At 37.3% G+C, this 130,904-nt stretch overlaps 6 protein-coding genes and 1 non-coding gene across 11 annotated transcripts; 2 read left to right on the forward strand and 5 right to left on the reverse strand.

Moving 5' to 3' along the window:
- Positions 1-248: 248 nt before the first annotated feature.
- LOC109009948 (protein ROOT INITIATION DEFECTIVE 3-like) lies at positions 249-992 on the forward strand. The gene has a single exon (XM_018990615.2). It carries the CDS (start codon positions 249-251, stop codon positions 990-992), a length of 744 nt encoding a protein of 247 aa, XP_018846160.2.
- A 19,777-nt stretch (positions 993-20,769) lies between these two features.
- Positions 20,770-34,746, forward strand: LOC109009963 (aminoacyl tRNA synthase complex-interacting multifunctional protein 1). 2 transcript variants are annotated; one of them, XM_018990647.2, is made up of 12 exons: positions 20,770-21,001; positions 21,489-21,584; positions 21,722-21,892; positions 23,579-23,644; positions 31,620-31,685; positions 32,276-32,398; positions 32,497-32,648; positions 32,815-32,905; positions 33,072-33,140; positions 33,609-33,700; positions 34,099-34,162; positions 34,482-34,746. In XM_018990647.2, the coding sequence occupies exons 1-12, from the start codon at positions 20,921-20,923 to the stop codon at positions 34,584-34,586; spliced, it is 1,176 nt and encodes a 391-aa protein (XP_018846192.1). In that variant the 5' UTR covers positions 20,770-20,920; the 3' UTR covers positions 34,587-34,746. The 2 variants fall into 2 exon arrangements, with proteins under 2 accessions (XP_018846192.1, XP_018846193.1); XM_018990648.2 differs by lacking the exon at positions 23,579-23,644 and having other exon boundaries at positions 20,797-21,001.
- A 21,661-nt stretch (positions 34,747-56,407) lies between these two features.
- On the reverse strand, positions 56,408-78,896 carry LOC109009965. 4 transcript variants are annotated; one of them, XR_001999138.2, is made up of 17 exons: positions 78,700-78,896; positions 75,549-76,100; positions 75,203-75,479; positions 74,333-74,619; positions 66,522-66,704; positions 65,550-66,305; positions 65,332-65,426; positions 65,188-65,247; positions 65,013-65,101; positions 63,194-63,787; positions 63,011-63,085; positions 62,549-62,619; positions 62,391-62,448; positions 59,556-59,796; positions 58,220-59,338; positions 57,921-57,954; positions 56,408-57,757 (listed from the first exon to the last, which is right to left on the reverse strand). XR_001999138.2 is itself a non-coding variant. In XM_018990649.2 (15 exons), the coding sequence occupies exons 2-15, from the start codon at positions 75,962-75,964 to the stop codon at positions 58,623-58,625; spliced, it is 3,918 nt and encodes a 1,305-aa protein (XP_018846194.2). In that variant the 5' UTR covers positions 75,965-76,100; positions 78,700-78,896; the 3' UTR covers positions 56,408-58,622. The 4 variants fall into 4 exon arrangements, 1 of the variants encoding a protein (XP_018846194.2); XR_001999137.2 differs by having other exon boundaries at positions 57,921-59,338; XR_001999139.2 differs by having other exon boundaries at positions 56,408-56,688; positions 57,603-59,338.
- A 16,949-nt stretch (positions 78,897-95,845) lies between these two features.
- On the reverse strand, positions 95,846-97,663 carry LOC109009966 (protein ALP1-like). Its single transcript, XM_018990651.2, has one exon. The coding sequence runs from the start codon at positions 97,561-97,563 to the stop codon at positions 96,004-96,006; it is 1,560 nt and encodes a 519-aa protein (XP_018846196.1). The 5' UTR covers positions 97,564-97,663; the 3' UTR covers positions 95,846-96,003.
- A 4,767-nt stretch (positions 97,664-102,430) lies between these two features.
- Positions 102,431-108,022, reverse strand: LOC109009967 (U-box domain-containing protein 34-like). Its single transcript, XM_018990652.2, has 9 exons — positions 107,715-108,022; positions 106,958-107,079; positions 106,757-106,872; positions 105,993-106,114; positions 105,666-105,919; positions 105,479-105,580; positions 104,657-105,085; positions 102,924-103,673; positions 102,431-102,828 (listed from the first exon to the last, which is right to left on the reverse strand). The coding sequence occupies exons 1-9, from the start codon at positions 107,872-107,874 to the stop codon at positions 102,634-102,636; spliced, it is 2,250 nt and encodes a 749-aa protein (XP_018846197.2). The 5' UTR covers positions 107,875-108,022; the 3' UTR covers positions 102,431-102,633.
- A 3,056-nt stretch (positions 108,023-111,078) lies between these two features.
- On the reverse strand, positions 111,079-118,544 carry LOC109009968 (lycopene epsilon cyclase, chloroplastic). Its single transcript, XM_018990653.2, has 11 exons — positions 118,245-118,544; positions 117,460-117,631; positions 116,739-116,874; positions 116,511-116,621; positions 116,313-116,415; positions 115,572-115,715; positions 115,386-115,493; positions 115,065-115,161; positions 114,853-114,981; positions 112,488-112,620; positions 111,079-111,501 (listed from the first exon to the last, which is right to left on the reverse strand). The coding sequence occupies exons 1-11, from the start codon at positions 118,542-118,544 to the stop codon at positions 111,336-111,338; spliced, it is 1,599 nt and encodes a 532-aa protein (XP_018846198.1). The 3' UTR covers positions 111,079-111,335.
- A 2,215-nt stretch (positions 118,545-120,759) lies between these two features.
- On the reverse strand, positions 120,760-120,865 carry LOC118349808. The gene has a single exon (XR_004802721.1). It is a non-coding gene; the product is annotated as a small nucleolar RNA R71 (small nucleolar RNA).
- Positions 120,866-130,904: the final 10,039 nt, after the last annotated feature.

A 130,904-nucleotide genomic window follows, 5' to 3' on the forward strand; every position in this document is an offset into this window, starting at 1 on the left:
AAAATTTTGTAGGAATATGATGGTATTTTCCAATATGCCTCTTTATTTTAGATTTTTTTTTGAGTTGTGTCAATGTGCTGTTATTATAAGAACTAAATAAATAAATAAATACATTGGGGTTTTTGTTTCCTCTGGGTAGCTTTCCTAAAACCGGTCTAAATACATTGTTTTTTGGCAGAAATTCTATTATGAGGTTGAGTTTGAGGTTGCTGAAATTCTGAAATTTTTTGAACTTTCTTTAGCCAGGCATGAGAAATGGAGGCAATATCATACTACATCGATTTCCAGCACATGCTGATTCAATAACTGACATTACTCTTGGAGTGGGGCTTTGCAACTCTACAATAATCTCTTGCTCATTGGATTGTACATGTAAGTTCTGGAATCTTTCACGTGGGACACATCTTAAGACAGTGGCATTCCCATGCATAATTTTTGGAGTTGCACTAGACCCAACAAAGTCTGAGTTTCATGCAGTAGGGTCAGATGGTTCTGTTTACAAGGGAACATTGAAGGTTGGAAGCAAAAAACTTGTTAGCCAATGGGGGGAACTGGTGAAATGGACCCAAAAACATGATGGGGCAGTCATATCTTTGGGGATAACAAATGAGGGGCAGAATTTGGTATCTGCAGCAGAAGATGGAAGTGTATGGAATTGGGTAATCACGACTGGAGAGATCATTATGGCTCTTAAAAATGAGATGGGGAGCATTAGTGATATGGTGGTGAGCACAGGGAGGATTAGTTATGGCAAGGGGCATGGCCTTGGAGGGACTTCTGCAACTGATATATTAGGGAATCCGAGTCATTTTGGTAGAGAGTTGAGTTTTCCCATGAAGCAGACACTAGAAATGGAAGAGATATTGACTTTGGTGGCAAAGGATAGGAGCAGAGTCATTGACATGCTTGAATCTGCCATCGATATGTACGAGAAGCTCTTGGAACTCATTCTCAAAGAAGCCAAGGAAGGCACCGACACATGTAGTGAGTAAGAGAAAGATGTCATGTATACTTTAAGTAGCTAAATTTGTTATCAAAACAAATAAGAAAGCAACACAACTGATTTGATGGTTCTTTTTAATCTCATTTAAAAGCACAAAGAACAATTCACTATGTTACATGTCACAATAACCACTGTGGCATGTAAAAGCCAGGCAAAAAAAAAAAAAATCGTGACATGTAATAGACCCGACCCGACCCGTACAGTAACGGTTCGGGTTGGATCGGGTTGGCGTGCAAACAGTGACGGGTCGGGTCAAACCGGGTCCAGACCCGATTAAAAGTCATCAGGTTGCAGGCCTAGTCAGGATACGAGGAAGACTAGATCTGACTGATTGAGGAGGAGCCTGACCTCGAGAGGAGACTAGATTTGATCATCATGTTTATAGCCCTAATCCTTCATGCTCTAGAACGCATGAAGCGATTAATTTAACTTTTAAAGACTTTAATATTTAGTTGTATTAAGTTATGCTACAATTTGACTTTAAACTTATGATGATCAGTAAAGCATTGGGATGTTTTAGATATTCTGGCATAAGTTCTGTTTTCATCCTTCTATCTGATGCGGTTATTGCATACTGCTAGTTACATACTAGGATGCATTGCATATTAACTATCACGAACGGGTGTATGTAATCATGTGTTACATGTTCAACGTTCTAAGTCTTCGTTGTATCCCAAGCGGAGGTTGGGGGCGTCACAATATATAATTATGTTAATCAAATAAAAAATGTTTGCATCAAAACCTAGCAACTTGTCTTGGTCAGGATGTTAACAGGGCCAATTTGGCAATGAGGCTTATACTCTGTTTGCTACTTAGCCTTTTAGGCCATAAGCCCATGGGCCTGCTTGGGTTGGCATGTCTCAACCTAAACCTAGGGCCACATCTCCCTTTTCTGATAAGTGCAAGCAATAAAAGGAATATCATTTCAATAATATTATTCCAATCAGTAAGAGAATATTTTTTCCCTTAGCTAGGTACGACTCTTTCAAGCAATCAATCAATCTGCTTATCACTTCAAAACAAGTCACTTCCTTTTAAAAGTGGAGCTCTTTTGGGAGTGGACTACATGAGTATTATGAAAGAGAGCCAATAATAGCCTTGGTTATGGAACACATAACCAGTTGTTTTGAAAGAGAGCTGAGTTCTTCTGGTCATGGTTGGATGGTGAAGGCATAACCGGCTTTGATACTAAGTTGATACAAGCCTTAGTTATGGAACGCATGATGGGGTGGCAATTTGGTGAAATGGCAGAATGAAATTTGAGTTTGTGAGCTATGGTGGTGGAAAAAAAAAATGTTGAGAATTTAGAGCTATCTCCCAACTCCAATGAAAATGTTGATTGCAAATAATTATCTGATGTGTTTATACATTCTGCTAGGTAAGATATTATATGTGAATGAGAACACGTACGACTTCTACTATATAAGAATTGACCTAAGGATTATGAACAGTACCATATCAATACATTAGTAAAGTGCATAAATTAATAACGACTTCTAATGTCGTGTTTCGTAGCCTGGACAACTCAACAATTCCTCAGTGGTACCTGCAAGCCCCAAGGAGATGAGGGCTCAGGGTGGTGAGGGACATGTCCAATGCCTAAGTCAGAATTATCTATTTATGTGGGAATGTAAGGAGAAAATGTTCAAAGAGTTCTACCTGAGCCCGAGACGTGTTTATGTACACAGTCGTGGTGGTCCTTACCCACTGCTGGCAGATCGTGGAGAGGTGTATAGGACATTGCGCTGCTGGTAGATTTCTTTTCTTGTCATATCAACCGTCGCCCTGCCACATTGTGCTTGGGTTGCCAATCTGTCCCTTACTATAGGTAAGTGGTGGGAGGCGCGCGCACTACTTTGTCCACAGAGGTAAGTGGACGTATGGCTTTGTCGTTCTCTGTTAGCTTCCTAGACCATTTAATGCGGCGTGCCTACTGTCCAGCGATGTGGGTTGTGGTCTAAGTGGGTGATGTGACCAGTCACCATATTTGAAGGACCTCCTCGGACCTAGCCAAGTCCTCTTCCCTTCATTGGTTTTGTATTGGACCATCTACTGACCTGTTTGGGCCTAGAGGGGGGTCAAACTTCACACGGCCCAAGCAGGGTAGTAAATCCAATTTTCAATACCCTGCGAATTCTCATCGTACACGTGTGGTGAGAATTCAAAAGTTACTCATTGTGGTCAGCATGACTCTGCTTGTTAGCACGGGCTACAACCACGTTGCAACACGTGGGGTGGCAGCTCGCCTCCTATGCGATTACCGATTGTCCAGTGCCCTTCACGCGCGCAATCCCTTCTCCTTCTACGCCGGAGGCGTGCGTGATGGTTTATCTCCATCATTATTGTGTGTAGCATGAATCTCGGGACTCGCTCCTGCTGTTTTGTTTCTAACGGCTCCTATCACTTCATGCATCGGGCACCCCAACTGGCGCAAGTCTCTATTGAAATCCCTTCCCCCCCCCTCATTTTCCACTTTCCTCTGCTTTCTTCTCGAGCACTCATTGTCTCTGTGTTCATCTTGTCTTTTTCATCGAGTCCCTTCCTTTTTCTTTGTTAACTGTCCTCGACTTTCACCTTTTGCTCATCTCAGATGGCTTCCAAGAGTATTCCTTGATCTAACCCCAAGAAGGACCTTTCCTTTCCATATGCCCTAATGGGACTTCTGGTGGTCCCAAAAGGGGGGAGTCCGCCACTGGAGAGAAGTCGCCGCGCTTCAGTGGTTAGGTTTGGGAGTCAATAGCCTCTTTGACTGGCCTTTGTGCACTAAGGGGAGTGTTGGACATCCCCGACTCAGTCATTTTAGGTTCCAGGTCGTCATGTTGCAGCCGTCAATGATGTTTGACTCAAGATGAAGGTGACCCTCTTTCCAATAATGTTCATGAATGGGCTTAGACTACCATTTTGCCGCGAGGATCTGCGATGTTTTGGACTTCCTTGGCTTGGCGCCCACTCAGCTCCACCCGAATGCATGGTGGCTGTTGGTCGTGAGCTGTGTGATCTTCTGCATGGTGTTGAACCCTGAGTCTGAGGAGTATCCCGATCTGACCGAGAGGAAATTTCTTTCAGTGTACAGGGTGCTGTGCCTTGATGACAATCTATGCAGTTTCAAAGCCGGTGGTCGAAAGCGCATTGCTGGCCTATGAAGCTCTTTTTTCACATCAAGGATTGGACTAAGCACTTTTTTTTTTTTTTCTCGGGCTCAGGCTGGGAATATCCCGAGGGGAGGCCATCCACCAGGAGTTCTTGGTTTGAGCTGTTTGGGGAGCCGTACTGGATGAAAAGTCCATCTCCATTTTCTTATCTGATCGAGAGGAGGCCAAGTTGGAGGTTGTCTTGTCGCCGTTCTAACTGACTACAACATCTATCTCCATCTTTCAACCCCGGACCATTCTTATGTCTTGGGTAGGCGCTTCTTAAGAGAGTCTTTCGCTTCCTAGGGCTAGCAAAGGCCTTCCAACCCATGGTGGGGAGAGGAGAGCTCGGGTCAACCCCAATGCCACTGGGGCATCCTCAAGGCCTGAGACGCGGGCTTCCTGGCTAGAGATCCTGGTCACAGGCTCGAAGGCGTTGAGCAGTATGTCTGTGGTTCCCACTATTCCCACCCCGCCGACTGCTCGAGTTTCGTCTACTCAGGTTACGACCCCTATTCCTACCCCACTAGTCACTTTTGGGGAGGAATTGGATGAAGAGGAGGCCGATTTCCAGATTGCTTTCTTTGAGGCCTTTCTTAAGCCTGCCCCGAGGGGAGTTCCAACGATGGTGGTACCCTTCGATGATATCATCGAGGCGCCACAAAGTGTTCTCGCTGCGGCAGGTGTGAGCCTTTGCAGTAATGAAGGTAGCCCAAGACATCCCTTTGTCGTCGATCTCAGTGACGACAAGGTCTCCATACCTTCGCCCCCTTTTGGCCAGACCTATAAACCCAAGGTTCCCTCGTTCTTTGCCTCCAAGGAGCCTACATTCGAGGCGTCTCTTGACCAAGGGGAAGGGGAGTCCAACCTGGAAGGGGGGAGAAAACGTCGTGCCCGAAGAGGAGATGGCAATAGAGTCCCCTGGTTCACAAGGATGAAGCTCGAGATGTTAGAGCCTCACTTGGGGGAGACAACAATCCCTAAGGTCGGGGACCGAGAAGGGGAAGCTGGTGCGGATGCCCCCCCTGAGGGAGTCCGAGGGGACATCAGATCCCAGGCCTGCTTTGGGCAGAGGGGAAGTGACTGTAGGGGTTCCAATAGTGCCGGCCTTTCATAGGCGTCAACCCTAGGGGCGTTCAACCCTTCCTAGCAGTTGGGCGGAGTTGGTCCATCTGTGGTAGCCGAGGAAAGCCATCCTAGGAGGACGAGCCCAGGTTTCAAGGTTGCGCGGGCTGAGGCCATCGAACGCGAGGCCAAAAAGTTAAGGGGACTCTTTTTGCAGGTGTCTCTCTTACTTAGCTTGGCTTTTCTGATTGGTTTCCCTTTGTCTTTGTCCTTAACCTTGTATGTTTTCTAGGGGCTGACAGGTTTGCGGCCATGATTGTGGAGGAGAGAGGGGAGCTCAAGGAAGAGGTTTAGGCGCTTCGGTCCCTCATCCTCCTTGCTCGCCTAGAGGTTCGCAAGGTGAAACAGGAGGCGGAGGAGACGTCCCTCAAAAGAGATGTTGTGGTCGAGAACATGGCTGAGCGGGAGACCAGCAAGTGGCGCAAGCGCAAGTTGGAGAAGGGTTGCCTTCTTCAAAGGCGACTTGGCCAAGACGTATGAGGAGGTGGGACGTTTCCACCTGGAAGCCCTACTTTGGGAAGAGAAGAGGGACTAGTTCTGACGAAAGCTGAACAAATGCAAAGGGGAGTTGAGGGAGGTCAGGCGTTCTCTTGATGTTCTTCGCAAGGACAAGGCGCAATTGGTCGGTGCAAAGTAAGTGGATGAATGGCAAGTATACCGAGTTGACCAAGTCGGTGCAAAGTAAGAGGGAAACCATCACGAGGCCCCGATGCCAAGGTCAAAGACCTGGAATCCAAGTTGTCTTTGGGACGCAGTGCAGTCCTACAACCTTCAGATCCAGGTCCAAGAGTCTCATTTCCCAGTTGAAGAAGTTCTGGGATGTACAAGACTTGGCCTGGGGTTACAGTTATAAAAAGGGTCTTGAGAGGTTAGGAGACCACTTCGTTTAGTGCCCAAGGGCCAATTTGAAGGCTCTTAACTTGGCCTCTCTTGAGCCTGACTCGTAGGAGTTTCGCTTTACCAGGACTCTGGGCAAGGACTTGGTACCCATCACTTTTCTTGATCCCCCTCTACATCCTCGGCCTTAGGAACTTCTTGTAATCTTTCCCCTTTCAATTTGCGAATGCTTGTAATTCTCTCTGTAAACTTGTATCGAATAATACGAAGATTGCCTCATTTCAAGTTTTCCTTAATTGTTTGCTCAAGATTGGGTTATGGTTTTGGTTTATGAAAGCGATGTCCGAGAAGCTATGTGATTGTTCCCGATATGAACCCCGCTAGTCATCTGGGCAGATCCCCGAACTTGACTTCGTGACGAGTCAAGGGACTCAGCTTGGCACGAAGGTCGGCAACTCAAGGGACTTGTATTTGATGGGCCCTGTGGGCAAGTTCTGAGACTTGAGACCAGCGTGACTTCACGACGAGTCAAGACTCAAGAGACTCGACTTTTAGCACGAAGGTCGACAAGTCAAGGGACTTGTGTGCAACGGGCCGTGTGAGTAAGTTTTGGGACTTGAGCTTGGCCTAACTTCGCGGCGAGTCAAGGGACTTGACTTGTAGAATGAAAGTTGGCAAGTCAAGGGACTTGTGTCCGACGGGCCATGTGGGCAAATCCTGGGACTTGAGCCTGGCCTGACTTTGTGGCAAGTCAATGGACCTGACTTGTAGCACGAAAGTCGGCAAGTCAAGGGACTTGTATTTGAATGGCCATCTGGGCAAGTCTTGGGACTTGAGCTCGACCTGACTTAGTGGCAAGTCAAATGACCCAACTTGTGGCACGAAGGTCGACAAGCAAGGGACTTGTGTCCAACCTGACTTCACAGCTAGTTAAGGGACTCGGTTGGGTTGTTTTGCTTAAGGGAGACATCTTGAGAGAAAGGCGCATTCATTTCCATAATTAGGCATTTGCATATACATTGGCAAGTTACAATCTCAGGGGAAAAATCTCTTTAGGTGTTCAACATTTCACGAGAGGTGGACCTCAATTGGCGTAGTGAGGATGGGACATACATACCATAAGGTGATGGTAGTAACATAGGAAGCCCGTAAGAGAAAAACTCCAACCTCATAACTTTGCCATTTTTCTCTCAATTGGTTTTCTACTAAGCAAGGACAAAGTAGTAAAAATAAGAGGTGCTTCGATTGGACCTAGGATGGGGCATACATACCATTAGGTCATGGTAGTAACAAAGGAAGCTCGTGAAGGAAAAACTCCAACCTCATAACCTTGCCACTTTTTCCTCAATTGGTTTTCTACTAAGCAAGGGCAAAGTTCTAAAACTAAGAGCTGCTCCAATTGGACCGGGGATATGGCATACATACCGTAAGGTCATAGTAGTACAATTAGAAGCCCGCAAGCGAAAAAGTCCAACCTCATAACCTTGCCAGTTTTCCCTTAATTAGTTTTCTACTAAGCAAGGGCAAAGTACTAAAACTAAAAGGTGCTCCGATTAGACCGGGGATGTGACATACATACCGTAAGGTCATGGTAGTACAATTGGAAGCCTGCAAGCAAAAAGCTCCAACCTCATAACATTTCTACTTTTCTTTCAATTGGTTTTCTACTAAGCAAGGTCAGAGTGGTAAAATAAGACGTGCTCCAATTGGCGCAGGGATGGGACATATATACCATAGAGTCATGCTAGTACATAAGACGCCCGTGAGGGAAAAACTTCAACCTCATAACTTTGCCACTTTTCTCTCAATTAGTTTTCTACTAAGCAAGGCCAAAGTGTTAAAACTAAGAGGTGCTCCGATTGGACCGGGGATGTAGCATACTTACCAAAAGGTCATGTAGTACAATTAGAAGCCTGCGGTGAAAAACTCCAATCTCATAACCTTGCCACTTTGCCCTCAATTGGTTTTCTTCTAAGCAAAAGCAAAGTGGTAAAAATGATATATGCTCCGATTGGCCTGGGGATGAGACATACATACCATATGGTCATCGTAGTACCATAGGAAGCATGTGAGGAAAGAACTCCAACCTCAACTTTTCCACTTTTCCCTCAATTGGTTTTCTACTAAGTAAGGGCAAAGTGGTAAAAAATAAGAGGTGCTCCGATTGAGTCGGGGATGATGCATACATACCATCAACTCTTGATAATAACATAGGAAGCCTGTGAGCGAAAAATTCCAACATCATAACTTTGCAACATTTCCCTCAATTGATTTTCTAATAAGCAAGGACAAAGTGATAAAAATAAGATGTGCTCCGATTGCAGCAGGGATGAGACATATACACCACAAGGTCATGGTAGTAACTTAAGAAGCCCATGAGGAAAAAAATCCAACCTCATAACTTTGCCACCTTTCCCTCAATTGGTTTCCTACTAAGCAAGGGCAAAATACTAAAAATAAGAGGTGCTTTGATTCGACCGGAGATGTGACATACATACTATAAGGTCATGATAGTACAATTGGAAGCTTCCGAACGAAAAACTCCAAACTCATAACTTTGTCACTTTGTCCTCAATTGGTTTTCTAGTTAGCATGGGCAAGTGGTAAAAATAAGACGTTCTTCGATTGGCGCAGTGGGGATGAGACATACCTACCATAAGGTGATGGTAATAACATAGGAAGCCTGTCAGGGAAAAACTCCAATCTCATAACTTTGCCACTTTTCTCTAAATTGGTTTTCTACTAAGCAAGGGCAAAATGGTAAAAATAGATGTGTTTCAATTGGCCTAGGGATGAGGCATACATACCATAAGGTCATGGTAGTAACAAAGGAAGTCCGTGAGGGAAAAACTCAAACCTCATAACCTTCAGTGCTAGCTCTATAGATTTTGAAGCCTAAGGAGATAACTTAAAACGGAGCCTTTTTCTTGTATCAAATTAACTAGGTTCTATCTAAATATATTTTTATTGAAAAATTATTCTTCTTGCTTTTTGAGATGCAAAATTACTAATTAAATTTTTGTATTCAAGTTCTTCTAATATCTCATTCTCAATTGATAATATGGCTAGTCCATTTAATATTTTCTGCTATATTGTTGATCTTAGATAAGATTTTAGCAATTTTAATTTTGAAAAACTTCTTTCTGCAGAAGCAACAGTAATATGTATTGTCAATAAAATTATGTAAGTGATACATGCATTTGGAAAAGAATCAGGTCTTTTTATATAATTTAATATATCAATATGAGTGCTTTCTACTGCTAGTAAAATTTCTTTTAAAATTTTTAGTTCAGAAAATAAATCTAAACAATCAATATCATATTTCAAAAGGCTTTCAAGACTAAGACAATTTTTTTGCAAACTACCATCGTCAAATGATTTCAATTTCTTGATATTCAATAGAAAACCAAAAATATTTTCATATATTTTAAATTTTTCAAACCTTTTTTGATTTGAAGAAATTGTTTGATCTACAATAAGTAGGAAATAATTAATTCTAAAAGATTATTCAGCAAATTGTATTGTCTCTTCATTGACATTTTCATCAAATTATTTTTTTTCTATGAATTATTCGTTTTGCTCTAAATACAGGTTCTATTTCCATACTAATTGCAATCTTTTTTTTGATGAAATCATAGCAGGTTTAAATCCATTTTCTCTATAATATTGAAAAAAAGAAATAAAACCTTTTAACTAATAAATGGCAACATCTATATGCATATCTTTGGATTAGAGACTTTTACTTACAGTAGTGACCGCAAGTAATATATAATACCATATGGTCATGCCTAATATGAATTCAAAGTTCTCAATTTCATATGCTACTAAACAATTAACTTCACTTTTTGTTTTAGGATCTTCAATTATTTTTGTTAGTTGCTATAGAGCTTCTCTTATTTGTGGAGTTTTGAATTTTATTGCTTTGATACTTTCAATTCGACTTTCCCAACATGTTTGTGAGAGTGGCTTAAGAGTTAGAATCGACACATTATCTTGCAAAATTTCCCATCGCTTTATTGATGAAGAACAAAAGAATAAATACGTTGGACTATTCTAAAAAATGATATAGCTTTAGGGCAAGAATTACCCATGTCACATATAACAAGATTAAGATTATGACAACCACATGGCGTGTAAAATGCTTTAGGATTTATATCAAGCAATCTTCATTGCACCCCTTGCTCTTTTCCTTTCATACTAGACCCATTATCATAACCTTGTTCTCGAACATTATTAATAACAAGTTCAAGACTTTTTATTGCATCTAATAATTCACTGAGAATACATTTTCCACTTGTATCATATTCTTTAATAAATTCTAGAAAATGTTCTTCTGTTTTTATTGGGTTTGTTGAAATATTAACACATCTTAGACATTTGTTCTTGATGACTTGCATTTGGGGTACAATCAAGTATAATCGAAAAATATTTTGCTTCCTTTATTTTTTTTAATAATATGGTTTTTAATTTCAGTTGCTAGCAAGTGTATTAATTCATTTTGTATATTACGCCTAAAATAATGATTATGAATTTCATCATCTTGAATACGTTGAATGTGTTCTTGCATTATTCGATCAAACTTAGAAATCATATCAATCAGACTTTAAAAATTTCCATTATTTTCTTGGTAGATCTTTTCATTTCGTCCTCAAAATGGTAAATTATTTTTACCAAGGTTTTTACTACAACAACAATTCTCAATAACTTTTTTCCAATGATTTTTTTCTTTGTTAATTTGTTCTTGAACTTCTTTGTCAATTGTTTTATTTCTTAACAATCTCATTTCTAAATCAAGCCAAGCAGTATTGTTAGTAATATACTCATTGGTTGTTTCATGGCTTTTAAGCTTAGCACTAAAATTTTTCTAGTCATCGGTTCCTTCATTAGCTAGTTGGCTTATACTAAGTTTTGAATTAAACAACTTGCAACAAAAGCATAATACTCTATTCAAGTATTTTGAATATAATAGCAATTTTCTATCATGTTTCTCCCCATTTGATAAGTTTCATATATATATATATATATATATATATATATATGTAGTGGAAAAATGTCTAGAGTTCTCATCGTTAGGAACGTTTATATCGCTATATCTAATTGGACACTTTTCCACTAATAAATCTCTTAATTTTGTATCAACATATTTCCATTGAGTAAGGTCATAAATATTTGAAGGAATAGAATAAGATATGTCCTCAGTATTTTTATTTTCTTCTATACTTTTCCCAAATTCTCCAGAAATAATTGTAGCACTACATGCTTGAGCACTATCCTCAGATCCCTTTTGTTGGGTTTGTTGTGTTGTTTCATTATCTCCATATCCCTTTTGTTGTATTTCTTGATTTATTTTATTATCTTGTGGTTTTATTTGGTGTATTTCTTGATCATCTACAAATGTTTCACCTAAATTTTCTACTATATTTTGTTTATTGGTAGTAACAAATTTATTTAAAGATCATTTTTGGGATTCAATCAATTTTTCTATTCTTCTCTTTTTTTTTTTTTTTTAAGTTTCTCATATCCAGATGCATATTTTCTATTAGACATATTTTCTAGTAGAAAAAGAACAATATCCTCTATTTAAAATCTTACTATGCTTTTAAATATTATAGAATGAAATAAATATTAACATAAAACAATAGAACCTGATTCATGAGATTCATTTTTATAAAACAAATGACCTTTACTTTTATATAAAATTGTTAATCTGCACAATAAAATAAAATATCTAAATGTTAATATCCAAAATTAAAAAATATATTATACACTAGAAGAACTGAAAGAGAGAGAAACAAAGTTTAAAAATAGTCCAGGAATAGGTGGCCCATGGGCCATGTGAATTGTGAAAGTTATGGTCGATTGAAGTCTTAAAGAAGAAGACAAAAAACAACCAAGGATGTTCTAGAAAACAAGTCATTCACGTGGCTCTTTTATTGCCACAAAACTTCACTGTATATATATAAAACAAAAACTTCACTGTATACACAAATTGCAGATTAGGTTAATTAGCTTTACTTATTTTACCTTTGTCACCAAAGCACAACAAAGTTGCTCAATGTATGTCGGTGCAATTGGAGACAATGGAGAGGCTGCCAATGCCAAATACGAGCAAGATGGATGCAAGAGAGAGATTAGAGAATGGAGACTGGAGTACAAAAATGATGAAATAAAATTTGTCAATTTCAGGTATAAAAGGAGAGTTGTTTAGATGTTCTGTTGGATTTTTTTTTTTTTTTGACTTTGTAGAGATATATTGAAACCATTGAATTTACAGTCATTATTGTGACTTTTGGCTTTCCTAAGGGAAGTTGCAGAGTCTATGTAATTAAATAAAAAATTATATATTTTTTTAAAATTGTTAGTGTCTTCTTTTTTTTTTTTTTTAACCGTGGAGTTGAGAATTGATTTTTTCAATTTTCAATGTTAACGTCTCTTTGTTTAGTTTAGATAATTTATTTTTTTTTAGAAGTTTTTTTAACTAATTATTTTTTTTTTAGTATTTTCTGAGGCATTCTTCCACTGTGGGGCCTTAGGCAACTGCCTAACTCGCCTTATGGGAGAGCCAACCCTGATAACCTTTCCACTTTTCTCTCAATTGGTTTTGTACTAAGTAAGGGCAAAGTGGTTAAAATAAGAGGTGCTTCGATTGACCCAGGGATGAGGCATACATACCATAAGGTCATGGTAGTAACTAGGGGTGTAACCGGTCCGGTCCGGTCCGGTTTTGGATAAAATCTAGGACCGAACCGGTATGTATCGGTTTTGTATTTTTCAAAACCGATTACGCACTGGTTACCCTCCTAAACCGGTACTTCCGGTTTTACCGGTTTCCGATCCGGTCCGGTCCGGTTTTCCAATTTTTTTAAAATGTAAGTTTCACAATTTGTCATTAAAAATTTGTTTATAAAAAAAATTTTCTTTTGATTTAAAAAAAACTATTTTATACTTTTATTAATATATTAGACTATATAATAGTATTAATATTAGACTATTGGTATAGTTATAAGTTATATATTAGTATTAGTTATAAACTTTTAGTTTAGTATTAACATTTTATGTAATAATTTATAAATTATAATAAGAAATTATTTCATATATGAATATGTATATATTATATATAAAATTTCACATAAAAATTTATAATTATACATTATATATAAAACTTATATATATTAATATTTAATATATATAAAATATTTTGTATAAAACTTATATATAAAAATATTATTTTTTATTTTTTTTAATCAACCGGTCCGGGCCAAAAAATTCCGGAACCGGAACCAGCCGGTTTTTACATTTTAAAAACCGGTTCTGGACCGGACAGGTTCAAAACCTGTAAAACCAGTCCTGACCGGTTTTCCGGTTTGAGTTTACACCCCTAGTAGTAACATAGGAAGCCCGTGAGGGAAAAACTCCAACCTCATAACCTTGCCACTTTTCCCTCAATTGGTTTTCAACTAAGTAAGGGCAAAGTACTAAAATTAAGAGGTGTTCCGATTGGTCCGAGGATGTGGCATACATACCGTAAGGTAATGGTAGTACAATCGGAAGCCCGCAAGCGAAAAACTCCAACCTCATAACATTTTCACTTTTCCCTCAATTGATTTTCTACTAAGCAAGATCAAAGTGGTAAAAATAAGACGTGTTCGGATTGGCGCGAGGATGAGACATACAAACCATAAGGTCTTGGTAGTAACATAGGAAGCCCGTGAAGGAAAAACTCCAACCTCATAACTTTGCCACTTTTCCCTCAATTGGTTTTCTACTAAGAAAAGGCAAAGTGGTAAAAATAAGATGTACTTCAATTGGCGTGGGGATGAGACATACATACCATAAGGTTATGGTAGTAACATAGGAAACCCGTGAGGGAAAAACTCCAACCTCATAACTTTGTCACTTTGCCCACAATTGCTAGCCGTTTGTTGAAATGCCACTCAACTTTCCTCTAGTTGCTCGTCGTCTGCACCTCGACCTCTCGTCTTCTTTCTTCTAGTAAGTCCAATTGTTCTTTCAGTCTTCCACATTGGCGTCTGGCTGAAGGTGTTGCACTCGGTAGAATGGCATCCCTACTTCCACCGATACCGCCTCGCTGTCGTAAGTTAAAGCGAAATGCGTCTCTCCTGTTGGAGTTCTAATGGCCGGTATGCGCATTGGACCCCTAGTAGTTCCTCAGCCCATCCTCTCTTTTGGTTCGCCAACTTTTCATTTATGATTCCCATTAGTGTTTTGTTGGGGGCCTCGACTTATCCATTGGATTGCGGCTGGCTCGAAAAAGAGTACTTGAACTTGATCCTGAGTTCCGCACACCACCTCCGTAATGGGAGGAGTCAAATTGTCAGTCGTTGTTCAATATGATGCTTTGAGGGATGCCAAAGCAACAGACCACAGATTTCCATAGGAACCTTGTGATAGCAGCAGCAGTGATAGTTGCTAGAGCTTCCTCTTCTACCCATTTGGTAAACTAGTTGACCGCAACGACTACAAATCTTACCCCCCCCTGCTTTTGCCTAGAGGAAGTTTTCCGACTAGATAATTCCCACTATGCAAACAGCAATGGGGACGTTATTGACGTTAGCTCCTCTGGCTTACAATGAGGGACCGGTGCGTGTACCTAGCACTTTGAGCATCTTCTTACGAACTCTTCAGCATCTTTGAGGGCGTGGGGCCAGTAGACCCCACTCTCATTACTTCTGCAGCGAGAGCTCTGCCTCCCAAGTGGCTACCAAAGACTCCTTCATGCACCTCGCTCACTATATACTTGGCCTCAACCTGCAAGACACATCTTAGGAGAGGTATGGAGAAGCCCCTTTTGTACAAGATGCCCTCTATTACTGTGAAGCAAGCTGCTGCCCACTCCGGTGTCTCTAGTCCAATGGCTGAGACCTCAATATCTATAGCCGAGAAGTCCACTATCTGAGTTACCATATTTTCTGGTAGGCGTGAATCTTCTTGTCTTGAGGCTGTTCATGTCAACTTGTCTGCCTCTTGGTTCTTTCCTCTCGATATCTGCTGGATGTGGAAGTAGCGGAAGAAGTCGCGCTCCTCTCCCACTAGTTGAAGATATTTTTTCAATTTTTCACCTTTGGTGGCAAACTCTCCCCCCACCTGGCTAACGACTACTTGGGAGTCTACCCTGACTTCCACTTCTGTAGCTCGCAATGCTCTGGTCATCACCAGTCTGGCTAGTAGTGCTTCATACTCGGATTCATTATTGGTCATCTTAAAGGCGAGCTTCATCGCGTAGTTGTGTTCTTCGTCAATTCCGGTGATGATGTGTACTCTAACACCCCATCTAGCCTAGCAAGACAAGCCATCATTGTATACCTGCCAAGGCTCTCCCACATGTGCATCGACACTTCTTTGGGAAAGCAGGCGAACTCATCCACAAAGTCTATCAACACCTGTCCCTTTATCGCTGTGCGAGGGTAATACCTAATGTCGAACTCACTCAGTTTAATGACCTAGTTCAGAAGATGGCCCAAGGTGTCCAGTCTCAGCAAGACCTTCTTGAGGGGAATTTCTGTGAACACTTTCACAGGGTGAGCTTGGAAGTAGGGCCTCAACCGCCTTGCAGCGATCACCAAGGCGAAAGCCATCATACCCATTCGTGGGTAGCTTGTCTCAACTCTTCTGAATGCACAACTTGTATAGTAAACAAGATGTTGTCGGCCCTTCTTTTCTCGAACCAGGACTGTCAACATGGCGTGTGGCGACACCGACAGGTATGCCAACAAATCTTCTCCCGATTCTACCTGGTTGAAGAGCGGTGGACAAGTCTGGTACTCCTTCAATTTCTCAAATGCTTGTCTACATTCATCGTTCCAGTCTTGCACTTTCCTTAGAACCTTGAAGAACGACAAGCATTTATTCGTTGAGCAAAAAATGAATTGGTTTAGAGCGGCCACCCGCCTGGCTAGCTTTTAAACCTCATTGATGTTTCAAGGGGGCGGCATTTTTATTATTGCCGCAACTTTTTCTAGGTTGGCTTCAATTTTGCATTCGAATACCATGAAGCCCAGGAACTTTTCCAACTCCAAGCCAAATGTGCATTTTAGTGGGATGAGTTTCATCTTCTACCGTCGGACGACTGCAAAGGCTTCTTGCAAATCGGTTAGGTGTTGCTCGGGTTCTCTGCTTTTGAATAGCAAGTCGTCCAAGTATACTTCCATATTGCGGCCTATTAGGTTTTTGAACATTCGGTTGACCAACCGCTAGTAAGTCTCCCCTGCATTCTTCAGGTCGAAGGGCATGGCTCTGTAAAATAGAGCCATCGGTCGATGATAAACACAGTCTTTTCTTCGTCGTCCTGATGCATTCGAATTTGGTTGTACCTTGAATAGGCATCCATGAAACTGAGCAGGCGATGACCCACGGTGGAATCAACAATTAAGTCGATGCGAGTAGCGAAAAATTGTCCTTTGGGCAGGCCTTGTTTAAGTTAGTGAAGTCAACACACATTCTCCACTTGCCATTTGGTTTCTTCACCAACAGGACGTTGGACAACCACTCGGGGTAGTCTCGAGTAAATCCTGCCGCCAAGAGGATATCAACTTCCTCGGCTATGACGGCGTACTTCTCAGCACTGAAGCTCTTCCGCTTCTATTAGACCTTCTTGGCCCTAGGGTCCACACACAGTCAGTGCTCGGTGACTGTGTTCTCAATCCCGGGCATTTCTTTGTGGCTCCAGGCGAACACATCTCGGTGTTCAACCAGTAGCTACCTTATAGATTATCTCACCTCAAGACTCATCCTGGTCCCGATTCGCATCGTGTTTTTCGATTTTGCGGGATCCACAGGAATTAACACCAGGGGCTCATTCGGCTCTACTTGGTGAAGGGTTTGGTCGTCTCAGACTTCTTCATCTGGATCATTAGGCTAGGTGGCGGTGGGGGGCTCTGTGGCATCGACTACCTTGCTAAGTGCCTGCACCTCTTGTCCCCCACTTCTCAGCTCTTGGGCGTAGCACTCCCAAGCATTCGCCCCTAACTTCACCAACTCCTAACGAGGTGGGAAAACTCACAAATGCTTAAGCTCTTCCACCCTTCGCTTCAGGGTGTAGCAGTCTTCAGTCCAGTGTTTGTCTATTTTGTGGTACGAGCAGTACCGATGGTCCATCTGGCCCTACTAGATGGCTTCTCTTGGGGCGGGCACATGTTCCTCCTACACGGCGAGGCTGTGTGTGCACGTTTCCCACGATGCGTCTAGCCCGTCTTTTTGCCTTCTCGCCTGGTGTCTTGTTATTCCTTCCCGAGCTTCTCACAATCCTTCCCTTTTGCCAACCTGCAAGCCTTTTTGTCTGCCTGCTCTAGCCCAATTTTCCTTGGGGACGTTAGGGCCCGCAAGGTGTCCTCGGCATTGATGAAGTCGTTTGCTCAGTGCATGAACTCTTGCAGCGTCGTCGGGGTCTTCCGTGCTAACTTTTGCATGAAATGGTTCCTCAACCAGATGCCTCCCAATAGGGCAACCAGGGTGATTTTCTTGTCCTAGTCATCCGTCCTCATCCATTCTTTGTTGAATTGGGACAAGTACGCTTTTAAACTCTTGTCGTCGCGCTGCTTGACCGTCAAGACATATGTTGTCGGTTGTCTCCTCTTCCTACTCGCCATAAAATGTGTCAGGAATAGGCAGGCTAGCTCTCTGAATCCATCTACAGACCCTGGGGGCAACGACTTGAACTATCCCCTTGTTGTGCTCTTCAATGTTAGGGGAAAAGCCCGATACGCGATCTCTCCTAGGAACGTGCAAAGTGTCATGCGAGCCTTAAAAGTCTCTAGATGTTCAAGGGAGTCCTTAGACCTGTCATACATCTCCATATGAGGGACTTTGAACTTGGGTGGGAGCAGTTCCACCATGACTTACGCGATGTATGGCAGGTCGGTGCTAGTGAGCAACTGATCTACAGAGGATGAAGTGCCCATCTTCTTAACCATTTTCTCATACTTGTCCATGAGTTCCCGTAGCTCATGGTGCATTTGCCTTCTTTCTTCTTTCGCCGCATCCACCCCTGCCGCGCTTCATGACTTGGCATGTTCATTCTGGCTCAGCCCTACGTCTTCCATGAACTCGCCATTTGCCCTCCGCAAAACTTCATTTTCCTGCTGAAGACTATTTACCTCTGTGGTCAGATTCTTTATCATATCCTCCATCTCAACCAACCTCGCCTCCATGTTCCTCGACAATTCTTCTTGTCCACACACATGGTTTGTGAACGTGTTGTTGCCAACATACGAATGACGCGCTAATAAAAGAATCTCACAAACGACACCACTGTTGATGTCTTGTTTCGTAGCTTGGGCAACTCAGTGATTCCTTAGTGGTACCTATAAGACCCAAGGAGATGAGGGCTCGGGGTGGTGAGGGACACCTCCGATGCCTAAGTCCGAATTATCTATTTGTGTGGAAATGTAAGGAGAAAATGTTCAGAGAGTTCTACATGAGCTCGAGATGTGTTTATATACACGGTTGTGGTGCTCCCCATCCACTACTGGCAGATTGTGGAGAGGTGTACAGGACATTGCGTTGGTGGCAAATTTCCTCCCCTGTCATGTTAGTCGTCGCCCTGTCACATTGTGTGTGGGGGTTGCCAGTCTATCCCCTGCGACAAGTAAGGGGTGGGAGGCGCACACACTACCTTGTCCGCAGAGGTGAGTGGACGTCTACCTCTTTTGTTGCATGCTGGCTTCCCAGACCATTTAATGCAGCGTGCCTGCTGTTTGGTGATGTGGATTTTGGTCTGAGCGGATGACGTGACAAGTCATCGTATCTAAAGGGCCTCCTCGAGCCTAGCCCAGTCATCTTCCCTTCATTGGTTTTGTACTGGGCCATCTACTTGCCGGTTTAGGCCCTAAGGGGGGCCAACCCCACACGACCCAAACTGGGTGGTAAATCCTCTTCTCAATTAATTAATAAAGCGACTGGGCCTTCATGCACGAGCATTGATCAAATCTCCAGGTGCATAGTTCGGTTGAGATTTTTCTTCCTAACCCGAAACACTCCCAATGGGGAATAGTTTATGGTTCCTTAAAATTTATTCATGAATAATGGGAGTTGAATTACAGGAATTAGATTAGGATGGAATGTTCAAAATCGTAATCAATATTTCTTACTTTATTTTATCAAAATACATCAAAGAATATGGAAATGAGGAAATGTATTGAGATTTAGAATTAAATAAAAATATTGAAGATAGGCCAACTTATATCCATTTAGTAGTAATAAAGTATATATAAGCAAAAGATGAATCCGAAACTCATCTATTTTAAAAGAATTATTAATAGAAAACTAAGAGAAAACATTGACTTTCAAAAGATTGGTTCATTACATTTTTGTTGTCTAAATATAAAATAGCAATCAATATTCATAAAGGCCTGAAAAATAAAGAAAAAAGCTTTCTAGAGAAAAATAGAAACTCTGAATATATCTATCTAATGTCACAGTTCCAATATTAATTAAAGCAAAACAATTTGATTTCACGTTTTTCTTTGTTCTTGTTACCCTTTTCAATTATTGAAATGGACTGAAGGGTTATAGAAGCAAAGAGATTTGAGTTAGTCTTCAACATTAACATATTAAAAGAATATATATATATAGTACTAGAATCCATGTAAAATACATAATTTAGATTAAACGTGATTTGGATATAATAAATCAAATTATGTCATGTGAATGATGTGTGTTGTAAAGATTTTTAAATAGCACTACTCATTTATAAAATAGTTAATGTTGTACGACGCACATCGACAACAATAAATATAATAAAAGATGAGACTTATATAAAAATTAATTAATTTTTTAATAGTTGATCCCATTCTTTTTCAAAACGATTACGCGGCGTTTACGCATTTCACAATTGTATATAAAATTACTCAAAAGTTATATTTTCATATGATATGTTTATCTCTTTAGATCTAAACAAACAACACGGCTTCGTAATTATTAGTACATGTTGCTATTTTTTGAGATTTCGACCTTAGATTAAACTCATTGGAGAATGATACCAAATAAGTTTTTTTAGGCCTCGTTTGGTTACACATTTCAGATAAAATGAGATGAGATATTTTATTGAAAGTTAAATCAAATATTATTTCTGTTTTAAAATTTGAAAAAGTTGAATCGTATTTTATATTTTGTATAAAAATTTGAAAAAATTGTAATGATTATATAAAATAATATAGTTTGATTTTGTATAAGCAAACCAGCCCTAGTATTTATCTATTCACACCATAAGTTGTAGAGTTCAGATAGTAAGAATCTAGATGCTTTTTTTTCTTAAAGGAAAATGATAGACATAAAATATTTTTTACAATTTTTTATATAATTATATTTTAAATGAGAGGTATTTTTATAAAGTAAATTATAAAAATAACATCACTTTATATCAATATTCTCATTTTAAAATATAATTATATAAAAAATTGTAAATATATATTTCATTACTTTTAAGAAAAATGATAATTACAGTTATGAGTATGCAAGTATCGCATAATTATTTTAAAACAAATAATAAATATAAAATTTATAAAATAAAAATTTTTTAATAATAAATTTTATTTTATTTTAAATAATTATATAATATTTATACACTTCACAATTATACAATTATACGTAATATTATTCGGCAGTCACGACAAATGAAGATATCTTTCTCCATACGGCCACTTTTTAAGACGGCTGCCCGTTACAAGGGAAGTGATTATGGGCTATATGCGAGGCCCATAACACCCTTCTTCCAAAAACCCTCTCTTTAGATTTAGATCGTGTCTTCGGCCATTTGCGAGAAGTGGAGCAGCAGCAGTAGAGGGGGAGAGATTGCAACGGAGAGGAGATGGCGGCGAATGGAAGCATCGTTCTCAGTAGAAAGCAAAAGATAGTGTCATCTCTCTGTAAACACCTCTCTTTAGACCCTGTAAGCCACCACTCATCCCCCTTACTTTTCCTTTTTTTTTTTCCTTGTTGCTTGGTGGGTTTTCTTTCAATCACCTGAACAACAGAATATGTGTTTCTATTTTGGGGTTTTAAGAAATGGGTATTTTTGAAGTGATTTTTTCAGTCCTGGTGTTATTCAATTGGAGAGTAATTATATCTTGGGGTAATGTGTAGGAGTTTTGACTAAGACAGTCTCTTTACCCGAAATAAAAAAAAAATCACTCTCTCTTTTCCTAAACTATAAAAGTTTCTTTTCCCTAATTTGCATTCCTTTGCATGTGTTTTGTTTTCACTGGACTTTTCATCTGCTATTTATTGTTGGAAAGCTATCGAACTTGTGCATGTCTAACCTGGAAATATATTTCCGTGCACGAATATACAATTTCGACTTTGATAGTTAAATTGGCTTCCAATCCTCAGGTTGCTTGGAATATAAAAATTTCCTAAATTGATAGTTATTTATGCAGAAAATACTCTTGGATGATGTCATGGAGAATGATATCAAGAGCTTGTACTTTAACGTACGGAAGTCATCTGGGGCCTCATTGGATGACAACCATGAGGTAAAGTTGAATTGGTTTGCATCCTGAATGTACCAAGTCAAATTCTAGACAACTATTATGATTTTGGTGGATTTATTATCACTAAACCTTCTTTATTTTTTCTCATCTGTTTTGAAAAGCTAAAATTTTGGTTGTAGGTGATGAAGTGGATAGAACTCGCAGAGAGTCTTCCGCTAGATTTTAAGTCATGCTCTGGAGTTCTCAATAAATTGGATGATGAATTGGCTCTGAAGTCTGTACTCTTGGGGAATGGATTGAAACCATCTGAAGTTGACGTGATCGTGTTTTCAGTACTACATCCTTTGCTGGTATAGAATTTGCTACTCCATTTGGTTCACCTGAAAAGAAAATGAAGTGAGGAACACAATAGAATCAAAAATTTATTTTTTATTTATTTTTTGGTTCTTTAATTAGAAAAGATAATGAAAAAGCAGTGGTTTTATCCCATACAACACCTAGAGGGGGGGTGAATAGGTGCAGTTCAAATTATGTGGACTAATAAAATTTAATGCCAAGAAGCAAATAAAAGATGACACAAATCATGCAAATAATCAACACAAGGATTTGGTCACGAAGTGGAAACTCATTTGAAGAACGTCTTCAAATTCTAAAACCACTCCGGGTGTAAGCCACCACCTAAAATTCACTATAGAAAAAGTTCATTACAACCAATTTAGAGACACTCACAAAACCTTTGTAATTCCTAAACTTGGCTTGCAACATCACGAGTGACCCACTCGTTCTCTACACGCATGTAGTGTCGGAACTCCGACCTTCTATAGCTTTCCACGAGAACCTCTCGATCTTTGCATCAACAGCAGCTCCGGAAACCTTCCGGCCAACAAAACGTCCACTTCAATGGACTTTGAATGAGGTTTGATTTTGAGAGTGGTGTGGTGGATTAGTGTTTGTCCAAAAGAGATTCACAAGGTGAGGAATAGGTTTCTCTCTTTGGCTCTTGAAACACTTAAGGTTTTGCTCTGTTTTTCCACACCACACAACAGAAATGATCTGTTATATTTATAGTCCCAGCAAGTCAGGCGCCCAAAACATGAATTTTAGGTTGTCTTTGAACATTGGCTCGAGCGAGGTGTCGAGCGAAGGTCGAGCGCACGTTATCTTCTGAAACCGCTCGAGCGAGGTGTCGAGCGAGCGTCTCTGGATGTCTCTGGATGGGTTCCGCTCGAGCGCCACATCGAGCGCACATCGTGCGAACCACTCTGGATGAGTTCTGCTCGAGCGCCACGTCAAGCTCACCTCGAGCGAACCACTCTGTCTAGGTTCCGCTCGAGCGCCACGTCGAGCGCACATCGAGCGAACCACTCTGGATGGGTTCAGCTCGAGCGTTACGTCAAGCTCACCTCGAGCGAACCACTCTGTCTTGGTTCCGCTCGAGCGCTTACGTCAAGCTCACCTCGAGCGAACCACAAGTCGAGCGAACCACTCTGTAAGGTTCCGCTCGAGCGCCATGTCGAGCGCTCATCGAGCGAACCTCTCTGGAAGGTTCCGCTCGAGCGCCATTCGAGCGCTAGTCGAGCCATGTTGAGCACACTTCAATATTTTTCATGTACCAATGCATCAACACTTGTTACAACTCAACTTTACATAGGTTTTCACAAGAATCTGCCAATTAACACATTTTTCCCTCAACAGATAAAATAGCGAGAAAATAAAGAGAATAATAGGACATTTATATATTTTTCTCTGCATACCTAACTTTCTCTCTAATTATTATGCATTGTGGAAGACCCTTTGTCGTCTATTAATTAGTTTTTTTTTATAAGTGTCATTAATTAGTTGTTAAGATTATGAAATGGCGAGTTTGATTTCTCCCAAATTCTGTGAATCTAACTCTTTTATAAGGGCAAGGACTCAAAATCAATCTCACTTTTTACAAGTTTTTAATAAATAGATCTTGTTATCTCATTCGTATGGGCAATGGAGGTGCCATTTGGCCAAAGGCAGGCCTTACAAATATGAGATTCTGATGCTAGGTTGGCCTTCAAAATGAAGACAAGGACAAGTTACCACATGTGATGAGATGGATGGATTACATCCAGGTAAGGCCACGTCCATGTTAGTTTTCATCAATTATTCACTAGTCGTGCATGCATGAGAAAAAATTGTTAATTTTTAATTTTGTTCTATTTTTTGTTCTTTTGTAATTTGTGATCATGGCCGCCCTTGATTACTAATTGCATGCTTAAAAGAATCATAAAAGATGAAAAGGGGGATTGCATGCAATTACATTGGTAGAAAATAAAAGCTGAAACTCGAAACGAGGTAGACAGGCATGCAATCTATCCCTATATTAAGCCATGTCTTTCCAATAAATTGTTTTTGTTTTTTGTCAAGTATAAGAAATTTTTTTAATACGAATTTAGGCATAGCCCAAGCACACAAGTAGCATACAAGAGAATGCATCTAGTTAGAAGCTAGAGATAAGTACAAAGAAAAAACTCTAGATCCTTTAATTCTTACGTATAAAAAAAAAAGAAATTATTTTCTCTCCGTACACATGCGAAATACTACGTTTTCCATCGTTGGTGATTCGTTTATGGCGCAAGATATCTGAAGTGATTACTGTAAGTTGTCAAGATTATGATGGGTCAATTGGTGATTGAATCCAAATGTTTCATCTTGTCAAAACTTAGAGAGGGTGGTGTGCGAGTAACAGAGAGAAGATGGAAAACAGAGCACTCGGTGCTGCTGGGGTACTTTTCAATCCAGTGGCTTTTGAAGGTACTGGAGGAGTGCTTAAGCAAGGGGAAGAAGGAGGTTTATTCGGCAACACGGAATGGATTCTCCAGTATTATAGCACAACGATGTGTTAATAGGAAAGGGAGATTTATTGAAATATCAGAGTATAATCAGGGAGGGAGGAGAAATGTTATTTGTATTCCTGAGGGTGAAAACGGAGAGGGATGGAGGAAGATGAGGGAGATGCTGAGAGAGATAAGAATGGATGGCTCAAGAAGGGATGGTGTGCATGGAGGAGGGTGGCGGAGTCTCGGTAATGGGGCACTGAGACACAAAGAAAGGTCATATAAGGAGGCTTTGTCCGTGAATATCTTCCAACACCAGGGTGGTGAGAACTCGCGCGATGGCGGTGTGAACCTGCGCGATGGCGGTGTGAACCTGCGTACAGAAGGTGCGAGAGTTGCAGGAAGAGGACAACGGCCATGGCAGCAGGAAGGAATGTTGCATCCAACTTGTGCGTCGAGCCATGCTTTGTGTCAGGAGACGTGGGAAGTCAGAAGAAGATTGGCGGAAATGCAGGGACAGCTGCGTTCACTGCAGAGGGATGTGGATGTTATAGTGAAATTTGCCGGGTCATTTAAGGCTATGGAGGACACGGGGGTTTTAAAGGGGAAAGAGAAAGTTATGGATTACGGGCCGGGTTACACTCAAAACAAGGCCCAGCAGAAAACAAAAAAAGGAAAGGGCTGGGCTGTGTGGAGAAAGAAGAGTGCGCCGTCGAGGCCCAAAATCATTCTTAGCCCGCCCGTTTTCTCTCGGGCTGATGAGGCAGGGCCTTCTAGGCCTTCTGGACAGCAGATCGATGGGCCTGGACCGGCCCAACCCAGGAAACCAACAGGATTTGGGTCAGAACAACCCGTTTCGTCAGGATCGAGCCCTAGCCATCTTCCACCCGAGCTGAGCGTCCTCAGGTTCGTGCCGGATAGCCAACCGATGGCGCTGGGTCAGCCGACGATAACACAGACAGTGCCGATGGTGGCAGAGGACGTCGCCGATGAGGTGATGCCGGTGTTCTGCACGCAAAAGGCGCTGGTGGGTTTCGAGGATCGTTTATCTCCACCACACGTGGGACAGAATCCGCCGATGAAGGGAGGTGGGGTGTTCTCGACTCCGGTGGACCTACCTGTGAGACATTTGGAGGAGCTTGAGGTGGATGAGGAGGAGAATGATTCGGATGACTTGATGCACTCCGTGGAGGATGAACTTTTCATCCCCGAGGCTTGCGGTTTTGATGAGCTTTCGGTAGGAGGTGGTTTTCAGGATAATAAAGTAGGGAATCCAATCCCATTGAACTTTTATTTTCCAGACCAAGTCTCAGATTGGGTAATACACAAAGCAAAGGAAATTCAAAATGTGGTAGGGATAGCTTGTGATGGGTATGAGGAGCAGTTCATAGCTTTGTTAACTGCTATGGAAGCTGGACACCGCCAAAATAAGAAGGGGGAATCGAAGAAAAGCCGGGAATTGAAAAGATTGATGTGGTCGATGAACTCGGAAGGTGGTTCTAGTAGAAATAGGGCAAAAGGGAAGGGGCTGACTGTTTCCCAATGAAGCCCAAGATTGTTTCTTGGAATGTTCGGGGCCTCAATGTGGTAGAGAAACGTCTTCGGATTAGACATTTAATTCGTGAGTGGAAAGCCGACATTGTATGCCTACAGGAGACAAAAATGAAAATGATCAGTAGGAAGATTGTGAGGAGTTTATGGAGCAACATATATGTAGATTGGGTTTATTTGGCCTCTTCAGGGGCATCGGGAGGCATTGTGGTGATGTGGAACAAGAGAGTGGTGGAGAAAGTGGAGGAATATATAGGGAGACATTTGATAGCCTGCGCTTTTAAATGTGTATCAGATGGTTTTTCGTGGGCATTTGCAGGCGTGTATGGGCCTAATCAAGATTCAGACAGAAGCATGTTGTGGGATGAGCTGGTAGGGGTGTATAGTTGGTGGGAGCTCCCTTGGTGTATTGGTGGGGATTTCAATGTGGTTCGTTTTCAAAGTGAATGTTCTGGAAGTAGAAGATTGAGATCAGCAAGTTTGGAATTCTCGGAATGTATTTTTGACTTGAATTTGATCGATCTTCCACTTGTTGGGGGTGTAGCAACTTGGTCAAATAATCAGACTTGATCCCATTTGGACCGCTTCTTAATTTCACCTGAGCTGGAAAGTCATTTTCCTGATATCTGGCAAACACATTTGGTACGCCTAGCTTCAGATCATTGGCCAATTTTGCTTGATTGTGGAGGTATTCGTAGTGGTAAAAGGTATTTTAAGTTTGAGAATATGTGGTTGAAGTCTGAAGGGTTTGTGGATAGGGTCAAACAATGGTGGAGTTCGTATCATCTTGAAGGTACACCTAGCTACATTTTTGCAAGTAAATTGAAAGCGTTAAAAAGAGACCTAAAGGTGTGGAACCAACTTACTTTCGACAATGTAGAAGATAATAAAAATACCAAGTGGGAGGAAATACAGGAGTTAGAAAGATTACAAGAAGGGAGACCACTTACTGAGGAGGAACAAGTACATAAAACTAGGCTGGCTGCAGATCTTGAGAGAATAATTCTACAAGAAGAGATATCATGGCGCCAGAAATCAAGAGCCCTTTGGCTAAAGGAAGGGGATCGGAGCACAAAGTTTTTCCATAAAATTGCAAATTCTCATAGAAGAAATAATACCATTGAGATGCTGAAAATTGAGGGGGTCGAGTGTAGAGAAGAAGAGGCTATAAAAGACCACGTGGTAAATTTTTTTGGTGAGCTTCTTACTGAATAGGTGGGATGGAGGCCGACTTTGAATGGATTGGTTTTTGGTACTATAGAATTGGAGGAAGTCGCAAGGATGGAAAGGGCTTTCGAAGAGGAAGAGGTCTATGATGTAGTAAAGAAAATGGCAAAAGATAAGGCCCCCGGCCCTGATGGTTTCTCCATGGGTTTTTACCAAGAATGTTGGGAGGTGATAAAGGGGGATCTCATGAAGGTGTTTCAGGAGCTTTTCTCGGTAGGCAAATTTGAGAAAAGCCTCAACACCACTTTCCTTGCTCTAATCCCTAAAAAGGTAGGGGTTTCTGAGATTTCCGATTTTCGGCCTATTAGTCTAGTGAATGGTACGTACAAGATCATTGCTAAAGTACTCGCTAACCGTCTGAGTGGAGTATTGGGACAGATCGTTACTAAGCCCCAAAATGCCTTTGTGAAGGGTAGACAAATACTTGATGCGGTTCTAATCGCTAATGAATGTCTGGACAGTCGTGTGAAGGCGGGTAGCCCAGGGCTTATGTGCAAGCTAGATATGGAGAAGGCATATGATCATGTTAATTGGGATTTTCTTCTATATCTACTAGGTAGGTGTGGATTTGGAGAAAAATGGAGGTCATGGATCAGATGGTGTATCTCCACGGCAAGATTTCTGTGTTAATCAACGGCAGTCCAGAGGGTTTCTTCCCGAGCTCTCGTGGCTTGAGATAAGGGGATCCATTGTCTCCATTACTTTTTGTTATTGTTATGGAGGCACTAAGCAGGATGATTTCAGCCTTAGTGACTAATGGTTATATGTGTGGTTTTCAGATTGGATCGGCAAGTAGGGGTACCACTACCATTTCACATTTACTGTTTGCAGATGATACGCTTATTATGTGTGATGCTGAGTTAGATCAATTGAGGGCTGTGAGGGCATTGTTGCTTTGTTTTGAAGCAGTGTCTGGTTTAAAAGTGAATTATGATAAATCTGAATTGGTGCCTATTGGAGAAGTTCAAAATTTGAGAGTATTGGCTGGTACACTGGGTTGTAAGATAGGGTCTCTCCCTATGAACTATTTGGGATTACCATTGGGTTCAGCCTCGAGGGCGATTTCTATTTGGGATACTGTGATTGAAAAAGTAGAGCGAAGATTGGCAGGTTGGAAGAGAATGTATTTGTCAAAAGGGGGCCGGATTACGCTTATTAAAAGTACGCTTTCCAATCTACCCACTTACTTCTTATCCTTATTCTCTATACCGGCTAGTGTAGCGGGACGTCTTGAGAAGATACAAAGAGACTTTCTGTGGGGGGGTCTAGGTGAAGAGTTCAAATTCCATTTAGTCAAGTGGGAAATGGTGTGCCGTCCTATCTCCAATGGTGGTTTGGGTATTAGAAATTTGAGGATGTTCAATCGGGCACTACTTGGCAAATGGTTGTGGCGGTATATCAAGGAACCAGATGCCTTATGGAAGATTGTGATTGAGAACAAATACGGTAGTCTTGAGGGGGGTTGGTGTACTAGAGATGTTCGAGGGGCCGCTGGTAAAGGACTATGGAAACGCATTAGAAGAGGATGGGTGGTCTTCCATCAACATACAAGATTGCAATTGGGTACAGGTTCAAAGATCAGATTTTGGAAGGATGTTTGGTGTTCTGATAGTGCTCTACAAGACAGGTTTCCTACACTTTTCGTGATTGCAAATGCTAAAGATGCCATGGTGGCGGAGGTAATGGAAGTTGTAGGTAGAAACATCCAATGGAATATCAACTTCTTTCGGGCAGCACATGATTGGGAGATTGGGAGTTTTGTAGATTTTTATAGTCTTTTATATTCTTGTCGCCCAAATACCCAGCATACAGATGATTTGTGGTGGAGTCCAACAAAGAAAGGGATCTTCACTGTTAGCTCCTTTTACAAGGTACTTACACAAGTTCCTGATAGACAATTTCCATGGAGAAAGCTTTGGCGCAATAAGGCTCCTCTCAAAGCTTCTTTCTTTGTTTGGACAGCGGCTCTGGGAAAGATTCTTACTACGGATAATCTAAGGAAAAGAAACATAATTATAGCAGACTGGTGTTGTATGTGTAAAAAAGGGGGTGAATCGGTGGATCATTTACTTTTACATTGCGAAGTAGCCAGGACTATTTGGGATGCGGTGTTTAACAGGGTAGATCTAGCGTGGGTTATGCCAGAAACTGTGGTGGATGCTTTGGCCTGTTGGACCTCAATTGGAGGTGCGAGACAGATTAAAGCGGTTTGGAAGATGATTCCAAACTGTATTTTGTGGTGCTTATGGCAGGAGCGCAATGAGAGGATTTTTGAAGACAAAGAGAGATCAATAGCGGAGCTAAAATTGTTATTTTTTAGGACCCTATGTAGTTGGGCTAATGTTGTGGTCTTTAATGGCATGGAATTTCATGAGTTTTTAGTTTCTAATGCTCCCACCTAATTAGGATGGGAGCATTAGAACATTTGTTTGTAATTGACACTTGGTTGGATGAATATATACTTATTTTACTTATAAAAAAAAAAGATAAGTACAAGAAAATCATAGAAACTAAGATCATAAAAGTCTATAGCAATATCACACATAAATAAAGTCTTAAAGAAAATATTTTTAAGATCTTCTACAGAGCGCTCCCAATCCTCGAAGTTCCGTTTATTCCTCTCCCTCCAAATGCACCACAATAGAAAAATAGGTGTCATCTTCCACACAGCTGCAATATGAGGAATACCCCTAATACCTCTCCAACTAGCTAAGAGATCACCCTTTCCAGGCATAACCCATGCTATTCCAACTCTGCTGAAAAAATCATTCCATAAGGCCCTAGCAATCTCACAATGGAGGAGTCAATGATCCACAGTTTCACCATGCTTTTTGCAAATACAGCACCAATTAATTTTACTATTTCATTCAAATAATGTAACTTTATTTAACTGACCCTTCAGTTCCAATTTTTAAAAGAACATTTGATTTCTAATTGCCAAAATAAATATCCATGTAAAATAATTTTAAAGGTGATGGAATTTTAAAATAGTAACACTTCTTCTTTCGTCTATAACATTTTTTCTTCTTTTGGTCAAGCCACATCATCCATTCATGTATTAAATGACCATAAATGTACAATAATCTTGAAATGTTACAGAATTTTAAAGGTTGGGAACAGTTTGTTTTCTTTCCTCTATAACATTGTCATTGTCTTATTTTCTCTTTATATAATTTCCGAAGCATTAGTTTTGCTCTTGTATGGCCATGTCATCTATTCATGTGTTAAATGACCATAAATTTAAAATGGTTTTAAAGGTCAAAAACACTTTCTCTTCGTTCGTCTATAACATTTCATCTTCTTTTATTATGTGTAATTCATTAAAATTAAGAATTGAAAAATTCCATGTTCAAACAACTTCACAATCAGGTTATAAATAAAATAAAAAATTAACAAACTTTTTCCTGTGCATTTAAAACTAAAATTCAACAAACTGATAATACAAGGAACAAGGGGATGGCATGGTAGCTTATTAACTTCACACGTGATACACAAGGGAAAAATGTAGAGAAATAAATATAAAATATAATAACACACTAGAGAAAAGGGTGTGGGTTGGTGGTGGTCTCTTGGGGAGATGAAAAGATAGGAGACTAGTTTGCATATATCTTAAATATTCCTTATTTTCTAAACATATATTGGGTTGGATCGGAAGCTGGATTCCGCAACCTATCTTTTGACTTCTGACTTAATTGGAAAACAAAAATTTGTACGTCGGTTACCTGACAGTTGTAAAAATCCGAAAAACTGATTATTATTAGTTCGGAAGAATAAAGGTTGAGTTGGTATAGCAGAATTCTGTACAGCCTCGTGCACTACTTCGATGAACAAAAATGTCAATCCGAAGTTAGAGCGTAGAACAAACAAAACAAGATGCTAACCTGGAAACTTTGTTCTCTAATTTTATGAAATCAGCAATGGTCTCCTATCATTATTCTCCCATTGAAATCTCATTTAAATCAATGTCTGCTCGATTTTTTAAATCATTAGATTTTGTCTCCGGATGCCAAAGTCCACTAATTGTGTTCAGATCATTTGCATTCATTGGCCACCATCTTTGACACTTTATAGGAAAGAGAAAACTTAATTGTGCTCTATCTGACAGCTTCTGCAGTTGTTAGATGCATTCTGAAATGCTGAAAAAAAATTTGCTATAAGAAATATTCTGAAATACCAACTCAAAACTCTTTAGGGATCATAAACCATCTTTGTCTTATCTTTCTCAAGACTGCAAGTTAGGTATGCGTGCAAATTGGCAAAATGTGGGGTTGATTATGTAACTTTATGATTTATGGACATCTAACTTGTGACTTCTGACAAGATGTTGCAATATTATTTCGTTGAATGTAAAACCTATATTTGCATCGTTGAATGTCTTTCCTTATTGTGTCCATATATGAATCAGAATCCTTGTCCCCCATTTACCCCCTTACCCTCTAAGCAGCCCTGGTTGTATTGAGCTCTCAAAAACTATTGCAATACATCTTAACAGAGCAAGGAGGATTTTGGGGAACTATTCGAGAAGATATTGCTTGAGAAGGCTAAATTTAAGCCACAAGTGAGTTATTTTTTTAATGAACTTGTGTGTTTCATTGTTAGTCTTTATATTACTATTTGTAAATTGGGCTGAAACAGACTGCTTAAATGGCTAAAAGATAAACTGTTTGGTTGTTTTATAATTATAATAGCATGGTACAAGTCCACTGCTGCACCATATCCTTTGAGAGTATTTACATCTATTCTGGGCCACAGGGAGTGAAGGGTATTGATACCCTTTTTGGGGGGTGGGGGGACATGCTGCATGCTTACATCCCTCAATTATCTCTGCAGATTTTTTCTTTTTCTTTTTCTTTTTTTTCCTTTCTGAATGGCACCTGGTGTTTGGAACAAAGTCCCGACTAATCTTGGGGTTGCACAGGCGCTGGGCAAGGAGTTTCCCACAAGTGCACCTTTGGTAATTTAAGGCCCCAGTCCAATGGCCCATAGAAATTGTTTGTACCCAAGGTTCAAACCTTGGACGTGAAGGGAGCGTACCACCAAGACCAAGGCTCTTACCACTAGAGCCAACCCCTTAGGGGTTTCTTTGTTGATAGAGTTTGTAAGATATTGATAGAGTTTGAGTTTCATATATTCTCTGTTGGTTTTTAGTTGGAAGGAGCCAAAAATCCAGTGAAGGTGGACGTAGATTCAGATCCAAAAAAGATATTGCAAAGTGCAAAAAATGCAGATAAGTTTGATGCAGACCTGAATCTAAAGAAAAGTGATACTGGGGTAATCTTTTAAAACTGACCATGATACATTGGCTACCTGTATGTTCTTTTTCCATTCATAAAATTCTTGTATAATGAAACTTAATTTTGTATTTCAAGAAAAAGGCAACTGGGGTTAAGGAAGCTGCCCAGGAGAAGAAAAAGTCATCTGAAACAGAAGCAGTTGAGAAAGATAAAGAAATTAGTGTCAGTTTGCTCAATATACAGGTTGGTGTTATTCGGAAAGCATGGAAGCATCCATCTGCTGATAGGTGTGGCGAAAAACTTTTTCCTTTTCTTCTTCAAGAGCTGTTAATTAGATAACATCTGAACATCTTGCAACCCATTGAAGTAATTTGAAGTTTAGTGTCTGTATTTTACAGTATAATTTGGGATACTAATCATTCATTAGCCACTCCATTTCAATTCATGATGCAGTTTACTTGTTGAGGAGATCGACATTGGAGATGCTAAATTGCGCCAGGTGGTTAGTGGTTTGGCCAAGTATTATAGTCCAGATGAGTTAACGGTAATAATTACTGCAAAAACTAGTAAGATACAATCAGTTTGCACGCATTTTCTATTTCCAGTGCTCTCTTTCAGTTTCATAATTTTTGGATTTTTTTTTTTTTGGATTAATAAAAATCTGATAACTTCTTCTTTGAATTGGTTTCCTTTTTGCATCTACCTTGCAGAATCGGCGCGTTGTATTGATTACAAATGTAAAACCTGGAAAACTACGAGATGTGATGTCAGAAGGATTGGTACTTTATTCTTGGAATTTTTATCAAATCCTGCTCATGTTTTCCATACATGGAGTTCCCTCATGATGCATTTGGGATATTCTTATGTAGGCTATAGAAAAAAGTGAAATAAGAACTATATGAGCAGTGCATATTGCTTGAGGAATTGTTGAGATTTCACCTTTGTTGATCAATGAAGGATATGCTTGCTTTCTTTTCTCCGCCACTCAATGATTGTAGATCCATACAAATAAGCATGTGATATTAAATCACTTAGCCAGTAGCAGTTTCAGCCTCAATGCAACTACAGACCTGGACATTATCAAACATTTGAAATTAAGCAACACATATAACTTATGCAATGAAAGAGACCATAAAAACTTCCGGTTACTTCACTGAAAGATTTATTCTTTAGGGTTACTCCTTTTGAACACATCAATTATAGTGGGCTAATGTTGATGTGCATACTTATAAATCCAATTTTTCCAGGTGCTATGTGCTTCTAATGAAGATCATACAATTGTTGAGCCTTTGTTCCCTCCTGAAGAGGCCAAACTTGGGGAGCGTGTTTCATTTGCTGGGTAAGATTATTAAAATCACGTGAGCTATAAAGATACAGTTATCACCTGGATGATTTAGAGTGCCAGCAGTTTGATTGAGTATTAGTGATAACCTTTTTCCTTCGAAGATGAGATTTGAACCTTTTTTCAGAGAGATGAAAAGTCACAACTTGGAATCTATTTTATCAGTTATGCTACTTCACTCTTAGGGTACTTTTCACTTAACGGCTATATTCTAGACGGGATTGAGGCTGTTCAGTCTATGCTTCTTAATGATATAACTTCATCTTGCCCCTGATCTAGTTGATCGAAGCTGATAACAATCATAGAATGTAGTGTGGCAGGATTTTTTTTTTTTTGTTATTCACATTTTCTTCATAATTATGGTTTCTTATACGTTCATTGGTGTTCTTGTCTAGGATTGATGGAAAGCCAGAAGACGTCCTTAACCCTAAAAAGAAACAGCTGGAGAAGATAACACCAGTATGTATATCTTGGCACCTTTTCTGTGCGTAGTCTCATGCCCGTTCGTAACCCATATACTTTAATTTAAACATCTTTCCCACGTCTTGAATAAATACATAAACCAGCCTCTAAGTCATTTTTGGCCTGTTTTATGAGTACTGAGATTATAGCTGTCATGAAGACGTAGTTTCCATTTTTTTATTTTTAAGGATGGGATTTGCCAAAGATCATTCATCCATGTTCTGGTTATCATCTATGTCCCTGAAAATGCTTACGTATGCTATGTGGATGAATGTGTCCAAATTTGGAGAAATAATGAGTGTTTTTCTGGCTGCAGCATCTTTTCACTGATGACAAGGGTGTGGCCACTTTCAAGGGAATACCATTTATGACATCCTGTGGACCATGTACATCAGCAATTCCCAAGGCAAGCATCAAATAGTGGGGATGGCATATTGGATACTAAACACAATGTAACTCAATTTTTAAAGATGAGTATTAAGCTTTACTTGATAGGAAGACACGGAAATGCAGGCATGGTTTTTGGTGCTCAAAATGTGTCATTTTGCTCTTTACATTTATTGATTGGTTTCGCTTGCTAATGCATTCAATTCAAATCTGAACAAAGAACCCAAACAAGTCTCATGAAATTGTTATCATCCTTTGTTATTTGGTCCGAAACTTGGCCGATTTCTCGGGTGACTTGTTCATTTAAACTATCTAATAACTGAATGGTCCGGGCCCCTTTAAACGTGTGCTAAACCGTGGCTTCATTTGGGTTGCATGGAGGTTGCGGGTCACTAACAGATGGAAGCTGAACATAGATGGGAGCAGTCTCGGCAATCCAGGAGCAAGCGGCGGAGGGGGTATCTCGAGGAACCATATTGATATTGTGTTTGTTTTTGCTCACTGTATGGGTACATGCACTAATACACAAGCAACGTTGCTGGCGGTCTGGGATGGTTTAAGCCTGTGTAAGAGATTTGATTTTTTCAACCTAGACCTCAAAAGTGATTAAGAGTAATTTTGGATTGGTTCAATAATTCTACTTGCACTCTTTGGTACCTGTGGGATTTCTAGAAGGAAATTCAATCTCTTCTAGAACATTTTAACATAACTTTTTGTTAGTTTTTAAACTTAGAAATGATTAAAATATTTGATGTAAAGTAAAAATAACGTGAATCATTATCTTTGTTCAATGTATCAATTCGGTTGTCTAGATTTAATTGAAAATGTATCTTGGTACTTGAACTAATGTATGCCAACTGGGGATATGAACCTCTTAACCTCTTTCCAACTAAACAAAGGGTTGTGTCCTTTAGTGAATTAGAAACATTTTCAATGTATTCTCTAATATTTGAGAAGTTGTGACTTCTCAAAAGTACTCATTCATTTTAGTTGTGACTTTTCACAAATATCATTTTATTTATATAAGTTGTGACTTCACAATTATAATTTCATTTATGTGATGTGATTTTTCACATGTACTATTTCATTTATATGATATGACTTTTCACAAGTACCATTTCATTTAAATAAGTTGTGACTTTTCGTAAGTGTTATTTCATTCTAGTTGTGACTTTTCACAAGTACCCTTTCATTCTCTATAAATAGGAAATCTCACTCACAAATCAAGCTCTCCAAATTCTCTAAAAAAATTAGAGAAACACTTCCTCCTTTTTGTCTCTTTCTTTAGGCTTTGTCTATTTTATATCGGGTTCGAGGATCTCCTTTTGTGTGCACCGACGAGGAGATTAACGGGAACCGACGTTGTTGTATCTTGAGAGTAGACTATCAAAAAGCCTAGTGCATGTTTAAATTTAGAGGCGGCGAAATCTACTCTAAGGAAAGCGTCCATCACAACGTGCCTCAACACCGGATTCTCTCTTTCTAATTTGTTTTTTTTATTTTTCATATTCTCTAGTTTACAAAACGTTTCAAAATATATTCCCAACAATCTTAGAGTAGATTTTCTTTGTTAAACTAGAAGTGTGTTTTAATTGATTGGTTGCCACCATTACTTCAAACGAACGTATTGCACCCGAGAAATTTAGAGAAGTCAATTTTAAGCATTGGCAAGAAAAGATGAAAATCTTTCTTACAATGCTTGGATTATATTTTGTTATTGAAAATGATTATCCTTCTGATGATTTACATGAGCCCGCACGTACTATTGAATTGCAAATATATGCAAAAAAATATAATTCATGTAGATGTAGGATTTTAAATCATTTAAGTGATATACTTTTTTATGTTTATCTACACATTAAATCTGCCAAAGATATTTGGAATGCTCTTGATAAAAAATATGGTGTACAAAATGCCAGAATGGATAAAGTATACTGCAAGCCAATTTCTTAGTTTCAAGATAGATGATTTCAAATCTGTGATAGTGCAAGCCCATGAGTTAATTATCATTTACCATGAATTGGGCCAATGAAGAATGGGTAATATGGAGCGTCTCCAAGTTGCTTGTACAATAGACAAGTTGCCTCCTTCATAGAAGAATTTTGGCCTATCTCTTAAACATAAGACTGAAGATATGACCATGGAAACCTTGATCTCTGCCATTAAGATCTAAGAACAACACTTGGAAAATGATCATATCCCACTATTGGTTTCTGATTTTCAGTCTAAAGCAAATATTATAAAAGGCCATAAAACACATAAGAACTCAATACATTAGAAATCCAAATTCAATAAAGGTATAACTAATTATGGGAATAATTTGAAACCAAAGTCCTATATTAACAAAGATGATAAAAGACCCATTTATTTTAACTGTAACAAATCGGATCACTTGGCCAAAAATTGTCGCTATAAGAAGAGGAAATATCAGGGCAATGAACAACCAAGATCGCTTAACCCACAGGCTCATATGGTGCTTTCCGGGACCGACTATGTTAAAACCGATGAACGATATATAACCAGAAGTCCCCAAATTTATCTGGCTTGTAGTGCTACTGATTGGATAATAGACACAGGAGCCAATATACATGTCACTTCTAACCGCAAAATTTTTTCAACATATCAGGACACAAGCATCATGAAAGTGACGATGGGTAACTCCACCTCTGCACAAGTATTTGGAGTAAGAAAAATTGAACTCAAATTAACGTCTGGAAATACTCTTCTTTTAGAAGAAGTATTTTACGTAGTAGAGACGAGGAGAAACCTAATTAGTGGATCTTTACTTAGTGGGGGCAGGCTACACATTATTATTTCAATCCAATAAAGTTATTATAACTAAATATGGATCATTTGTGGGGAAAGGCTATGTGAGTGGTGGTTTGTTTGTAATAAATATTCAAAATAATGTAGTAGACAAATTTGATTATAATAATAAGTTTACATTTTCTACATGTTCCTCTTCAATATGATATGCTAGATTAGACCATGTTAATTATCATAATGTTACAAAAATTATGGATTTAGAGATTATTCCTAAAGTTCTTGTTGATTTGGATGAAAAATGTTTAATTTGTGTTCAATCAAAACAACCTAGAAAGCCATTCAAATCTATTATAAGAAATTCATCGCTACTTGAATTAATTCATAGTGATGGTTGTTATTTAAATGGTGTCTCCTCTAAAGGTGGTAATAAATACTTCATTACTTTTGTAGATGATATGCCCAAATTTTGTTATGTTTACTTGATGAAAACAAAAGATGAGTCATTTAGTAAATTTGTCATCTATAAAACTGAAGTTGAAAACCAATTGGAGATAAAGATTAAAAATTGGAGATAAAGATTAAAATTATCAGGTCTGATAAATGAGGTATATGCTCCTCTAATCAATTGGTTCAATAGTGTGAGGAGAATAGTATTATACATGAGGAAACTACTTCATATTCTCCTCAATCCAATGGTGTTTCTGAAAGGAAAAATAGAACCTTGGTAGATATGGTCAAATGCATGCTCTCTAGTTCCGGCCTACCTGAGCAATGGTGGGAGAAACAATACTTGCATCTTGTTTTATCTTGAATAGAGTACCATTTAAGGGATCTGACAAGACACCGTATGAACTCTGGAAGGGTAGAGTACCCAATATTAATTTCTTTAGAGTTTGGAGTTGTCTTGCAAAGGTTAATGTTCCAAAAAATAAGAAAAGGAAATTAGGTCCCAACATAGTAGATGCAGTATTCATTGTATATGCTAGACATAGTTCTGCATATAGGTTTTTGATTATCAAATCAGAAGTCCAAGGTATTGATCCCAACACCATCATGGAGTTTAGGGATGCAACATTTTTTGAAGATCTATTTCCTTTCAAAAATAAGTTAGAAAGATCTTTACCTACAGTAAGTTTTCCTTCCACCAGTAGTCAACCTACCATTATATCTAATCCTGATAGTGCATCTTAAATAGAAATTGAACTTGGAAGAAGAAAATAAGTTAGAAAGGAAAATGATTTTGGACAAGATTTTTATACTTATTCTATGTATGAAGACCCGTTGACTTTTAAGGATGTCATCATTTCCATTCATTCTACTTTCTGGAAAGAAGCAATAAATAGTAAGATAGAATCTCTCAAGACTAATGGCACTTGGAACTTAGGTGATCTTCCTCTTGGATGTAAAACCATTAGATGTAAGTGTATTTTTAAAAAGAAATTGAGACCTGATGGTACTATTGATAAATTTAAAACTAGGCTGGTTGCAAAGGGCTTTACACAAAGAGAGTGTATCGATTATTTTGATATGTTTTCTCCTGTTACTAGAATAACCACAATTCGTATTCTAATTGCTCTAGCAGCGATCCATAAACTTGAGGTCCACCAAATGGACGTAAAGACCGCATTTCTTAATAGCGATATAGAAGAAGAGATATACATGGATCAACCAGAAGGCGTTTGTGGTTCCAGGACATGAAAGGAAAGTTTGTAAATTTATTAAATCTCTCTATGGTTTAAAGCAAGCCCCTAAACAATGGCATCAAAAGTTTGATGAAATAATTTTATCTTATGATTTCAAGATAAATGAATCTGATAAATGTTTATGCAATAAAATAGTTGATGGTGCATGCGTAATGCTATGTCTTTATGTTGATGATATTCTCATCTTTGGTACCAATATAAATATTGTTCTTGATGTTAAAAATTTTTTATCTAAGAATTTTGACATGAAAGACATGGGAGAGGCACAGGTAATTCTTGGTATTAAATTAATGAGATCTCGTGATGGTATTAGCATAGATCAATCTCATTATATTGAAAATATTCTTAAAAAGTTTGAGAGATTCGAATGCAAACCTGTCAGTACTCCTCTTGATCCTTGTTTGCATTTAAGTAAGAATCTTAGAGATCCTGCATCACAACTGAAATATTATCATATTATTGGTACGTTACTATATATTGCTAATTCTACTAGACGTGATATTTCATATGCTGTGAGTAGACTTAGCAGATATACTAGTAGGCCTGATGATTCTCATTGGAAGGCATTGGAAAGAATTCTTAAATATTTGAAAGGAATCATAACATATGGTATCCATTATTCTGGGTATCCCACTGTATTAGAAGCATACAGTGCTGCCAGTTTGATAACTGACATAGTAGATCGTAAGGGAACGAGTGGATATATTTTCATTCTCGGTAAAGCAGTTGTGGCTTGGAGATCTTCCAAGCAAACTGTGATTTCACGATCTACCATGGAAGTTGAATTAATAGCCTTAACTACTACCAGACATGAGGTAGAGTGGTTTAAGAATTTATTATCAGAAATTCCACTAGTTAAAAACCAATGCCAACTATTTTTGTTCTTTGTGACAATCAGGCTGTGATAAGTGTTTGTAATAATAAACAATTTAATCATAAGAGGAGACATTTGAATATCAGACATTCTACGATAAGATACTTAATAAATAATGGATACCTGACTTTGGAATATGTAAAGTTATAAGATAACCTAACGGATCCTTTGACCAAAGGATTGGCAAAGTCGAAGGTTATATATACATCAAGGGGATGAGATTGAAGTCCATTAATTAGGTCACTAGTAGCGGCAACCTAACCTTTCTGATTGGAGATCCCAAGAAAAAAGTTCAATGGGAAGAACAAATTATTTGAGTGATTGGATAGCACTATTAAAATATTATTATAGGTCCATCCTTAGGGTGTGAATGCTACAAATGCAATGGCAAAAGAAAAGCAAAATGCTTTGAATGAGTCCAAGACTAAGGCGAGGTATTGAATTGCAGGTACCCTTAGAGGACTCACCTATGTGAGTGTGATTGTGGGGCCGCAATCTAGGGTAATTGGGCTATTCCCTAAAGCGCTCATGAATCCAAGATACGGTGCACGACCTTTATACACCACCTTGAAAGAAACCTGATATATGTCATACTATGTGTGTAGTGGGGAGAAACTTGAGTTAAAAGATTCTGGTTCAAGACTTGTTTCACCATGGATCTTTCAGATGGAAACATGCTAACACTAGGTAGACGTTCAAAGTCGCAAGCTACCTCTATTTTTTTTTTTTGATAATAAGGGATCACATTCCATTTATAAAAAAGGACATACAACTTTGACTTAAAAAGTCAGTTACAAACGTTAATAGCACCTCAGCACACTTTCGTGGCTGACATGGTCTAGCCCAGACGACAGAACTCTAAAGACCGAAGTCTAAGAGATTCGTCGTACACATCTCTGTCCCCGACAGAGTAAACAAACCCCATACCCCGACTACGCGAGGTAGGGTACACCAATCCCATACACCGCCAAAGCGGAGATGGGGACATACAACCAGTTCGGACCACGGTCCGCGGGGACTAAATTTTTTATTTTTATTATTATTTTTTTTTTATAAAACAGAAAACAAGAAAATACATTGGAACACAACTAAAGCCAACAGCAGAAAAAAAAGCTCCGAACGGCTGCGGAGGCGCGTGCAGAGCACGCGCCACCCTGGGAGAAAACCGTCGACCGATCTTGGAAGTTCCGGGCTCACAGACCCCAGCGGCGCCGCGCGTCGCGACGGTAGAGGGCCTCTCGGCATCGCGAGAAGGCCACTCGCCGAACGCCTACGAGTCTTTTGGCCGTGCGTGCGAGCAACTCGCCACTCCGGATGGCATCGCCTTCGGTAGACTTGAAGATCGGCGGCTGGGCAACACCATGGGGAGGCGCGTGCTGATCTATTGTCGCCGGAAAGACCAGATCCGGTGTTCCCCCTTATTTAGCCTACAAAACAAAACAAAACACAAAACGGAGCGGCTGTGTGCATAGAGCGGACGGAGGAGGGAGAGGTGGGGAGAGGGGGAAGGAGCCGAAGCTCCCACCCCCTCGAGAGAGATGGGTTTGAGGCGCTGAGGGAGGCGGGCGGGTTCGGGAGAGACGAGAGAAGTTGTTCGAGACCAATCTTCCAACTGATAGGACAGTACAAGATCTCAAGCTACCTCTATTGATGCATAGTACTTAGTTCAAATAAAATTGTATTCTATTTTGTTCTTTAAAATATTTTAATCAGGTGGGGGATTGTTAGTTTTTAAACTTAGAAATGATTAAAATATTTGATGTAAAGTAAAAATAACATGAACCATTATCTTTGTCCAATGTATCAGTTTGGTTGTTTAGATTTAAATGAAAATGTGTCTTGGTACTTGAACTAATGTATGTCTCTTGGGGATATGAGTCTTAACCACTTCCCAACCAAATAAAGGATTGTGTCCTTTGGTAAATTAGAAATATTTTCAATGTATTCTCTAATATTCGAGAAGTTGTAGCTTCTTAAAAGTGCTCCTTCATTTTAATTGTGGCTTTTCACAAATACCCTTTCATTTATATAAATTGTGATTTTTCACAAGTACCATTTCATTTATGTGATATGATTTTTCACATGTACCATTTCATTTATATGATATGACTTTTCACAAGTACCATTTCATTTAAATAAGTTGTGACTTTTCACAAGTATCAATTCATTCTTTATAAATAGGGAACCCCACCCACAAATTCAAGCTCTCCAAATTCTCTACAAAAATTAGAGAAACACTTCCTCCTTTTTGTCTTTCTTTCTTTGGGCTTTGGCTATTTTATATCGGGTTCGAGGATCTCCTTTTGTGTGCACCGACGAGGAGATTAACATGAACTGACATTGTTGTATCTTGGAAGTAGACTGTCAAGAAGCCTAGTGCATATTTAAATTTGGAGGCGATGGAATCTACTCTAAAGAAAGTGTCCATCATAACGTGTCTCAACACCCGATTCTCTCTTTCTAATTTGTTCTTGTTATTTTACATATTCTCTAATTTACAAAGCGTTTCAAAATATATTCCCAACACTTTTTGCTTTATTCCTAGAGAAGGAAACATGGTGGCAGACGGCCTTTCAAAACTCGGAGCTACAGGCAATCAAAATTTTTTTCACTCTTCGGCTAGTTTGGTTAAGGAGGCTTATGGTCATTTTTGCATGGACAAATGGGGTTTTCCTATGCTGCGATCTTGTTAATATCTTGGTTTTTTTTTTGGTCTTGTTTTGCTATTGGTTGTAGTTTTGTGTTTCTTATCCTTGGTTGCTCCTTATGGTTTGATCTTTGTAACTACGGTTTTCCTCCGCCTGAAGTGAGGATTTACTAATATACATACAAGGCTTGGCCTATTACTAAAAAAAAAATTGAATGGTCTGGGCACAGAAGGTTCTGCTTCTCTGAAACTCTTGTGTGTTCCATGAGTAACCACAAAGATTATTTTATTGGACATGTAAATTCAGCAATTTTTATAGCTCAAAGGGGTTTGAAAAAAAGTTTTCTTTTTCAATAATATTTTGGGATCAGAGCATTAAAAAAGGGTATTAGTTTAACGAGAATGTCCTAGCTTTGGTCTTCAAGACATTCATTGGGGGGCCTGTCTTATTTCTTGGCTAGATTTATAGTGCATTTCTAGTTCCTGTAATTGCTCTAAAGATTTCTAGTTCCTCCAAGGGCCATGGCTCTAATTGCTTTGAAGCGCTGATTGCTTATGTTGCTTGCACGGTATATTTTGCGCAACTTGAGCAGGATTTTTTGGGCTTTGTGAGTCTGTATCCACTCCTAGCCGATGAGTTGCATCCGGCCTAGCCTACTTGCCCATGGAGGGTGGATTTCTTTTGCATCCGCGCATGGGTATGCCATACATCCATTGCATTAAAACTGCCATAAGAGAACCCTACTTCTCACCGTATGTTTGATGATGATAGAGTAACATTCTACCAAGTTAGAACCCTTGGGGCTAGCTCAAGTGATAAGAGCCTTGGTCTTAGTGGTATGCTCCCTAGGTTTAAGGTTTGAATCAAGATTCTTGAGTGCAAACAATTTCTTGGCACCATCAAATTTGGGAGAATTTTCTCTTGAATTACCTGATGTGTAATTGTAGAAAATTCTCTACCAAAACTTGTGCACCCTCATGATTAGTCGGAAGTTTGTTCTCGAACACCCAGTACCAATAAAAAAAACATTCTACTGAGCTAGCTTGAAGAGGCCAAGGTGATGGACTGTTGGATTTTCGTTTGTGGTCTGAGATCATTTTAGTCGGAACGTGAATTACCAATGCTGAGATCATTGATTCATTTGTTATCCTCTTGCAATCATAAAAAATTTATGTTGCTCTTTTCCATCCAAATTGACCACATCAATATGGGAACCGTCTTACATATGAATGCAATTTGTGGAATCCATGTAACCTTATACTTAAATAAGTATAGTCTCCTTATAAACATGACCCAAGCCAACCCAACTCTACCCATGTAACACACCACTCCTTCCTTCTAACGTAAGCAAATTTCGAGGACGAAAATTATGTAACAGTCTGCCCCTTCTCTCTAGCGACTGCGAGTCTCGTTATGCGTGCCAAACCTCGATGGTGTGTTCTGAAAGATATTATGTGATTTTTAAAGTACGCCAGTGTTTTAAATGCATTGGAAATATTTATATGAAGTATTTTCAGTATTACTAAACTAAGTTTGATTTTAAATACGACAATTATAATATTTTTGAAGAGCTCCAAAAATATTATAATTGTAAAAAATCATTTTAATATTATTATTAAAATGATTTCAGTTATTTAAAATATTATGGGATTTGAATTATGTTGAAAACTCTAATTTATTTAAATGGTTTTATTCTTTTAAAGATATTAAATAAGACTTCATCATTTTATTAATGATGAATGAATATTATTTTATAAACTAAAGTTTAGTTTAAATAATATTCTACTTTAATTTCTCTCAGTGTTTTAATTAAGTTAATGTTTTACTCATTTTCAAATCAGTATTTTAATCATCCACCGTTACATCGTTTTGAGATCCCAAGATAAAGGGATCAGGATTAAAACCCAAACCCTCTCTCTTTCTCCCTCACTTTTCCCTCCCCTCTCTCTTTCCTCCCTCTCCCTTACGTCGTGCGTTGCAAGCCTCCTACCTCTCACCTGATTCTTCCATAGCCCAGCCCAGCGTCGCCGTGGGCCGCCTAGCCTCACCGCCACCACCACCACCACCTGCGTCCCCTCTTGTCGGCGAGCACCTTCCTTCCACCAGTGAACACCACGCAGCTCCCTCTCTCTTCTCACGGTAAGCTAACTGAAATGGGTAAAACCCATTTCTCTCCCAGTGCGCCGCCGTACGCGGCCACCGAGCACCACCATGAGCTTCCCCTTCCCTCCCCCTTCCTCCTCCCTTGACCCGAAGGCCATAGTCCTCCCTCACACCCACGGGCTTTTCCCCCCTCATGCATTGGTTTATCACCCTTGCGCCGCCGTGCGTGGCTACCCAAGCCATTGCACCACCACTGGAGCCTCCTCTGGCCACCGGCGACCTTCCCTAGCCACCCCCATGTCCAGCCGAGCCACCTAACTCCCTCACTCTCTCTCACTCTCCCACAGGCTATTCCTCCACCCCAAGCTAGATCTATCGCCGTAGAGCCACCGTGGCACCACCCCGACGCCACCATCACCTCGCCAAGGTCCTTCCAAGCCCCTCCATGCTCAACCCTTTTCCAGAGACACCACCTTATGTGGTGGACAGCCACTTTGCGTGGCTAACCACCACTGTACACGGCTAGATACACCGTGTTCCGCCCCCTCACCGCCACCACGAGGCCACCATGAGCCCTTCCAAGACCACACTTACCTATCTAAACGCCCAAACAACCACTATACGTGGGTTAGCCGCCACGTACGACCCTTCCGATGTCATCGACTGTGACGATCAGCGAACAACGCACGGGTCAACCCCGTCAACCGTATAACCCTATATCCCTCGTTATTTATGTTAGATGTTAATTAGTTGATTAGGTTGTGGATTGTGCTGTTAGTATTGTGGAATGCGCTGTGTAGTGTGGTGATGTGATATGCTGTGTACATGAAGTGTTAGGCGTAGTTGGAAAGTGTGTTGTATAGTGTTGTGGATTGTGCTGTGAAGTGTGGTTGTGGAGTATGTGTCGTAATGGTGACGTGGCGTTGTGTGGATTGGGAAGAGTACATGTGGAGTGTACTCTGTGTGGCATAGCATGTGTAAAGAGAGTACACGTGGAGTGGATTTCATGTGGTCAAGTGATGCACCATATGGCGTGTATGCCGTAGTGGTGATGGGTCGTAGTGTGTGAAGGGAATACACGTGGGGTGTACTCCATGAGGTGCAGCGATACACCGTGTGACATGTTGTAGAGATAAGAATGATTGCGTAGTTGATGAGCGTGGAGCGTGGTGAGTAGTGTCGGGAACTGTGAAACAGTATCCCGAACTCCATCCAAATTTAATCCAATAATATGAAGTATTTTGTATGAATTGGGGCAAAATATCGGGAGAAAACAGAGGACCAGAGAAGCAAATAGGGAAATAACTTTTTGTGTATATTTCTTGTAAAGGAAAAATAAATGTATTGATTTGAAGTTTGAAAAAGTTATATTGATTTTTGTGTTTTATTTTGAAGTTTATAAAATTTATATTGATTTGTGTTTGAATAATGATTAGATGAAAAAATTAAAAATTTTAGTCTTTTATATTAGAGTGATGTTTCCCAAGAAAATTATGAAAGATTTTGATCATTCCTCATCTCATCTCATTACCAAACGCACCTCTGTCATAATACAGTGATATATACACTTTAACAGATGCCATCCTATGACTAAAAAAAGTTTCCAAGAATACTTATTTGTGGCAATTTTCAGGTTTTTTTTTACGATTTAGTGTCGCCACAAAAATCTATTTTTCTTATAGTGAATAAAAATCAAAGAGAAATAGAGACGTTTGTTATTAAGAGAGAGAAGTCTACCTAAAAATCTTCAAGTCTTCTATATATCACACTCAATCAAGAATTAATAGTCTTGATATGATTTGACTAGTCTACCATAATATATATATATAGTCATACATGCAAGAAAATAAGAGTGATGGTTTGAACGTACGGTATGGGTTTGAATATCCTTTTAGTACATGGTAAACTTAAATTGAATGCATTACACGTTGCATTCAATTTTCAAGGTGAAAAGAAAGAAATGGTTCGAACGAAGACCATTTGCTTTACATGTTGATTTTCAAATTGCCTCTCCTAAATGTGCATGATGTGGGGTACGTACGAAGACCGATGGGTCTTGCCTACTAATTTGTTGGCTTTCAAAGTCTTTTTCCTCACCTTGAGTGGCAATTTTGTACAACAGATGCTACCAAGAAATTCCCAAGTAATATCATGATCCTCTTTTTTTGTAATGATTTTCACTGTACTCAAAGGCTGAACAACAGCCATTAATTTGATGGGCAAATTGCATTTCATTAATATTGTTAATTTGTACTCTGTTTTTATTTCTCCCCTCTGTTTTGTTCTCCCTATGTTGATTTTGGTTTTTTTTTTTTTTTTTTTTGAGAATGTTTGAATGTTTGATGAGTATTTTTATGGGTTAGATCTGTTTGAATGTTTGAGGAGTATCTGTTTAGATCTATTTAGCTGCAAAATGCTAGAGTTGTGGGTAGTTATTATTATTTGGAAGATTTGTTTAGATCTGTTTAGATTTGTTTAGATCTGTTATATCCGACAACATATATATATAATGAAGATTTTTTATTATTTGAAAGAAATGGTTTTTAGGATATTGTATCTCTGATTTTTCTAGATTTTTTTTTTAAAAAAATTAGTTGTGTTTTATTAAATCCAATACAGTTGGTATATAACAAGATATACCAACATATGGACTTTAAAAACTAAACATACAGAAAGAGTTCTCATGGATTGTTTGGGACATTGGTGTGTATAAGAGATTGATGTCCATATCAAGTTTAATCAACACTTTCTGTAACTCATTTCTTGTAACTCACTGATAGGAAGTCCGTGCTGCTGATTTTGTAACTCATTTCTTATAATTTTGTGTTTGATAATGTAATTTATAAATACCATTAGTGTAATTTATAAATACCATGTGTAATATGTAGTAGATTGCATTGTGAATTTGTGATGCAAGCATATATGAATATTTGATTTTTTTTTTTTTTTTTGTTTCACATGCATTTAGTATTTTTAGAACACAAATATAATTATGTGTTTCATGAACTTGACTTCTTAGAAAAACAATTTAATAAAATAATGGCTTTTACTTAAAAAAAAAAAAAAAAATTCAGGTACAATCCGGAACTGGATTTCTAGATTTCAAAAACTCGGATCAACCTGGGTTTCGGCCCAGGCCTGACCCGGATCAACCTGGGTTTCGGCCCAGGCCTGACCCGGATCAACCCGGTCCGGATTCCGGCCCGGGTTTGAAACCTGGATTCCGGTCCGGGTTCCCGGGTCGACAATTTTCTACCACAGATGCTATACAGAAATTCCCAAGTAATATCATTATCCTCTTCTTTTGTAATAATTTTCACAGTACTCAAACGAGGAACAACGGCCATTAATTTGAAGGGCAAATTGTATTTCATTATTATTGTTAATTTGTACTCTGTTTTTATATATATATATATATATATAGAAAGATTACAGAGTACATGATCACCATTTCATTTTTATCCTACTATGATGAGATAGTATTTCCGATCAACCTTTATTTATTTATTTTTTAAAATAATAGAAAGTGTCAAACTTACAAAAAAATATATGATGAAATTTATAAGATAATAGAAAGTGTCGTCGCAAACATCATTATAATCTAATATTGATGATTGTTCTACATGGTAATCTAATACCCAATCAACCTTTTGGTATGGTGCATGACGACATGTCTGCTAACATCATTATGACAGTTTTGATAAATGTATTGATTTGAAATTTGAAAAAGTTGTATTGATTTATGTATTTTATTTTGAAGTTTATAAAATTTATATTGATTTGTGTTTGAATAATGATTAGGTAATGATTAGATGAAAAAGTTGAAATTTTCAATGTTTTATATTAGAGTCATGTTTTCCAAGAAAATTATGAAAGATTTTGATCATTCTTCATCTCATCTCATTTACCAATGCACCTCTGTCATAATACAGTGATACACTTTAACAGTTGCCATCCTATGACTGAAAAAATTTCCTGGGTATACTTATTTGTGACAATTTTCAGGTTTTTCACGGCGATTTAGTATCGCAACAAAAATTCATTTTTCTTGTAGTAAATAAAAATCAAAGAGAAATAGAGACATTTGTTATTAAGAGAGAGAAGTCTATATATCATACTCAATCTAGAATTAACAGTCTTGATATAATTTGAGTCTACCATGATATATAGTCATACACGTAAGAAAATAAGAGCGATGGTTTGAACGTATGGTTTGGGTTTGAATATCCTTTTAGTACAAGGTATATATACCAAAATTGAATGCATTACCCGTTGCATTCAATTTTCAAAGTGAAAGAAAGAAATGGTTTGAACCTATTTGACTGATGGTTCTTGCCTATTAATTTGTTGGCTTTCAAAGTCTTTTTCTTCACTGCGAGTGGCAATTTTCTACCACAGATGCTATGAGAGTCTAGCAATAAGTTGATATGCGGGGTAAAGCCCACCGATTATAGATTCACGTACCTAATTAAATCTTCAAGTCTTCTATATATCACACTCAATCAAGAATAGTTGTTCTATATATATATATATATATATTTAAGTCAACCATAATAGAGCCATCCACGTAAGAAAAGAGTTAAAGTGATGGTTTGAACATATGGTATGGGTTTGAATATGATCTTTTTAATAAGAGTAATTTTATATACAACTATGAAGTGTGTAAATGCCGCATAATTGCTTCTAAAAATAGTGGGGTCTATTATTAAAAATTAATTATTTTCATGTGAGACCCATGCTATATTCATTTTTTTCAAAGCGATTACGCAACAGTTCCACAATTTACAGTTGCAAATATCTTTTTTCAAGAAAAAAAGGGGAAAATGCGGGGTAGCCAATTTGCTTTACACACTGATTTTCAGACTGCCTCTGAATGTATTATGTACATGATGTGGCCTTGTGGGGGTATGAAGGCTATATATGGTTCTCGCCTCCTTCTGATCTCCGAAATATCCTTCTTTATTAGAGCTTCTCCATGCGTTGGGCGATCCCTACTAGCTTTGCTCTTTCTTTTTATTATATAATTTAATTTAAACCCTTCTTTTATAAATACTATAGATCATTACCTAAAAAACTTAATCTCCAACTAATGTGTCAAAGCCGACTTTTTGAGTCCTATGCCATTAATTTGTTGGATTTCAAAGTGGTCTTCTTCCTCACCGTGAGTGGCACGTTTCTACTACATAGATGCTATTAAGAAACTTCCAAGTAGTTTCCTCTTCTTTCCTAATGATTTTCACAATCAAAGGAGGAAGGACGACCATTTGATAGGCAAATTGTATTTCATTATTATTGCATCTTTTGACAATTTGGCTGACCACTTTAGCAGCATGTCGGGTACTCATCATTTTCCACAATAATTGAAAGGATCATGGCGTACTCATCATTCACGTAGATCTCGGGTGAAGGAAGATTCCTGATCTTCTTCTTCTTGCATTAATTGGGTCTATAAAGTTAAGCCTTTCACTCTTTCCTCTGTCTAAAACACGGTACAAGACATTTTAAAAAGTTATGGACACCTATTCGTATCATGAGTTCATATTCATGCGCTTGCTTTTCCCTCTAATCTTCTCTTACTCGCTCACTCTGTCTTATAATCTGCAATATCCACTTTACCATTAAGATGATAGGGTAGCTTTGATGCAGTTCAAGGATGGTTTTCTCATAAACACGAAGAAAACAACTCTCATGTTCTATTCAAAATTATCAAAACTCAAGAATGTCGAAATCAACCCACAACAGGTGTCATCATGATTGACTTATGGCTAGGAGTATGTGTGAAGTAGCAGAACAAGTGTAAGAGTGCGCAGCGGAAGCATGACTGGGAAATGCCACGAAATGACATGGTTACTGGCAGTCGTGCTTGTGATGGGTGAGGAGTTAGTGTAAGAATGGGCGTAGCAGGAACGTGACGAGATGTCATGATGTGACAGGTAAACGTGAGGGTCGTACTCGTGATGAGTTAGGAGTTGGTGTAGAAATGGCGTAGCAGGATGTCAGGTGACGTGGCAAGGTCACAGTGTAGCTTGGGAGTAGTTTCGAGCTATATGACGTGACATAAGGCATAGTTGTGAATGGAGTCTTATCGTGTTAAGTGTTTGGATGAACTGTCAAAAATGGACTGGTAGCATGAAGAGTCATGCTAGCCGGGTTAAGAGAATGTTGGTATCGGAATATGAGCTTATTTACACAAGCAGGTGATCAACATGTTATATGTTGACCGTAGGTGATAAAGGAGTAAGGTACAGGTGTAATCTGGTGAGACACCTGTACTGGACGGATTCACCATATGTAATGGGTAATCTGTCCTAAGCATGGTTACACTGTGCTTAAGCCTCAGAGTTGGCTTAGAGCTGTATGCCGTGTATGGATGGGAATGAGGATTTAGTGTGGGCTAAGATGCATGAAGGCAGTAACGGGTGTAGTGTTTAGGATTGAGATGCGTGACTCTATCGGTAGGAATCATGCGTTAGAATGTGGTTAGTTGGAAGAGTAAGACGAAGGTTAGCTACGTTTGGATGTTGAACTGAGTTGAGTTGAGATGATAAAATATTGTTAGAGTATTATTTTTTAATATTATTATTATTTTGAGATTTGAAAAAATTGAATTGTTTATTATATTTTATGTTGAAATTTGAAAAAATTGTAATGATGAGTTGAGATAGGTTTAAGCTCCAAACGAAGCCATTCAATGGTTCACCTTAGTGAATGAGCACTTGAAGTAGAACGTTGAGTTTGGAAGAGATAGTGACCGTAAGTAGAACCTGAAGGTTTTAGCATAGTAAAGGGCACGTAAGAGCACGAGATACAGGAGAGTGTTCCAAGTGAAGTGTAGCTCTATTTCTAATTTAAGTTGCTGATGCATTAGATAGAGAATGACGTGAAGGTTATGTGTATGCATGTAGGTTGTCATCTGACACACACATGAATCAACTGCATGATATGAAAGTAGCATGGAGTCTAGGTAAGTATTACGTTCATACTCTTCTAGAGTTTTCTAAAATACACAGAATGAAAACGAAATGCTTTTACTCTATGGTGCCTTACTAAACGACACGAAAGATGTTTTACGAAAAACATGCTAAGTATAAGTGTTCAAAGGTATACGTATGTACGGCCCTCCTTGACAGCCTTTTTTACGCAACCAAAGTATTAATTGTACGCATGTGAATAGATGACTATACGCAGTATTTATTGTATGTATTTTCCATGAAAATAAATGTTGAGGCTTGTGCCTGATGCTTTAACTGATGTTTGAAACGACGCGAAGAAAGTATATTGTTTTAAAATGTCCCTATGAACTGATGTTTTAAGGATGCCATGAACTGATGTTTTAAGGATGCCATGAACTGATGTTTTAAGGATCCCATGAAAGAAGATGTTTAAGCCCATGCTTTTAAATGACGTTTTTCATGAATGAACTGTTAAATGAAAGATAGAGCTGAAATGAACTGAAAAGAAAGGACTGAATGTTTAATGTATGAAAATACGTAACAGCCATATGAATGAATGAAAAGGGTACCAAAGGAATGGGTAGATTGCAATGCCGGGTAAGTAGTATTGATAGTGCACCCAATGTTGCCCCCATGAAAGGGATTCCCAACCCATGGCCACGGGCGGAGTCCGGGTCCAAAGGAAGACCGCTAACCCCAACACACGGGGCATAACAGTGTGTACCGTCCAATGAAAGTGATAAGAAAGAATGTATGGATGCATCACACTCTTGAAGAAATGAAGGCACTAGCTGGAGATACGTTTTACGAAGAGAAAGCCCATTTTTAAAGAAAAATCATATCCAGTGATGTTTTCAAACGAATACACGCATGTATGCATGTATGTATAGTATGTATGGAATAATGAATGCATGAATGAAAACCTATGTTATTATATTTTAATTGTATGAAGTAATGCTTATGAGTCATCGACTCATTAGTTTTTATGTATGCCCCTCCCCCCCACAGGAACTGAATGAGCAGCATTAAGATTTGAGACCAACCACAAAAGGCCTAGTTAGTGAGGTATTTCAGGTATATTACTCATTATTTTATTATTACTTTTTACCTACTTTCTGCTATTATTCAATATTCTATAATTACTTTTTCATTACTTTTTCACTACTATTCACAGAATATCTAAGAATACCTCACTACCCAAACGCAACCTATCAAATTCGTTGCTATGTGAAATTGTTAGCCAAACTAGCTAGAATGTGTTTGGGAATGACAAAACCTATTGAAATTATTTGCTCATAAGAGGTTATTTTCTTGTTTGCTAGGCAACATAAAATATCTAATGCAAAGCAATACATCAGGAGGGGGTGGGAGATCCCTACAAATATCCCAAAATAGTATATAGAACAAAAGGAATCAAAATAACAAAAACATATGATATAGACCAATTGATGGCCGTCACAAAGGCATTTGTTGGAGCAATCCATGCCATTGGTCGGATTGCTTTAAAACATCTATTACAGGATGATCTCGCAATATGAAAATGCGCATTACAAGATGTTCTCTCTCTCTCTCTCTCTCACAATATTTGTAAGAGGTCCAATCCTATCCTTTGTCCCCTCAATATAGGAAATTAAAACAAGCTATTTTTTTACTGGGGAGATTGAGATTGTTGAGCATACTTTTCTATATTGACAAATCAGTCACATTGCTTGGCTTGAGGCCCCTAGCATTTATACCTCCAAAATCTCTCATTGATCCCATGAAATAGGTTACAACTTACAACTGATGCCCTTGAGTGCTTCCAAATATGTAAGTATGAACTCATTAAGGCATCTATTGTCAAAGGCGAGAGGTTATGCCAAGGTGTTAGACTCAAAGTGAAATGGAAAAGATGGTCCACACTCATCATGCTAGTGCTATAGGCAACATAGTGTACACAATTATGTATAATTGGCAAGTGATATGCTATGCAATTATCTTGGTCGGTAAGCTCCAATCTAACATTGGACTCTATATTATGCTATAAGGTATGTATTTACAATTGAGATGTTATGGCGGTGATAATTGAGGTAGTGACCTAGACATGCACAAATCAACATATGGGTATTTCTTCTTTCTCAACAATGGTGCCATCACATAGAGTAACAAAAAAAAAAAAAACCTTTGTATAGGCTTATCTACCATGGAAGCAGTCTAGCTGTAGTTCAAGAAGCTATTTGGTTGAGGAGGTTCCTTCAGCATCTTGATGTTGGCACGGGAAATTTTGATCCAATTATGATATTTTGCGAAAACATGACAATTCTCACATTTGTTATAAACCAAAAGTAATATAGGAGAACAAAACACATAGAGATTTAGATATAATATTAGCAAAATGATGACACACAATGAAATAGTCTTGGAACACCTTCCTACAAGTTGCATGGTTGTTAATCCCCTAAAAATCCTACAGCAAGAGACAATTTTAAGACTCATGTTAGGAGTTTAGAACTATGTATTTTATTTCAGTTAATGATAAAATCTATACTTTCCTTTGATATATTAATGTAATAAAGTATTATTCATATTTATCTTCATCACATGGCATGATTGGTATACACATACAAGGTATGATTAGATCGACTCACTCACAGGAGCAATTACTTTTCATGCCTGGATAGCCAACAATGATGAGACATTATGTTTATTAATACTTGTACTAGATAAGTTGGATGACACGAAGATGTCACCTTAGTGAGAGCTAAGATGAGATTTATTATATTAAGATGATCGTGCATAAACGTCTCACTATGCGTGTAGTTGTGATTAGCCAGATGCAAGATTCTCTTTGGTGACTTGAAGGCGAGCAAATGGAACAATTAGGGTTAGATATGTAGCGTCTAGACTAATATTTATATAGTGCTTGGTCTAGACATAAGCTCTTTCAAAAATCCATCATAGCATGTATTTCATAGTAAATGGACTCATTCGACTAAATGTTGAATGTACAAATGGTTCCATGCTCCCTCATTGTGTGCCCCATATATATTTTGAGAAATGATAAACTAACCAGTGGTTTACAATTACTTGACAACTATCAAATAAAATATTAGTTTTCAAAATTGTTCTTTTTACTTTAGTTTTACTTTTTTGGATCTGAAATTCAAAATAATATTATTTTATGATGAAGTTGTAAATAAATTGTGAATTAGAGGTTGGTGTATCAGTCCTCATATTTTTAGGGCAAGTGCCCTTGTTACCTTTGAATATGCCACAAGACAAAGGTTGTAATGTCTGTTCCTCTAGTATGTTGTTTATAGCCATGATTAATAAGGTCTAAATAGGTATTGTTGGTAGCTGTTGATCTTCAAGACCACCAAATGCGGCACCAAACGGAGCGGCGAGTAGCTCACACGTGTGGCTCGTAATTCCGGCATCGTTTGGTGCGTGGCTTTGACGCACCACCGGGGAGCCCTCTGCCAATGCCACGCGCGGCGTTTCTAGAGTTTGTGAGTCCGGGATCTCCAAGCTCGACTGTCGGTTCTCTTCCCTGAGTGGCGCATGTACTGCACGCGCCACAGCAGCCTCTGTGCACTGCTTTTCACTTTTTGTGCAATGCTTTTCTCTGTATTTTCTTTTGTGCAATGTTGTTTTTAGGATAATAAAAATCTAAAAAAAAAAAGTAGTGCCTTCAGACTTTGGTCCGAATGGAGTAGTAGTCCCCCCTCCGCATTGACGGGGTTTGGTGAACCCTACCCTGCTTAGTCGGGGTATGGGGCTTTGTAACCTCTGTCGTGGACAGAGGTGGTAGTTTTCTCTAAGATCTAGATCTTTAAAGATTTATCGTCTGGACTAGACCATGTCAGTCACGAAAGTGTACTGGGTTGTTACTAACTATTGTAATTGGCTTGTTTTTCAAGTCAACTTTGTAAGTCCTTTCTTAATGAAGGGTTATGATCCGTTTTATAAAAAAAAAAAGGTATTGTTGGAAAAGCAGTAGAAGTGAAATGAGGGCAGATGGAAGACTAGTTGAGATTGCATCCTCAAATAATTTAAAGATAGTTAAATATAGTTCTGAGTTTTGAACAAAGAGGAATTGAAAATGCCTGATCAGATGCACTCGAAGCAGGCTAGGGAATGACAAGGCACCTTGAGGATTGTTACTTTGTTGAACATCTCCGAGAGAAATTGGGAAGGGGAATATAAAGCCCCTCCCCAATTTTCTAGCTCTCTTTAGTTGAGTGATTCTTAGGCTAAGTTTAGATAGTTGAGTGATCTGAAATCACTCTACTCCTATTCAATATCATTACTTTTTGCTACTTTTTATTACTATTCACTACTTTTCAATATTTTATCATTACTTTTTCATCATTTTCTTACTATTATTTACAAATCATCTGAGATCACTTTACTACCCAAATGTAGCCGACTATGATTCATGTGACTGTTGCTTTTGAGAATTAAGTATTGCAACCCCACCACTGAAGAAACTTCTTAGAAAACTATCTATCCGAGAGAGAGAGAGAGAACATTGGAGAAACTTGTGAAATAATTGTTGAATTCACATGTGAGGGATTTATGCAACCTTTTAACTCTTCTGTCGTGCATGATATACGAGCTCTAACAGGGAGAGTAGCGTGTGGATCTCAATTTTCATATGCAGCTCCTGATAAGTTTGTCAAATCTTAGAGCCAAAAGAAACAAAGGAATTTTCATAATGGGTACGTTCTTTTCATAATGGAATTTTATTTGTATTTCTTCAAGGAAATAGCCATAATCACAAATTATAATCACTTTTGATACACAACCCATCACTAAGGAGGGGAAAATAAATGCATAAAATAAGTCTTATAGTATTAATTAAGCATTTAATATTGCCCAAACAATCTAAACAATAGTAAATGTTGTAAGACACACCTCATGTGTCTTATCTCTATACCACTTCATGCTCTCTAATTCAGGTAAGAATTTCAAACAATCCTTTTAGGGTTATATTATTGACTAGAAAAGTAATTATTGAAGGCTTTTGAGTCTTATCACTTGCACCACTGCTTGATACATCGGATCTACCAAACCAAGAGCCGGGTGAAGACGCACTCATGCAAGAGAACTGAAAAATCAACAAATTACAATGCGGAGTGGATCTTCAGATGCAATAATGGATGCAGTCTATTCCCATTACCACACTAAACAAATAAACTACTACTATCCACTATTGTCCACGGATTCTGCAGCCTTGTATTTGTTTCATCATATCATCTTGGAACATGAATGGTAAAATTCGAGCTAGAAAAGAATCTATAGGTGAAGGCATTGTTTCATGAGAACTGCTACAAACACAAAGAGATTATACAAAAATAAATCCACGAACTGACGTGGTTTCACGTGATCTATTAGATCTACTTTGCTCTAAGAGTAACTTTACAATCTGACGTTGGCATCAAAGCCACTTTAATTTGTAGATTTACTTTTGTGTAATTCCTTTGTAGCTAAAGTATTTCTCTTTGTTTCATATGACAAGCACCACCAAAGCCTAGTTAACAAGCCAACATAGGTCCTCACAAAAATGAGTTGCAAAACTAAAACCCACAGTGAAAGTCAGCTTCCGGCTTCACTGGAAAATGAGAAGATAAAATACTACAAGCTTGTCAGGCAAACAAAATAAACCATCATGCAGTGGGTTTGAAGTCTCAACGGCGTTAAAAATATTAACCGTATTTATGAAATGTGTATCAGTTATGATTTCGAGTTTTAGTCTGAAGCAAGAAAACAGTTTGGGGCAAGGCACAAGACCCAACCATACATACACAAGGCAAGCATTGAGAATGAACTGGGTGTCAATTTGAGTTGGACATTTCAAAAGATAAACCTCACTACTTTTAAGTCAAATTCCATGTGGCAAGGAGGCATAATCTTAATGTTTAAAGCTAGAAATAAATGCCTTTAACAAAATAAAGATAAATACTTCAGACCTATACTGAAACATGATTTGAGCCAACTGAAGGCTAGGGGTTAGAGATATACCTCGAAAATATAATACTGCATGCAAGTTAATAACAATTGAGAAGGTGGCCTAATCAGGTGAAAAATAAATCCTGCAGAGAAACTCCAAGTTGTGGATTACTAATTCCTGAGATGGGTCCAACCAATCATCATGAGCTTTAGTGCAAATAGAAACCCTGAAATTGTCACAATTACAACAGCAAATGTGACTTCCTGCAATTGGGCATGATCTTCCCATAGGAAATTATACCACATAACATAGCGCATGAACAATCCAATTCTACAGCATAAGACTTCCAAATACTAAAAGAAGAAGAAAGATGGCAAGAAAAATCTTACCATCGGCTAGACTGAGATTAGGATAACCAGAAACCTGAAAATACACCAAAAGGTAATATAGAGGAGGACAGAAACTGGTTGGAGAGCAGAAACAGAAACCCCCTTTCAATAATGATAACTCAGTCATGACTATAACCACATTTGTTAATTAATGAGTCCTACTATCTCAAGGAAAAAATCCCTGACGCACAGAGCCTACATTGTGAATACTGCATTCACCACAACTTCAGCTGTAGAGATGACAGAATGAGATAATTCATAAGAAATCAAAAAATAAAGGTATGAAAAGAAGGCAATACCTCATTATGAGCATGTCAGCCAGGAGATATTAGAACAAAAAGGATGATTTTATTAGAAATGTAAAATGTATGTACAGGAGAAGACCCAGTGTTCTCTCATCTGTGACAGCTACGTCCAGAGTCCAGTGTTTGCTACGAGATAATTGGTAGGACATACTAACTCGAACCTTGAACAAAAATTTACAGTCAAAGTCACCAACTTAACACAGGAGCAAAATCCAAAACATCCGAAAGGTTCACTTGAAAATCAACTTGTGCAAGAGTCTACGAAAGAATTTATGTAACCTAATTTTGAACTTGGTAGCCAAATGACTATTCATGTAACGGGTCATTTCTTGACAACAGCGACTTTGTTTTGTATGTCACTCGTATAATGAACAAGACTATACAAGTAAAAGCAACTTCAAACCATCATGTTTAAGTCTGAAAGGTCATCCATTGGAATTTCAAGACCCATAAAGTCATGATCTTGCAAACCCTCATCGTCAATGTTCAGCCATGAACCCAGATCCTGACCCTGGTCATCAAGATCATCAGGCACACCTAGTACATCCATTACCGGTAACTGTAGATTCGATAAATCAAGAGACTCAGGGTCATCCAATACATCCAAGCCAAGCCCATCTTTTTCCTTGACATGGCTACTTGTATTATCATTTGACTTTGATACAGAAGGCAATGCTGCTTTGGGTTGCTCTGATATCTTGCCGACAAGGCCATTTACGGAAACAGATAGTTGAGTCATTTTCTGCTTCGGCTTTGTTTTAGATTTCCTTTCCCCCTTAACATTTGATAAAGCAGGCCGACCAATCTTAGTAGTACCATTTATAGATGAAATCTCTCTGCTGTGTCCCTTTCCATCTCTATCCCTCTCACTTCTCTTTCCTTTGGCACTACTTAATAGAGAACTGCAAATGCCTGAGGGGGCACTTGAACTACCAATAGTACCACCAACATCATCAAGCAACAATTCCCTCTTCTTCACTCTGTTTGACCATGTATCTTCTCTAGTTTGTTCAGAGAAGTGATTTACAGGCAGAAGGGCATCCAAAGAATTAATATCGTGGTTGTCTGCATTCTTAATAAACTGCGAAGGGCTTTGCTGTGAACTCATGGATGCTGCAGAGAAACAAAAATAACAATCCATCACTGAATCATGCCACAGAACACAAAACAAAAGGACACAAGAAATCCAAAATCTGCAAACCGGCCCCAATATCTATGCCCTAGCAATCACTGAGGACATAAAAAATACTTGTTCAAAGACGTATGAAACAGTAAGCAGATCACCACTATTTTTCCCTTAAGGCATCGAAGGAGATACAAGAAAACCTACCTTCCAGAGAACGGATGCAGGTATATGGTTTGGTTGATTCACCCTCTGTAGTAGTATCCACCAGCCGTGCACCATTGAGATTGGAAGACCCAGAAAGAAATAAATCTTTAAATGAGGGTTCACTGAAGCAGCTCTTTCCTGTATCCTCAAATTTATGACATCGTTCCAATGTCCGTTTAACAAATGCTAATGCAGCTTGCTTAACCATTTTGTTACTGGAAATCTTCCCACCAGTGCCAGTCTATAAAACAACAATGGTGCTAAATTTAGTTTACCATGTATGCAATTGAACTTTCAGAAACAGAAGTGCGACCTCATTTCAATATATGATAGTCTCAGGCATGATAATAGATGAGGCAATAAAAACTAGTTTGTTAAAGAACATCTAGATGTCCTCGATGGAATTGCTAGAAAAAAAGAACACAAGAAAGCAAACAGAAAAAGAATACATAATTAAACGTGTGATGAATATACAAGTTGACCAATAATGCACAGAGAAAAGGAGGGGGGGAGAGAGAGAGAGAGAGAGAGAGAGAGAGAGAGAATAAATTTCAAACAGAAATCATCCACAATGGTCAGAATTTTAGATCAAAAGCTGCGGCTAGGAACTTGTAAAACCAGACAATGACCTTTTTTTAATTAGTGCTGAGACTTCACCAAAAGAAACAAAAGGCACAATCCAAGTATACAAGAAGTGTACAAGAAATACATCTGTCTAGAAGGAGAAAAGGAAATAAGAAAATTATGAAAGCTAAGCCCATTGAAGTCTATCAAAGGCATCCAAAGGAAGAGTGTTGGAAAAGAGAGGTTTGAGCTCCTCTAGCATATGTTCGGGGTCCTCAAAACTTCTATCATCCCATTCCCTCCAAATACACCATATTAGACAAGTAGAAGCCTTTTTCCACAGCTGCAATTTGAGGGCTGCCATTCTCCAGGAATTAAAAAAGTCCATTAGTGTTTTGGCCAAGCCAAACCAACCCGTCTGAAGAAGACTCCACAGTTCATTAACAATCTCACAATGCAGTAAACGATGATCAACAGACTCTGCACTCTCTTACACATGCAGCACCAATCAAGCACTACAATGTGTCTCCCGTCAGTTGTCGATGATGGGAATCTTTCCTAGAGAGGCTATCCAAGCAAAAAGTGCAGCTTGTGAAAGGACCTTAGTCCATATGCTCTTCCAAGAAAATGAGTTGTCATTATGAGAAGTAAGGGCATTATAGAGAGAGCAGGCAAAGAACATCCCTCTGGGTGGGAGCCCATAGAAGCTTGTCTACACCTCTTGTCTGAAACAAGTAGAATGTAGTAGATTAAAGAATGAGGTAAAGGCATCTATAACCCAATCATGGGCTGCTCTGATAAAGTTGACATTTCATTGATGGGAGCAATAGAGATTTCCATATGGTCAGTCAGCCACAGAAGCATCCTTAGCTTGTGCAACACTGAACACATCAGGTAAAGCATCCTTCAGAGCCTTTACTTTGGCCCCGTCTCCAACCACAAATCTAGTGTGATAAGAAAACTTCTCCCAACTCTTTATGAATTATCACACTCCAACAGCATAAGACCCTCCAACCTCGCGAAAGCACCAACTGCATCACATACTAGCATACTTAACTTCCACCACTGAAAGCCATAGGCCTCCCTTTCCATGGCAATGCCCCTTTTTAACAACTTTGCAACTGAACATCCATCACTGTAGTCTTCCAGATTTAAATTTATTGTTTTACCTAGTATAGGTATTTTGTATCTAAAGATAACCAAAAGGAAGAAAGTTCTCTTCGAAAGAATGTGTTTACAAACCTCAACTACCATTTTTTTCATGGGTTCCCTTGATTTGTTTAGCACCTCTCGAGTTTCATAAATACCACTCCAGTTGAGTCTAAGCAAAGTCTAACTATGACAAACAACTAAAAAAACTCCATTTTCCAGTAGCCTATAACCTGGGTTGTCCCAGGTGCTAGAATACAGACCCAAGATGCCTGTTGCAAATGACGAGCAAAGTCTCTGGCCAAAACCAAAGGCTTTGACCATTCAGTGCACATGGCCTTCAACATTGAACCAAAAATATGTCAATGACAATCAATCTTGAATCCATCACAACTACCTCAGGAAAACCATCATTAAATTTGAATATTTTTTTAATTGTAAGTCATGCATCAGCTCCATGATGGTTGTGCTTTACCATTAGGATAAGACATCTTTGCATTAAACAGAACAGTTTAAGGTTACTTGAGACACAAAATATATTGCATTTTCTCCTTTTCCATCCTTTTTTTCTTTTGGATGAAGTTTTTATCCTTTAGCCGACTGAGAGTACATATTTTCATCTTTACAAATGAAAAAAGTGGTAAACAATACTGCCCCTCTAAAGATGGGCAAATGGGAAAGCGATAAGATCATCCTTAGATGATGAATTTCAGGAAACCCTTCCAGAAGCTCATAGTACTCCACGAAATGCAGCGATATGGTACTTAACAAACATGGACGTGAAGGACTGAGACACTAAAACCATCACTTGCCTCTATCCTTCTCTGTTCTATACTTTCTACTTTGTTCTCTATAGTCAGCCTTCACACCTTTTACCGTAAATCCCAAATATCCCATTTCTTGCTTCAAGGGGCCGCCAACATCAACATTGCATTAAAGCCCCTTTCTTCTCCTTTTTCTCTCACCATATGCCAGTTTAGGTCTTCTTTTTTATGAGTATGTAACAGTTTAGCTCTTACTTAGGCCAGAAAAGCTTTAATATTAATCAAACGATTCAAACCAAAAAAAATGACCAATAACAAAAAAAAGATGAAAGGAGGGAATGATTATTAAGATGATTACCATATACTTTTCACAGGCCATTCCAACAAGTTTGTCAAGGGCACGCTCTTCAAACTCCCTACATGAGAATACAACATTTTTGTTTGCACCATGATAGTCAAAAGCATAAGTAAAAGAAAGAAAGAAATTCATCAGAAGATAAAGAAAAGAATTGTTACTTCTCTTGGAGATCTTTCATGGCTGAGGCAGATTTCAAAAGTCTATCTAGCAAGCCTTTCTTCTTCAAAACCTAGTGAATCAACATACAAATTCATTTGATGAATATCTTTAGAATAGAATTAGGTCATTGCAAGATGAAAAGTTCCAACTCAAAATAGTTATCTAAAATAAAAATAAAAACCAAACAAAATAAAACAAAAGCTCCAACTATAAACGAGTTCATGCAATATGAATATTCCTTCTTCTATTCAAACTCCAAATACTTTCTTCTGATTTTTTTTTCCTGATAAAATATCTTTCCAACCATAAAATCTGTTCAACCAAACTAGCCATAGGAATAGATCAAGTAGAATATAATGTATTCCATGCCAACCATACAAGGATGGGGATTTAAGAATGGACTCAAGGAAAAATAATGGTTATTGATTTGACGTAAGGGCCTTTGCAATGGTATCAAATACCTGTACTTGGTACTTCTCTTCTAATCTACTGATTTCATCACTGATTCCTTCATCCTCTATCAGTGCCATGTCAGGCTGAAAAGCAAACATGTAATCAAAACAAAACCTTAAAGGACCTATAACAATGCTACAACAGCAAAAAATGGAAAATTCATGCAATAATTCTTGTACAAGTGAACTTACCACAGGTTCTGGGAAAATACCAATACTTTGAACCTCCAGGAGAAGTTTTTCATTTAACCGCATATTATCATACTGAAATTCAGAACAGGCCATGCTAGACATCAATGAAAGGTCTGAATGTAAGTCGTTTGGGGAATGACCAAATGTTGAGTTCATCCCTGTGTTTAGGATGCCCACTATGTTGCTTTCAGGTTCATCATGCTCTGCCTCCCCAGTTATCCTAAAGCCATTAAAAGCAGTAGGCCCAACAAACTGGAAGCTAACAAATGACTGGTCATTCATATTATTAGATTCCAACTCTCCATCCAGCTCAAATTCAGAACCATACTCATTATATTTGAGGTCTTCATTTACACTTTTACAATCCTCCTCCGAAATTAGAGCTGCTATGAGCCTCTGACATAAGGGAATCAGACTATGATCCCCTGTACGTGGTACTAACTGTTCTGCAAGCAGTTCGATGCTTCTTGTTCCAGTAGAAAGCCCCATCTCTATCTCATGCTCAATCAACCCATATCCATTAGGAACAGCACAGCAACCAACTACACTAGAATGAAGTGGAGTTGGCGTAGGAGCAGAGGAATCAAGATTTCCCTAACAGATGAAGAGAAGTAATAAAATTAGAAACGCTGATTACCATGAAAGGATTTTACCTCAGAAAATAGTAATAGATCTAAGCCTTGAGATGCACACAAAAAAGATAACTTATGTAAATATATCAATGTGTATATGTGTGTGGCGGGAGGGTAATGCTTAATAGACTAACTTAAGAGACCATAGCACAGGAAACTCCTTGAAGTACAACAGCTCGAAACTCTCTGAAACTAGTGCATTACATCTTCTGTTATAGTCTATATACAGCAAATTCCCAGAGGTTAAGCATTGCACTTTTATATCCATAGGCAGCATTTAAAACTCTCGAATATAAGCTTCTATCCATTGCAGCATTTGCAATGCGCTATCCCAGATATTAAATATCATTAACCCCGGAAAGAGTTAATGCACTTACTTATTAAAAAAGAATGAGTTAATACATCACTCTTTTCTTTTAATCGGTAAGAGTTTATACAACACTCAATAAAATTCATATCTCATTTAGGTTAGAACATTGAAAAAGGCAACACTCTATATAAACCCATACATAAAAATCCATATACTACATAAGACTCACCTAGTAATTAAAATGAAATTCAAGACCTAAAACTATGGCCCATGACCAACAACTATAGAACTACAAAAGCACCATCGACTCTAGTATTATAGAAGAAAATAAAGCATTATTGACCTAATTAATTACCTTTAAGATTTCTTTGACCAAAAGTGCTTCTCGCTTGATTTAGCCATAGCCTTAGACTTTGAAAGAGGAGTTTTCAACTAACCATTGACTAACAGTGCAATTGAGATCCTTTTTAAAGGTCTAACCAAATTGGATGGTCCACTGCAAAGAAAGATAGCCCCAACATTAAATGCTTGTGGGGTACAAACAGCATTAAATGTTGTAGGGCCCACACGATTTGTATATCTCTCTCCATAATTGGACCATCCAATTCAGTCAAGCAGTTGGAGAGGATCTCTATTCATAGTTGTGCTATTACTAAAATAATTTACTAAAATAAGATATGAGTTTCTTATCCAGTAATCACAGATGAAAATATTAAAGCCTGCTGGGTACCTTCTTACTAACTTGTTAGCATACAAGATGAAAATTTATACCGCGAACTTCATCCATACCACATTTTTAACAATACAAATATCTATCTGTCAGTAAGAGTAAGATATCTCATATAATCTATAGAAAACAAAAAAGGCGGTCCATTACTTGTTGCTTTAAGAATGCAATGTCTGCTTCAGATATGAAACCAAAAAACGGCTCCATCTGCCTCCAAAAAGGGCTTGTAAAGGCACGAACTGCAGTAACAAATGAATCAATAAACCCAAAAAACTACAAAATTGTGCCCAAAAGATGGGTGCAAAATTTTTAGTGAGAACATTACCTTGATTAATAACAGCATTTACAGCAGCCAATAGCTCGTCATTCCCATCGTCTGACCCAACTAAATAAGGTAAAACCAAAAGTGATTAGGGTACAATAAATTCAGGGCTCATACATATTTACTTAAAAAGTCAAAACCAAATACCAAGAAAATCTGCTGATGCGTTGGTCGTTGTCTGCTTTTGCCGTGCATAGGCCTTACGGTCTGAAAGTTTCCTCGTTGGTGGACGACCTGCCTTGCTGAGTAAAAGAATCCATACAAACTATTAGATTGCAATGTAAGTGCCCAAGATTGTTCGACTACAAAATGAGAAAATTTGTTAAGAAAACAAGAAATATATATTTAGGACGCAAATGCTTGACCTTTCAGTCTTATCAAACCCAAGCCTTGCACTCCTGAGCTGTTTTGCTGTTCCCACGTTCCCAATCTTCTCAACAGTCATTGGCATGAGAGACCTTGTAGAAGTTAAACCTCGCCCAGTCCTACCTTGCCTACGAATACCATCTCCAAGATCGTCCGCAGCAACTGGCTTAGTCTTTCTTGATGACAGGACTAATGTTGAAACCTTTTGTACACTCTGCCCACCCTTCTCATCTATCTCATCAGACTTTCTACACTTATCTCTGGATTTAGTTTCCACAGCCCCTGACTCCTCACTTTCAGATAAGGTGGCTGAAGACAAAGGATCACTTTTTAATTTCACTCGCTGAGGAGAACTGCCAGGCAAGCGTCTGGCAAGCCCCAACCCAATTTCACTACCAGCAATATCAGATCCGGCATCCGGAGCAGGAGTTTCATCATTACTAGAAACAATAGGAGGAACAAGATTTGTTCGTCTAGCAGTTCGGGAATTCTTCTGTGGCCTCTGGCCAGCCCAGTGAACAGGTGGGGATGAAGACCGTGTTGATGCCATTCGTTTTCGATTATTGGGTCCAACAGCAGCAGGGGGCTTGTTCGAACAACTAGAAAGCTCCCAATCACTAGGAACATTTGCTCGATGGACAACAGGGGACAACTTGGGTGCAACACCTGAACTTGATCTTGGAGCTCGAATAGATGCATTCATTTTCGCATTTGAGGTAGGACTGGCTGAATTAAGATCGTCACGAACATTTGTCCTAAGCATGCACAAGAGAAAAAGAGTCAAAATCATAGTATGGTTAAGATAAACAAAATCGCCAGAAGTAAACTAAAGGCTCAGCAAAAAGAAACTATATGAACACAAATTCAAAGAAGAGAAAAATATTTGACCTAAGAAGTACTTGTAATTATAATGTGCATAAGATAGACAAAATGACCCCAAAAAAACTCGAAAAAAAGGATGCTATACATACTTATTAACAGCTCTGGCATTAACCCTTTCCTTATCTGAACCCAGAGGGCGATCTCTCCTATCATTCATGAGGGAACCATAGTCGGGGTCAGTCCTAGGAATGGAGGAACGCATGCCCAAGCCAGTCTGTTGTGAGATACCATCTGACTTTCCAACTCCGACAGCTCCATTAAGGACTGGAGGCCTACATAAAGAAACAGATTAATATCACCTCTCAACAATTATAAAATACAATCGTCAAAATTAAATCAATTCAAATTTGTTTCATGGACTTGAATTATATTCAAACACTCATGAGCAATTAATATCGAGTCAAATTGGACATGAAAAGGCTTTTGATCATGTCAATTGGGATTTTCTTCTTTACTTGCTTGGGAGATTTGGATTTGGGGAGAAATGGTGCTAGTGGATAAGACATTGCATTTCGACACAAAGAAGGTGTTAAATAGTCATGGTAATAAATCATACCCCTGGAAATGCATTTGGAAAGCTAGAGTGCCCAGTAAAGTTGCATTTTTTTGCTGGCTGGTGTCGCTGGAGAAAGTTTTAACTACTGATAATTTGAGGAAAAGGGGTTTGTATGTGATGGATTGGTGCTTCATGTGTAAAAAAAGATGGCGAATCTGTTAACCACCTGTTTCTTCATTGCGAAATGGTGACTGCCTTATGGAATGAGTTATTTACAAGGGTAGGCATTGCTTGGGTGATGCCTTTTCATGTGGTGGATTTCTTGGCTAGTTGGCCAGGTGCTGCGGGATGTGGATGCAATAAAGCTGAGTGGAGGATGATTCCTTCATGTTTGTTCTGGTGTCTACGGCTAGAGAGAAATGGGAGGTGCTTGAAAGATTGTGAACGCACAATGGGGGAATTTAGGGATTTTTTCTTTAGCACTTTAAACTTTTGGGTGAACAATCTAGTGAGGGATATGAATATTTGTAATGCTTTATTTTAATTCTATTTTGCTTTAGTTTGTATTTAGGTGTATTCTCTTGTATACTTCCTATATACTTGGGTATGCCTATTTACTTGGAATAAAATCTCTTATTACCTATCAAAAAAAAAAAATTATATTCAAAACTTGCAGAAAGTTGACCAATCACCATTGCTAAGTCGAAAGGTCAGAACATCCAAACAGAAATTTTATTGGGACAATCCTCAACATCATGTTCTGTCTATTAGCATCCATTAGTATGGTATCATTGAAAAAATATATTTTCTGACACAATCAAAATCTGAGAATCATATAAATCAAAGATGCACCCTTTAGACTATAGTTCTGCACAAAGAAGCATAACCCTAACTGTCCTAAACATCAATACCAAGCATGGAGGTGGTTTCCATAACATTTGCTTTGATGGAAGTCTAAATAAGGACAATACAGCACTGAATGATCATAAGCAGAACACATAATAAATGAATTGAACATAAAAGAATACACAAAAATACCAACCATAAGTAGGTGCCATTACTCCCTGGATTCTACCCTATTGCCTTCTCAATTAATTTCCACTTTCAAGAATGAGAAAATCCATAAATAAAAATAAATTTCCAACTAAAACTACCGTAAAATAGACCACCCCCCCAAGTCCAATTCCTTTTAAAAAGCTTAAGAGTCCCTAAGAAGAATTAAAATAATTTCCTAGAGGAAAAGGATACTTTTTTTTTTTTATAAGTAATAACTTTATTAATAACAATGTAATAGGCATAGCCCGAGTACACAGGGAGTATACACAAGAAACACCTAATACATTCTAGAACTTAGAAAAACGAAGACAAGAACGCGTTTACATCCCCTCCCTTCATTACAATAGCAGAGAACCAGCTAATTAGAGTGCTTATAAAAAACTTCCAAAATGCATCTCTATTGCGTTCCCGATCATTAAAGCACCGCTCATTTCTCTCCCACCAAATACACCACATAATACACAAAGGCAGCATTTTCCAAGCAGCTGCCACTTGGGGACAAGTATGCATTTGAAAGTTAGTCCAGCATGTTAGGAAATCGACCACTGCTTCTGGCATAACCCAGCACAGCCCAACCTTTCCAAACACACCATCCCATAGCACTTTAGCCATTTCACAATGAAGTAGTAGGTGGTTTGCTGATTCCGCTTCTTTCTTGCACATAAAGCACCAATCCACAACAATCATTCCACGCTTCCTCAGGTTGTCAATAGTCTGAATATTCCCTATTGCTGCTGTCCATACAAAAAAAGCCACTCTTGACGGAACATGAGCCTTCCAAATCCTCTTCCAAGGAAAGCCAATATGGTGCAGATTAAGTATCACTTTATAATAAGACCGAACTGAAAACTTCTTGGAGGCTGTTTGATTCCAACAAAGTTGGTCCCTGCCCTGTCTTCTTAACACCACTGAATACAACTGTCTAAAAAATTCAGTAACCTCCTCTACTTCCCAATCCTGGACAGATCTGGAGAAGCCTACATCCCAAAGCACCACTCCATTGGAAGATACCATCACGTCGGAAACTGAAGCTTGCTTATTAGTTGCCAACCTGAAAACAGCCGGAAATGCTCGAAACAATTCAATATCCCCACACCAAACATCAGACCAAAATCTGATTTTTGAGCCATCACCAACCGAGAAGTTAACTTGTTTTAGGAAGCGACCCCAACCTTTCCTAATAAACTTCCATAGACTCACTCCATACGAATCCCTACTCTCCATGGTACACCATCCTCCCCAATCACTACCATACTTGCAATCAATCACCCCCCTCCACAATGCTTCCTCTTCCCCATGATATCTCCATAGCCACTTCCCCAACAACGCCTTATTGAAACTACAAAGACTATGAATACCCAGACCTCCATCAGCAATCGGACGGCAGATTTTTTTCCAGCTTACTAAGGGAATTTTGATCTCCTCTCCCAAGCCTCCCCAAAGGAAATCTCTATATAATTTTTCAATACGATTGGCCACACCAACTGGTAAAGGGAATAAAGAAAGGAAGTAAGTAGGAATATTAGAGAGAGTACTTTTAATAAGAGTAATCCTACCCCCTTTAGATAAGTAAATCCTTTTCCAAGCTGCCAACTTCCTCTCTATCTTCTCGATCACTCCATCCCAAATGTGTTTGGCCTTAAAAGATGCCCCTAACGGTAATCCGAAGTATTTTATGGGCAGCAAAGTAACTTTACACCCCAGAAATTCAGCCAAGTGATGAATATTATGAACCTCTCCCACCGGTACCAATTCCGATTTACTTAAGTTCACTTTTAATCCCGAGATGGCTTGAAAACATAGCAGGACAGCCCTCAAAATTTGAATTTGTTCCCCAACAGCCTCACAAAAAATGAGATTATCACCAGCGAAGAGCAAGTGTGATATAGTAGAGGGGCCACTAGGATTGGTTCCTACTGAAAATCCCGAAATAAATCCTTCTCCTACCACTGCCTCCACCATTCGACTCAAGGCTTCCATAACAATGTCAAACAAGAAGGGAGATAAGGGATCCCCCTGCCTCAAACCTCTAGAACTCGGAAAATACCCACAAGGCTGCCCATTAACAAGAATAGAAAAGCGAACTGTTGAAATACAGTGACTTATCCAGCCACACCACTTATCACCAAAACCGCATCTTCTAAGCATATACAAAAGAAAATTCCAATTTACATGATCATATGCTTTTTTCATGTCCAACTTACAAAGGACCCCCGGAGCCCCTTCCCGTATGCGGCTATCTACACATTCATTTGCAATCAACACCGAATCTATAATTTGTCGTCCTTTAACAAAAGCGTTTTGAGAATTGGAAATGATCTTCCCCATCACTTTGCTCATTCTATTTGCTAACACCTTTGAAATAATCTTATAGACACTACTTACCAAGCTAATCGGGCAAAACTCCTTCAACTCCGAAGCACCCACTTTTTTTGGAATTAATGCAATAAAAGTGGCATTCAAACTCTTCACAAACTTCTGAAACTCATAGAATTCATGAAAAACTTTCATCACATCCTCCCGCACAAAGTCTCAACATTCCTGAAAAAATGCCATAGAAAAGCCATCCGGCCCGGGAGCTTTGTCTCTCCGCATTCCACACACCACCCGATGCACCTCAATCTCTTCGAACGGCCTTTCCAGCCAGCTTTTTGAAGAAGCATCTACCGCTGCAAAGTTCAATCCATCTATCTTAGGTCTCCAATCTTCCATCTCACTAAGGAGGGAACTAAAATACTGCACAACATGCTCTTGGATCTCAGCCGGTGATGTAAGGAGATTATTTTCAGCTCTTAGCATCTCGATAGCGTTGTTATGTCTATGAGAATTAGCCATTTTGTAGAAGAAGCTAGTACACTTATCCCCCTCTTTGAGCCAAAGAATTCTAGACTTTTGCCTCCATGATATTTCTTCCCTCAAAAGAACCCTCTCAAGTTCTATTTTTACTTCATTCAACCTAGTCAAACTCTCCTCACCATCCCCATCAGCTTCCAAGGATTGGAGCTCATCCCAAAGGGTTTTTTTCTGCTGCTCAACATTCCCAAAAACCTCCTTGTTCCAAGTCTTCAAATCAGCTTTTAAAGCTTTAAGTTTACAAGCCAAAACAAAGCTAGGAGTCCCCACAAACTGGTACAACAGCCACCAATTTTTTACCATATCGACGAAGCCCTCCACTTCTAGCCACATATTCTCGAATTTAAAGTGTCGTTTGCCCTCATGAATACCCCCACACTCAAGAATAATGGGGAAGTGATCCGATCCTATCCTTGGGAACCGTTTTTGGCACAACTTCGGATAATGAGCTTCCCACGACGATGAAACTAAAAATCTGTCTAGTCTTGAACTGCCTCTAGAGTTGGACCACGTATGTTCACCCCCCACCAACGGCAAATCCAGCAATTCCAAGTCGAAAATCAACTGTGAGAAAGCCTCCATTGCTGCAGTTATTGAAGAAAGACCCGCCCTTTCACTTGGGAAACGAACAATGTTGAAATCCCCACAAATGCACCAAGGAAGATCCCACATAGAGTATAACCCTGAGACTTCATCCCACATCAGGATCCTATCCCAATCCCTAATGGGACCATAAACACTTGCTAATGCCCACGACCACCCATCTTCCACGTTCCTTAAAACACATGCCACCAAGTAATTTCCAATACACTCTTCTACCATCTTGACAACTCTACTATCCCACATGACTAAGACTCCACCAGAAGCACCTGAAGAGGCTAGATAAGACCAGCCTACAAATGAACCTCTCCACAAGCTACTAATAACATTTCTGTCCACATTAACTAATTTTGTTTCTTGAAGACAAACAACATCAATCTTCCAGCTATGAATAATAGACCTGATGCGAAGGCGTTTATTGACATTATTGAGCCCCCTTACATTCCACGACATAATTTTAGGCTTCATTAACAGATATGGCATCCCTCCCCTTAAATCGGTTCCTCCCTGAGGTACCCTCCTTATTGTCGTAATTAATGGAACAATGTAATCTTCTCAACTCCCGCTTCTTTTTCATAGAAGACTGCTCTACCGTGGACCGACCAGCTTCAATAGCAACTAAAAGTGCCCTCAGTTGATCTTCATACCCCTCATAAAAGAGACCCACACAGCTTTGAATTTTCTCCACTTGTTTAAAGACCCAATCTGAGGTTTCCTCCGACACAATCTGAAGAGGAGTCATTTGTAATGGAGATGAACTATCCATCTCCTCCTCATAAACAGCTACTTCGAGTTCTGGCACCAAAACCATCCTAACTTGCTCTTCCAGCTCTTCTAAACAATTACCCCTCAGCTCTTTCAGACCTTCCAGCTCATTTTGACGCTCAGAAGCCTCGCCATATTCCCCAACCTCCCTCATATGGGTGAACATAGATGTCAGAACCTCACACTGTCCCTCAACATCCTCAACAATTTCCCCTGCCTCCCTTTCTAGAACATGGTGGACCACCTGAAGCTCCTCCGAAGCTTCCATTGTGCCTATCGGCATATTCTGTGCCAATAGTGGAAGGGTTTGTGCTGATATCGACTCCGAAACAAAGTCTCGGTCTTGAGCCGAAACTGTCTTGCCTTTGCTCCCGAGAGAGACAACTTTACTCCTCATGATTGACTTCGGGATCTCCTTCACTACTACCTTCGACTGAGTCTGTGTAGGAGCCAAGTCATTTGATTCAGATCTTACGGCAGAACTGCCTAGTTTTGCCCCTCCATGCTTAACAGCCTCTGCTACAGGCGGTATTACTTCCAACGAAGCTACGAGAGCCTGCGTCGACACCGTCTGAGGCTTCGCCGACGTCAGAGGCACTGACCCACCCACCTCTAAGTCCGCCCCGAACAGCGGCTTCTTCCTCCACACCAGAGCTTTCGGTTGGTTGGGCATGGATCCGGAATTAGGTTTGGGCTGAGCCTTGTCTGCATCTTCAGACTCCAGTCCACTCCCCAGGCCCAAATTCGAACCCATAACACCTTTACCCAAAACGCACCGTATCATCCCATTGACTCTAACAGCCATCTCTTCCAAAGCTACATGCATATCCCGCAAATCCTTCAAAATATCCTTATGCCCATACTCGCCTCTGCCATCACCTTCCCGTCTCTGTGCACCTACCCCAACAGGAGCTTCCTCTACTCTTTTCAAGCCTGCCGAAGCAAAGTTTCCCCCCTCTCGCGGTGTCTGTAGAGCCTCCAAGTAAGACCGAGCTACTGTTGACGTCGAAGAAGGAAGATTTCTCCCCTTAACACCTTTGTTACTCACCTCCCTTACGACTGCTGCAAGCCTCCTCCACCCCATTCCTTCCCTTTCTCCAGGGATAAAGATGAATCTCCGACGCCCCTCTCCACTATATTCCACTAAGGCCAAGAAACAACCACGGGAATTGAAGCTCTTCTGTGCGATGTATCCACTGTTACCATCTCTGTAAGCAGAATAAAACACCTTCCTTCCATGCTGAGAACATTCCCTCCAAGGCCCTTAAAACCCAGCATGCTGTATCCCAGCCCAACTTCAATGTTTGCGATCCTTTCCAACCCCTCTCCGTGATAAGCACTTCACGCCCCTCCCTCCTTATCTCAAACACCTTCGATTCAATAGCAATCTTTCTCATGACTAAGTTAAGCTCTTACAAGTTCTTACTCATCCAGACTTCCGACCCAAAGATGATCCAGAAGCAAGGACAGAAGATCTAAACACCCAACTTAACTACATGCTACACAATGAACTACCACCAATGAAGGCCCTAACCAGAAACAAGGACAGGAAAAACCAAGAAAAGAGGAGAAACAAAAGAAACCAGGAAAAACAAAGGAAAAGGATACTAAAAAACACATTATGCACGATTTACTGGGGTTGTCTTGTATGTCGAAGTTTCGGCTTCGACCCTTGGAAACAATTGAATTGTATTGATGGTCTTGCTGATGGAGGTAGCTGGTCTTGCTGATAAAGATGTACCTTTTACTGAAATTTTATTGTTTCTTTTCTCTCACTTATAAAAAGAAAAGAAAGAAACAATGCCATTGCATAAAAAAGAACATCTTTATCAGCAAGACCATCTACCCCCACAATATCCTCAGTGGGAGGCTTGAAGATATGATTGTGAGTTCATATACTATGAAAAGCACTCTTGAATTTTTCTACTATTCAGTCAAGGCTCCAAATGGCTATACAGGCCATCTGTACCCAGGGCCAAGCATTCCCAAGCTTCTTACTGGGAACAAATAAATAAATTCCACAACAAAATACCAGCTAAATGAACCAGCACTGCCTATTGGAAACTACTAATAGATGTAAGGGTTCAAAATGTCGCCATGGGCAAATGTATGAAAATTAATAAGTCATACCTGAAACCATGGGATTCATTACTTAACCTCGACCGAGCATCAGCAACAGGCCTTTGCTGTATTCCCTGTTTAGCATCCCGGTAGCCATCAATTGGTTTAGTTGACACTGTACTTGGAGAAACATCTGGCTTTATCCCAGAACGTTTTTTCTTCATTTTTGACTTTTCCCAACCATCGACACCAATAGGTCGTGTTCGATCCTCAGCCTGAACTGCACCACTATTTGCAAGCCTTTGCATTTCCCTTTCTCTATCTATAGCCCCAGATAGCCTGACATGAGCATTACTCTGCACATCCATCTATATTTATTAGAATCTCAATCAGTCATATCTTGGAGGAATAAAAATTCAGGTAATGCATGTTACCCAAATTTTGGTTCAACAAAAAACAATACATAAAGCAAGAAAATCCAGCATTACATGGTATACATAACTTAGAGAGAGAGAGAGAGAGAGAGAGAGAGAGAGAGGTGCACAAGTAAAAACATGCAATCATATACACATAAACTCAAGAATCTACAGAGTAGACAAGGCACCTGTTAAAACTGAGGTAAAATAATATTATATATACACACACACATATATAAACAACAATAAGGGAAAAAAGTCAAAACTAGGCAACAAATTGTATGGAAATAGTTGACTGAAATCCTATATATTATGGAAGTAATGTATGAGTATAAAGGTATAAAAGCATGATCTGCGCCAACAACCATATTGACTGCTGGTGATTGTCAAAAGGAAAAAGGAAACAGAAAAAGTAACATGCTGCAAAAAGTAATATGACAACTAAAATAGTTTTGTTATGGGTTAACAACAAAAAAAGCTGCTGGAAGATAATTAAATAAGACATTCATCCCAAGTTACTTACTCGCACATCAACCAAAGAAGTTCGAGTGCGCTTGTTCGGCACAACATTTTTAGGTCGTTCTTCCAATTTTTGCTGCTCAAGTTCAAAACCACTGGTGGCAGCATGACTCTGATTTCCGATCTTACCTACACTTGGCCCCAGGACAGACCGATCACTTGATAACATACTAGACCGGTCATTAGAAAAACCTTCTAACCTGGATCTCTTCTTTGATGGTACGGCTGGGAAAAACTTGTTGAATACAGATAATGATTCATTGAAAGTTTTCATACGTTCCCTGGTAAGTATAAAATTGTTATAACTAATAACAACTTCAATCTCAAATTTAGAGGATATAAAAAACTACCTCGCCTTCGCAGAACTTTCACGCAGACCAGCCTTTACTCTTTTGACTTCCTCTGGTAATGGAGATGATAGCAGCTTCCCTTTTAAAGAACCAGATGAAGAATCATCTGGTGAAGCGCTAAGTGCAAGACTCACATGTCGTTTAAAGTCCACTTGACGATTAGACTTATGCTCTGCAACCAGCAACTTTGGATCAAAACGCAAGCATTGGAAGAAGTTCATAACATCGCCTTGTGTTGCTGCAGAACTGCTTCTCGACATGTTCGGAAGAGAAGATAGAATTGGATTCTCCATGTTCTCCCGAAAGCTACCCGATCTATCCAATGGAGCAGCTATGTGGGATCCACGCTGCCCACTGGTGTATAACGGTCTATCCGGGCTACCAGAAGGTAGATCAAACTTGCTAGATGTTGCCATTGCATTAGTTTCCACACAGCCTCTGTGTTACAAACCCAGAAAACAGAGTGGTGCATGACAAAGTTGTGATACTACAGCACATAAAGGCCAAATTTTTGCCAATTTTTATAATTACCACTTGATGAGAACACTGCTCCTGCAATGGAGAAACCAAATACGAATCCAAATTACATGACATACACGGCCTCCACATTTTAAGTTACTTAATGCTTGAAATATAACGTGAAATGAACCAAGTATCAAAGTTGAATAAGAAGTATGTTTGAGGTCCAAATGAACCACCAATAGTTAAATGGAAAATATGTTTGAGCATGCACGTGTGTATATAATTATCAATAGAAGTATCTTTGAGAATAAAGAAAAAAATATAAACCAATATTGCAGATACCATAGAACTCCTAAAATCTATGATATCCAACCAGTATCAAACTTTCATGATCGAAGACACAAGGGACTAGAGTATCCTCCACATACACACACACACAGCATGATATAATAATAAATGAATATATTGCCAATGTACACCCTAGAAATAAAATAAAAAAAATGATGCAGCAATAAACCAGCACTTGTCTTTCAGGATATACAGCTGAATGCTAGAGGGGATACTTTCAAAAACAAAGACGGCCAAGTTAAGTAAATCCTTTAAACTTCAATGTACCAGTTCTTCTTCACTGTGTGCTACCTGTAGCTTTTAACAAATTCCTCTCTTCTATGTTTTCTTGTACTGTTACTTGTTTGTCCCAAGTACTCTTTGCTATTCACTTTTTTATTTAACCCATGGCATTTCCATGCCCCAGAAAATTTAGGGCAGGTTTGGGGCACAAAACAAAACACAAAATTCTCATCTCATCTCATCTCATCTCATCTCATCATTACACCTTTTCAAATCCCCATATAAAATATAATAAACAATTCAACTTTTTCAAATCCCAATACACATTTTTCAAATTCCAAAACAATAATAATATTAAAACATAATATTTTAAACTTCAAAACAAAACACAAAATTCTCATCTCACCCCCCAAACCTGCCTTAGTTGCAGCATCTCTGAATTAAACTTAAATATTACCCATACACCCGAAAATAATTCAAGAGTGACTCGTAATCAAATTCTCTCTCAAATTTTGCAGGGTAGTTGCTTTATGTTCTTTTGGCAGATCATAGTTTTGTGGCTCTTTTTTTCTTGTTTCTAATTGATGATAAGAAAGTGAGCTTAACGTGATGGTATTTTTTTTGTTTTTTTTTTATAGGTAATCATAGAGATTTTATTAATAGAAAAAGGCAAAGCCCAGGTACACAGGTAGTATACATGAGAAAAACCTAGCTAGGGTTTACAACATTGTGATGGTATTTTATGATAAGCTTGTTAGTTCTTTTTTTGAAGATGTTGGCTTACTTTGACTGGCCAAATCTTCAAATAGGGTTCCAAGACTATGAAACCACTGGATGACTGGAGTATTCACATTCTGATCCTTGCATAAATATATATATATATATTTATATATTAGTTGGGACTCATATAATATGTAATTAAATTCAGATATAAGGGCTTGCATGCTGCATTGATAATAAAGGGAATCAACAACCTCAACTTAAACCTTGAAATACTTTACTGTGACAGCGTAAATTTACAACTCTCTCTCCCCCCACCCCTTCACGTAGGAGGGCAAAACTTTTTTTGATAAGTAAAAATATTATATGTATCAAAAGGAGTAACCAAGTACACTGAATGTATACAAGAAAACACCTAGCCCATAATAGAAAGCCTCTAATGACCCAAAAAGCCCGTGAAAAACAACCCAAAATACACCAAGCCCGACCTCATCTCATCTCATCTCATCATTACAATTTTCTCAAATTCCCACATAAAATATAATAAACAATTTAACTTTTTCAAATCCCAAAACAATAATAATATTAAAAAATAATATTCTAACAATATTTTATTCAACTTTCATCTAAAACCATCTCATCTCATCTCACTATCCAAACGGGGAAAACAATTAAATGAGCCAAAGCAAAAAAGGGAAAGAAATAAAAAAAAATACCCAATTGCAGGCTCCCAAACAATGGCTGCAATTTTTTACTAGCTTATGACATAAAGTACAGTAAAACTATCCCAACTGATATAGCTAGTGATAATTAATTTAAGGAAAAAATGCCACCTAAGTATCAGTAAGGAAGAATATCACTTTTTTTCAATGATCTTTCCCAATTCAAAAATAAACCTCCACTCTTTTATTTTGAGCTACCATTTCCCTCAAGTTCACTTCCCTGGTTAAACTATTATCCACTAGAATTGCGCCCGATGACAGCACAACAAAATATTTTCCAATTTTTATCTATATCTGATTGTAAAATTTCCTCCATTCCCTAGGATCATGCTGATAAAGTCTCAAAAGACAATTGATAGTTTCACATACACTTTAGCCACTCCATAAGTTTGAAAGCACTGTTTTCTTTTTAATCTTTATTTTTTTTCCCAATATCAATTCATTGAACAGAACTTAAAAAATAAAAATAAAAATAAAAAACCCCAAACCAATCCCAAACACCAAAAAACATCTTGGACAAAAAAAGGGTAAACCCTAGAAGTCGAATCAACATGAAACTCCAGAATATGAAACCATACTATACATTGAATTAAGCAAAACAAAAAACTTCGAGGAAGAAAAAAAGTAACCCTAGAAGTAATATCAGCATAGATTAATATAGACAGGGATTTGTATACCTTCTCAATTGTGGTAACGGTGACGCTACTCGTTCTCGAGCTGCGACGATTCCGAGATTTATAGATTCAAGAACTAGTTCCGAAGTGGAATATTTTAGAGACAGTAATGAGTTTGGAGCTCGATATCGAAGGTTCGTGCAAAGCTATGGAGGACGAAGGCAGCCGTGTGTTTTGATCGGCAATGAATCGGGCTATAAGTAAAATACTGTCATGCCCATGTTTGGTTTCGTTGAGGATTTTAGAGTAGTAGCTCAAATAGGGGTATTATTGGAATTAGAAGAGTTGAGCCGGCTTAACCAGCTCCCCAGTTTTACATGTGACTAATCTCTTTTTTTTTTTTCTTTTTTTTTCTTTTTTTTTTGTAGAGAAACATGTAGTGCAGACCGGCAGAGGTACACGCGATTGTGTGCTAAAATCAATGTCGGATTTATTGCATCAAAGCAAAAACAATGTGAAATTCATTCATCAGGCCTGAGAGAGGCTACTAATAAGTTGGAAATGCATTATGGATTCTTCCATGAGAAATCTTTTCGTATGTTCTAATTTATTTCACTCACTTTATTATCTTGACGTATTAAAAATGTAAATATAAAAAAGTAGATAAAATCTAAAGTTTTCATTTTCATTTTTTTGTATTGTCCGCCGTCATTTTGTTTTAAATTATTTTTAATAAATCATGTGGCATCATGTCACTTTAAATTAACAAAATGAATAGTATAAATTAAGGTGCATCATGTCGCCTCTATCTCTTCTTTTCTTCTTTCTCCACTCTTCTTCTCCATCTCTTTCTTCTCCTCTTCTTATCTTTTCTCTATGTGCAAATTCAAAGCTTAGCCATGGGTCTTCTCCTCTCCCTAGCTAGGTTTGTAGATTTTTTATTATGAAAATGATCGAAAGGCTAGTTTAGATATGTAGATTTGGTACTTAGTGATATCAACTTAGTCTGAGTAAAACAGTGTTACCTCTTAACCCACATATCGATGAAGGTGATCTTAGTGGTTTTAGAAAGTTGATTCAAAGTTCTACAACTTCACGTTTCATGGATATCTTCAACTTCCACCAAGTCAAAATGGCTAGGGAATGAAATTGAGAAGACCTGCGCTAGAAACTAGATCAAGCGAATTTAACAAAATCTGAGATGGGTCACTCTTCTACAATCCAAATTTGACGTGACCTTAACCCTACCTATTTAAGCACAAGGATGCATAATTCTTGTAAGTAACGTGGGCATATTTTTAGGAATCTAATATTTATTTCTTGTGAGAGGAAACTTTGTTCTTGGGTTGTTGCTAGCAAGTTCTTGGAGTACTACTTGAGTTCCAGTAGATCGAACGAGGTTCTTTCGAGTGGGAAGTTATAAAAGAGGTCGAAGGTTCGTAGCTGCATAGATAGAAGAATTGAATGAGTCATTCATAGGATTGGAAATTAGGTTTAGGCCTTGTTTAGTTACACATATGAGATGAGATGGAAAATTTGTAAATAGTAGTGAAATGGTTTGTGCTGGAATAGTGGCTTGATTTCTTGTTGAAAACACCATTCTAGAAACTTGACTTGACTGTGGCTCAACTCTAGCTCGACTCTAGCTCGACTCTAGCTTGAGTGAACTTCCAACAAATTATTCGCTCGACATCCGCTCGAGCGAATGTTTAAAAAACCTAATTCTTGTGTCGTTTTATATATAAACATACTTTTGTTTAGGGGAGTGAGGCCATAAAAGAGCGAGAACTCATTTTGTGATATTTGAGAGTTTATTGGGTGCATTGGGGCTTTAGAATTGATGAGTGATTTGTGATACATTTCTTGTACTCCATCTTTGTTAGTGAGTTCCTTTGAAGATCGACTTCGCCAGTGGATATAGTGTTAGAGACCTCGGTCAAATCCCTAAACACTAGGTTCGTCACGCCAATGGTAGTCTTGAAATGACCGAAACCTTGTTCCTCTCTTGCTTGGTCCACAATCAATGATGGTCACAATGGCCAATTTGGGATGGTGAGGTTAAGTGTCTAGGCTAGAATGGATGTTGGAATGATGGGAATTGGTCAAGGAAGTGTATGGCTAGAATGGTGGTAGGGTCGCACGGCACTAGTATGGAGCTAGGGTTGGCACCACTTGGAACTTGGGTTTAGGGTTTGGGAAAGTGTGATGGACGGCTAGGGTTTGGAATTTGGTTGATGTGTTGGGCGGCTAGAGTTAGCCGAATGGGGTAGTTGAGTGAATTTAGGAAAGTTTCCTAAATTCTTGGAACTCAAATGGGAATGTATGTGGCCAGCTATAGGAAGGAGGGCTCAATTAGGGTTCCTCAAATGTAGGAACTCTAATTATGGTAAGTGGAATGGGCGGCTAAAGCAAGTCCCAATAAGGCAAGTGGTTGCCGAATTGGACTTGGCTTGGCAAGCTTGTGGTGTTCGGCTAGGGCAACAAGAGATGGTCAATCAACTTATGAAAAGTTGACTAACACTTATGTTGGTCGAATTCTAGGGCAAAAAGGATTTGGAAGAGCAAAATGTGAAGAACCTCAAGAACAATGATGAACACTCAAGAACAATGCTCAAAACACTAATGCACTTGAATGATCAAAGGCATAAACAATAACAATCTAATACTTGATTCATGAATTGCACAAGAATTGAATAAATCTCATGTATTGATAAACACAACTTGGATCCACGAATTTCACCAAGTTGTAAAGAAACAAGATAAATAGATTACACATATTCAATGAATTGCAAGATGTAATCCTCTCTTTGGGGTTCACGAATTTCACCCAAAAAGTCCAAGTGCAAATGCACCGAAAATAATCTCTCAAACAATAGTTCCCTCACTAAGAGTTTTGCCAAAAGATTCTAAGGCAAATGCATAAGGTTCTATTTATAAGCAAAACAATTTGAAAACTCCCAATAGGTCCCTTGAAATTAAATAAATAAATAAAATAAACAACATGATAGTGGTCATGGACCAAGTCTAGCCGTGGCATACATGGCCCATGATGGGCTAGGATGGTGCATGGTGGTCTCAGGCTGGTCCATGGTCAAGCGGTGCGGCATGGCTTGCTGATGGTGAGCCATGGTGGTGCGCGGCATGGCCTAGGAGCTAGCTGCAAGGCATGGGCTGGAGCCATATGCTGGATGGCATGCCTGGTGGGCATGCCACTGGCCTGCTCTACAAGGAACGGGCTGGAGCCCTGCGCTGGATGACATGCCGTGAGGCATGCCACTAACCTCGCTAGTGTGCGGCAGGATGGTGGGCATGGGCATGTGCTGGCATGCGGCAGGCTGGTGGCCTGGGCGTGTGCACGCGCTGGCTAGTCTGGCTGGGCTGGGCGCCCCGTGCGTGGTCTCCCACAGGCCAAGGCATGGTTGTGGGCTAGCCAAGGTGTATGTCCCCACCATGACTAGGGCATGTGCGGCATCTCTAGAGACAACTCGACGTGGGGGTCTAACACATAGGCTATCATTTGAGTCCAAACCACTTAAATCTTGGTGTCTTTGTGTGATTGCTGGTTTTTGTTTCTATTTTGACTCTGATTTGTTTCTGCTATTACTTTCTTTGCATCTAATTCTTCTCTAGATCTCCACTCGATCCCAACAAACTTGTATCAGAGTGCTATGCTCTATGGTAGATCTCTATTCTTGAGATGGATTTGGTGAAGTTTGATGTAGAGAAGTTTGATGGTCAAAACTATTTTGACTCTTATTTGTTTTTGCTATTACTTTTTTTGCATCTAATTCTTCTCTAGATCTCCACTCAATCCCAACAAACTTGTATCAGAGTGCCATGCTCTATGGTAGATCTCTATTCTTGAGATGGATTCAGTGAAGTTTGATGTAGAGAAGTTTGATGGTCAAAATGGTTTTAGCTTATAGCACATCAAGATGAGAGCCTTGTTACGACAACAAGGATAGGCAAAAGTTTTGGAGGAGAAGGTGCCGGATGAACCTTCTACATCAAAAAAGGAAGAGGTAGAGAAAGCACATAGTGCGATTTTGTTATCTCTTTCTGCTGGAGTTTTGCATGAAGTGGCCGACGAAGAGACAGTCTCGAGTCTTTGGAGGAATCTGAAAAGTCTGTATTTGAAGAAGTCACTCACCAACCATTTGTATTTGAACCAATGGTTGTACACTCTCCAAATGAAGGAAGGTACTCCTATATCCGATCATCTAGTTGAATTTAACAAAATCATTATGGATCTAAGGAATATTGATATTAAACTTTACGAGGAAGATCAAACAACAATTTTTTTGTGTTTGTTGACTATTTCGTTTGATAATTTTGTGAACTCAATTTCGTATGGTAGAGATACCATCTCCTTGGCGGATGTAAAATCTGCTCTAAATTCTAAGAAGTTGAGGACAAAATTTGGTATACAAGGCATGAATAATCAAGCCGATAGCTTGTTTGTGAAATATTCATATGGTGGTAGATCTGGTGGAAGAGGTTCAGATTAGGGTAGGGGTAATTCCAATGGTAGCTCTAAATCTAACAAGAAAAATTTTAAATGACACTATTGTCACAAATTCGGTCATTACAAGAATGAGTGCCTGAGATTGAAGAACAAGAGGGAATGTACAAGTTCCTCTAATATTATTAGTGTTGTTGAGAATACTATCAACTATGATGTTGTCCTAGCAATCAATGGCTCTAGCGGCCATTTTGCTAACAAATGGGACATGGACCCGGCTTGTACGTTTCATATGTGTCTTAGGAGAGATTGGTTCACTATCCACGAATCAATCAACGGTGATTTCATTTTGGTTGAGAATGATTTGGCTTGTGATATTGTTGGGCTCGGTCCAGTCAAGATTAAGATGTATCATGGAATCATTAAAACTTCGTCTAACATTTGGCATATTCCATCTTTGAAGAAAAATTTATATCTTCGGGCATTTTTTACTCGTTTGGTTATTAGTATTCAGCTGAAGGTGCAGTCATTTGAGTCTACAATAGCTCTTCGGTGGTAATGACAGGGAAGAAGACAGACGGTCTTTATTTTCTTCTTAGTGAGACAGTGATTGGTGCAGCTGCATCTTTAGACATTCTAGATTCAGGTGTTACTCATTTATGGCACATGTGATTGGGCCATACAGGTAAACAAGCATGGTCATTTGTGGGTAGGTAGTTTTGTACTTTGTGTGATCAGAAGACAGGGAAGCTTGATTTTTGTGTTGGCATTGTATTTTTGTAAAGCAGTGCAAAATCATTTTTATTGTAGTCTCTTTGTTCTAATCTTTGGAGTACATCTTGTGCAAGGTGGTGCCCTGTTCTTACTCATGTTGTTTGATGACCATTTTGATAAAAGACTGGACTTGTTTTCTAAAGCAGTGAGTGACATGTTTGATGTGTTCAAGCACTTAAGAAAGTTAGTGATCTACAAACAATAAGGCAGCGCATTTTTCAAACCGTACAGTCGAATCCACTCTACATAAATGGGGTAACTGAACGGATGAATCGAACTCTTGAGGAGAGCTCGTAGTATGATTTTTGGTTTGCCAAGTTTGTCTACAGATTTGAGTAAAGCGGTTAACACAACTTGCTATTGGGTGAATTGTTCTTCTTTTACAGCTTTTGATGTCTTCCATAACAAAGGAGTGCAAAGTTATAACAAAAAGGTGGAGTTGCTAGGAAAGCTTCACAATAGAATGTAGGTGGTACTCTAGATCATGCTATTGGAAATGAGCATGATTTTGATTTTGGTTATGGCGCACAATGAGAGCAAGTCTACAGTTTTGTCGTGTAGATAAAGGAGGCAATTTGGCAAACTTTAGGATATGTTCATGCAGACTTTGTGGTGTTCTTACTTTGGCAGAGAATATTTGTTGTTAGCCTTCTTCTATATTCAGAAGTTGTAGTTCAAGTAAGTAGTCTATATCGTAGTGCGTTTGTCTTTGTGTGAAGAGATCGAGATTCTTCATTAGAACCAAGCCTCTAATTTGGTCAACTTGTCTATGGACCTGAAGACTTTTGGATGGAAATTGAGTTCTTCAATGATAGACGTTGTATTATGTTTGGGATTTATGTAGGAGTTTGTTTTCGATCTTCTTGGTAGGGGTGTTCATCCGAGTTCTGACCTGGGAATCCTGGTATACCCGGATCGGAATCCGGGTTTCAAACCCGGGCCGAAAATCCGGGTTCCATGTTGTATCCAGATTTTTTTTCCCTTTTCCTTCAACTTCCCCAACAACCAAGCAGATTCATTACACTTTGAGCATGGATGAGTACATACAGAGAGTGAAAAGTACGAAGTAAACAACTTTGGGCTTTTTTCCTTCAACTTTCCAACAACCAAATAGATTCATTAAAATAGAGAATCAACGAATCCATAAACAAGTCGATACCCAATATAGATTAAAAAAAAATAAGTTTCCAAACATTCCAAAAACCACACGGCCACCAGCAAACAGATGGTGAAAGCATCCATCCACCACCACACAACCCATCTCAACGGTAAATAGTTCACACACCCAATGACCTTGTACTCACTCACAGAAACATAGTTACAAGGGGAGAGAGAGAGAGAGAGAGAACCGGAACAACGACCTAGAGGCAAAGGTCGACGGCAAAGGAGATGCTGCGACGGGGTCACGATGGTGGCAACTAGGGTTTCTGCTTCTCCCACAGCGCAACGAGAGAGAGAGAGAGGAGAGGGGGTTTCTGAACAATGACCTAGAGGCAAAGCACGATGGAGATGCGAGCGAGAGGCACTGAGAACGAGAGAGAGAGAGACTAGAGAGAGAGAGAGAGAGAAGTGAGTCGGGGGGGATTTACGATCAAGGGATTTTTTTTTTTTAAAAGACCCGGGTACCGGGTTAGGACCGTCCGGGTTTCAGATAATTTTTTATCTTGACCGAAACCGGGAACCGAAATCTGATTTTTCGGGTTCCGGACTGGGCTGGAAAAAAAAATAACAAAAAATAAAAAAAATAAATCCGGCCCGGATGAACAGTGCTACTTCTTGGTGTAGAATTCACTTATTTTGTTTAAGCTTGATGGAACTCAAGCCAAGGTGGAGATTTGTTGGACTGGTGGCTTGATTTTCTATTAAAAATACATTTCAAAAACTTGGTTTGACCGTGGCTTGACCTTGACTCGAGTAAATTTTGGCTCAACCTTGACTCGAGTGAACTTCAGACAGATTGTTCGCTCAACATCCGCTCGGCTCACTCAAGCGAATATTCAGAAAACCTAATTGTTGCACCATTTTGTATATAAACATATTTTTGTAGATGAGAGTGCGGCTAGAAAAGAAAGAGAACTCCTTTTATAATATTTTAGAGCTCATTGGGTGTATTGGGGTTTTGCAATTGAGGAGTGATATGTGATATGTGATATGTGATACCTCTCTTGTACTCCATCTTTGTTATTCCTTTGAAGATCAATTTCGCCAGTAGATGTAGGCTATCGTTTGAAGCTAAACCACTTAAATCTTGGTATCTTTTTGTAATTGCTAATTTTGACTCTGATTTGCTTCCGTTATTACTTTCTCTGCATCTAATTTGTCTCTAGATCTCCACTCGATCCCAACAGTTTGAGTTAAGATGTTTTACGAAATTTTGAAAAATGAGAAAGAAAAAGTTGAATAAAAAAATTATAAAGTTAAAAGAGGGTTAGAATATGAATATTTTAATATTATTTTTATTTTAAGATTTGAAAACTTTGAATTATTTTATGTGTTTTGTTTGGAAGTTTGAAAAATTTCTAATGATTAAGTAATGATTAGATGAAAAAGTTAAAAATTTGAAATTGAAAAATGTTTGTATTTGTTGTGTTTGGATGTTAAGATGAGATGAGATGTGATGAGATAGTTTGAAAAATTTGTAAAACAAAATCAGACCTTAGAGTTTGGCCAAGATTTATGAGCGTCTATATGTAATCGTAATCAATTACTTCTTTTGTAATCTATAGAGGATTCAATAGTGGTGGTTGAGCACCCATAGTGATTTTTCTTTTGAAGTTATTGGGAACTTTTTCCTTCATCACCAAAATCTTGTGTTAAATGTTTGTACTACTTTCTTAGCTTTTAGTTTGATATCATGCGTTAATTGTTAATTAATTTCTACTGTGCATGATTTTTTAGTTTGGATTGGTGGAGATCGAACGAGGGGTTGGAAAATACGTTCAACAATTCAGTGGTGGTGGGCAATCAAGTGGTCATTGTGGATGGGAGGGGTGGGCTCCGACAGAGTTGGAATGCCCACCTCCAAACTCCGACTCCAACTGGGGTTGAAGGTCAAAACTCCTTCCAACTCTGACTTCGACTTCGATTGGAGTCGGAGTTCGACTTCGATCAAAGTTCGAAGCTCAGAGTAGGAGCTCTGATCAGAGTAGAAAATGGGCTCGAGCGAACAATCTGTGTGATGTTCGCTCGAGCCACACTTGAGCGCCACTCGAGCGAACGTCACCTGGAACAAAAAAAAAACTCGATTTTTACAAAAAAGTCAGAATTCGGAGCCCACATGAGCTCCGACTCCGAACTCCGACTACTGGAGTCGGTATAACTCTGACTGCGAATCCAGATTCCACAAACTCCAACTCCATTGAAATCGGAGCCTTGTCAAAACTCGAATGAAGTTCAGAGCTTGAAGATTTTGTCCACCTAGTGGATGGTCACCCCGCCCAGGCAAGGCCAAGGGTGAGGGAGGGTGCTACTCTCCCATGTAGTAGCAGTCCTCCTTTTATGGTATCTAAGAGAAGGATGAAGTCATGAATTCCAATATTCATATATGCATATTTTTTTATAGTAGCAAAGAGGGGAGAGGAAGATCATAGATCTACAAAGTATTGAAAAAAAAAATGTACATGCTAGAAAATAAAAATACCAAAACATATATATTGACAAATTAAAACAAATGTTGGGATGTATTTCTTTGGTTTTAAGAGCATGGGGATTTTTAAATACTACTTTTACTTTGGGTTTGAGTATCAATGTGTATCAAATAAGTCCTAGCAGAAATGATAAATACATGAGCGTCTATGTGCACAAACAGAGACATAAACAATGGAATTATTGTTTATTTATTTCAGAATTCTTCTACTCAGCTGCCTTACACTAACACTTGCTGATGTAAGTCTTTATTTTTTATCTTTTTACTTTTTTTACCCCTTAGTAGGTATGTGGTGTAGGACTTCTGAGCATAATTTTTCTTTATTATTCATGTCTCTATTCGTGTACACACAAATGTCTGTTTGCTTAGCACGACTCAAGTCCTATATATACATGTAAAAATGAAATTCAAATGTCCCCAAGTAAAGTAAATCCTGTCAACCGTCAATATCCTGAGTCAATAAATAATGCATGTGTAATTATTATTCACATTAATTAAGTATTAAAAAAATTGAGATTAAAATTATATTTTTCTCAACAAAATTTACAAGTATGTCATTATTTATACAATAAATTTCTTATCATTGTACTTTATATAAATGTAGAAGGTCATAATTCTTTTAGGTACAAGATATTAATTTTCATATTTTAGTTATTTAAATGTTATTAATATATTTATATCCAAAGTTTTATTCAATATACATAATTTGTGTGTATATATATAGCTAACAAATGAGTTACATTATTTGCTTCTCTATAAGTAGAACAAATGCTCCAGTTTTGATGGTTTTCAAGCAGACTTCGCACATCTTCAATCACAATACCATATAGCCTGTATTGATAACCTCATGACTATTTGCAACTGTTACTACCTCCTTAGAATCTCCTTCAAACACAACATCAGATATTCCCAACTCTTGATACAAAGTAACTACCCTTCTAAGTGCACAAGCTTCAACTACAACAGGTTTAATAGAGTGGTTTATGTTTAAACACAGATAGGCCATCAGCTCACCATCATTGTTTATGATCACAGCTCCAATTCTCCCTTGTTGTTTTTGTTATCAATTGCAGCGTCCTAGTTAACTTTATATTTCGACTCAGGTGGTTTTTTCCATCTGGTTTGTTGTCTCTCTGACTTTCCCGATTGGTCTCCATTCTTTCTAGAGCTCTATGCTAGACTAATGTTTCCATATTTTGTTTTGCTAGCTGGATCAATTGACTTCGATGTTCATATCTATTTTGAAACAAAAGGGTATTCCTTCTAAACCATATCCTCCTCATAGTATAAGCCACCAATTCAATATCCCCACTCTTTAATCTTTCATTTAATCTCTTCCAAAACCCCTAAAAATGTATATTCATACTGGACCATTTCTGAACTTGACTGTTTGTTTCAGACCAAACATCATTAGATGCAGGACAACTCCAAAGTGCATGCATTGTAGTTTCTTATTCCCTCTCATAAACTAGACATAAAGCTGAATCTAATATCTTCTTCTTGCAAAGATTTCCTCTAGTAGGAAGTATATCATGTGTTGTCTTCCATAGGAACTACTTAACAGAATTATGCATTCGTCTTCATATCAAATCCCAATCCCTCCTTTTATTTGCTGCACCAGAAGATTCCCCCAACCTCGAACTCATTCTAGAATGTTGTAGGCGATAAGCACTCTTCACTGTAAAAGACCCCGTGTTAGTTGGTCCCCATATCAACCTGTCATCTTTATTTAAACTGCTCAAATGAATACTTTTAATCAATGCAGCTTCTTCAACACTAGGGTAGGTTTGGGGCCTTAGATGAGACACAAAATTCTCATCTAATTTCATTTCATCTTATTCCCAAGCATAATTCAAATACAAAATTTTCAAACTAATCATTACAACTCTTTGAAACTAATTATTACAAATTTTTCAAATTTTCAAATAAAAAATAAAAAACAATTCCAACTTTTTCAAATCACCAAACAAAAACAATATTATAAAACCATATTATTACAATATTTTGACTTTATAATATTTTTTATTCAACTTTTTCTCTCTCATTTCTCAAAATCCAAAAAATATTCAACTCAAATTATCTCACTACTATTCACAAACTATCTTACTACTATTTACAAAATTCTCATCTCATCTCACTCCCTAAACAAGCCCTAAAAACTTCATCCACAATATTTTCCTTCCACTTACCAACCCCCTCCTCTATAATATCATTGACTTTGGAATCTATTCAAAGAGTATTAACTAGAGATTGAACTATGTTAGATGATGGAATGGGCAACCACTTATCATTCCATATTTTGACTATTTTTCCCTTACCTGCTCTCCACACCATACATGCTTGAATTAATTCTAGAGATGAGAATAGACTTCTCCAAATGAAAGAAGGTCTGGAACCTAGCTTTGCTTCTAACAGATTCTTTTGCTTAAAATATTTTTCCTTCATGATAGTAGCAACCATTGAGTTTGGATTCATCATCAACCTCCAGCACTATTTTGCCAACAATGCCGCATAAAATTTTTTCCAAATCTCTGAATCATAACCCTCCTCTATCCTTTTATTCACTCATCTTTGCCCAGCTCCTCCAAATAATCTTTCTTTCACTATTTTTTTGACCCACCAAAACCTTAGCAATATAGAGGACATTTAAGCACACAATCTCTGAGGAAGCTTGAAAATAGACATAGAATAAGTAGGAAATGATTGCAATACAACCTTAATCATCACTTCTTTACTTGCCTAAGATAGGAAGGTATTCTTCCAACTACTTACTCTCTTCCACACTTTCTCCTTTAATAACCTAAAAGTGTTCTACTTTGATTTACCTACCATATAAGGTAAACCTAAGTTTTTTCGTAGCTCCCACAGACTGAAATTCTTGCCACCTGCAAAATATGTTTCCTAACATCCACTACAACATTTGAATTGAAGAACATGGTTGTTTTCTACTTGTTCAATAATTGCCTTGAGGCCCTCTCATATTTGATTAGGATCCCTTGTATCTTAATTATTCACCAGATGATTTATGCTAATTCCACCATTTGTAACTGCAACCCCATTCGTCTCATCTTTACTTTCTGATGCTTCAATTAAACTGCTCAAACCTTCAGCACAGATAATAAATAAGTATGAAGATTTATCAAACAAAAGATAACACACTCCATGACTAGCTTAATCCATCTATCTCTGAATCCAAACTTTTTCATAGTTTCTTCTATAAATCTCACTCAGTTATGTTATATGCCTTTGACATATCCAATTTGAGAGTCATAATTCCTACTTTGCCTTTCATTCTTGTCTTCATGGTGTGTAATGCTTCATAAGCAATCATCACATTATCAATGATGAGTCTCCCAGAGACAAATTCACTTTGGTAGTTGGATATAATGGAGGGCAGCACCTTCTTCAACCTATTAGCTAACACTTTTGATACAAGCTTATATAATACATTACATAAGTTAATCGGTCTAAAATCACTAACAATAAATGGGTCATTTACTTTAGGAACTAGTGCAATATTATATGTGAAATTAATACAATGATCTCTCTCTCTCTCTCCCTCATCTCATATTATTAGAATCTTTATTTAATCTTAGTTTTTTCTTTAATTTTAAGTTCTTGGAAGAAATTAATTCCCAGTTTATATTATTAAATGAGGACAAGATAACATTTAATATTATAATTTGTAAAAATAGTATATTTTATTTATAAATTTAAAGTTACAATTTCTCACAACCTTCTATGTATAAAAATTACTATCATATGAAAATGACCCTTATATAAAAGTTACCATAAAAAATGATCGTTACATAAAAATACTGTTGCATAAAATAACAAATATGATTGTTAGATGTAGAAAATATGATTGTTGGATACATAAAATAAAGAATATTAAAAAAAACTATTTTAGTGGTTTAGTAAAATTTATACATAATCCATTGTGGGATGCATATGAAGTAGATCATTACAAGAAATGACTTTTATAGCTTAATTATAACTAGAAAATAGCATAAACTGATGTTATTGCTCTGATATTAAGAAAAAAATTGAGTGTAACTAGGTTTATAGAAAAATAGATATATTTTTATGTTTCAAGTGTAATACTCCTGGAAATACAAATATAAGAGCGATGTGATGACTTCGATGATGACGATATAAATAAAGAAATATAATTTAAAGTCATTGGAGATTTTCTTTTAAAAATATATTTATATATATATATATAAGTTTAGAGTTTTTCATTTAAGTGCAAACATATAATAATTCTCAACCCCAAGAGAAAATGGGTTTCAATAATAATAATAATAATAATAACAACAACAACAACAATAATAATAGAAAAACCTATTTTCATTTCCAAGCTACTTTCCTTCCATTTTCTACTAGACCCAACCACTTCCCTTGTTCCAAGATCTCACTTCATTCTCGAATCTACCTCATTTGTTTCAGAGCGCGCTTAAAAAGCTCCTGCTTTTGGTCCCATCTTGATCCGCTTATATCAAGAGAAAGCATCCATAAAAGACAACATCCCATGTCTAGCAGTGTTGTCCACCAGAACATTAATGTGAGAAAGAGGAAACAATTGAAATTTCTTGCATGTCAATGATTCCTAATTACGAGGTCCAATTTCTAGTTAGAAATCATGGAATCTCAGAAAGCTATTATTTTCTGTTACCTGCCGGCATGAGATCGCATTCCAATTGTGATTGAACGATCTGGGTATTCTAGTCATACTCATTCATACATATATATATATATATATATGTATGGTGGTGTTCTTCGTTATAGTATGTAGGAAATGTCACCTAAAATGCTTCTTATTTTTTACAAAAGAGTTCTAACATTTCCAAAATGCTTCCCCGTAGACAGGACCAAGCTTAGTCCACTATCCACTCAAGTTGGCAGGTGCATAGTGGCCTGTATAAAGAAATATACAGGTCGTGCCATCAAATAAGACTAGAACTGTATGTAGCATTAAATATATGAAGAATTACACTTTCCATCCTCCAAATTATAAATGTTTTGAAGTTTACATCTCATGTTATTAAAATCAACACATTTACATTCTTAAACTTCACATTTTGTTAAATAGCACATTTCCTCCAAATTTTACTTTCTTTGTTAAATAGCATTTGATGTACCTTATAATTGGCCAGGGAGTAAAAAGTAATTACTCTTTATTCTCTTATAGGATTAAATAGTATAGATCACCTTTCTTTCAATACCTCACAAGCAAAACAGTTGGTCTCATAAGATGTTGAGAATGGAGCATAAGATTTAGGCCTCGTTGAAGAGTGACATGGTTTGTGACATGTTGAGAATGGAGCATAAGATTTAGGTCTCGTTTGGATAGTGAGATAAGATAATCTGTGAACAGTAGTGAAATGGTTTGAGTTAATATGTTTTATGAGATTTTGAAAAATGATAGATAAAGAGTTGAATAAAAATATTATTAGAATATTATTTTTTATTTGAGATTTGAAAAAGTTGAATTGTTTTTTGTGTTTTGCTTAGAAATTTGAAAAAATTGTAATGATTAAATGAAAAAGTTAAAGATTTAAAATTAAAAAGTGTTTGTGATGTTTGGATATTGAAATAAGATAAGATGAAATGAATTGGAAAGGTTTTTATATCCAAACCAGGCCGAACTAGAACAATTCTATGAGAGCTTACATTAACTAGGGTAAGGGTGCTACTTGCCTAACTATGGGTTAGCACCCGAGCACCATCCCTGCCTTAGCAGAGTGACAATTTCCCACCCCGTTTGACCACTATTTTCCTACATTGGTAAATGTGCAGGACAATTTCCATGCCCACTATCAATTCTCTTAGCCATAACAACTCATAGCAAGTAAAAGCTACAATTGATCGATATTCAGCCTTGGCTAAAGATATGGAAACTCTAACCTATCTTTTAGACTTTCATGAGACTAATGGACCGCCAATATCTATGTAAAATCTTGTGATTGATTTGCATGTGTGTGTCGGGGAAACTAACCCAATCTGAGTCACAAAAAGCCCATAATTGCAACTGGGAGGAACTAGGGAAGAAAAGACCCTTGCCCTGAAGTAGACTTGAGATATTTGAGGACTCTATAACCTACTATCAAATGGGATTTTTGCGGCTGGGTAAGGTATTGGCTTAGTTTTCACTGAGTAAGCTATATCTAGTTTGGTTGTATGTAGTTAATTATAGTAATTTGTCAATGAGACGACAATAAGACTTGGGATTTGAGTGTATTACACCATTTAACTTTGAAAGCTTTAAATTTGGATCTATTGGAAAAGAAGCATGCTTGGTCACTAACAAACCATAATCAAACAATATTTCAAGAGGGTACTTCCTTTGATGAACAAAGATACCAGTCACAGTTTTGGTCACTTCAAGACCAATAGATAGCCGAGATCATTGTGCTTAAACTTGGATTGTAGAAAAGAATTTAAAGCAATGATAGTAGTGAGATCATTTTAAGCAATCGCTATATCATCCATATAGGAAAGAAGAGTTGTGCATGTGGAGGGAAAAAAAACTTGGCCCACACGCCGAGCCCACTGAACTGGGGTTTGTGTGCAAGGAAAGGGAGGCAGGCGAGTGGCCCAAAGGCCCATCCCTTGGGGGTGGGGGCAAAACTGTATGGAAAGAGTGATGGCCCTCCTAACTCTTAAGAAGCCCTATCATGTAGAGCACGCCAACGGGTCCACAAGAGGAACCTGTTTTTGTCAGGCAGGGCTCATCAAGAACCTCAGGAGGGATGTCACATTAAATGCACTGAAGCACTGATTCGAGAGACATGCTCATGTCAGGTTGGGTTAGTCAGAAGGTCTAGAAAAGTTACCACATTGAATATAGCTACATGCTCCCTCAGATGAGGTACCACTGTCAGGTTATCGTAGGCAGTAGATGTGACTCCCGCATTGGAGAGAGATTCAAAAAGGGAAAAGGGGAAGACGTAGAGGTACATTCAGATTCTCCCTTGGCATCTAAGTAAATATCTTATAAGATGACTAACTTAGGCATCAGAGATGATACCTTGTCCAAAAACCCGAGCCACACCCATTTTTCTGATTTCAGGTCATTGCACTTGGAGGGAGCGCAATCATTGGTGTGTGAAACATGTCATCAACAACCATAACATTAGGCAAAGATACGTGTTGTGGGTAATTCAGTAATAATGTAAACTAAAGTGAGAATGCAATTAGACAAAAGATGATAAAAACGTGTTGTGTGCTAAAGCACCGAAAATAAACAATACAACCCAAATTTTTGTGGATAGATACAAGACCTCCTAAGTTCAGCATCTTCCTTTCCCCCTTAACACCCTACTGTTGTTTTGATCAATAAAACTTCATAAGCCATAAATGCTCTGGCATGGTCTCAAAATTCCATGCTACTCTTCTTCTTATAACAACTATTTGTTTCCATAACGTCATAGAACCAGGTATGAGATACAATATAAGCTACGCCACCATCAATGGTAGGAAAGGTGTTGGCTAAAGTCAATCTTTCCAGGCACTCCTATCAATGGCAGGAAAGGTGTTGGTTAAAGTCGAAGAACATAAAAAGCAGCAGCTGTATTAGCGCAAGCAGCTGAAATTTAGGTCAAACCTAGTGGGACAAAAGAACGGCAAAAAATAAAAAAAAAATGGGCCGTGACAAATCAAATATTATATGGAACAGAAATGGGTGGACATTATACAATAGAAAAAATACAAATTATTCTACTTATCATTCTTACACTACAGACTAAACATGATTTTTTAATTTTTTATATTTTTCCTTAACAAGTATGTGGTGTATGAATGATAAATAGAAGAATTCAATTAGGTTGTGTTTGGATGTTGAAGTAAGTTGAATTGAGTTGAGTTGAGATGATAAAATATTGTTAGAATATTATTTTTTAATATTATTATTATTTTGAGATTTAAAAAAATTGAATTGTTTATTATATTTTGTGTTGGGATTTGAAAAAGTTGTAATGATGAGTTGAGAGTATTTGAGGAACCAAACGAAGCCTTAGTTTAGTAAAAATGAGATAAAGAAAATAAAAATAAATGTATTATGTAATGTGTAGGATGATGAAAACTCGTCATAACTTAAGTTAAAGTGGCCTATGATGTGGTCCTGTGAACATGAGCAAATCTATGTGATTGATAAAGGAACAAACGGTTTGACTGCCCATTTTGAACTCTAGGTGAGCATTTAATCTTATCTATCTCTGTGTGTTAGATCATCTAATTTGGTCGAGCAATTGAGGAAGATTTCAATTAGACCAACGACATGTCTGCATAGACCCAAAAAAAAAATTCAAATGGAGATATTGCTATGATGAAGAAGAAGAAGTAACAAAATTTATTAGATTGCAAAAAAAATTATACATAAAAAAAACCCTTTCTTTCTGTACAAATATGAATAAGCTATAAACGAGCTATAGCCAAAAGAATGACTAAAATCACAGTACAAGAATTCCAACTAAAATCTAATCAACTAAGATGAAAACATCTCATCTGTATTGTAACTATAACGAGTGCCTGCTTGGCCATGGTGCAACAGATCGTGAGCAATCTGATCCCTAGCCTGTACTGAACCCACAGACCTCAAACCATTCTCAGAAATCATTTCATCATCAAAAAACTCAAATTTCAGAACCGGATCCATCTCTTCCTTTCTCATCTCACAGATATTGTGCAAGACACAGCAAGCCCCAAGAACCACTGGCAATTCTTCGAGTTTCACCTCTGTTCTCTTCTGCAAGCAAGTCCATCTCCCCTTAAACCTCGCAAATGCCTCCTTGGCAACCCTTTGAACCTCCCCGATCTTCTCGTTGAACGCGTGCTGACACCATGTGAGGTTCTGGTGCGTGTATGGGACTAAAACAGAGTCCGTGAGAGGGTACCCAGAATTCCCAACAACCCATACGTTCTTCAAGAGCCCCATCTGGGCCCTCTGGCTGAGCGCAGACTTTTCCAACACCTGCTCATCAGGCATCGAACCAGGCCAACCAATGCAAACATCAGTGAAAACTCCCCTAGGATCGACAACCCCCTGAACTGTTATAGAGTACGAGGTCTTCTGGTTCCTCTCTGTGTGCCGCTTGTTAAAGTAAGCAGCAACGTTAACCTTTGGCGCTTTGATGGGAACATGGGTCGTATACATCGAACCGCCAATGTTCGGTATCCCCGAAAGTAACTTAAACTCATCCTTAATCATCTTCAAATTATTCTCGTCAGGCCATTGGAGGAACTTTGGCATTAGAACACTCCGAATCGCGGAGCAAACCTCGAGAACAAGCTTGTGACAAGTGGATATACCCAACCCGAACCGCTTCGACACAAGTCGAAGAGGCTCACCTGTAGCCAATCTCCATATGCACACCGCAACGCGTTGGCGGACCGGAATTGCATCGCGGAGCATCGTGTTTTTCTTAGTAACAACGGCTTCGAGCTCATCGCAGATCAAGTTGAACGTGGCCTTGCTCATCCGAAACGCGCGGCGGAACTCCTCCTCGGGAAATTCCGGGTGGTTGTGCTGGTCCCACCAGTCCTTGGACCGGTCCTTCACCCACAGCCGGCGATGGTGCTGCTGGGCCCCTGCTCCAGTCGCCGCAGGCTGCTGTGGCGGACTTTTCGACCCGGCATTTTCCACTGCAACCGTGGCGGCGGCAGAAACAGCAGAGCGTCGGGTCCGTTTAATCCTTGATGAATCCAATTGCTCCAAATCAGAGTAATGATTTTGGAGCTGGGAATGGTAATCGTTCATAACTCGAGTCTTCTGCTTGTGGGTGGTCTCGAAGAGGGCCTTATCTTGCTGAGCCTCCGAAACCCATAGTTCTTGTGCTTGCTTCTCCTCCTCGTTTAACAAGACTAACGAAGTAAGTATCTCCTTCAACCCGCTCTGCTTCGTTTCATCATTATCGCCGCCATCGCTGTCTATCCTTCGCCGCTTTATCGAATTGTTGTTCACATTGGGATTCTCCATTTCTTGAAATAAACTGTAGAAGTACGAATGATCTTCTTGATTAAGAAACGGGAAAGAACCAATTTCCATCACCGAGCGTGAGAAACGAATGGAGAGAAAGAGAGAGAGAGATATGTGTGAAATTGTTCGGTGAAACGTCTGACTGAGAATGTGAACACCAGAGACTTCTGATTATGGGAAGAGAAGGTTAGAACGAAGATATATATACGGGGGGCCAAACCTGCGATCAGGTGTGAACGCGGAGGATGCACCGCGTGGCGCGTGGCGCGCTATGAAGGTGACTCGAGACTTTTTGTGAAAAATCATGTGGGGGGGCATTTTACGCGGTTGGTAGTTTTGTGAGCTTTATGTTGAAGATACACGTTGGGAAAAAGCGAGAGGTTGTGTGGAAGTTTCCTTGCGAGCGGTCAAAAGGATGGTGTAGGGAAACTGCAAAATGCCAAAAACAAAGAGGAATATATATATATATATATTTTTTTTTTAAATAAAAAAAAAATAAACTAATACTCTATGAATTGAGATTATAACGATAAATAACATCTGTAAAATAATAAAAAAAATTCTCATTAGCTACTATTTATTATTCTGCATCCAATAAAATAAAATAATTATAAATATGAAGTGAAGTGAAGTGAAGTGAAGTGAAGTGTAAGAGTAAATAGTAACTGATGTATAACATTCTTTTAAAATAATATAGCAAGGCTTTGAGAAAAAAATGTTTTTTTTTTCTTTCTTCTAATTAATAAATATTTTATTTAATGGGGTCACAACTAATAAAACTAAAGAATATTGTAAGTCTTTGGATATTTATTTATTTTTCCTTCAAAGCCACTCTTTCCAAAGTTTGTTCAATATAAATCTAATTTTTTGCAACATAGAAATTTACATGCCCAATCAGACTAATCAGAAGACGATACATGTCATACTATGTATAGTCAATATTTCAAAATTTAAAAGAAAAAATGCTACTTACTAGAATCCCATTTAAAAACCATTTTTTGAAACCATCAAGAAAAAACTATGTGTTTTCAACTTTCTTTCAACTTTTTGTTTTCATTATCTTTAAATGAAAATTACTTTTTATTGACACAAAATCAAGTTATAAACTTTAGAAAACCAACAAAGTTAAAAATTAAACACATAAGAAATTAGAAAACCTTAAAATAAATTAAATAAAAATTATAAACTAAAATTTTCAATAACATTTATAAAAATTGTTTAAAACATCATTTATGAATTTAATTAATATAATAAATATTAAATAAAAGTAAAGTAAATTAAGAAAAACTTATAAAGACAACAAATTGAAAAAAGAAGATGGCCACCATGGGTCACTAGGGTGGGCCATGGATGGTCAACCCTTTGGGCAAGCTGCCCAAGCGGTCGTGAACAGTGGCCATCCCATGGGTAGCCCCAACGTGGCACAGTGAGGCGGTCAACTGTGTCGTGTTATAATCATCTTTTGATTAATAGTAATACTAGATATAATAAAAAATCATTTAAATATCGTATATTTTATTAAAAAAAATCAGGTTTATTATTAAAAAATTATTTTTTAATATAAATTTCTTATTTATTAATTTTTTTAAATAAATACACGATATTTATATATTTTATGACTGTAAATATCATTTCTCTAATTGATGGTGCTAGCGGGTGGCTTAGAGTTTACTACTGGATATACCATTAGTTATAAATTTGTTATTTTTTTTTTCTTTTAAGTATTTTTTTAACATTTTTAATTATTAAGATAATTTAAAAAAATATAAATAATTTTATTAATAATCACTTTTTTAATTATTAAATAAAAAATAAAAATACATAAGCGATAGGATTGAGCTATAAATTTAAGAGACTCCATTAGTATTTTCCTTCTCTAATCATGGTGTGTAAGCTATCATGTCAACATTTTCAGTCCGGACATGCAAAATCTCGATGAAGTGACTATTTTATAGAAAAATGCTAGAATCATCGACATTTGGATCCGATTGGGTCCCGATAAAATTTTTTTATTTATTTTAATTAGTGATTAAAGAAATATTTTTGTGAATTTTTTATTTAAAAAAAATAAAAAAAAAATTGTTCCAGTCTCGTGCTATTGCTCCTATTTTATAACTTGACCATAACCACACGTGCTAATTTTAAACTTTTTAAATCATAGGTATTAGTTTTGAAAACTACAAACCCCATGGACTTTGAACCCTAATTTTCCGTAATAATATTAAGACGTTGACTGACATATCTATTTAGTATTTTTTTTTTCTGCTCGTACCTTTATTTATTTTTTTCCCTACACATTTTACAAAAATCATATTTTGATATTCTTAAAATATAAATTTAAGCAAATCTTGTATAATGTTTTTGAAAAAAATTAGTATCCCTCATAAATATTAAAGATTGATTTTTTTTTTCAAGTGAATTTTAATTTTATAAGTCCAAACCAACGTATAATATTATATGCAGTCTCAGAATATACAGTTCCTGCATATTCTCTTAAAAAAATAAGAGTTTATTATTAAAAAAATCATTTTTTTATATAAATTTCAAATTTACGGATTTTTTTTTTAAATATGCAAATATTGCATATGCCAAAACTGCCCATGTTATTCTCTATTTTTTAGATGCTAAGCATTGACATTGGTTTCATTAAAGTTATCTTTAAAATTTGATGAAAAATACATGATTTTTATAAATGTAAAACCTCTTTAACCATAACTCCACATTGAATTAGTCATTAAATTTATCAAAATACTAATATAATATTATTTTTTTAATAAAAATATTTTTATTTTATTTTTATATTTTACACTTACACTAATCATAAATTAATTAATAATTTAATTTGATTCTTACATTATTATTACAAGATGATTGGAGATAAAATGCGAATAAAAAGATATTTAGAGATTAAAAGTGAATAAAAAATAGATTTGATAAATGAATAATAGCTTTTCAAATTTGAAGAAATTCATCTATTTATTATAGCTCAAAATTTCAAATTTATCTCTTTAATTAATCTAATGTAGTTCTATTTTAATAAAATTTATTATATTTTATATTTAATTAAATTTTTAATGAAGTCAATTCCAATGCGCGGGAAGATGTAGGTCAGATGTTGAAGTTTGGACATTTATCTGTACAAAGGTACAAAAGAAAAACGTTGGGTCAACTACTAGAATCACCGACTATGCCATAAAGTCAACTATTGACCGGCACCTCGGAACAGAGAAAAAAGTTATCCCAATCACTACAAAGAAAAAGTCATCCAAGTCAACGAGGTAGACAAGTTTTTGTTGGTACTATTAACCAATTGTGTCATCCATTGCATCATAGCTACGTGGGAAATATGTTTTTTCTTTTTTCTTTTTTGAGTAACTTAATAAGTTGATTATTATTTAAAAATAATTTATTATTATTTTATTACTATTTATTATTATTTACAGATTATTTAAAATCATCTCAACATTTAAACTAGTCTTCAATAACTTTTAGAATGTGTTTAGATGTTGAATTGAATTGAGTTGAGATGATAAAATATTGTTAGAATATTATTTTTTAATATTATTATTATTTTGAGATTTGAAAAAATTGAATTATTTATTATATTTTGTATTGAAATTTAAAAAAATTGTAATGATGAGTTGAGATGAGTTTGATCCAAACTCATCCTAATAAGACAAAAGACTAGTGGGTGATCTTGAAATATAGTAGTGAAGTAATATGAAAATATTTAAAAATAATTGTGTTTTCAAATAGACCCTTAGAATTATTACTTGAATTCTAAGACTTCACTATATAATATATATGAGTCCAAAGTTGAAGAGAGATAAATATATAATATTATGAGCCATGTATATTCTTTCTATTTTTATCTTTTATTTTTTTGGTTTTATTATTTTTAAACTAATTGAGTTATTCTAGTCATCATATATACACCACACATTTGGTAGGAGAAAAAAAATAAAAATAAAAAATTATGTATGATGTGTGGTGTGTGGTATGTGTGGATGATGAATAGAATTTTTCATAGTTTATACATATATTATTTAAGAGCTTTACTACTATCATCCCACACACCCCATTTTTTTTAATTTTTTTAATTCATACTAAACTAATTAAGTTCTTTTACTTATTATCCTTACACCACATGCTTTCTAAGGAAAAAATAAAAAATTACGTATAGTATGTGATGTGAAGAATGATGAGTAGAATTTTCCATTATATAATATATATAATTTGCTATATATTACCTTTACTGTCATATCTTTTAATAACATATTATATAAGTACTACATTAATTTTTTAATTATAGACTAGAAATCTAGACGCAGATCCGAGTACTTGACTATATCTGAATCCACATATGAGTTTATAATACAATCCATATATTCGTTTGGATTAATCTAGTTATTACTTAGGTGAGTACTCAACTTTATCTGGCTATAAAAATCCAATTACCTAAATTGCAACGAGGTACCCGAATTTATATAAAAAAACTGGTTTAAAGAGAGATTACAAACATAAAACGAAGTTACAAACTGAATCGGTGAATAAAATTTTCGGTGTTAATTTATGCTTTATTTTAAGTAATTAATGTAAATAATATAACCTTCCTAGAAAAATGAATCAATCTCGAGCTGAGCTTAATATGTTGACTTTATTTGAACTTGAATTTGGTTATTTAATTGAACTGATTTTTTTTCTTCCATGAAAGGGGAGGCGGGGTCGACCAACGAAGCATGGGCGTGACCATAAGAGTCTCTCCCCGCTACAGAATATCTGGTTTGAGCCATAGCTACTGTCCCCCGTCACTACAGTACCCCCAAAGTATCTAGTTGATCCAAAACCCATCCCATAGCCCAAAGGTTAAAGTTTACTACCACAAGTGTTTTCAACTAATATCCTGACTTGAACTTCTGACCTTGAAGCCATGAAATACTATCTCGTATCAATTGAGCTTTGGTGGTTATATAGCTGAACTTAACGTTTGCTTTTCAGCTCGAAGTTAAAAAATCTTTCAAATACAAGAAGAATGAGAGGTACAAGTGCAATAAACCCAAACTAAAAACATGTAGAAAATAAAAAATAAAATACTGTGGTTCTTTTTATTATTTTTGGTTTTCTGAAAAGCTTGATAATCTAGGCATGTGAAAATTTCGCACGTGAGCTCCAGTCCTGAATGGCAGAACGTAGTGTGTGGTTTGGAGTTAATGTAAAATGCTTGAGTCTAAGCTTTGTAACAGGTGATACATTATGTTTCTTAAGCCATGCCTGAATTGCTTCATGCTCGTACGTAAAACCATCAGCAGCAATGTGTGGGTCATCCATGATTTCCTGCATTACCAACGAATCAACACATGAGAGGAAAGCAATATTTGAAATTCAAGCTCATTTAACCAAATTCTATCTGATAAAGTGCAAGATTTTACCTGTAGGATTGGACAGAAGTAGTGTTTTGGTGCATTAATATTATCTCTTTCTACTCTTAAACTAGCATTTGCAACATCACTCAGTCTTTTGAGGACTGGCAGAACTTCTGTATCAAGATCTGGTCTATCCCTGCATCTAAGTTTTGAACACCTCAGTGCAATTCGAGCTAGTTCCTCTGTTTCGGCCAATGGCCAACCTCTGACTGACTTATCTAAGATCTCAGGAAGGGAGCCCTTTGTCATGGCATTTTCAACAGTCGATGGAAGCCCATTTGGTTTGCGACCTGTTAGCAACTGCAGGGTTATGACCGCAAAAGCATATAAATCTGATTTGGGTCGGATCGTGCCCGTTCTCAGATACTCTGGGTCCATGTAACAGAGTGTACCGGCAATGATTGAGTTTCTGTACTCCGAAATGTCGTCAGGCACAGCATCGGAAATGATTTTTGCAAGCCCAACATCTCCAATTTTGCTTACATAATTTCTGTCTAGCAAGATATTACCTGGCTTTAGATCGCGGTGAACAATTGGCTCTGGTTTTGAATTATGTAAGAATGCAAGTCCACAAGCGATTTCAAAAACTATCTGGAATCGAACAAACCAAGGAAGTGGTGCTTGCCCATCTCGGGGGAAAATATATTCCTCCAAGCTTCCATTTTCCAAGTATTCATAGACCAGGCAAGCATTCTCAGGACAGGCTCCAAGCATCAATACCACGTTGGGATGGCGTAACTGGCTTAAAACTTCAACCTAAAAAGGATTGGGAGAATACAGAGGCAAACACTTGCATCATAATTGCAGCAACAAACCATGGATTCAGGATATTCAGCACTGAAGTAATTTGCAATCAAGGATTTATTGGAAGATGCCAGTTAAAATATAAGAAAAACATAGGTTACCAAATTCAAGAAGAGTTCTATTACAAAGTAGTAAGTTGAGAATCAGCTTGAGTGGTGCCATTGCTGGCACAATAAGTCAGAAATAAGGGGCTTGAAGAACTGAAAAAAGAAAGTCTTCCAAAAGGAAGGTCTGTCTGCAAGTGTTCATAGGGAGACCAAACCCATTTCCGCAAAACCAACTGTTTTACAGTTATGTTTGGCTCTTTTGGGGGTGGGTGGGTTCGGTGTTGAGGACAAGGGTGGAGAGAAAAGGGAGGGGGCATAGGGGTTCTCCTATGTTTGGAAGGCTGAAAAGGGATGGAAAGAACCTACCAAAAGCACATAGGAGGGGGGAGGGGAGTGAAGGGAGAACAGGGGATCCCCTCTCCCTCACTGGCCACCATTTTGTTTCCTCTCAAATGCAAGGAAGAAGAGAGAGAAAACCTGCTGCAATGTTTAACTCTTGCAAGGCCCACAACACAATCTGCTCTCTCACCAACTTTGTCTCAGCAATCAAACTTCTAAAGGGCAAATAGCATTCCTCTCTTTCATTTCCATTACTTCCCACCCTCTTGCAACCAAACATAGTACATGGACTTCAAAGGAGCTCAAAGGAAATTTAGTAGCTTTCACTGATACACGTGATATTATTGAGGAAATTGGACATGGAATAAAACAAAGATGATCGTTGCACTTCTGAATTTCTAAAAGAAATTCAAGAATTCAACAACGGACCTTCGGTAGAAGACAGCAGGGGAATCGACTGAGTTTAGAAACATTACTGTAACTGAAAAGTGAAAAGGATCTAATCTAAAAATACCTCAGTACTTGTTAAAAAAAAATTCCAAAAAATACCTCTTTCAGAAACTCCTCTTTCTTGCCAATTGCATCATGACTTAGAACCTTAACAGCTGCTGGAGTGTGATCAAGACTGCACTTGTAAACTTTCCCGTACCCACCTTCACCAATCACATTACTCTCTGTGAAGAATTCTGTTGCTGTCTCTATTTCATCCCTAGTATACTTTCTGTACCTCTTGTCACCAGAGAATAGTGCATCAACAATTTTCTCTTTCTCCAAGGACTCCTTGAGGGCATTCAGTTCAGCTATCTTCCTTTCATAAGCCTCTTTAGCAAGCAAGTTTTTTGCCTCCTCAACCTCCTTTATGGCTTCCAAATACTTGGCTTTGTCTTCAGCAGCAATTTTCCTCAGAGTTTCTTCTCTATCTCGAGCAGCATTTACTCTTCTAGCCTCTTCAAGGCATTCAGAGGAAAGTAACTCAACCTGCAAATTGAAGAACCAATGGAAAAAGATCAGAGTTATATTAGATAGTTTAGATATAACACATTCTTTCTTACTTATCAAAAATATAACACATTCTTTCTCTGAGCCAACCAAAATTACACATTCTTCTCCAAGATCCTTTTTGTAACACAAAAAACAAAAAACTTTGGATGCAAGTATGTTAATTTGGTCTTGAAATATACTACAAACCTAGTTTAAAACTGAAAGAACTCCTAAAATACTGATTTCTTATCTTTTTTTTCCCCCTGAAAGGTTGGATATAAATAGAAGTTTAGTTTAAGTTTTTAAATCTTATACCTTCAGATCTTTGAAACATCACTAAATAATAAAACATCCACCATAATATTATTTATCAGCATTATGAACCCTTACTTTTTTTTGAGCATGGACCAGCTCTTCACAGGCCCGTTTGTACATGGCAACAGTATTCTGAATTTCAAGTTGCAGTTGTTCTACTTCAGGCTGAATACCTGTCTGCACAAAGGTACTTCATATTATACTCGCGCACTACAACAACAGAAAAATCGAAGAGTTGTATAACCGTCATAAAATTTTTTACCTGCCCAGATTTTGTAGAGGAAAAGGAATTGCAGCGCTTAATCGTTTCAAAGTCACCTTCAAATCTTTGATGATTCCTTTCATGATCCACACTGGCATTTGTAAAAGAATCCATATTTGTGAATGCTTGAGAATTTACGTAACTAAGCTGCAGCATTGATGATGTTCCAAAGCTTTTGTAAACCTTGGGTTCAACAGAGGGAAAATCAAGCCTAGATAGTTGTTTAGTAATGTCACTGGAACCTTCTTTATTATCTGTAAGAGGAATGGATAAACAATTAAGGAAGTGACAAATTGTTGCCTGATATATGATGCACTTTCAACTTACCACCAGTGGATAAGGAATCGGCTGGTTTTGTGAGGATATTGTCTCTAGATACAATATAAATATTGCAACTGCCAGTTGCACATCTCAGAACAGTTGTTGGTACGCCAGGTCCCTTTAGCTTCCTAAAAGCAATTATGATAAATCTCAGAAGCAGTACCAAAAAGGCAGATTATGAAACAAAACACCCCTCCCCAAAAGAAAGCTGCAAAACTGTAAGAAAAGTTAAGGAACTACATTTATGAGCGTCGCAAATTTACCATAAATACAGCCGAAGAAGGGCTTCATCAGATTATACTTACCAAATATTTAGGACTTGGATGTCATTTGATTATCTTTTCATGTAGCCAAGACTTGTTCTACTAAACACACAATTATAAACTCCCATGATTAAAATCCTCCAGCTATGTTCCCATGAACTCCACTAAGCAAAGGAAGTAGCATAAATACTAGAGTAATGCCTAAGTTCTAGAATAGCTGAGATAAAACATCAGATTGTACGTAAGATATCAACAAAAATGGGTTGTAATAACATAGTTTCTTTAGACATGAGAAGACATTTAGACATCAGTGTCTTCTCAAGTGTAGTACAGGTGTCTTAGGCTGGACCTTCATGGTGTCCTCAATAAAGTTGATACAAGTTGTTCCAGTTAGCCATAACCTCACTGTTTCAATGGTTTTATATCACAAATGGATATCTTTCTAACCATATGGATTAGCAGCATATAAAATAAAGCATGATACTCAAAGTAAGAATGATACCATACCTCATAACAAAGTTTGGAGTGCAAGATCCTAGAACTAAACTTTTAATTCCCGAAGCAGATACATATCTAAGGAGTGCAGTCCCGGGATCATCATCCTCCAGAAGCAAAGTTTCCATCTATACAAGTTACCACAATAAAATGCATACTTCCCTACAACCTCAACATGAGCAGAACCTAGCTTGAGCGAGAAGAAAATCTCACCTTTCTTGTCTTGCATAGTTCCTTATATGGAACAAATATCTTTTCAAACTCTAGTTTCACATCCTCCACGTATGTTGCCACCACATTCTCAGCCAGTTCTTCTACAGGAATATGCTCTCCCGCTGTTAAAAAAAATTAAAATAAATAAACAGCCCGACTAACGTGACATTGTAGCCCACTACCCCACAACTCAACAGCTATAAAATCAATGTCCAATTTCCAACAAATGTTGGCCCTTGATTACTTGTTCACTACGTTCTTTGGTTGGGAAATTCAGTCAATTGCCAAAATCGTCCGTAATAGTGTCTTCGAAAATTCACCTCAGGCAGATATAATTCCATCAATGGTAATTGTCACGATAACACACGAACACCAACCTTCCGTTTGTTGGAGTTTTAAGAGTAAAATCACACATCGAGTAATAACAACAAAAAATAAATAGACAGCATGATATTATTGTAACCCGACCCACTGATTTGGCCAAACGTAGTCTAACAATATGTGTTGGAGACTCTGTTTTTCTCTCACAACATCGTTCTCTTCTCACATTTTTGTAGCAGCCGAGCGCCAGAAATCACTCAAGCTGAGAAAAACTGATTTGACAGCTTGAGTGTCCACGAGGCGAAGATTAGAGAAAATTGGAAACTTAGAACATAACGCGGTCCAAATAAAGACGCCAGGAATTCAGTTTTTTCCCATCACTTTCTCGAAATCAAACAAACGGAGCAGAGAGAAATTCTGAGAGAAAGGAACGTACATGGAGTCGGGATTGAAGCGATTCTGGGCATGACATGGACTAAGACAAAGCGATCGGGTTTGGGCATGAGATTCTCCACTGCCCAGCGAACCGCGCGTCGACTTCCTCTGCCTCCTCCTCCGCCGGAGCTACTGTTCACTGCAACCGCCACTGATGTCATATTCGCCTGATCAAAACCACCGGCGAGGATCCCGTGGAGCTCTGGGCTTTTGAAGCCAGGTAGCCGGAAGATAGATTTGGAGTGTGTTTTCTGTCAACGGGGAATGTTGCTGTTTTTTTTGAAACAGGGGAATGTTGCAGTTGACCCACATCAAAAGGTTATTTCGTCATTTCGCACATACAAGAAGATGGGTGGAAAATCCATAGTAAGAGAATTAGTATTGGCTTCATTAGAAGTCTACAAAAGTTTAACTAAATGTAATATTTGATAAATTTTATCGCTGCATATTAATTAAATAGATAAATATAAAATTTTAAGTTATAATAAATGTATAGATTTCTTCAAATTTAAAGGTTTGTTATTTATTTATTAAATTTATTTTTTTATTTACTTTTAATTTTTAAAGATTTTTTTTATTCACATTTAATCTCCAATCGTCTTGTAATAATAATATAAAAATCAAATTAAATTATTAATCAATATATGATTAGTATAATTGTAAAATATAAAAAAAATATTTTTATTAAAAAAATAATATTATATTATTATTTTGATAAATTTAATGACTAATTCCATATGAAATTATGATTAAAAAAATTTTAAATTTATAAAAATTATGTACTTTCCATCAAATTTTAAAAATAACTTTAAAGTCAATACCAATCCTCGAAAAAAGCTCAGCTCGCAACCAGTCGGGGGAGTTCATCATTTTTACACCGGTCATTAGGGATTTGCCACGTAAGTATTGTGGCAATCACAAATTTATACCCGTAAGTATTAAGTATTGTGATCTCCATTTCTTTGAAAAAATAGCATGTGATATTTGTATACTTTAAGTTTGTATTTAATATTATTTAATAAATAATAATATATATTATATCATTATTTTAATACATATCAATATGGTATAAAGTAAGATATAGTTTTAGAATATACAAATTCTTTGCATTCATTTATTTTGAAAATGTAGATAAATTTGAGTTTATACAAAAAAATTTATTTTTTATTTTTTAATGATACGTTTCACTTTTCTTCAAAGGGAGTATGCGGGTCTTTACACGTTAGAATTGTATCTAGACTTCTAGTATTACTCTAAAATATAATTTATAACATTATTGTAGAAGTACTTTTTATTTTTAAAAATAAATTGCAAATATAATTATGATTTTTAATTTTTTTAAGAATTCTATTTTTTTCTATTTTTTAATTTAAATTTTATACTTTAATAATATAATAATATTTGTACAATATGGTTAAATGTTTAGAGCAGTCACAATAGTTTATTTATCCTGTCATTTAAAATACATCACTAAAATTTACTTTTTCTATTTTATTATATACTATACATCAGCTTATCTATTTTTTCTTCATATAAATTAAATAATCATTTTTGTTCTTTTAAAATATTTTCTCTAATTACAAATAAATTTACAATATCCTTATATCTTTTGAAATTTGCAATATATTTTTATATACAGTGAGATATAATTCCATCATATACACAAAAAATAAAAATAATGAAAAAAAAACATCAAAACATGAAAAAAATGGGATCATATTATAAAAATGTTTTCAAGATATTTTGTAGAAGGGAATGAAATAGAGGTTTTTTAGATGATTAACAATAAAAAGAATTTGCTTAGATAGTGAAAAGCAATGTAAAAGAAAATGAAATACAAATAATAAAAAATTATTTACAAGATAAATAGTACCGGCTACATGAATGAAAAATAGAGGAAGTTTACGTCATCCATTGGATCTGGTTTTTAAACAAAAATTTACATATTTGAGAATTAGATGTATTTTACAACATCCATTAAATGTGAGTGCTCTTATTTATATATATAAGGAATTATATTCATCATCTACTATTCACTCTCACTCCTCATGTCTACTTTTTTTTTTTTTATAGGATGTGGGGTAGTGAATAGTGATTGATGAGAAAAATTTTGATATATATATACATAGAGAGAGAGAGAGAGAGAGAGAGAGAGAGAGGTTAATTAATGAGGCTTGGTCCAGTACTTGGAGTCTCAAAATTTCTAATGCAGGCGTGCTTGGTTGGAAACTCTTTCCTACCAAGATGAACCTCTGTAAAAGGAAGATATATAGTGGAAAGTCCTAATTGTCCAATTTGTTTATCACAATCAAAGACGATAGAGCATGCATGCATGCATGCATGCCTCGTCGTGTTGTCCCTCAGCTATAAGGATGTATGGAGGCAGTGCTCTGGAAGGCTTTAAAAGTGTTCTTTATCTCGAGCTTCTGTTATGAATTTGCTAGAGGACCTCTTTGTTATCATGGATGGTGAAGAAATGGAACAAACTGTTGCATGCATGCAGTAGTAGCCTGCAAGATCATACGTACATTAGGGTACTTTAATTAATTTCAGTCATCCTTGCAGTAGTATGGTCTCCCATGCCATGCAAACAGCACCAAATCGATTTTAGAGCTCTTCAACAGAAGCAACTCGTATCAGAAAGGACTGCTTCAACTCCAGTTATGAAATGGGAAGTTAACTGAGATGCTGCGGGCTAGCAGGTCCATGAGGCCAGATGTAAACACTGCAGAAGCCATGCATGGCTGCTCTGCTGACATGCAACTTGTCTATGCTGACATATGGGGTTCAAAATAGTGATAGATACTTGAGGGAAACTCTCTCCAAATTGTATTAGCCATGATGAGCAATGAGACTCAATGGAGTAGTAGATATGGGCTGTGGGTGTACACCTGATTAGTGACATAAAAAAGACTCTTGTATTGCTCCATTTCATGGGAAGTTAAGCATGTTAAAAGAGAAGCAAATATAATTAACAAATTAATAAACAAATATAATCTATTAATATATATACTTATAATTTATACTAATGCAATATGATCTATTAATATACATATCATACAATATGCATATAGGAGATCAAAACACTTTTACGATGGTTCTTGCTCTAGTAGGAACATTGCGGCCCAAAATCCTCTTTCCTTCCCATACCACTTCAAGAAAACTTTAAAAAAACCTTTTTTTCTTAAAACAAAATTAAATTAGATTATGAAGTTCTACGTTACTTTGCCTAAGAGGTACAAGAATCATTAGTAAAAATTGATGGTACAATTGATTTTATTAACCTCACTATTTGCACATATATTTTTTCTGTGGTGAAGCATACCTGAAATTGCTAGAGAGAGAGAGAGATTTAAGGATAGATATATCAACGTATGACCTTCTCAATTCTGCTTCCAAAAATACCAAGTCTATATATGTGCAGCTTGAGATTTGGGTGCAAAATTACAAACAAGTATGTCATCATGCCCAGACTAGAGGAGATAAGATAGGATAGACACACATCTATATATGTATATACAAGTACCTAACAGTAGTCAAAAAGTGGTTGGGGGTCCTAGTGTTGTCTAAATAATATTCTTTTGATAGAATCTAGCAAGGGCAAAAATCACAAGGATACAGACTATATTGTAAGATATGTTCTTATCATGATTGCTCCAGTGGGATCAGAAAGAAGATGTCTAATAAGGCACTTTCTCAAATCGTTTGGTGCTATCACAAACATATAGAAGGCAAACAATACAAGGTCTGCCGAAGAGAGAGTCGAGCCAAGAAATCCCTGCCACATCCTGCAAGGAAAATACACCATCATCAACTGTTCCATACCCTAGATTAAAGAGAAAAAAAAATAAAAATAAAAGAAGCAAGCTTCACTGGCTTATCTTTGACAACAGTCTTTGATTGTAACTTTGACTATTCAGACACGCTGACTCGCCCAAAAGCTTAAACTGGTGAAAATTTCAATATTTTGTTGTTTTTCACTAGTAAAAAGGAGGGGTTTCAACATTGGGACTTCCCAATAGGTCATCCATCCTAATACTATTCTCGCCCATGCATGCTTAACTGCATAGTTTTGATGGGATCCGGTGTATTATTCTTTATTCTATTAGCTTCCTTCACATGTTGGCCCAAACTCCCCTCGGTGAGTAGCACCCAACATGTGATATTTATTACTTTTAAATGGGAGGTATAGATGAAGATATGGTTCATACCTAGGGCTACTAGCTCCAATAACCATGATAAACTACCGCTTGTCTCAAAAAATGAAGTTGATGGAAAATGATGGATTTTCCATCACTAGCAAAGCATTGCTGGTCAGAGCTCACTAACAAAGCTTATCCATTCTGCATCTCAACCCTTTAGCTAACACCCTGAGATTAGTATTCCAATGACTCTCACATTGACTACTACCACAATAACATGAAGACACCCCTTCAAGTTTATCTATGAAGTCACATAACGCAAAGAATCAATTCATGTTCAAAGTAATCAGTCTATTGCCTTGCCATCCTTACTCCTTCAAAACTACATTATGTGTAACAACTCTGAAATAGAGTGTAGAAAGAAGGAAGTTCTGTCTCCTTTCTGTAGCCTTGGAACGGATCTTTATAGCTGGTCCTCAAGATCATGGGTCACAGATTTTGTTGAGTTCTATGCATATGCAACGTGTAGTGTGCATTGTGGAAATTGCTAGTCGGTATTATTACATCAAGAGAAGCCAATTTCATTATAGACAAAAAATCTACCACATAAATGACAGAAAAAATGATCATACCAATTGGGTAACCGAAAGAAAGTACGAAAGAATGTCCTAATGCCCTCGATATCCAGTTGAAGAATCAGTGCTAGTCCAAAGAGAAAGAATGCCCTCTGGCGTTTTCTTTCTTGTGGCCAGAGGGAGTTCCATGCTGAAACAGAAATAAAATTAACAGATAAAGAGCAAATTTTAAATCAGGAACAAAATCTCACAGAATTTTCTGGAAAGAAAAAGGAAAACCACAATAATAGGCTTATGATTACATGCCAAAGTTTCCAAAATCAATAATACACCTGAAATGCAGCATATCAGCCAATATTGGCTAAAAAACATAAAATTATAAAAAAGATAGTATACCACTCAAACATAAAATGGGATCAAATCATACAACTACAAGTATCCAGTAAAAAATTCTTGATTACTTGATTTTGATTACTTGGCTGGTAACCCATTTGCAGCCTTGTGCGTGTGTGAATAAAAAAACATCCATTATTGAGTGCAAGTTCATAAGCTTCATATAATCCCTGCCGGCTCAATGTTAAGGCCATTTAGGCCATTGCCTAAGGCCCCCAAAAATAAAAGTGAGGTGTTTTTTTTAAAATAAAAAAATAAAAACCATTCATTAAATAAAATTTTAAATAATTTTTATATTTTTCAATGTGTTCAAGGCCCCATAATACTAAATTTAATATTTAATACAATGAATTATTTATATTTTTAAATAAATGTTTTTCGATCTTGCTAAATTGAGGTACAAAATTTGCATCAAGGCCTCATTTTAAGTTGTCGTATTAAATATAAATTCAAAAACAATTATTTCAAGATTTTAAATAAAATCTCATTTTATTGAAAATTTTGAAAATATTCCATATATTAATTTGTATTTTATTGTATTATAATTAGGGGTGTAAACCGGTCGGTCCGGACCGGAGAAACCGACCGGTTCGGTTCGGACCGGACCGGACCGACCAAATGCATGGTCGGTTTCGGTCCAGTAAATAAGGAAATTTCGGTCTTCGGTCCGGTCCTAGGATGGAGATTTCTCGGATCGGACCGACTGAATAAAAAATAAAAATAAATAAAATATTAAATATATTATTTATATAATAATTGTACAATTAACAATATAAAATTTTAAATATGTTATTAATAATTGTTAATATTCTATAAATTAACAATATTTTATATATATCTTCATCTAATCTATCACTATTAACAATATAAAATTTTAAATATGTTATTAACACTTGTTAATATTATATGAATTAACTAATATATAATATCAATTAGTTAATTATATAGTAATTATATAAATTAATAATGTAATTTTCATTTAATTTCTTATCATTGACCATATAAAATATTCTTTTATTGAGTTTGTTACATAATCCACATTAATAAGTCACTTAATTTAATTTAGTATTTTAAATAATTTTTTTTTATTAATTGATTTAAAAAAAAAAAAAATGCCGGACCGAATGGACCAACCAGACTGATAACTACCGGTCCGGTCCCTATGGGGTGTTCGGTCCAGTCCGAAAATATTCGGTCCATCACTGGACCGGACCGGACCGGACCGGACTGGACTGACCAGTTTACACCCCTAATTATAATTACGAATGACTCACTTAAATTTCATCTTAGGCCTCAATTTGTATCGAGCCGCCTTTGTATAATGGACACAAGTTTCAAAAGAATGAGAAGCCAAAACATATATTATATATATATATAGAGAGAGAGAGAGAGAGAGAGAGAGAGAGAGAGAGAGAGAGAGAGAGATGGGCTTCTTTTTTAGAAGTGCAATTCTGAGTAAAAAAGCATGATACATGCAGCCAAGGAACCTCATATAAAAATAAGTTCTTTTTCAAGGGACATGAGAGATAAGTCATGGCCCATTCTTGTGAGGTATCTCACTAAGATGTAGAAGGTATAATGCAATAAATAACCTGTCCAAGCCCCAACTGAAGGGTTAGGAGCCAAAAAATATAGTTGCTAAAACAGGCAGGAAAGAGAAATTTGTTTATTTTATCATTGAGCAAGAAAGAGAATCCTTGTTGCCACAACCCTGAAAATATCGTGAAATAAGGCCCAAAATAATTTGGACGCCATAATGGTATCAAGCATATTTTGAGGTGTAACTCTTATACAATATCTGGATAGGTAATCGAATTGAGCTGAAAGTAGGTTTCAAATATGTTATATCGGTAAATGCAGAGGCAGCCACGTCTATGCTACCCATGGAGGAATATCGATTTTTTTTGCTGAAAGGATGATTTTTACTCCAAAATATAGCAAATGATATGCACATAACAGAATGTATGACTCAGATAAGTATCTGCCCCCCCCCCCCAAAAAAAAAAAAAAAAATCTTCCATGTAAATACCTTGCATTGAGATATTTGCATTAAGCTGTTCATAAGTAAGAGCATCCTTGGAATAGCTCTGTTTCAAAATGTTTGCAATTACAGAAGCATATTTTGGAGCTTCTGACAAAGATCTCACAACTGAATAGCCTGTGCATTAAAGATAGAAATATAAGCGAATTTAATTTGAACAGGTAATAGAATGACGTTGTCCAATACCTGTATTTCCTTACCCGTGGCTGGATGCACCATGCTGGCAGCAGCACCAAACGCAAGGTTCTTCTGCTCTGTATTTGGTAAAGATCCACCAACTGGGATATAGGACCATTCCTACATAAAAGGTCCATTGTAGTAAAAAAACCCAAAATCTTGGAAGCATGAGTTGGTACTAGATGCAACAGGAAGATTGCCAGTACAGAGCTTCATGCTCATGCCATATTGTGGACTGACACGTCTATCTTTATTTCATGTAAAGAATAAATATATATATATATAAAGATGGCCATTCTTCTAATAAACATTGTGAGCATCAATGTTTGGCCAATTAATGTTACCTCTTCATAAGTTTTTGTGATTCGGATCCCCATTGTCTGTAACCTTGACCAGAGTTTTTCCTTCAACAAACCAAAAGGCATGGCATTTTTTGAAGCCAGACAAGTTTCCTGCATTTCACTCCCTAAATATTTACACATAATTCTGAGAAGTAATCAACCAAGAAAACTAAAAAACATTGAATAAACCTCAAAGAATACTCTTGTTGGTGACATGGGCATGGCATATAAGAATGTTGGATATTCTGCTTCTAAACATGGAACCTTTTGTTTCATGTAGTCCCTGTAGTCCATGAAAACCATCAGGCTGGGATCATATGGATTGTTTTCCACCTGAAATTGTAAAAATTGACAAGAGTTATTGCAACCAAAAACAAGAAACCAGCCATATTGTCCGATTGCAAAAAACACAGAATACAGCAAATGGAAATGATTCACATATATTCCAGATTTTCTTCCTTCCCCACTTCATGTAAACCACCAGAAAAAAAAAATGTAGAACATGATTGCTTCTTTGACAGAAGGGTATTCACACAATTGCACAGCTTGCAGACAAATACCTACAGTTGGTGTAGTTTAAGATACAATGAATTGATGTTTATTTTTTATATCATAATGATACAAAAATATCTCTCTCAGTGAACACCATACTAGAAGTAACCAAGCAAATAGAACACCCAGCAATGTAAATATTATAACATTTCAGGTATTCCATGATAGCTTTTCGACAACTTTTTCAAGAAATGCAGGAGATGAGAAAAACAGAGCTAAGAAAATCAAGATAAAGGATGTGAGGAACTATTTGTAGCAAGCAGATAGATGCAGAAAAACTAACCCGAATCTGCTAATTTAAGTAACTATTTGTAGCAAGCAGATAGATGCAGAAAAACTAACCCGAATCTGCTAATTTAAGTATAATCTAATTCCTACCTCAACCTCCACACCATAAGCCGTTTGGACAGACACCTTTGGACCACCCACCTCATACTGCAACAACTTTCCTGAAGCTGCTCCTGACGCAACAGTAGCAAGCCTATAACACCATGTTAGAAGTTTGAAACAAGGTGTGATAGATAAATTACAGATATTCATCTACTCCAGAGTGAGAACTTGAAAGTAAGACTGTACCTGCAGTGAACAATAATATTGTGTTCACAGGCTACAAGACTGTGGCCATTAGTAGCTTCAACAATTCTTTCCACTTTGGAACTAAGATATGAAACACCTGACTCGACACACCTAGGAGAGATTATTACAAATTATATATCTATTAAATACAATTTCCACAACCACCAACAAGTAGAAGAATAACTAATAACAGAGATCATAGTGACAAGAAAGTGGGACCTGTCTTACCTTCTTAACAACTCCTCATGGAGCAAATGTCGACTTACACGTCCATAGGCACGACCAATCAGAACGGGATCATGGTCATCAAGATATACGATGGTATCCTGCCAAACATGCTCAATACAGCCTTCAAGTCCAAGATCTGAAAAATAGAACAACTGGTTCAACTTAGATGCCAAAGAAACTACAGTTTGGAGTTTTGTCAGAGCTTGATGAATTTGCAACATTGTTATAAAGTTCACCAGTAACGTGAATTTGCTCCCTAGCTTTAGAGTAAATGAAAATGACTAATTTAAATTCCTCAAAAATAGATAAAGAAAAGAGAGCAAATAGCTCACTGGTTCAGCAAAGGCATGATCAAATATGGTAAGCTAATTTAGAAATAAAAGAGAAATACGTCTACATCCTATGCTGAAGAAGCAACAAATAAAATGCATTTGAGAGAGTAACAAAATATGGAAGAGAAATTGAGAGAACATTCAGAGTAAAGCAGCCACCCCGGTGTATGCTCCAGCGCAAATGTGTAAAAGAAAGTTGGTGTTCCTATTCACACTACTAACGAAAAACATTTGTTGACAAGACATTTGGCTATAAGTAGACGTAGGATTGTAGGGCAAAGTCAGCTACATATTACACCAGTTCCCTGAATCCCTAGTATAAGAAGAAGAAGAAATAGTATACAAATAATACCATTGAAATGCGTCTTTGTTAGATAAAAAAGTGATACCTTTAAATTCATCCTCCCACACGCCGTAATTATTTGTAAAAGGGAGATCTGGACCAATAAGTCCAACTTTGAGCCCTAACTTGGCTGACTCCGCAGCCAGAGCAAGCCCAGCTGGACCACAACCGATCACCACCAAATCCAGTACATTCTCCGCTACTGATATAGCTGGTAGCTGCATAAGTAGTTCGTGGTAATAAATTGATCAGGGAAATTCCAACATTTCCACAGAAAGACATAAAGATACAAGATATTGCTACATTCATTTCGTACATTTAATCCATTTAGAAATAAAAACAGGAAAATAGAAATGTAATTCATAAAAAAAAAAAAAGAAGTTAGCTAAGAGCGCCCTTTAATTTGTTGAACAGACGGAGTAATTCTCATGTAAAGTCTACTACTATCCGATGCAGGATTTAACCACCCGCATTCGCATTCAATGTATTTACTCCATCAATATGAACTTCCTGAACAATTCTGAAGTGGTCAAAGATCTTATAATTTTTCATCACATGAAACTTTCAGTCCGGCACAACCAAACTCATCGAACTTCACTAATACATGAGAAAGGACAAGTGCATTACTTGGATTGGCACGCTAAGCTATAATGCGTGTAACGAAAGCGGTCTAATCTATCAATAAAAAATTCCGTACTCACTTGTATTCTTAACTTGGGCTATGCAATTTACTTGGAATAAATTCTCTTATTATCTATAAAAAAATCCCCCAATGCAACAGAGTTTCCCATTTTCAGAGCGCGCGGAAACGAAAACAAACGTATAAACTACCTTATCGGAGAGTTTAGACTGCATTTCCATCGGCTTGTTCTGCTGCATTTGGACAAAGAGAACCTCAGACCCACCAGCCTTTACATAATCTTCCTCGTCGGCCTCGAAATCCACAGCCACGCAACTCTCGCTCCCGGTGCGGGCCGCCGCCTTCACTCGCACGAAATGCCGGTACAAACGGAAGCGGCGAAAAGAGGCTTGCTTTCTGTAAACCGTAATTCCCGGAGACCTCCGAAGAGGGAAAAACGACACCGTCATTGCGGCAAGATTCCGAGCTCCTCCAAGCCCAAGGCACTCCATCTTTGAACTTGCTGACTTTCGTTAAGTTTTCGTCCTCTTCTTCAGGAACCCGGCATTTGAGAAGCTTTTCGGTTTTTGCAGTGCGGTTGAGGCAGAAGAAAAAGGAAAATGGGTTGTTATGGAAATGGTAGCAGAGTCCAGAGAGTGCGTCTGAAAGTCTGTTCCTGAGATAACACTAACGGATCAAAACTCAATAGGATAGGGAATTGTGGTTTTATGGTGAAATTTTAATTTGCTGACGTGTACAACTGTCATCCGGAGTTCGCCACGTGCGAATACTTGATTGGTAGATGCTCTGAAAAAAAGCTTCCCTTATCGTTTTTTTTTCCCTCCCTTTTCCCACGTGTTTATCCCTTTCGTTACCGTACGGTTCGCTTGGCGGCTTTGTAATCAGGTTTAACGACTATGCTTGGATTACATTGATGCCATCTTTTTCCTTACAAAAATTTTATTATCTTTAATTTTTTTTTTTGAAAAAAAATAGCAGAAAAAGGTGCTAGAAATATATTTTAAAATAAAAAAACCGTAAAAAAATAATATTTGACAAAACTATTCTTGAAATAATTTCCTTTCATGTTAACATCTATCTTTAAAAATTATTTTCTAAAATTTTAGGTTAGATTATAGCGGTATTTATTTAGTTTTTGAATTTGAATTTTGACATCTATTTAATCACGTCTTGTGGAATGAAGATGAGGTCTTTTGTTGGTGAATCTTAGTTAGAGTTCTGAATAAGAGATTGAGAGTTTTTAGTTTTTATTTTTGAAATGTTCTTTCGAGAAATCAGACCTGAGAGAGCATAAGCGAGAGCCAAATGCTTCATCAACCGACTTCAACAAAGAACACTAGTTTTATTCTTTTTATTTTTAATTTCATTATGAACTAATTCTATTTTCTAGAGTTTTGATGTAGCCTCGCACTGAACACACATGTTATATTCCAAATATTTTATTTTCAATATTTCTATGATTGAGTGTTTATTCTTTGATCTTACTGCTTACAATTTTTTACTTAACTTTTATTTGATCTTTTAGATTGTAATGAGATCGAGAGGTGATTTGTGATTAAAGTTCTAGGATTAAACACCATTAGTTGATTGAAAGTAGAGATGCTTTACCGCAACTAGTGTGATTTAAAAAAAAAATCTAAAGAACTTAACGAGTCTTCAATTCGTTAAATTCACATAGACATATGGAGTTATTAGTTGGAGATATTTTTGGTATTATTTGAGAGAAAATATTGAATAGTTAAGGGATTTTTATCATCAATTTGAGATAATTGGGACTCCATAACAAGGAAGAATAAACTGTGTGAGATTTGCTAGATGAAGTCAAACGCTCTAGATCTACTCTCATTATTTTTAAAATCTTAATTTTAATGTTCTTTTCTTCAGTTTAATTTAGATAAATTATTCTTTAAATTTCGATTTTTCAAATAGTAATTAATTTAGTCAATTTCAATACTCAATAACATAATTATTCCTTGTGGGTTCGATAACTGTTTTCTTTAAAATACTTTACTACTTGTTACGATTTTGTACACTTGCAGATTATATTTGTATGCGAACAAGTTTTTGGCGCCATTGCCGGGGAATAGTTATTTGTTATTGATATTGATACTAACTAGACTTTTACTACTTTGGATTTTATTTTATTAAGAAAAAAAGAGATTTAATTTGATCTCAATTTGATCTTTTCAGAAATCAGAAGTGCATGCGCCGACCTAGATCATTAGAGCATACGTTTTTCGATCCCAAGATTAAAAGGACCTTACGTCGGATCAATAAAGAGAAAAAGAAAAAGGTCGCTGCCTATGAAGTTAATATGGCCGATATAGCCGACCAAAAGCAGAAGGCGCTAAGAGACTATGCGATGCCCTCGGTCAATGAGGCGACATCCAGTATAAGGTGACCAGCTATACATGCCAATAACTTTGAGGTCAAGCCAGCCATCATTCAAATGATCCAACAAAAAGTCCAGTTTGGGGGTTGTCACAAGAGGATCCTAATGTTCATATTGCGAATTTCTTAAAAATTTGTGATACTTTTAAACACAACGAATTGATAGATGATACAATCCGATTGAGACTTTTTGCCTTTTTACTTAGGGAAAAAGTAAAATCTTGGTTGAATTCTTTGTCGTCCGACATCATCACCACCTGGGAGGAGTTGGCACAAAAAGTTTTAGTAAAGGATTTCCCTCCAGCCAAGAGAGCGAAATTAAGGAATGATATTACTACCTTCGCCAAATTTGAGGGTGAATCATTGTATGAGGCGTGGGAGAGATACAAAGACTTATTGCGCAGTGTCCACATCACGACCTTCCTGCCTAGCTTCAAATGCAGACATTCTACAATGGTTTGGGACTCACAAATTGATCCATTGTTTATTTGGCTGCTGGAGGAGCATTAATGAGTAAGACCCATGAAGCTGCCTATGGACTTCTGGAAGAATTGGCATTCAACAATTATCAATGGTCTGAGGAGAGAGAAATGCCAAGGAAAGCGGTTGGAGTCTTAGAACTTGATTCTATTACCACACTGACGGCGCAGATGACAAATCTTTGACAACAATTAGGTAAAATGAATGTTAATGCTATTCAAGCTAATGTTGTTTGTGATCAGTGCGCAGGAAATCATTTCAGTATAGATTGCCAAGTAGGGAATCCTTTTGTTCAACCGAGTCAAGAACAAGCCCATTACGTGTCAAATTTCTAACATCAGAACAATCCTTATTCAAACACGTTCAATCCCGGATGGAGAAATCACCCTAACTTTTCATGGAGCAATAACCAAGGGCTGGCTAGACCACCTCAATAGTTTCCACATCAAGATAAAAAGCCGGCACTTGAGGATGTGTTCATGTAGTACATATAAAAGACTGATATGGTGATCCAAAACAACTCAAAATCCATCCATAGTCTTGAGGTGCAAATCGTTCAGCTTTCCAACATGCTTACAGAGAGGACAACAGGAATTTTACCGAGCAACATTGTGACCAATCCGAAGGAGCATGTCAAAGCAATAGCATTGTGAAGTGGACGGACATATGACCAGCCACAAACAGTAAGTGCTAAGCGAGATGCAAAAGTTGAAAATGTAGAGATCGAGAAGAAGGAACCCGAGGACAAGGTGAAAGAAACCGATTGAGAGACGACCGACCAGTAAGCTGAGAAGACTAGAGAGAAAAAAGAGGTTGCAAAATCCAAAAAATCCATGGAATTTACTTCCGAAACTTATTTTCCTTTAATTTATGATCCACCAATTCATTTTCCACAAAGATTAAAGAAAAATAAAATTGATAATCAGTTCTCTAAATTTCTGAGTATATTTAAGCAATTGCATATTAATATTCCTCTCATTGAAGCCCCAGAGCAGATGTCTAAATATGCAAAAATTTTGAAGGATATATTATCAAACAAGTGGAAGTTGGAGGAGCATGGGATTGTGATGCTGATCAAGGAGAGCAATGCAATTTTATAAAAGAAGCTGCCGTTTAAGTTGAAAGATCTGGAGAGTTTCACGATCCCTTGCACTATAGGAAATTCCTATTTTGATAAAGCTTTATGTGACCTAGGGAAAAGTATTAATCTAATCTCCGTTTTCAAGAAATTGGGTCTTGGAGAAGTAAAGCCGACCACCATCTCTCTACAGTTGCTGGACAGATCTATCAAATACCCGAGAGGACTCATTAAGGACGTAATGATGAAAGTTGATAAGTTCATCTTCCCAGCCGACTTCATTGTACTTGATATAGAGGAGGATGAGGAGATCCCTTTGATACTGGATCGACTTTTCCTTGTGATGGGGAGAACTTTAATTGATGTCCAGAAAGAGAAACTCGTTTTGAGGGTAGGTAAGGAGCAAGTCACGTTTAACATGTTTAAATCTATGGAACTCCAGTATGAGTACATTCCTATTTTCAAATAAGCGACTGAGACATGATCAAGGCCGATGAGACATATGAAGCTGAATTTCCAAAGCTACCACTTGGGGTATGTCTTACTCACTCTACGTCTATTAAATCTGAATATGAAAAAGTTAAAGAGTGTGAGAGATATTTGGAAGCTACCCCTTACCTTTCCCCTTTCTCATTCAATAAAATCGAAAGTGGAAGAGCTAAATTCATCTTAGCCGACGTCACCCAAGCCTAAACTCAAGCCACTTCCATCAAATTTAAGGTACGCTTTCTTGGGACATGACTCTACTTTTTCAGTTATTATTAACAATTCATTGAGTGATGTAGAGGAAGAGAAGTTGCTAAGAGTCTTGCGGGAGCACAAAATGGCTTTGGGTTGGACCACCTCAGACATCAAAGGAATTAGTCCTTCAATTTGCATGCACAAGATTTTAATAGAGGATAATTTTAAATCGATCGTGCAACCCCAGAGGAGATTAAATCTATCAATGCAAGAAGTGGTGCATAAAGAGGTATTGAGACTTTTAGATGTCGGGATCATTTATCCAATCTTAGATAGTGTATGGGTAAGTCCAGTGCAAGTCGTCCCAAAGAAATGAGGGATAACCGTGATCAGAAATGACAACAATGAACTCATACCGACCAGGACGGTCACGGGATGTTAAATATGCATAGACTATTAAAGACTGAATGATGCAACTCGGAAAGACCATTTTCCCTTACCGTTTATTGATCAAATGCTAGAAAGACTTGCTGGCCATGCCTACTACTGCTTTCTAGATGAATATTCTGGTCACAATCAAATAGCCATTGCACCCGAGGATTAAGAGAAGACCATTTTCACTTGTTCTTACGACACTTTTGCATATAGGCGCATGCCTTTTGGTTTGTGCAATGTGCCTACCACTTTTCAAAGATGCATGATGCCCATCTTCTCGGGCATGGTGGAAATTTTTTTAGAAGTTTTCATGGATGACTTCGATTTTTGGACATTCTTTTGATAACTGCTTATATAACTTATCTTTGGTTTTGTAGAGATGCAAGAATACAAATCTTGTTTTAAATTGGGAAAAATGACACTTCATGGTCAAGGAGGGAATAGTGCTCGGCCACCGCATCTCCTTCAAGGGAATTGAGGTTGACCGAGCAAAGATAGAAGTTATTGACAAACTCCCACCACCGACCAATGTGAAGGGCGTGAGGAGCTTCTTGGGTCATGCCCGATTCTATCGTCGGTTTATAAATGATTTTTTACAAATTACTCAACCTCTCTGCACTCTGTTGATTAAAGATACTTGATTTGAATTTTCTGATGAATGCTTGCATGCTTTTGAAACATTGAAAAATAAATTAATTTCTCATTGTGTCACCGGATTGGAGTTTACCTTTTGAATTAATGTGTGATGTTAGTGATTATGCTATAGGGGCTGTTTTGGGGCAGAGAAAAGATAAAAAATTTTTATGTTATTTATTATGCAAGTCGGACCTTAACAGAAGCTCAACTTAATTATGCTACTACTGAAAAAGAATTATTAGCAGTTGTGTTTGCCTTTGACAAATTTCGTTTCTATTCGATAGGTTCAAAGGTGGTCGTCTAAATCGATCACTCGGCTCTGAAATACTTTTTGTCGAAAAGGGATGCCAAATCAAAACTGTTACGATGGATTCTGCTACTACAAGAGTTTGATTTGGAAATAAGAGATAAGAAAGGTACCGAGAATGTACTGGCCGACCACTTATCTCGTTTTAAGCTTAAAGAGGCAGCTGGCTAGGAGAATTTCCTAATTAATGAGACCTTCCCGGACAAGCAATTAATGGTTATACAAGTTCTATGGTATGCCGACATGGTAAATTATCTGGTGTCCAAAATTCTCCCGACATATCAACAAAACAAGAAGTTATTCTCCTACTTGTAATACTATTTTTGGGAGGAACCTTTTCTATACCGGCACTGCACGGATCAGATAATCAGAAGATGTGTGCCCGAGGAAGAGATGGAGAACATACTCAAACATTGCCACTCTTTGGAAGCGGGCAGCCACTTTGGTGGAGCAAAAACAACAATAAAAGTTTTACAATGTGACTTTTATTGGCTGACTATTTTTAAAGACTTTTTTAATTTTGTTACTTTATGTGATCATTGTCAAAGGGTTGGCAACATTTATATTAAACATGAGATGCCTTTAAACAATATTTTAGTGATTGAATTATTTGATGTTTGGGGTATAGATTTCATGAGTCCTTTTCCATCCTCATATTCTAATAAATTTATTCTGGTGACTGTAGATTATGTCTCCAAGTGGGTGAAAGCGGTCGCTTTGCCAACTAATGATGCGAGAGTCGTGGTGAATTTCTTGCGAAAAAATATCTCCTGATTTGGCACTCCGAGGGCCAATCAGTGATGGCATAAAGCATTTTTGCAATCACCAATTTCAAGCTCTATTGACTAAGTATGGAGTGACCCATCACATGGCGACACCATACCATCCACAAACGAGCGGCCAGGTTGAGGTGTCTAATCAGAAATTAAAGCGCATATTGGAGAAGACTGTGAGTGTCTCTTAGATAGATTGGGCAAGAAGGTTAGATGATGCACTATCGACTTATCGGACATCATTCAAAACACCGATCGAGATGTCACCCTATCGACTCGTCTATGGAAAAGCCTGCCATCTACTCGTGGAACTAGAACATAGAGCCTATTGGGTGACGAGGACACAGAACTTTGATTTACAAACGGCTAGCAGGAAGAGAATACTGCAGATCAATGAAATGGATGAGTTTCAAAATGATCCTTATGAGAATGCTCGGATTTACAAAGATAAAACTAAAAGAGGGTACGATAATCATATTCTTAGAAAAGAATTAGAAGTCGGGCAGAAAGTTCTATTATTTAACTCAAGACTTCGACTCTTTTCGGGGAAGTTGCGCTCTCGGTGTTAAGGATCGTTTGTGGTAACCTGTGTATTCTCCTATGGGGCAGATGATGTCCATCACGAGACAAAAGACACATTTAAAGTAGATGGATAGAGATTAAAACCCTATATGGATGGAGACTTTAACTAGGAAAAGTGCTCGATTGATCTCGCTAGTAATACATGTTGAGCGGACAATGTCTAGCTACAGACTTTAAATAAAGCGCTTTTGGAAGGCAACCCAAGTTTGATTTATTTATTTTATTTATTTTTATTTTTACTTATTATTATTCTTTTTTCTTTCATTTTGCAAGAGCGAAAAGGCAAGGAGATCTCCAAAGAGTACACGGCTGCACCTTCAAAGAAAATATTCAAATGACAGAATTGGACAAAATCAGGGAGCATCTCTTCCCTTCTCTCATTCTTTGCTTTAGTTTCTCTTCATTTTTCCCATTGAGGACAATGTGATATTTAAGTTTAGAGGGAAATGATATTATTTTATTTTCAAAATAATAATAATAAGGAAAATTCTCATTGCTTAAGTCAAGTTGATAATTCTTTACTTGATCTTACTTAATTTGATATTTTCTATGTTCAGTGAATGCTTCTTATGATCATTAATTGTTTTGAGTACCTAGAGAAATTTTATGTGAATTTTATGAATTTATATGGTCTCAACTTACTCTAGAATTTGTTTGATTACACTCGAGGTGAAATCCTAGACAAAATATTACTAGGGAAATGATTAAGGCATTCTTTGGACCGATTGAGCCTTTCAAGCTTACATGTTTATTATCTTTATCTCAAGTCGCCCCTTTGAGTTTTATTGAAATACATTTTGGCATTATATTTTTTTTTTCTTGTAAACCTCATAATCCCTATCCTATTTGAGCTTAAACATTGATATCCCTACCTTTCAAGAGAACTAAGTTTACACAAAGTCACAAACTCACAAGAGCATGAAAGGCAAGAGAAGTAGAAGGTCTACAAGTAAAGTAATTATAACAATATTATCAAAATCATAAGTTTGAGGGCATGAAGAGTCAACTCGTCTACTGTGTGGCCAACAAGAAAAGGCCGACGAGAGTCATCCATAAAGGCGGTCGAAAAAGTATGGAATATTTCTACCAAAAAAAAGAAAAAAAAAAAAGAAAAGAAAATGTCTGACCTATCGAATAGAGGGGTAAAGAGAAAGATGCTTGAAAGTGCAATAAAGAGATGTATGTTGAGAGATTTACAAAGATTGAAAAGAGATGCTTGTGTTAGAAGTGAGAATGCTCTATTTATTCTGTTGATATTCCAACTTAAGTTTTCTTGTTTTGCTTGAATCCTACATTTTCTTTGTAGCCCTCACCCTAACCTTACATTACAAGCTTAATAAAGACTTATTGTTCTCTGGTGATAGTTTCTGTCTTACATTAGTGAAGAGTGATTTTAAAAGCAAGCCTATGGAGTTTTTAGATATCCATTATTTATTTACTTGTTTGTATAAAACTATCCGAAAAGCTAATGATGAAGTGAGAATGATGGGTATGCATGAATGTGGGGATGTATAATGCGGTGGATTTGAGTTTTGAATTAACTTTTGGATTTGATTGATTTTGAATGATTCCTTTGAATTATAGACTTTAGACAATCTTTGAAGCAATAAATTTTGTGAATCAAACCAATGCTTGTTTTAATTGTCTTTTTTTCTTCTTTGCTCGAGGGCGAGCAAATCTTAAGTTTGGAAGTATTTGATAAATATGATTTTGATGTGATTTTATTGTTCTTTTATTTATGAAAAGTATCAACTTTCGTTCAATTTTATTTTTTTTATTTTTTATTTTTCTTTATTTTCTTGAATTTGAAGGAATGCGAAGATTTTAGTGTAAAATGAGAGTATTTTGGTACAAAAGAAGAGACTAAAAGATCCAGACCAAAGATAGGCAACGAGATCTAAAGAGAGCCGAGGAGATTTGGGCCATGAGCCCTGTACCGAGGGAAGCAAATAGAATAATCGTTCTTCTCGATAAGCGATGAGACCCAATAGCGATCAAAATAATCGAGAAGACTTGGCGACCAGTCCAACTAATCAAAGACCAACATCGTGGGCGATAACCAACAAAGGCGAGTAGCTTTACCACTCGATAGGTTGGCGATATGAGTCTTCCATCTCGGTCAGGAACCTTACATCTTGGCGATTAGGCGATGAGACTAGTTATATTCAGCACACATAGCATCATCCCGATGGGATCTTCCCGAGTTTCGTAATCAATTTACTGACTACCAAATCCTCCTGATCTCCGCAAATCTTCCATTTTAGATAATTCTAATATTCTTGGGATAATTTCTTTTTATGTTAACATCTTTCTATAGAAACTATTTTCTAGATTTTTAGGCTAGATTGTAGCCGCATTTATTTTGTTTATGGATTGAGTTTTTACATCTATTTAATCCCGTCTTGTGGGATGAAGGAGAGTCTTTTGTTGGTGAATCTTAGTTGGAGTTCTGAATCAGAGATTGAGAGCTTTCAGTTTTTATTTTTGAAGTGTTGTTTCGAGAAGGCAGATCTGGAGGAGTAAAGGCGAGAGCCGAATGCTTTATCAATTAATCTTCAACAAAGAACACTATTTTTATTCTTTTTATTTTTAATTTCATTATGAACTAATTCTATTTTCTAGAGTTTTGATATAGCCTAACATTGAATATACATGTTATATTCCAAGTTATTTTATTTTTAATATTTTTAATATTTCCATGATTGATTGTTTATTCTTTTTTCTTAGTGCTTACAATTTTCTAACTAACTATTGTTCGATCTTTTGGATTGCAATGAGATCGAGATGTGATTTGTGATTAAAACTCTATGATTAAACACCATTAGTTAAGCGAAAGCAGAGATGCTTTACCGCGACTAGTGTGATTTTAAAAAAATAATCCAAAGAACTTAATGAGTCTCCAATTCATTAAATTCAAATAGAGATATGAAGTTATTAGTTGGATATATTTTTGGTATTGTTCGAGAGAAAATATTGAATAGTTAAAGGATTTTTATCATCAACTTGAGATAATTGAGATTCTATAACAAAGAAGAATAAACTGTGTGAGATTTGTTAGGTGAAGTCAAACGCTTTAGATCTACTCTCATTATTTTTAAAATCTTAATTTTAATGTTCTTTTATTCAGTTTAATTTAGATAAATCATTCTTCAAATTTCAATTTTCCAAATAGTAATTAATTTAGTCAATTTCAATACACAATAGCATAATTATTCCCTATGGGTTCGATAACCATTTTCTTTAAAACACTTTACAACTTGTTACGATTCTGTGCACTTCCAGATTATATTTTTATGCAAACATTGCCAGGTTGAAAAAGTGTTTCTTATTGTTAGAACTATTTTATATAACACACAAAGAAACATAAGCTAAGAGCATTCTCATTGGCTTAGCCATACTCCAACTTTAGTTAAAATTTAGCTAATATGACCCTTAAAAGTCCCACATTGTATTACAGATTGATATGTAAATTTGATTATGAGCTACAGTAACTCAAAAGATATGTTGAGCTACAGTAACTTAGCCAAATGAATTATATATTTTTTCTCACTCATTTGTGAATGTATTTTGTATATATCTTATTTAAAAATGAAGTTAGTTTAGGTTGATAGATGAATTTTTATGTATTTTAATATATAGATTGTTGAGAATTATGAAAATAAAAATAAAAAGTATTTAAGAAATAAATAATGCATTAAATAAGTAGATAAAAGAAATTTAAAAAATAATATTATTTTATTATTATAAAAAGTGAGATGGCTAATCCAATGAGATCAAGTTTTGAGTGATTAGCAAAAATTTAAAAAGTGGCATATTTGCCAAATTTGTCTAAAATTTTACCTAAACCAATGAGAATGCTCTAACCCATTAACTAAGAAAGCTTCTAATATGGGTGTAAACATTTCGGTTCGGATTGGAAAACCTGACCGAACCAAACCGAAATGTACATTGGTTGGTTTCGATCCTTAGGTTAGAGAAATTCGGGAATTGGTATGGTCCCAAGGTAGGGTTTTTTCATCCCGGGCTGAACCAACTGATAAAAAAATATAATATTTTTTAAATATTTTTTTATAAATTATATATATATTATTTTATGTAGTAGTTATATAAATGAATTATGCAATTTTCATCTAACCTATGACAATTGAAAATATAAAATGTTAAGTGATATCAATTACCTAATAGTCTAATACGTTCATATAAATCATGGTATCAATTTGCATAATGCAAAGATACATCTAGACTTCTAGTATGTACACCTAATTGAAGTAATGAAGCAAATTTTTTGTACAATACATAAGTTGCTTGTAAGTATGAATTATCTATGGTCATTAACCATATATACTTCATTCAAATATTAATATAGGCCATTATGCATTAGATATTTAGATATCATCGTACAATTTATAACATACTATTAACTGGTAATTACTAAGTTGACAATATAAAATGTTAGATGAAATTAAGTATGAAGTATATATGTTCAATGAGTCAATGAGTATATATGTTGAATGAGTCAATGAAAATTATTCATTAATAATTTAATCATATACAAAATGTTAAGATTTTCATATAGCCAACTATACATTTACTATCATAATACATTTACATACACATACACTACATTAGTAACAAATTAACAATTGATATTATAAACATTATTATAAATAATTACTTTTTAATGAGTTAGTTATATAATCCACAATTTAATAAGTTAATTTTTATTTTAGTACTTTAAATAATTTTGTTATTAATTTTTCTGCCAAAAATAAAACAAGAAAATATGTTCCAAATTTTTATATGAAACGACGCTGTTTAAAATGAAATTGGATCTAAATGGCGCCATTTAGATCCAATTGACGCTGGTGGATGAAAACTGAGTTGCATGAAACAGTGTTGTTTCACGCAACTCAGTTTTTTTTTTTTAATATCCCTATATTGAAATGGCAGTATTTTGATTAAAACTGAATCTAAACAGCGTCGTTTCATTATAAGGTCAACATAAAATTGCTTAGGTTGAGGCCTAGCTTCACTCTCTCTATCTCTCATCTCTCAACTCCCAATCCCTTTCAAAAAACCCTAGCTCCCTGCCCTCATCGTTGTCGCGACTCCAAGCCCTACCGTTTCAGCTCCTTACTCCTCCATCGCACAGTGACATTGCATATAAGGTATGAAATCCATTTTATACAACTTGCGGATTTCTATTTAAATCTTCAACCACATACGGGAGATTAATCCAAACGGTGAAATGAGGGTTTTGTGAATTGGGTATTTGGGTTTGTGAATCTATTAGCATGTTTTGTACAATGATATTATTAATTTCTTATTACATTATCACTTGGAATTGGAAATTGGAAATTGGAAAATTTTCAACTGAATTTATGTGAATCCATGAACTCCATTATATGAATCTATTGCTTCGCATGCTTGATGCTTGCTATTTCAGATTTATGTTAATTTTCATTGAACATAAGAATGGATGTTAATG

The sequence above is a fragment of the Juglans regia genome, chromosome 10 (assembly GCF_001411555.2).
Source record: "Juglans regia cultivar Chandler chromosome 10, Walnut 2.0, whole genome shotgun sequence".
NCBI lineage: Eukaryota > Viridiplantae > Streptophyta > Magnoliopsida > Fagales > Juglandaceae > Juglans > Juglans regia.

What these genes read in the sequence shown, in the direction of transcription:
- LOC109009968 (XM_018990653.2), bottom strand. Translation starts at nt 118,544, where the DNA reads ATGGAGTGCCTTGGGCTTGGAGGAGCTCGGAATCTTGCCGCAATGACG. An exon ending in GTGGGAGGATGAATTTAAAG is followed by an intron (nt 116,875 to 117,459) that starts GTATCACTTTTT and finishes TCTATTTTTCAG; the next exon opens with ATCTTGGACTTGAAGGCTGT. An exon ending in CTTATGGTGTGGAGGTTGAG is followed by an intron (nt 115,716 to 116,312) that starts GTAGGAATTAGA and finishes TTACAATTTCAG; the next exon opens with GTGGAAAACAATCCATATGA.
- LOC109009948 (XM_018990615.2), top strand. Translation starts at nt 249, where the DNA reads ATGAGAAATGGAGGCAATATCATACTACATCGATTTCCAGCACATGCT.
- LOC109009967 (XM_018990652.2), bottom strand. Translation starts at nt 107,874, where the DNA reads ATGACATCAGTGGCGGTTGCAGTGAACAGTAGCTCCGGCGGAGGAGGA. An exon ending in CGATTCCTTATCCACTGGTG is followed by an intron (nt 105,920 to 105,992) that starts GTAAGTTGAAAG and finishes TTCCTCTTACAG; the next exon opens with ATAATAAAGAAGGTTCCAGT. An exon ending in ACTTCTGTCCAATCCTACAG is followed by an intron (nt 102,829 to 102,923) that starts GTAAAATCTTGC and finishes TTGGTAATGCAG; the next exon opens with GAAATCATGGATGACCCACA.
- LOC109009966 (XM_018990651.2), bottom strand. Translation starts at nt 97,563, where the DNA reads ATGGAAATTGGTTCTTTCCCGTTTCTTAATCAAGAAGATCATTCGTAC.
- LOC109009963 (XM_018990647.2), top strand. Translation starts at nt 20,921, where the DNA reads ATGGCGGCGAATGGAAGCATCGTTCTCAGTAGAAAGCAAAAGATAGTG. An exon ending in AACACCTCTCTTTAGACCCT is followed by an intron (nt 21,002 to 21,488) that starts GTAAGCCACCAC and finishes TTATTTATGCAG; the next exon opens with AAAATACTCTTGGATGATGT. An exon ending in AGGCTAAATTTAAGCCACAA is followed by an intron (nt 31,686 to 32,275) that starts GTGAGTTATTTT and finishes GTTGGTTTTTAG; the next exon opens with TTGGAAGGAGCCAAAAATCC.
- LOC109009965 (XM_018990649.2), bottom strand. Translation starts at nt 75,964, where the DNA reads ATGGCAACATCTAGCAAGTTTGATCTACCTTCTGGTAGCCCGGATAGA. An exon ending in TTGCATTCTTAAAGCAACAA is followed by an intron (nt 63,788 to 65,012) that starts GTAATGGACCGC and finishes TTCATCTGTTAG; the next exon opens with GGAAATCTTGATTCCTCTGC. An exon ending in GTATTTTCCCAGAACCTGTG is followed by an intron (nt 63,086 to 63,193) that starts GTAAGTTCACTT and finishes TTTGCTTTTCAG; the next exon opens with CCTGACATGGCACTGATAGA.